Here is a 141,669-nt window from a genome sequence, read left to right as displayed (position 1 = left end):
CGAAGGCAGCTGTCTGCAAGCCAAGGAGAGAGGCCTCAGGAGAAATCTACCTGCCATCACCTTGGTCTCAGACTTTTAGCCCCCAGAATAGTAATAAAATTAATCTCTGTTGTTTAAGCCACTTTTCTGTGGCAGCCTTGTCTATAGCAGCCCTAGCAACCTAATGCACCTACTGTGCACCAGGCTCTGCGCTGAGTGCTGGGAAGGAGCTGTGATTCCCCATTCTGCCGTGGTTGATTGGATTCTGCTCCCAACTTCAGGCTCCCTCTCTGCAGGGGTACGAGTGCCTGCAGCACTGACATGGGCTGGCCATGGGACTGGCTCTGCCGTGGGACGTGCCATCCCCAGTGGGAGCGTGGAGAGGTGCAGGGGCTCCCATTCATCTGGTGTTCTGGGCTGAACTGCAGCTCACTGTGATTCAAGTGCTGGAGTCCTAACTCCCAGTACCTCAAAATGTGACTGTGCTTGAAGGTAGGATTTTAAAAGGTGAGTTCAAACAAGGTCATTAGAGCGGACTCTGACCCAGTGGGACTGGTGTCCTCATAAGAAGAGGAGATCTGATGACAGGCACACAGAGAGACCATGAGAAGACAAAGGAGAAAACGGCCATCTATAAACCAGAGACAAGTGTCAAAAGGAACCAACCCTGCCAACACCTTGATCTTAGACTTCTGGTCTCCAGTGTCCTGAGAAAGTAAATTTCTGTTGTGTAAGCCACTCAGTCTGTGATACTTAGCTCTGGCACCCAGAGTTAACTATTACATTCTCCTTGAGGAGTGAGGGCTAGGATGAGAAAACACACGGAGCCAAGTCTTGGGAGTCCAGCAGAGCCTCAGCTGACTCAGAGCTCTCATGTAACCTGAGATTTTGGGGATGTTTGTTACTCCTGCAAAGTCTGATTGGTACAATCTCAAAGGCCTGCTCGTCCGGAGTGGCCCTCCTGTGCACTTCTCCCTCACCCCACCCAATACTTCCCATTTCAGAGAGATGCTTGTTTCTTGCTAGGAGTCTAGAGCATCCATGGGAGCACACAAAATAAGGGGTGGATCATGGCTCTTCTGCAAGCCCAGACCCTTCCAAACACAGGAAGTTATAACAAGAACTTAGCTCCTCTCTCCCTCACCCACCTATCCTACAGGGGTACCAAGATGCCACCCACTGTGCCAATGTGAACTCTGGCTCATACACACTCACAGGATTGAGCCAGGAGGGACCTTGTGGCTCATCCGGGTCTAAGTAGCTCTTGTTATGGGTCCAGAAAGGAGAAGTGACTTGCCCAGAGGCACACAGCTGGTTAGTGGAACGGCAAAACACTACCCAGGGAGCATGAGTCACAGAAATACCTTTGATCAGATCAGAGTGTTGAATTTATGCCTACGGTGGGAAAAATTCACTTCTCTCTCCAGCTGGAGCTTGCAAAGCCATGGCCTTGGAAATCAGCCAATCTAATGTGCTTATAACATAAGGTAGGGGTGTCGAACTCAATCAGAGAAGGGGCCAAAATCTAAAATCCAGCCTAAATCGCGGGCCGAATGGTTTACTGAACAGTCATAAACTGTCATTGTGATGGAAACGCAGCGGAGTGCAGTGATGACAGCGCGGTGCGGGCCACATTGCAAGGCCTGGCGGGACGGATTTGGCCCGCGGGCCTTGTGTTTGACACATGTGACATAAGGCAAGGACCAGGGAGAAGACACTGTCAGACAAGGGTTCTGCCTCGAGCTCCTGTGGCCTCTCCTAGGAACAGAAAAGCTGGTGTGCCGGAAAGGGAGCCGCTGAGCCGGTATCTGCCCATCTGTGTCCAGTGAGACAGTGCTAAGGGCACTCCCCACACAGGAATCGGCATCCTACCATTACAGAGTCATCTAAAGGCATTCTGTCAGCTTCCTTCTCTCACAGAGTGGAGACTCCTCACCTTCTATTATTTGGGGGGAATAACAGATGTGTAACCCGGCAAGTGTTGGTGATGCCCCTACTTTGGGCAGAGTTCTGCCCTCAAGGTGCTTGTGAGGATAAGGGTTTCCACGACTATCCAGAATATATGACTGATGGGTGATCAAGTGACACCTGTCAAGAGGGCAGGGGGAGTCTGCCTCTGGGACACGGGGCACCGGTGTGAGGCAGACGCTAAGGGAACAAGAGGGAGGAACAGGGGAGGGAGCCACAGCTGCCTGGCCCGCCGTGGGCTGGCCTCCAATGTCTGTTCCACAGTGAGCAGAAGCTGTGATTTATAAAGAGGAATATATATATATATATATATATATATATATATATATGGCCTTCCTCCCCATTTCGGGCCCTGAGACCTTGGGCTTCCCTGCGATGAGAGAATAAAGGCATCTTGTATGTTAACAAGGTGACTTTGGAGCACGCCTAAGGACCAGGGCTGGTTGCCAGAGGAGCCAGCCGCGTGATTGATGAGAGGGTTGGACTGAAAATCACCCTCCAGGGAGAGGAGAGGGGCTGGAGGTGAAGTTCCACCAGCGATGGTCAGTGATTTAATCTGTCTATAAAAATGTGTGATGAAGCCTCTATCAAAATGTCAAAAGGACGGGGTAAGGGAGCCGCCAGGTTGGTGAACATGTGGAGATCTGGGGAGAGGGGATGCTCAGAGAAAGCGGGGAAACTCTCCCTATGCCTTACCCTATGCTAAGGTGACCAGACGTCCCGCTTTTGGCGGGACAGTCCCGATTTCTAACAATTTGTCCCACAGTGGGACACGGGACAAATTGTTAGAAATCAGGACTGTCCCGCCAAAAGCGGGACGTCTGGTCACCTTACCCTACATGCATCTCTTCCATCTGGCTGTTCCTGAGTTATAACCTTTTGTAATACACTGGCAATCTAGTAAATAACATGTTTCTCTGAGTCCCGTGGGCCGTTCTAGCAAATTAATCAAACCCCAGGAGGGGGTCGTTGGAGCCCCAGTCTACAGCAAGTGATGGCCTGGACCTCTGCTGGCATTGGAAGGGGGTGGGGGAGGTTTTGTGGGACTGAGACCTTATCCTGTCCCATCTGACACTATCTCCAGGAAGACAGTGTCAGAATTGAGTTGAATTGCAGGGCACCCAGCTGGTGTCTGAGAATTGCTTGGGGTGAGGGGAAAAAACAGCTCAGTTGGTTAGAGTGTCCTCCCAATACAGCAAAGTTGAGGGTTCGATCCCTGCCAGGGCACAAGAATCAACCAATAAATGCATAAATAAATGGAATGACAAATTGATGTTTCTCTCCTCTCTCTCTCTCTCTCTCTCTCTCTCTCTCTCTCTCTCTCTCTCTTCCCCCCCTCATCAATGAAAAAAAAATTAAATTTAAATAAAAGAAAAAGATCAGTTTAAAAATAAATGAATGAATTTCTCCCCTGGAATTAGCCCAACTGAGACCTTGAAGGAATCATTTCAAAAGTGTCTTGGAAGAGCGACATTTGCCAGCGAACTGCATCCTGAGAGGTAGAACAAGAGGGGCGCACACACTGGGTTTGGCTAAGTCTCAGGGTGACCCATAACCAAGCCATCTTCCTTTGTCCCCCGGGCTGGGCCCCCACTGGCCACCGCTTCTGGCCCAGTACCTTGCCTGAGGAGGCCCGGCTTGGCCTCTGCTGTTGAAGAAAAGAAACTGAACGACTAAGATGAATATGTTGTTTCCATCGGTATGGCCCCCTGCCTTCCACACGCCATGCGGCCAGGACCTTGCAGCCAGCAGAGCAGCCACTGGACAAGGTCGGGGAGACTGGGGAAGAGCTGGGACCCAGGCCTGCCACACTTCCTAACTGGGAGCAAGGCGGCCACAGTCCTCTCCTCCACACACACACAAGGGCTCCTAGGCCCTTAAGAAAATGTCAAGTGCCTTCCCAGTGTCTGATTTCCAGGGCCAAGTTCAGTCTTTTCCATCCATCCAGTTTGAAGTCCCCTGGAGACCTGATGCAAATAACAGACTCTGCCCGGAGACAGCCCCAGGGACGGACTCTGAGTTCCAGAGAGCCCTGGGCTCCCCAGACCCGCCCAGGAAGCCCAACCCCTGCAGGGCATACATGCACACGTGTGCATGCACATGCCACACGGTGCACACCATGCACACACCACCCTCACACACACTTGCCCCTTGGACTCCCTCCGGGGAGCTGAACCACAAAGACTCTGCAAAGTGCGAGAGGTGAACTCGTCTGCCCCAGTTCACAGGAGGCGCTCACTCAGCCCATGTGGAAATCAGACGGAGCCCTGGAGGACGCCCGGGGAAATCACACCCGGATCACGTCTGCACGGGACCAGACACCACTCTCCCTGGGCCGCGGGATCTTCCGCTGGAAGCAGATCAGAAAACAAGCCCTGCCGGCGAGGAGCGGTGCCCACGTGCTCCGTCCGCCCAGCTGCTGTGCAGATGTGAGCGGCACACAGGCCACCCGGCAAGCGGGGCTCCTGCTCTCCGTGTGGCTGGAACACGGGCGGAGAGGCCCCGGACGGTGGCCGAGTGGGGAGGGCCTCCGCTCTTTTCCAGACCAACTGAGGAAACTGAGTCTCAGGGGTCCATCGTCTGCTGTCTGCCAGCTTGGCAGGCCAGTCTGGAGCCTCCCCAGTACCCAGGATCTCACAGCCCTGAGAACTTCCTGAAGCTTCTTTCAGTCTGAGGGACCCCTGGTTCCCTCCTCGCCCTCCTCTTTCTTCCCAGCGTGTTCCAGCAGGGCCTGGCCGTTCACGGGAGCCAAGGAGACACCCTCTCTGAGAGACGCACCCAGGCCTGAGCAGTTTGCTCCCACCTCGGGCCTCAGTTTCCCATCTGTAAAATGAGAGGACTGGCTAAGCTCCCTTCCAGCCCTGCTGCCCCCTGGCCCTTTGTGCCCCACCCCTACCCCCGGATCCAGCAGGTAGGATCCTCATGAAGGTTGCCCTTGGATGCCTTTATGTTCCCCTTTTTCCAGGACTTGTTGTTCCCTGTCAGTTCTCAAACTATCCTAGTTTCTCGGGCCATGGAGAAAAGATCATTAGGAAAAACCGCTCACAAGGAAGTGGAGGAGCCAGAGCCCGCAGAAGGTAGTGCTGAACCCAACAGAGAGGCAGGAAATGGCCTGGCCCAGCCCTGCCCCCCAGCTCCGAGCCCTATCCAGGCTGCCTCCATTGCTTCTGGGTGAATCCCCTCAGGGCTGGGATACCCCACAAGCAGCTCGTCCCATCCCCTGTCTCAGCCTCCGGGGACGTGCTGAGCCTGCATTCCTGAATGTTCTCTCAAGGAAGAGAACTGTCCCTTTTGTGTCAACTCTCTGCCAAGCTCCGGCCAATCCTTGGCGCCATCCCTGCCCTGGCAGGGGCCCCTCCTCCAGGCCTGAGAGCACCTCCCAGAACAACCCTCTATGCCTCAGGTCCTGCCCGCTGCCCTGTGCCATGTGGTATGAGACACCCCAGACCCCTCCAGGCCCTGCATGTGCCACCTGCAAGGGGTAATGAATGCCGATGGAGCAAACCTCTGCCCCATGGGAAACTGGGAGCAGTGGGCACATTCTTCCCCTTCATCTCCCAAGGGCTGTCCTGAAAGCAAGAGTGCACAGCCTCTGCGACAAGTGTCCCCTCCACATGGCCTGCCCACCCAGCCAGAGCAAACATCACCCTGCACCCCATCAGAGGCCAGCTCTGCCCTCCCGCACTCCCCGTCCCTCCTTTCCCAGTTCTCCCTCCCTCCCTATCCCTCACGCACTCCCTAGGACACATGTGTCAAACACAAGGCCCGCGGGCCAAATCCGTCCCGCCAGGCCTTGCAATGTGGCCCGCACCGCGCTGTCATCACTGCACTCCGCTGCGTTTCCATCACAATGACAGTTTATGACTGTTCAGTAAACCATTCGGCCCGCGATTTAGGCTGGATTTTAGATTTTAGCCCCTTCTCTGATTGAGTTCGACACCCCTACCCTAGGACCTCACATCCTCTGAAGAGACCTCTGCCTCCCCAGAGCCTCTCCTCCCACTCTATAACATCATCTGAATTTTATTCTCTTTGTAGCACCACTGCCATCTGAAATAGGCTGGTTCCTCTATTGGTCCACGGGTTCAAAGCCCATCTCCCTTAAGAGCTAACCATGTGTCTGTCTTGTTTTCTGCTGGGTCCCCACACCTAGAATGGTGCCAGGCACACAGTAGGCCCTCAGTAAATGTGGTCAGGGTGCACAGACAGACACGGTGCTATCGGCTGTTCTATCTGGCAGAGCAGGGTAGACAGATAGTAGGCCTTTCTAGAACAGACAGGAACAGATGTCACCTCTCGTCCTGCCCTCCAACTGGTCTCTGTGGGGGAAAGCAAGGAGACCTGGGGGAACAGGAAGGGCCAGGCTCTCCAAAATCTCTCCCACCCTTCCACTGGCTCCTGAACCTGCAATCAGCAGCCTGAGCTGAGCCCCTCTTGGCACGGGCAGGCGGGCAGAGTGCTTTGGAGGGACCATCCAGCCCTCGAGGAGGACACAAGCCCACAAACTGCTGACCCTCCTTCCCCGCGCACAGCACCAGCCTGTGGATGGGTCACTTGCTCTTGTGACCACAGATGGACCAGAGAGACCTTGGCCTTCAAAGCCCGGGTGCCCCTGAGGCTGCGTGTGCCTGAGGCCTCTGCAGCTCTGTGGTCGGACGGTCACTGCGCCATAATGACCATGAACAGAGCCATGGTGCCTGCCAGCCAGTGCCTCAGTCTGCCCGGGCATCGCATTTACTCCGCCCCCACCTCCCGGTGATGGGCACCCACAGAGGTGTGATGCCAGCTGCCCGGACTGCTGGCTACAATGGGGCCAGGCCTGGAGCGAAGAAACTGCCCTGCCCCAGATTCGCTGGCTGGGCAATGCCAGGCAGGTGGCTACCCCGCTAAGCAGAGCTGAGCCCTCACTGCTAACACACCAGCGAAGCACCCCAGACCATGCTTTGTGGGGCCTCCCAGCTGCAGACAGGTCTGCAAACATTTTCCATGAATCAAGAGAGACCCCTGGTGGCTGTCTCGAGTGCTCCTGCAACTGGCTCAGACTGCCCGTCCCCATCCCCGTCCAGCTGGGCCCTCGGAGCCCTTCATGCCGTCATCCAGCCACCTCAACCAGTGCGCCCAACAGGGCCCCACACACACACTCTCTTCCCTGAGGCCAGCTGCCTTCCCTAGGATGGCATGGGTCCTGCCAGGCAGGTGGGGAACTCAGCCCTAACACCCCACCCCACCCCAAGGAGCCCCTCACCCTGAAATGGTGGCCCTTCCCTGGGAAAGACTCTTACCTATAGAATAAGACAGATAAGATAATTCTCCTGGTAGGGACCCTCAGAAGCCCTGCCTTGGGCCAGGAGGCCCTGCCCACTCCTCTACCCAGCCTTCTACCCCGTTCCTTCAAGGCACAGCTGGAAGGCCACCGCCCAGCAGCACCCCCTCCCTAGTGCTCCTCCCCACAAAGGCACCTCCCGAAAGGAATGGCACCTGCCCCCAATCAGCGACTCCAGGTGGGATGAGGAGCTTGGTTTCTCACCTCTGACTGGACTGGAACATTCTTAACCCGCCCAGCACAGGCTGAACCGGAGTTAATGTGGGTGGTTCGTGGGTGTCTCTTTAGAGAATGAACGTCTTTAATGCATTGATGTGCACAGCAAGTTCTGCAGAGGAGTTTTCCCGATCCTGGGTATTTTTTAATTTGTGGCAAAATGTACATAACATAAAGCTGGTCATCTTAACCATGTTTAAGTGGCCTTGAGTCCACTCGGGTGGTTGTGCAACCATCACCACCATCCAGCTCCAGAACTTTTTCACCTTCCCAAATAGACACTGTTTCTATCAAACACTAACCCGCGCCCCACCCCCACCCCTGCTTTCTGTCTCTGTGAATGTCACTCTGGAAGCTGAGTTAAGGATTGTAGATATTTTATACTTATCTCCCCTTCGCTGATCCCTCCACACAGACGCACTCCCGGCACCGCACTGCCCGGCCTCCGAGGGGACACGGCGGGAAGCTCGCACACTCCCCATTTCACAAGCACTCTCTGGCCTCGCAGCATCCGGGCCATGTGCTGGGCTGGAGACCGTCCATGGAGGAGACATCGTGTCCGCTTGCTATGGCCCGGGAACCAGCGGTGACACCTGTACAGCCCAGGGGCTGCTCTTCCAAAGCACCCAGGGAGCTCCGAGAGCGAGCCTCGTTGGGGAAATCAGGGAGACTTCCGGAGGAAGTTCTGTTGCAACTGAGACCTCCAGGGAGAGAAGGGAGTCAGAGGGAAGTGTGAGAAAGGGAAACGAGAAGCCTCGCTACTGCTGCTGCCTTCACAAAGAGCTCTCAGTGGGCTGAACAACACATTCTCGCCTCTTAGCGTTCTGGCTGTCAGCAGTCCCAGCGTCAGGGTATCCCGGGGCTCACTCCTTCTGCAGGCCGAGAGAGGAGCCCATGTCTCCTGTTGTGCCAGCTTCTAGAAGCTTCTGGAAGCCTTCTGTATTCCTTGGCTCTTGTCCATTTCTCAGTCTTCAAGGCCAACAGCATAGCATCTTCCTCTCTTCCTCTCTCTCTCTCTCTCTCTCTCTCTCTCTCACTCTGTCTCTCTCTCTCTCCCCTCCCTCTTTCTCTCTCTCTAACTCTCTGCTTCCACCATCACCTCTCTTTCTCTGTTTCCAATTCTCCTGCCTCCTCCTTTCCTTCCTAAAGACCTGGTGACTCCATTGGACCCACCTGGGTAACCCAAGGTAATATCTCCCTGCGGGGCCCACTGCAGTCACATCCTCCACACAAGCTCCCACACCCACAGGTTCTGGGGGTTCGGATGAGGGCATCGTGGGGGCCATTACTCTGCCTGCTACAGGAGGTCCTGGGGCCAGAGGGCAAGACCTCCTTCCCAGAAGGAAAAGGAACTTCTGTGCATGGAACGCCTGTGGCCCCAGGAAACGCGACAGCCACTGTGGATCTCCCGTTTGCTGTTCATACTGCCGCGAGCTGAGCACACGACCTTAGCTGCTGGGTCATTCTTAACCCCCTGGACACGTTATCCCCACAGATTTTATACTCATTTAGCACCAAAGTCAGAGGTACAAAACTCTGTAATCTTTCCTGCATGCCCATCTTTTTTGGTATATAAATTCAACATAGGATGCTTGTGTCATGAGTACCTGTGTGAATGAATGAATGCATAAATGCTTGGCAGTGATGAAGATAAAGGGGAGATAAGAAGGCCTCCTGAGCCACAGGGCTTCCTGGGTTATTATTAGTAGAGGACCACTGCCACCTAGCGTTCACACGAATGAACAGCAAGTGAGTGAAGAGGCCATGGGAGAAGCCAACCATGCACTGGGGGAAAGCCCAGGAGAGGGGCCCAGACAGCTCACACCAGGCCTTGCAATGTGGCCCGCACCGCGCTGTCATCACTGCACTCCGCTGCGTTTCCATCACAATGACAGTTTATGACTGTTCAGTAAACCAGTCGGCCCGCGATTTAGGCTGGATTTTAGATTTTGGCCCCTTCTCTGATTGAGTTCGACACCCCTACAACTAGGCCCAGAGGGTCCCTGGACTGGCTGTGTGCCTGAGTCACTCCAAATCGCCTTTAATTCCAGGTCCCGATGAATTTCAGCTCAACTCTGCAGGGGTTTTTTTTGTTTGTTTGTTTGTTTTGTTTTTGCTACATCGAGCTTCAAGGGCATCTCAATGTGACCAGTTCTTCCCAGGCCTTTCCCTCGGGCCTTGCTGGTGCGGAGGCCCCTGGAGTTGGGGTCCCTGCATAAGTGCTTGCACTTCTGTGCTTAGTACCCGAGGCAGACACCAGGTCAGCCCAGGAACCTCTCCCTCACCTGCCCGCATCTGCCTCATTCCTCAGTCCCTGCCTCCCAGAGGCGCAGTCTCCTGCGGATCCCTCACAGGGCCCAGCACTACCTGCTGCTCACCGGCCTCATCCGCTGACACCACCATCCACCCCGAAGCACGTGTCTGACCCTGCCCTGCTCTGCCTTGGGAACCTCAACACTGCCCACAGCACTGGCTTCCCAACCCCGAGCTCATGATGATCTGCTCATAGAAGGGAACCTCTATTCATATTTATTTTATGTCTCACTTACAATTCATTGTTTCTGGGTGTTTTATGTTGAGAAATATGTGTGTGTCACTTACATATGACAGAAAGAGAGAGAGAGAGAGAGAGAGAGAGAGAGAGAGAGAGAGAGAGAGAGAGAGAGAAAGAAAGTATTTTAGGGATGCACAATCAGAAAAATCTATTGTCCTGGCAGGCATGGCTCAGTGTTTAAACTTGGCTTGTGCACCAGAGAGTTGTAGGTTCAATTCCCAATCAAGGATACATGCCTGAATTGCAAGTCTGATCCCCAACCCATCCCACCCCAAGTCAGGACAAGTGTGTAGGCAACCAATCAATGTGTATCTATCACATTAATGTTTCTCCCTCTTTCACTCTAGGAATCAATGTGAAAAAATCTTCACTCTTTGAGGATTTTTAAGAAAAGGAAGAAAAATCTATTGATCATGGCCAGAGTGAAGGCCAGGTCCTCAGTCAGAGGGAGCTCCTCCCCGCTGGGCCCAAGCCCACTGGGCACCGCTTTTGCCTAGTTTCTCTGCATCCCATCCTTGCTCTCTCTCGAGGTTCCCACTTTCCCAGTCTGTGCTGATCCTGCCCGGAATCCTGCCAGCCCTGGAAGATTAGCAAAAGTCAGCACCTCGGAGATGCACAGGGCAGGAGCACTTCCACCCATCGGGAAAGCATCCGTTCACTCATCACCTATTTCCTCTCCCAGCCTCGCGGCTACACCGCTCAGGAGGTATTGCCTCCGCTTTTCAGATGAACGGCATAGAAGAACACATACACTTCGCGTTCCCTGCCATTGGTCTTAGCAGTGAATTTTCACACGTAACACCAAACGCAAAGGAACAAAAGCAAAAACAGACAAGTGGGACTGTGCCAAACCAAAAGGCTGCAAAGGAAACCATTGGCAAACTAAAAAGGCAGCCCAAAGGCTGGGGGGAAATATTTGCAATTCATACATCTGATAAGGAGTTAATATCCAAAATATATAAACACTTGTACGACTCAGGAAGAAAGCAATCTGGTTTTTTAAATGAGCAGAGGATCCGAATAGACATTTAAGACCCCCTTCTGCAAAGCCTCGGGATGCAATTTAGATTCCGCCACGGAGACACCACTGGGTGGAACGTAGAAGACAGAGGGGAGGCAAAAGGAAGCCTCCACAGCCTGACTGACACACAGGCTCCCCAGACAGGGGCTGTGCGGTGCCTGGACCCCAAGCAGCAAACTCCCCCGCAGCCTCTGACCTGAGGTGGCAGGGGGTGCCGCACCTCTGAGGGATCACGCTGTAGCGGGAGCCCCTAAATCTCATCCCCCCAGCCCTTCCAGCAACTCCGTAAGCACTTACTAGCCTGCATTAAATAGATGGCTTCCTGCCTGAAATGCCAAGAGTGTGGAGGTGTCACTCAATCATACCGAGAACCCAGCCAAGAGAAAACTGGCTGTGTGGCCCCCAGCCTGAATGAAATACTTGGGATGATGTTGGGACCGGGTATAAATGTGACTTGATGTTCTTTTCTGAGCAAATAGAATCCTCCAGAGCAGCAGTCGCCAACCTTTCAGACCTCACGGACAGTGGCCCATGCACCACCGGTGGGCGACCACTGCTCTAGAGTTCTTTGGAAAATGCCGGGCAAGGAAAGGAGGTGCACAGAAAATAACTTTTAACTGTCCTTTCTTGAGGGAATCAACTGCTTCAAAAGGTTAAATGTTTTCCATAAGAGGGAAAGAGAAAAAAACTAATCCTTGTCTGAAATACATGTATTAAGTGCTTACTAGTCATGCCATAAATATTCATCAAGTGTCTACTATGGGTTAAGCATTGTACTAGGATAATCATAAAAATTATAAGGTGATAGGAATGTAATAACCTATTACTCATTTTAGAATTTTTACTTCAGGGATTTTTAATATATGGCATAAATATGTACATAACGATTTTTCCAAATTGCTAATCAACCCTTCAATATATATTAAGGAATATTTTCCCATAATCTGTGATGTCTGCTGTATCATATAGTATAGACTATTAAACAATTGGCTCTAATTTGAGTTTAACTATTGAGTCTCATATGTTCAGTAACTTCCAATGCTCTTCTTCTCTTAAAATATTATTTTGTAGTCTAGGTGTTTTTGTTTATTGTATCAGTCAGCTTTTGCTAGATGGTGCTGCATTAACAAATAGGCCCCACATCTCAGTGGCTTACAACTGCAGAAGGCAGCTGTGGAGGCTACTGTGGCACTGTTCCATGCGTCTCCTCAGTCTAAGACCCAGATTGAAGAAGCATTCCCCATCAGGATGTGCTATGCTCACAGAAGAGGGAAAGGCGCAAAATGGCTGTCAGGAACTCACAATGCCTCCAAAAGCGTCCACCAAGTTGTGGCGCTTCTCATCTGCTCACATGCCGTTGGGCAAAGAGAGCACGTGGCCAGGCCCAATGTAGATAGATGAGGGGTGCCTATTCCTCCCACAGAAATCTTGGCGAGTCACATGGCGAGGAGCAGGATGTATGGTTCCCTTCCAGAAAGGGGAACTGTTCCTCTGGAAATAAAAACGTAATCCATCACAGTCCTCATTTTGATGAAAATTCAATTTTAAAAAATGCCTTTGGAGCTTTTAATTTATAGGGATATTAAATGTATGCACTAACTTGAAAATAATACACTTCTCTTAGTCTTTAATCTCCCAACCAGAAACACATTTTTCTCCATTCATTCACAACTTATGGTTTTTTCATAATTATTCTGCCTTCCTCACACTCCGTGTGTGTGTGTGTGTGTGTGTGTGTGTTTATGTATATATGTGTGTGCACTACATAAACACTGTCCTTTTTTCCATGTACCTTAAAGAGGTAAATATAAAAATAGACATAAGAGCCAAAAACCGTTTGGCTCAGTGGATAGCGCGTCAGCCTGTGGACTGAAGGGTCCAGGGTTCGATTCTGGTCAAGGGCATGTACCTTGGTTGCGGGCATATCCCCAGTAGGGGGTGTGCAGGAGGCAGCTGATCGATGACTCTCATCAATGTTTCTATCTCTCCTCTCTCCCTTCCTCTCTGTACAAAATCAATAAAATATATATATTTTTTTTAAATAGACATAATAGAACTAAAAAATTAAGAATAATTGTTACTTCTTTTGAGACATTACTTCTCAAGCTTTGGAGCAATAGAAGAAATCACAAATGAGAGGCATCAGTTTACAACACATAGAAGGCCTGCAAGTAAAACAATTAAAATTTAAATTGTTCCTGGAGTCAATCATTGCTTCTAATACAGCCACAAAAAAAAAAAAAAAAAAAAAAGTGTTTATTTGTAAGTCTTAGAAAAGACTAATGTATGTTTGGCTGGTGGGAAGCACATTGGAGAAAGGCAAAAGAAGAAACTCAATTCACACAAAAGGGAATACCTATTTTTAAATGCTGCAGCCTCGCTGGCAGTCAAAGAGATGCAAATTGAAACTACAATAAAGAGTCGTTTAGATGTTTTACAATGAGCTCTGAACCGTTTTCTTTGTAATATGTGATGCTAGTGAGATTGCAGTCACAAAGGAACCTCCTGAGCGTTGCTGGAACGATGTAAATGAGAACTGCTTGAAACAACCCCTTTACAAAACACGGGACAATGCCCACGGAGAGCCTCCGAAATGCTCAGCCCTTCGGCCCACGTCTAACACCTTGACTTCGGGAGATTATTCATCCTGTGAGAAAAGGCTCCTTTAACATACTCACTGCAGCCTTATTGGTAAAATCCGAACATTTTTTAAAAGACAACGTAGTATTGTCTGAAAAGGTGTGGTCTAAAAAAAAGAAAAGAAAAGAATGGATTCCAATTCTGGTTGTGGCTTTTTCCCTTCTTTGTCCCCGTGGCCTCTTGACAGCCTTTCAGCCTCCACTTCTCTGTGACCCTTTGCAGTGAGTACCACCGGACCCTCACCCGGCAGGTTGTTGGAGGACTGGAGGGAAAGGTATGTACACAACTCTTTTTGCAACTGGATATAAAAGACAGTTTTATTATCTTTATCATCAAAGAAAAGACTTGGGAACAGCCCATACAGACAATAGGAAAAACGTTAAGTCTCCATCTACCCCACCGGGAAAGGCGCAGCCACCTGGGACTGTGATTATGAAGCTGAAAGAACACTCCTGATCTTTTCAAGCAGAAAAACAAAATGCTGCTACTATAATACAACAATGTAAAAACCAAGCACAGGAACAAAAGCAGGGGAGAAACGTGGGGTGGGAGACGGCAGGCAGTCTTTCCTTTCATTTCTCTTACGATTGCTGAACAGTTTTACTGAGCAGCTACTTCATTCCCACTTCTGCATATACCTTGGTGGGGGTCAAACGCAGGCCCTCAGGAGTAGGGAGGCCCGTGGGGTAACGTGGAGAGCTGGGGCCTCCACAGAAGGCAAGCAGAATGGCCATCGTGAGGTCATGAGGGTGAACACTTTGCCGTGAGAGTTAGATGCCAGCATGGCACATAATGGGTGCTTGGCACATAGTGGGTGCTCAATAAACATGGGTTGAATTGAATGGAACTGAATGGTGGTGATTGGGGAAGCCTCCTTCCCATGTCTATCCTCTGGCACTCCAGCCCAGGGTTGAGGATAAGCCATGGGCCCCCTGGGAAGCCCCCCCCCCCTTTATCCCCGTGGCCCCTTTCACCACGGCTTAATCAAAACCAGAGCTCTGCTCCTGGCTCCTCGCTCCCGGCTAGGGTGCTGGGAAACAGCCCTGCTGTCCCCTAAAGACCTCCCTCCAGGTCTTTGATATTTGGAAGATGAAAACTCCAGACATGAAGAATCCTGACAAAGGACATTTTCTGATTTGTAAAGTCACTTGTAAAAAGAAAAGAATCCTGTGAGGAAACAAGAAGCAGTCGCAGTTGGGTTTGAATTTAATGAGCCATGTTCACTGAACAGAACAAAACGGCAAGGGAAGACTAAAATTCCAGGGAGCACAGCCATCGCACGGGCCTGCCTCCTCTGTCACTCGCCCACCGCGGAGGCTGAAAATGCACCCTTCCCCTCCCGCTCCTGTGAAGGGCCATTGTAGTCAACAACCGCCTCTTCCTTTTCATGTTTTCAAGGGCCTCTTCTTGGCAAGCCTGCCAGCAACCCAATGGGCCCATCAATGGACACTGGCCAGCCCACGGTTGTGAACACAGCCATCCTACCACCACAGCCACCTCTCATGGAAATGTCTGCCTGGGGATGGTCGCTTTTTCCTAAAAACAAAATCCCTCTGGCACAGCCAGACCCGCAATCGGTAAGTCTTGCCCTGACTTTCAAGAGAACGTTGTCAAGCACACGTGAGCCAAGTAAACAAGCGGTCCACAGGGAAGATGGGCCACCAGGGTCCCACTTCGACCGGGGTGGCAGCCAAGACGTACTCCTCCTTAGCTGGCGCTTTTCTTCCAGAGCCGAGTTCCTGCCTTTGCTACTGAAAAACCCACCCGTGTGCTCACGGCCAGCGGCCAGCCTCTGGGAGACAGGGACAGGCCAGGCTCGTTTTCTGTGATGTGAGCGTTCTCCTTAAAAATATGTCCTGACTCTCTGGCTTCCGGTATACATTTCCCAAAGCATTAGAACTCGGGGGCATTTTTTTGGTGTGCAGAGCAAAGGGGGGTATGTGTGGAGTCAGGGAGACTGCTCAGATTTGGTGCAGAAGGAGGGTAAGTGTTGTGGGGTCAAACCCTGGGTTCAAAATATGACCACCGGAGGCTGATTAATTAATTTTAAAAAAAAAAAAAAAAAAAAGCAGGCAAGGATTTATTGAACTGGCCAGGACAGCCGCGAGAGCACCACACGCAGGTGGTCTCCACACGACTGCACCGTTTCAGGGGTAGGCAATTCCTTTCAAAGGTTTAAACCGCAAGAATTTTCCTTTTGTTCCTAAAATCCTAAAGACTACATCCTAAAGACTGGGGACAGCCCGCAGGGTCGGTTCCCAGTCACATCCTGCTGGACATTGGAATGTGGCCCTATCTTGCGATAGCGATAACGCAGAAGCAGAGCTCAGCGGTTAGTCTCTAAAGGTTATCTACAGTTTCTATCCCTGAAGCTACTGAGTCTGTGGGAATCAATCTCCTGTGGTCCTGGTCCCAGGCAAGGGAGAATTGCCTCAGCCTCCAGGTCTTCACCTGGAAGCTGAGGTAAGTACCCTGTGTTTTAATCAGATGCAGGGGCCAAACTAGAAGGGTTGAAATTCAAACAGCAGTTTTTACCAAAATATGGTTGCCACTATATTTCAGTAAGCCCAGCGTCCTTGGTCACCTCTCGGGCACAAGGAACACCTGGGGCCAAAATGGCACCTGGAGCGAAGCCCATCCCCCATTTCTACATCAGGGAAGAGCCATTGGTTGGAAGCGTGAAGTGAGATCCATAGAACTGGACCAGGGAAACTCCTCCGTGGCTCTCTCCTGGGGTTTAAAATGCTATGGCAGGGTGGAAATTCTCTTCTCCAAGAGAACACAGCTGCGGGTGCCAGGAGACCCAGGAAAGGGGAGCAAAGAGAAGGTGGGACAGGTTCTGTGGGTGACTTCAACTAAAGGCCTTGTTCCTTTGGTGTACCACCGCGTAACAAAACAAACAACCTTTTCTTTTTTTCTCCTGAATCTGCAACGTGGGTCGGACGTGACTAGGGTAGCTTAAAGCAGGGGCAGGAGCCCTCTGAGGCTCACTCACATGTGCGTGCTGGTTGCTGCTGGCCGTCAGCGGGGCCTGCACAGGGCCTCTCCTCTGCTGCCCGGCCTCCTCACAGCATGGGGGACGGGTGGTAACTGTGCATCTGGAGAGAAGGCCAAGTGCAGGCTGTATTACCTTTTCTTTTTCTTTTTTTAATATATTTTATTGATTTTTTACAGAGAGGAAGGGAGAGGGATAGAGAGTTAGAAACATTGATGGAAGAGAATCATCCATCAGCTGCCTCCTGCAGACCCCCCACTAGAGATGTGCCCCCAACCAAGGTACATGCCCTTGACTGGAATTAAACCTGGGACCTTTCAGTCCACAGGCTGATGCTCTATCCACTGAGACAAACTGGTTTCGGCCTGCATTACCTTTTCTAAAAGTCCTCGTCTCTTGGTGGGGAAGTGGCCAGGTTCTGGAAGAGCTAGGGAAAAGCTTGCAGAAGCCACATTTCACAAGACAACCTGCCACAGGGCCTTGAAGTTTCCGTTCTCAGCTCCTGGGGGAGGAGGCGCCTGGAGAGAGCCACAGGGGCAATGGCTCCACTGCCACGCTGTATCCACCGCACGGAAGATGTCCGGGCATCAGGACCTGGCAACACGCCAGTCAGGGCACAGCCCAAGAGCCCATCTCCCCTTCCAGATTCTACAGTCCCTTCTGGCCATACCCAACACCTGCTCCTCCCCATCTTCCCTTCAGTGTCAGTCCCTCCCAACCAATCTCTCAGACCTCCTCCAACCATTTCCCTCCTCTCCTTCCCATCTTTGCCAGATATGCCAATTCAGCCCCTCCCCTCATCACCTCCTCTTTTCCCAGCCCCCAAGTAGCACAGTTTGGATTCACCCAAAAATATTGGGGGCCAAAGAGCAGGTAGGTGTTGTCCAGGAGACTAAGGCAAGGGCCCATACTCTGTTGATCAAGTTTTGTTTCTTAAGCTGAGCGCTGAGTACTGTGGTTAATCACGTGTTATTTTACAGGTCACTTTGCATGTGTCTATAAGAGTTTAGAATAAATATCTATTTTAAAGATACTGGTGTGATACCGATCATTAAACCCAGATTCTTGGGCACACCCCAGCCTTCTCTTCAGAGCCTCAGGTGGGACTCCTGCACATCCCTCCCTTCCACAGCTGCTGCCGCCTCTCCCACTGCCACAACCTCCCACCCTGGTCACTGCTGCCCAATCCCGCCCTCACTGCCGCGGCAGATAAAACCCAGAGCAATCAGCCGGGTCAATTAGAATCTTTCCACCAGGCCTCTGAAATCAGAACCCAAGAACAGCAAGGTGCTGTGCCCTTGCTGCCAAGGTAATGGGCGGTGGAGGAGGTGCAGATGGATTTCTCACCAAGACCAACCAGTCTACAGAAAGAGACAAAAACAAGGCAGATACACAGAAAAGGGGCTGAGACCAGCACTGCCCAGGTCCTGGTGCCAACCCCTTCCTGATGCCAAGCCACTTTCTTGCCTTTCTCGGGTTCCAGGATAAACTTCCCTAATTTTAAAAACTGGAATGTCCCAGTTTTCTGGTGTAAGAGAGGCTTGCCATTGCTCAACTCCAGGGGAGACCACGCACGCAGTCTTTCCATGTAAGTGTCATCCCATGGAGAAGGTGCTGTTCACGTGTCATGCAAATGGGATAGCACCCCCTGGAGTTGTGCAATGGCAAAGTCCATAAGAGACCCTAGAGGTCTTGGATTTAATATTTAACAGGATCGCTCCACTTGACAGAGGGTGGAAGCCAGCATTGTTGGGGGAACAGAGAATGGGATTCTAATCCCCGCCTCCACCCCCCATCTCCCCCCCTACACACACACACACACACACACACACACACACACATACACACAACCCATCGTGAACTCAGGCACGTCACTCCTCTTCTCTGGTGCTCAATCTCCCCTCTTTCAAAAGAGGAGCTGCAGGGAATGACCTGACAGTCCCTCCCAGCCCTGACCCTGGGGGCTGCAGTGTCTGTGTTTTGAGAGTGTGTGCTGGTAGCAACACGTACCCCCTTATCTCGGGGAAGAATCCATTTCGATTCCTCGGTAGGAAGCACGCTGGCCTCTGGTGGAAGGTGTGATTTATGCTGACAGTCACCTCTGCAGCAGGACCCTGAGCCTCCTCTCTGCACGTTTTTCCAGTCCTCCGCCCTCATTTGTCCAGGGAGACAGAATGAAATGGGGACCTCTAACATCAGCTTCGCCAGGCTGGTTTGTCAATCTCTACTGGTGTCAGCTGCCCTCTGTTCAGGGCTAGGCTTAGGGTGAGGGTTAGCATTTCAGTTACATTTAGGACTGAAGTTAAGTTTGAGGTTAAGGTTAAAGACAAAAAACAGGCCTAGGCTAGGGTTAGGTTGGCGTTGGGTTAGGGCTAAGCCTAGCACTCAGGCTAGGTGCAGGGTTATGATCAGAGTTAGGATTTGTTTTACTTATTCTTAGGGATACACTCAGGCTCTGTGGCCTTGCCCCTACTTCTACCCCTTTTCCCAGATTTCTTTACACACCTTTTTCTCTACCCAGTCTTTAAATGCCAGTGCTCCCGGAGTCCCTTTTACCCTCCAGAAAATCGGCTTAGTGAACTGACTTTTCCTTTTAGGTGTTACTTACTTACTTACCATGAAGACCTTACGTTGATAACCCAATCAGTTTTAACAGATGCAAATGCCCAGGGAGCTGTACCTCTACCAATACCTGGAACACTCCGTCACCCCAGAAAGTTGCCTGTATTTTTAATCCCCGAAGCAACCACTATTGATTGATTTTCCCCATTCTAGAATTTACCATAAATGAAATCATCCATCATGTAGTCTTTGGTGTAAAGCTTCTTTCAAATGGCATAATGCTTTTCAGATTTATTCATGCTGTTGTGTTATACTGACTCTTTCAGTACAAGGTTTGTATTCTGATTTCTTCGAGTACAAAGCACTTCATTGCTACCTGTCCCAAGCTTATCGCAAAAAGTGCACAGACCTCACCTGCCTACAGTGTTCGCGCCAACCTCGATCCTCACGCAACGTGCTCTGCTGAGCAATCCTGAGTCTTCGATGCTTCACCAGTCGTTCCAGCTGCGGTGTGTGAGGAAAGACCAGGTGTCAGTCCTTCTACGTCAGCCTGTCCAACGTGCACGAGAGCGGGGACAGAATGTGACAGAAGAAGATGAGGGAAAGCCCTTCTCCGGAACAGAGCACCTGAGGGAGATAGCGTGACACGACGGAGAGACTGGCGGCTAAGAAGTTGAGAAAAACGAGTTTTAGACCCAGCTCGGTCACTGGGCTTTGCGATTTTAGCCCAATCACTTCACCTTGCCTGATGCATAAGGCATGGGTAACACACTTGCCATGATAATAATAACTGCTGTGCATATTAGCATAATCAATTGATACAGACACTGGGGCCTTAGGGGATTGCCCAGGGTGTGAATGCGGGGGCAGGGGGGGTGGCACTCAACTGGGAGAAAAGGAGACATATGTAAAACTTTAGACAATAAAAAATAATAATAATGACTGCTATTTGGATAATAATAAGTGGTATTTGCATATTGCCACAGAGAGCAAATGAGACTCAAATAATTGTAGGTTCCTGGTGAGAATTAAATGAATAATCAAAATGCTTATTGAAAGCCCCTGCCTGTGGCCTTTGGGGACCCAGCCAGGGGGCACTGTCACTCTCTCCTCAGACCCCACAGAATGGCTCACCCACATACCTTCCCTGTTCGGTATAATTAAGCCAGGAGTGTTTTCCAAACACAGCCCCACTAACCGAGTCTGTCTCCTGAAAGCTTTGAACAGCTTCAAAAAGGTCATTCTGAATGTTCAGCGCCAGCCATTTCCAAGCTAGCTCCCTGCCTAAGGGCCCCCAGGTGTTAGCTCCCTCCCTTAGCCCAAAGCCAAGCAACTGGCCACCCATTCAGTCCCTGCGATTGCACCTAATAAACATTTTGTGGACCTGTTCCATTGCAAAGCGATGCAGGCAGTTACCTTCCCTCTTGGTTTTATTGTGGAAAGCTTGGGCCGTGAATGTGGAGCCATACGGCAGTGCAGGACCCGCGGCTGCCAGAGCCCAGTGGGGGCCACGGTCAGAGCAGGTGCAGAGCTCAGAACGGCTAATGGGCTGCTCCCAATCCTGCCCATGATGCTGGCACTCATCGTTCTCTCAGCAACGGTCCTAGAAAATGCTGGACTGAGCCAGGCCCCCGCAGAGTATGGGGTAATGTTAAATTCACCCCCAGAGGGATGTGTGGGTCATAAAAATCCGGTATGTCAGCCTTACTGGCCTAATCCTGTCTCCACTATAGACCCACTTCTATGCAATAACGTGTGTTAATAACCAAGAGAAGAAGGGAAAGAAGCAGGGAGGGAGGAAGAAAGAGAAGGAGAGAGAGAGAGAGAGAGAGAGAGAGAGAGAGAGAGAGAGAGAGAGAGAGAGAGAGAGAGAGAGAGAGAGAGAGAGAGAACGTGCTTGGCTCCTGAGAGGTCATGAGAGGAGTGCAGACTGGCTGAGGCCCCCACCCCAATCCAAAGGCATTTGCATGGAGCAGTGTTTCCCCAGCAACGGTCTCTGATTGGTCCTCTGTCCACCAGCTGACTCGGGTCCTAAACAGTCTGTTTTCTGTCCTCCTGCCCTGGGCAGAAGCATGCTCAGGCTGGAGAAGTCCTTAACAGGCTTTAAGCCTGATGACCAGCCCATCTCTATACAATTAACAACAAAATGGCATTTTTCAGAATGACACGAAACTTGCATTAATGCTGGAAGTAAAATAATCTCTTAATCAATTTTCTGATGGCAAAATCCTGGATAAGCTTGTCAAAAGTGATTGCTTCTCTCCTCGTGTGTGTGTGTGTGTGTGTGTGTGTGTGTGTGTGTGTGTGCGCGCGCGCGCGCGCGCGCGCGCGCGCGCCTTTCTGCTTTGCTTGTTTTGCATCTGTCCCCTCGCCCCTCCTTCAGGCTTTATCTCCCCCAGTTTCTCCCTCTGTGGAGGACCCCATACAGGCTCTGTCTCCCTAGGAAAACCAGGAAAAGCCATTTGGTTTGGGGACGTGGCTGGAGGGCCAGGAGGGCCTGCAGGGCAGGAGTGTGCCAGAGGAGAGGGGAGAGTGGTAGGGTGTGGATGCAGGATGCCCACAGGAGCTGACCACAAAGCAGGAGGTCCTTAGGTCTGTCAAGTGACCGTGCTTCCCTGAATGCCTGTCCACCCACATCAGGCCCCACCAGAGGGACAGGCTAAGACCAAGGGCCCAGTGCTGCCACTACCATCACTTCCACCCCCAACATCACTATAGTGATCTCCTACGATGTGCCTGTGGTTTGTTTACATGACCTTAATCCACAAGACATCCACTGTGTACTCTGGTCCCCAGTCTTACAGATGAGAACTGGAAGCTCAGAGAGGTTAAGTGACTTTCCCAGGGTCACACAGCTAGTGAGTGAGGAAACCAAGATTCAAGCCTGGCCTGCCTCACTCTAGTAAAGGCTGCGCTCTGCCTGCTAAGATCATGCTACCTCCATAGAGGAACAAATCAGGTGTTGAGTGGCAGGACTGAACAGAGGCTAGTGCCAAGGTGAGTGGGCAGTAAGAAGACAAGGAAGTGGGTTAGTGCAGTATAAAACTCTAAAGTCTCTTCCGGGGACAGCCAAGGAGCATCTTGAAGGGAATGCTGGGAGTCACACCAGAGACTTCTGTGCCTGGGCTGCACTGGGAGGTGGGGTGTCCTACTGGACCATGGTCTCTGGATGAAAGATTCTAAGTTCCAGCAAAACATATCCCTCTTTTCACTGTGTGCCCGTGAGCAAACAGCTTACCCTGGGTGGCCTTCCACTTGCTCCATCTGTAAAATGGCAGCCATGGTCAGCCCACTCCTGAGACACATCTGCAGCGGGAAAGGAACATATTTCTAAAGTCAGCAAGTCCTTAGGGCCTCTTGGGTCACTTAACTGGTCAGAGCAACCACAGAGCCTCTGCATGTGTTCAGGCTCTCAGCGTGCTTGTTTAAATCAACACTGTGGGGAAATAACACACAGAGATTGTCCTTCCTTGGGGGAAATGGCTGGCCCGCCCGCACAGCATGGCTCAGTGCTTGAGCGTGGATCTAAGAACCAGGAGGTCATGGTTCTATTCCTGGTCAGGGCACATGGCCCAGGTTCGGGCTCGATCCCCAGTATGGGGCATGCAGGAGGCAGCCAATCAATGATTGTCTCTCATTGATGTTTCCCTCTCTTTTCCTTTCCCTTCCTCTCTGTAATCAACCAAAAAAAATTTTTTAAATGTTTAACGAAAATGGTTGGACTGCCAACTGATGCTTAGTTAGCTGTGGTGTACTGTCCGTTCTGCAACTCATCCTAAGCAAATTGTTTTATTAACTGTGTGCCATCATTCTGCTTAATTACCCATGGTGCTGACACTCGGCACTGCCTTCATTTACTTTGCATCTGACCCATATCCCAGGCCTCAGGAAGTCAGACCCTTTATTTCTCTCCCTTCAGGAGAGGACTGGTGGCAGCTCTGCCTGGACCACCTCTGTCCCAGGAGGGAGGGACATCTGTGGATGAACCTGTTCCACCTTGTTCAGTCCTCAGAGTGATGCACTGTAATGTAGATGGAGAACATCTCTATCCACCAAAGGAAGTCAACCCACAAAGGTTAAGGTAATTGGCTCAAGATCCCAAAACTAGTGAATGGTGAAGGCTACACGAGCACCCAAATCTGGGTGCCTGGTTCTGTGCTCTCCCAGCCCGCAGAGCAAGACTGGCTCAGGTGAGCTGCAGGTGGACCACCCATCCTCCAGAGACACGCTGCTGCCGGATGTTGGGCATCATTTAACGCCAGTGGGTCTTGATCCAGCATCTAGAAGGGTTCAGCAATCTGGAGAAGGGTCTGTGTGTAGATTAAATAAGAGTCCAGAGACAAAACATAATTTTGAAAGGCATTATGGGGGGTACAGAAGAACTTGGCTGAAAAAAAACAAACAAGTTCTCTTTGCCTCAGGACCCCTTGCTTTTTATTAACACAAATTGTCCTAAAGCAAGGTGGAGATATACACTTCAAAGGTTAGGGTTTCTTACAGAAGCATTGTCAGATTGGGGGGTTGCCTTTGGCTGTTCAGGTGTTTGGCCAACAGGAAGCAATAACATGTATAGATTGAGGTGCCCTGAGCTGTCTGGTAGTAAACAATTAATTTAATGCATCCTTTTCAGGTTTGGGGAAATGCCTTTCAGCCATCCCAAGCAGGCGATAACATATGTGACTCAGCCCTTGTTGAGTCCCCAAGTTTCATCAACATTTCGATGAAACTCTTGCAATTATGACAAGCTGGAATTGGCTTCCAGCAGGTTGCCTCTGGCGAGCAGAGGAGGTTCTCATCATGCAGGGCTACTGAGGCCTCCTCCTGAGCCGAGCCTCACAGTGCAGCTTCATTACGTGAGCTGAAAGAGCGAAGGTTTTTAGAGAAGCAGTGCCGTGTGGGAGAGAGCACTCATGGTCTGGATCCTTCCATTAATCATCTAGGAGCAAGCTCCCTCTCTGCTCCCAGTTCCCATTTCCCCAGATATAAAATGAAAGCATTGGGCTGGACCAATGCCTCTCAAACTCTAGCTGGTGCCAGAATCCTCTGGGAAAGCTGTTCACACACAGATCCACCCCAGAGAAGGGATGTCAGCGTTTGCATTTCTGACAAGCTGCCAGGTAGTGTTGACATCATCAGTCCTGGTACCAGGCTTTGAGAACCACTGGTCTAGACCAGCTCTAAGTACCTTTCCACATGGGTGCCTCCTCCCATCCCCCTCTCCTCCTGGTCCTCACGAAGGTGGGGGACTAAGATGACTTCCACTGACAGGCCTCCTTGGTGAGCCCTGCCCAACCCTGTGTGAGGCTCTGCCATTTCCCAGCTCTGCGACCTGGTCCGGTTCTTCGTCTCCGCAAATGTATTTTCTCTTCTGTGATTCGGGTGGCATGTGAGGATCGAGGGAGCTGTACACGGAAGGCACTTAGGGCCTGGCACATGCTAAGCCTTAACAATTACGTAGTAGAGTTTCAGGTGTCCAGCTCGAATCCACCCACCTGGGAGGCCAGCCAAGGAGGGTGTCCCCACCTTCCCCAGATGTTTGCTTGGGCCTGTGAGTCTCAAGCTGAGGTATGTGTACCCCGGGGACCTGGGACCCACAGGGTTTCGAGGGCACCTCTTCCGGGATTGCACATAATAAAGAGCCACTTCAAACTGCATCTCAAACTGTAGCCTGGCAGACTGAAAGGATGGACCTCTGAAGCCCTCCCCATGGGGAGAGATACCAGCCTGACCCAGGAGCTGGGCCCCTTACAGCCTGACTCAGCAGGTTGGGGGAGGGCCCACGGTTCTGAAAGTCTAACAGCTCCCAAGGACTGCTGAGCTCCCAGCCCACAGCCCAGACTTCTGGTAGGAAGTTTAAGTAGCGTCTTCTTATACATCAAGTATAAACAGAGTATAGAGTAAAACACAGCATGTTTGTAGATAGTATTGTTCAAAAACAAAACTCAACTCTGACTTGTGTGGCTCAGTGGGTTGCAGAGACATCCCATGCACCGAGGGCTCTCGGGGGCCAATGTAGTCAGGGCACATCCCCAGGGTGCAGGTTCGATCCTCAATCGGGGCCAATGTGGGAGGCAGCCAATCAATGTTTCTCTCTCACTACCCCTGTCTCTCTCTCTCTCTCTCTCTCTCTCTCTCTCTCTCTCTCTCTCTCTCTCTCTCTCTCTCTCTCTCTCTCTCTTAAATCAATTTTTAAAAATCAACTGAGTAAATCTTAAAGATCTTACTGGCTTGCCCTGACTGGGTGACTCAGTTGACTGGAACGTCGTCCCGTAGACCAAATGATTTCAGGTTCAATTCCCAGTTAGGACACATACCTAGATTGGGGGTTCAAACCCTGATCAAGGCTGTGTTTCTATCTCACATCTCTCTCTCTCTCTCTCTCTCTCTCTCTCTCTCTCTCTCTCTCTCTCTCTCTCTCTCCTCTCTCTCTCTGCCCCCTTCCTCTCTCTCTAAAATCAATGAGCATATCTTCAGATGAGGATTTTTTTTTTTAATCTTACTGGCTTTATTCAACTTCAAGAATCAAGCAGCATCCAATCTAGAAGATAGAAAGGAGATCCAAAGAACTCTACCAGCAAGAGACTTTATAGACAGAAGGACTGAGCAAGAATGAAGAATCTGTGTGAGGCCAACAGAAAGCAGATTCCCTAATGCTGACCAGGTGATTCCTGGGTGGCTGGCTTAAGGTTCCACTCCTGGGAGAATGAAACTGTAATTAAGTTAAAGCTCAGTTTGGTGGCATGGGGCTCAGCGTGAGTGACTCCAGTTCGGGGCCTGTTGTCTTGTTTTTAGCAGTCTCAGACACTTACACACAAAAATGCTACCCTGCTGTAAACTGTTTCAGATGGCACCGTCCCTGTCACCCCCAGACTCCTCTGGATGCAAATTCTCTGACCTGAGGTCGGCTTTGGGAGGACAAACACCTCATGAGCCTTGTTTGAAGCCACAGTGACCTACACACTCCGGTGAGGGCCCAGATGATACTGCTGTGGGACCCTCTCTCAAAGAGAAATCCAAGTACAGGAGCCTCTCTCCCCTATCCCACCATGGGCCTTGGGCAGCTCTCACAGCCTGGAGGCCCGGAGTCGCCTCAGCAGGCGGGTCTAGGGCAGATGTGCAGCAGTGGGGCCGAACGTGTTCATTCAAACCCTCCCAGGGGAATGTATCCAGAATGTGCCAGGCACACAGAGATGAATCACCGACCGCGTGGGGGTCCTCCGGCAAGGAAACAGGGAACTCTTGGCAGAGAGATAGGATCCAAGAACAGGAACATCTTATTCAGGGGCATCCCATCCTGAGAACGTGGCATCACGATGGCGTGCCAAATGGCCTGGCTGGTGGTGTGGCTCAGTTGATGGGAGCGTTGTCCCGTACACTGAAAGGTCCTGTGTTCCTTTCTTAGGCAGGGCACAGACCTAGGTTTCGGGTTCAATCCCCTGTCAGGGAGGGCAAGAAGCAATCTCTCTCTCTCTCTCTCTCTCTCTCTCTCTCTCTCTCTCTCATCAATGAACAGCATACCCTCAGTTAAGGATCTATAATAATATAGGGGTAATATGCTAATTAGACCGGACATCTTCCAGACCCCTCACTCCTTCTGCCCACCCCCCTACTCTGGCCTGAAACAGTGTGAGAGACCCCTCATGCCCAGAACTGCCCAGCCAAGCACTTCCAGGATTCCCAACCATGGAAACATGACAGGCACTAAGTGTGGGGCGATCCACATTGAGGGGCTCTTTTAGGGTTTGTCTGAGCAGCAGCAGATAACAGAACACTCCTCTAGGTCCCACAGTGGCCAAGCTGTGATTGAACATCACTCCCGATGGCCTCTCGGATCCACAAGCAGGGGAGGAGAAACTCCCCTTTCAAATGCAGAGAGAATTTTTAAATCATTGCAGGCCACAGAGTCATGTGCCTCAGAGAGAGAAAACCCTCTCAGCCAAGGAGGGGAGGAGGACAGGGGGGACTCCGCCCAGGGAGTTGAGTTACTAGGGATGAACTGCTGGGGATGTCCATATGGCTCTGGAATAAAAAGTAGGCTAAAAAAGCTGATAAATGGGAGGCGGGTCTGAATACAGTACTCCATGAAGGATGGCTGCTTTAGTAAGCAGAGGCTGAGGCAGAGGCTGGAGAGAAACCTTGCTGTCAGGCCCCAAAGTCTGGGTCGGCATCCATGCAGCCATCCTCTTTGGAGGAAACCATGGCGGGGTCAAGGTCTTTGACCCGTGCGTGAACAATCTGAGCCTTCTGCTAGGAAGGGGCCGCTTGCTGCCAGGTCAGTGGTGGGCGGCTGGCGGGCCTCCCTGGGAGGAGGGGAACGGGCCAGGCCTGCAGGCTGTCCCACAACAGAAGGCACATTGATTGCTCTCTGACCACAAAGGAGAGTCCCATGAGGCTAAAACCTGCTGAGGGCGAAGGAGTTCATGAGATCCCCATGAAGCCAGCCCCACGGAGGTCAAGGGAGGGGGGAGGGAGCCCGAGAGGAGCCTGCCCCTCAGCTCACCCTTTTCTCTCTTTTTCCTTTGGGTCTCAGCCTCGGCCTTTCTGACGGGGGCCAAGGGCCAGCCAGCTGGAATAATATTCTCTGGGAGCCCAAGAGGCTTCCTGGGCTCTGAACAAGCGAGTGCTCTTGGAGTCCAGCCCCACGCTTGAGACGATGACGCAATCCTGGGGGAGTAGGGTGTCTCTGTTGGTTTAATGTCTGTATTAGTTTCCTGATGCTGCTGTAACACACTTGGCCATTTTAAACAGCACACGTTAGAACTGAAAACAGAGAGCCAAAACCAGTTTGGCTTAGTGGATAGAGCATCAGTCTGTAGACTGAAAGGTCCCAGATTCGATTTCGGTCAAGGGCATGTGCCTTGGTTGCGGGCACGTCTCCAGGCGGGGGGGGGGGGGGGGGGGGGGGGGGGGGGGTAGCCATCATTTTCTGCAAAAGGCAGAATAGTGAATATATTAGGTTTTTATGGGCCATATGGTCTCTGTCATACTATTCACCCTGCTATTGAAATGCAAAACAGCACTTTCTTTACAAAAACAGGCTATAGGCCGGCCTTGGCCCCCAGGCCACAATCTGCCAGGCCCTGATACAGCTATTTAGTTGAGGAATTAGGTCATCCCCAAGTACAGGATCCCCAAGATTCAAGTATGTGAAGGAACAAGGGGAAAAGAGGGAGCCAGTGGGAGAAGAGATGTGCTTTACACACGCTTCAGTAGCAGGTCGTGGGCTTGCTCACAAGCACTTCCCCTTGGCCGGCTGGACAGCCCCTTTTTAGGAGGCCCCATGTCTGACTTTAGAATTAGGTTAGACTTTAATAGGGAGATGTGATTCCATTTACAGAAACTTATTTCGCAGTTGACTTTGTTAGGAGCCTTCAGAGATTGGGATTTCCAATTGCCTTCACTCTCAGTGCCTGATTTCTCCTATGTAACCCTTCAATAGCCAAAATAATGGAAACTGCACAAAGGGCCATCAGCTAATGAAGGATTGGCAAAATGTATATATATATTCCATTGACCCTTTACAGAGAGGAAGGGAGAGGGATAAAGAGTTAGAAACATCGATGAGAGAGAAACATCGACCAGCTGCCTCCTGCACACCCCCCACTGGGGATGTACTGACTCCCAAGGTACATGCCCTTGTCTGGAATCGAACCTGGGACCCTTCAGTCCACAGGCAGATGCTCTATCCAAAGAGCCAAACCAGCCAAGGCTTTCTATGTAACTCTTGCTAAGTGATCATGTTTGAATATTTGGCAGTTGAATGCTTTTTGTGGTGGCAAGTTCTACCTTTCAGTGAACCATTTGCCTGCCTCTCTGACAGACTGGCCCTAGATAATCACTGGGCTGTGTTTTTCAACATAATAAACCAAAAGTGTCTTCAAGACCTGAGAGGCCCTTTCCCCTTATCCACAAGGCCGCTCTTCCCTCTGTCTCAGACATCTCCATAGTATCAAGCTAACCTGCTTGGCTTGCCCTTTGCTGGCTAGATGCTTGATTAACCAGTTCATGTCCTTGCCGTGGTCTCCACAGAGGTCAGATGAGTTCAAGTAGACGACAAAAGCAGACGCTAAGAAGTTCTCCACCCCTTCCACAAGGCGGACAAGTGGTAAACATTCCCAAATTTCTGTCCAGAAATTACATGAACTGCAAACTCAGTGCGTCTGCAAGCATTTGTGCAGAGGCAGGAGAAGAATATGCCAGGAAGTGGTGTGCAGGGAGTTTCTAGCCTGAGTAAGCAATTTGTATCAGTTTGTGTTACTCATCGGCTACTGTGTAGCAAAGGACCTTAAGATTTAGTGGCTTAACCAACAATAAACATTGATTATCTCCCATCGTTTCTATAGAACAAGAACTTGGAAATGACCTGGGTGGGAGTTTCTGGCATGAAGTTGCAAATCAAGTTGTTGGCTGGGCCTTTCACCACCTAAAAATGTGCCTGGGGCAGAGAACCCACCTGGCAAGTTGGCACCATCCATTGGCAAAGGCCTTGGCCCTTCTCCCGAAGGGCCTGTCCGTTGGGCACTTTGAGAATCTCCATGATACTGAGAGAGAGGAACAGACTTTCCTTTACCCTTCAGGTTCTTCTGGCTGGTCTTATCATCAAACTAATGACCCGGTGCAGGGGTCCGTGAACATTGAAAGGAAATCAATTAGAAGGTGGCCAGCAGGGCAGGACTAGGTGAGACAGGCCGGACACGCCCCGGAGCCAACCTCTTATGGTCCCCTGGCAGGTGGGGTCCCTCAGCCTGGCCTGAGGGGATTGGGCCAAAACCAGCTCTCTGAGGGGTCCCGGAGTGTGAGAGGGCACTCTGTAAAGTTGCTGTCATATAAGATGTGTGCAGTTAACCAGATTCAGGGCCGACAGTGCCCCAGCAACAGCATAACCCATGGCCAAAGGTGGAATCATGTGGCCCTGCAAGGAATCGGGTTCCTTCCTCTCTGGTTTCAGGGTGCATCACCCAAGAACCACCGCTGCCAAGTCACTGCAGCTCAGCAGCTCCTGCATTGAGTGTCTGTCTCCTGGTGGTCAGTGCACATCATAGCGACCAATCAGACAGTGGGAGGGACACTTAGCATATTAGCCTTTTATATATAAATAGACAAGAGACAAATGGGCAAGAGAAAATAACCAAATTTAATACATACATATGTATGGAAACCCCACATACATGAGAGTCAGAGACTCCGCATGTGTGAGAAGTTCAGAGGTAGAAAGGAACATAAGCATATAAGACATCCTGTGCTAGGGATGCATTAAGGAGCCTTGGGGGCTTCAACATGTCATTCATTATCCAATGATAAGAAGAGATGTTTAGTAAAAAGAAGTTGCCCTGAGATATAGGTAGGTCAAAAGATTATCTCTGATAATCTCCCTTTTTGGGCAAGGCCTCTACTTCAAGTATTCAAGGAAGGAGCAAAAATTTCTCTTCAGTCTGAAAGTAAAATTGCCTTTAGCTCAAAATAATTTGCATAACACTGAGACACATCCCCGGGTGGCTCCTTCAGATCCCCCTCAACCCAGTAGCTGGCTTCCCCCAGAGCAAGTGTCTGAGAGAGGCCAACATGAAAACGACAATGTCTTTTATTGACCAGGAGATGTACTTGATTTGTAGGATCCCCACCTCGGTCAGAGTACATATGGGAGGCAACCAAGAAGAAGATCCCAATAAATAAACAAAAAGTTTTTAAACTAATAGCTACTATGACAAGATTGCAGAATAAAAAAGTAATATACAAAAATCAATTGGTTCTTTTTATAACATCAATGGATATAATAGAATTCAAATTGTCTTCATTGAAATTAAGAACACAATGCCATTTATATTAACACCATACTTAGGTATAATTATTATAAAATATGTACAATATCTATATGATAAAAACTACAAAACGAATGAAAGATATAAAAGTCATCCTCAGTAAATGGAGAGATGTACCATATCCATGGATAGGAAGACTCAGTATTGCCAAGATGTTTGTTCCTCCCAAATTGATCTATAGATGCAATGCAATCCAAATCGAAATCCCAGCCCATTATTTTGTAGACATCAACAAATTGATTCCAAAGCTTATATGGGAAGGTGAACTATCCAGAACGTCCAACCGAATGTTGAAGGAGAACAAAGTTAAAAGACTGACACTACTCAACTTCAAGATTTACTATAAAGCTAAGGTATTCAAGACAGTATGGTATTAGTGAAGGGGTAGGCGGGGGGGGGGGGGGGGGGGGGGGGGGGGAGAATGGTCAATGGAACAGAATGAAGAGCCCAGAAATAAATCCACACAAATATAGTTATTGATATTTGACAAGAAGCAAAGGTAATTTAGCTCTGGCTAGTTTTCTCAGTGGTTAGAGCGTCAGCCTGCAGGCCAAGGGGCTGAGGGCTTGATTCCCAGTAAAGGATAAGTACCTGGGTTGCTGAATCCCCACCCTGGTCAGGATGCATGTGGGAGGCAACCAACTCATGTTTCTCTTTCACATCAATGTGTGTGTGCTTCCTTTCTCTCTCCCTTCCTCTCTTTCTAAAACCAATAAAAGCATATATATGGTGTCTCCAAAAAAATGTAAGCACACTTTGAATGATTATAAAGTCAGTGTTTATTAGCATACAGTTTATTTTAAAAATTTAAAAGAATCTACAGAAATGATTTTTTTTTTTTTATCAATGTCTGTTTTCAAAGTGATAACTATTCTGGTTCAGGCACTGCTGATAATGAGAAGCAATGGAATCACAAACATCAAGAATCATTTTGTTCAGTATTAGTGTGCCCTCAATTCATCAACTGTTGCCAGTTTTGTACCGTAAACTTTATCTTTTATGTATCCCCATTAAAAAGTCTAGTGAATAAATTTTCTTTGTTCAAAGCTTAGGCTGGCTTCTCCCATTATTTAAAATCAGTTAAATCTGAAAGGGAGTAAAAATTAAGTGCATTATCAGCTGTTTATACATTTTGGGAGGACACTTTGAATAATTATAAAGGCAGTGTTTGTGCTTCAACTGTGTTTTCAAACTTCCAGCAGGATGAATTTACTTTGTTTAAAGCTTACTCTGGCTGATAAGAAACACCGATTGAGCTATCCACTGTTAAAGTGTGCATACATGTTTTTGGGGACACCCTGTATGTATGCATGTATGTATGTATATTTGTGGTTTCAGGGCATTGTGAAGTGGGCTGTAAACCTAAAGCCTGTGCTGGCCTGAGCAGGCTCATTCTGAGAGAGATAGACATCTGTTCTGAGGGAGGAGGCAAGCAAGCCTTTGACCTCAATCCTGGGACTTCAGTCAGGAGGGTCATGTGACTGCTTGGGATTAACTGGAGGCAAACTGCAGCCGGTACAGCTGAACTAATCTCCCCTCCACAAGCTTGGTCTTCCCAAACCTACTACATACTTTAATGATGCTTTTTTTTTTTTTTTGCTTAAAGTAACACAATATCCAATTCAGAAGGGCCTACACAATCAGAGGTTTCTATCCCTCCTAGCAAGAAGTCCAACATTAGGGAGATCCCAGGGTTATTTTAGTGTCTAAATGATGTCATCAGGGACCCACTTTCTGTCTCTTTCTTCTGCCACTTACTATGCTCCAGCCACTCTAGCCTTGCTTCTGTTCCCAAAATTACAAAACTCAAACCAGGCTGGGATGGGAATAGATGAGGCTGAAGACGGAAGCTGGGCCAGGCTCAGGAGCTGAACCAGAACGTATGGGAATGTCTCCTACACTATAAATTGCCAATGGACAGTGGTCAGCAAACTGTGGCTCGAGAGCCACATGCAGCTCTTTGGCCCCTTGAGTTTTTAGCACAGGCCAGCTTAGGAGTACCCTAATTAAATTAATAACAATGTACCTATTTATATAGTTTTTAAAAAATTGGCTCTCAAGAGAAATTTCAATTTTTGTACTCTTGATATTTGGCTCTGTGGACTAATGAATTTGCCGACCACTGGCCATGGGCACTCCCCTCCGCCCCTAGGTCCTTGAAGCATCTCTCTGGTTCTATAAATGTTCCTTGAATCATGGCTCCTAAACCTAAGTCAACCATGTCCCCAGTAAGAGTTCGGTCCCAACTCCCATGTGGAAGGAAAATTTGTTGTTCAGAGAAGAACAGAGCAATAGGGAATAACTGAGCATATTAATGAGGCCTGAGGAGGGAGAATGAGCAAACACGCTAGTGAGGACATTTTGAAAGTAGAACCTCACTGCACTAAACCCCACCACCCTTCTCCAGAACATGTCAGAACGGACTGCCCAAGCCCCAGATTTCCAGGAAACAACATTTGTCAACCCTCTGAGAGGTCCGCATTGCCTAGAGAGGAAGTTGGAGAGTGCTGCATCTTTTTAAAATAAGTTTTGATTGATTTGAGAGAGGGAAGGAGAGGGAGAAATATCAATGGGAGACACATCCATCAGCTGCTTCCTGAACTGGGGATCAAACCCGAAACCTGGGTATGTGCCCTGATGGGAAATTGAACCAGGGACCTTTTGGTGCACTGGATGATTCTCAACCAACTGAGCCACTCCAGCCGGAGCAAAGAGTGCTGAGGTTTTTTTTTTTAAACAAAATATTAAGTAACAAATATTAAATTGGGTCAGTAAATACATGGGTATCTTGATGAGAACCCTGGCTTGGGAATAGGGTACTCTGCCCAGGGTTTCATCTCACTAAGAAAGGTGAGCCATCTCCAAAGTCAAATGAAATGAGTGGAAATCTGGGAGGGACTTGGCCCAGCCTCCAGGGGGGCCGAAGGAGCCAGCAGGAAGGGGCAGCAGGAAGCTCCTTTGCCTGGTGCCTGACCCTGCAGAGGCAGGTGCGCAGGAGCTAGGACAGGCTTCAAAGGCATTTGGCCAAACCCCCTGCGGACCTGATACAGAAGGTGTGGCAGATTGCGTTCCACATATGGCCAGGATGGAGGAGGGGGGGTCCAGGCCCCTCCCCGGAACCCCACAGGCTTGTACTGCTTCTACCAAGAGAGTATGGTGGAAGTCACTGTGACTCTCCAAGTTCTGGTCAGAAAATGGAGCTTCCCCCTGGCTTTATGGGAGGCTCATCCTGGGGGAAGATAACTATTATATGAGAAATTGACTACTGCCCTAGGGCTTAGCTGGTTTGGCTCAGTGGATAGAGCGCCAGCCTGTGGGCTGAAGGGTCCCAGGTTCAATTCTGGTCAAGAACACATGCCCGGGTTGCAGGATCAATCATTCTCATAACTGATGTTTCTATCTCTCTCTCTCCCTCTCCCTTCCTCTCTGAAATCAATAAAAAAAAATATATAATATATGTGAGAGAGAGAGAGAGAGAGAGAGAGAGAGAGAGAGAGAGAGAGAGAGAGAAGGAGGGAGGAAGAGAAGGGAGGAAGGAAGGAAGAAGGAAGGAAGGAAGGAAGAACTTGACTACTCAGATTCACACTAGAGAGGCCACGTGGAGCCTCCAGCAGCCAGTCAACATCAAATCCAGGCAGGTGACTGCGCCATCAGCCCAGTCATGCCTTCAGACAACTGCATTCCCAGCCAGTGGCAACCTCAACCAAGCGGGAGGCTGGGAGGCCCCAAGTGAGAGCTGCCTAGCCAAACCATTTCCCAATTCCTGGCCTACAAAGTAGGAGCAAAACAAAACAAAACACCACAGTTATTTTAAGCTGCTCCATTTGGGGGGTAACTTGTTATGCAACAGAAATAACCAGAACCAGAGGAAAGAGGGGAAATAGAATGGAGGAGGTGGGGGAGGGGCAGGGAGGGAATGTTGGCCACGATAGGCAGGTTGGAGGATGTTGAAGGAAGAACAAAGATGAAGGTGGAGATGATGGGGATGGGGCAGAGGGAGAGGGAGACGAAAATATTGATGGAGTCCAATTCTCCTTTTCTGAAGTTTTTCTTGTCTCCTTTGGGCTCTGGTCTCAAGGGAATTATCTGCCCTTTTCTCCCTCACCTGAAGCTCCTAGAGTCTTCCTTCTGACCTCTGTACACCTTGATAACAAGTTTTATTTGGGAGGAGGGAGCTATTTTCTGTTCCAACCCCCTTATCATCCCTTCCTTTCTCAATAAAACCTTTAGAGAGTCCACACACCACTATGCTCAATGCCATCCACTCTCCTGGCCTTGCCCACCCTCCCAGCATTCTCCCTTCTTTGTTTTGTTTTTTTTTTGCATCTGCATCCATGTGACTATGGCCAATGAGCAAATACTAGCACGGAGATCTCCACTGCCCATGTGTAAAACAAAAAAGCAGAATTCAAGAAGGTCAGAGGAGGTGGTTTGAAACGTTCGGGAGAGTTAAGTGGGAATTCTGACAATATAGCTTCCCCTTGGGTGACGCTTTGATGGAGGCTCTTGCCATGTAAGCTGTCACTTTAAAAATAAAGCCCTCTCCCAGGGACAACTGGAGCCCAGCCACTCGGAGCATCAGGAGGACGTAAAGGATCTTATTTGGAAATGACGTTCTGCTTTGTCATTTTTGTTCTGTTTTATTTTTAATTTTTCTTTTTGTGACATGTCTTTAAAATATTGCAGCCAAGAAACGGGGGTGGGGAGAATACAGGAAGCAAGACTGGCAGCATGGTGGTCGCTACTTAAGCTGGAAGATGGGTCCATATGGGTTCATTGTGCTATTCCCTCTGCTCCTGCGACTGCTTAAACATTTCCCATTACACAAAGTACCTTGTTTTTGTTTTTGTTTCTCTGGAAAGAAGGGAAAAAAAAGATTTTACATTTTCAATGTTAAAGTGTGCAAGCTGCCCCATTACAATAAAACCAAATGTATACACAGATTTTTGAGGCCTGTCTCAGGACATGTAATACTTCAGAGCCTCCCAGTTTGAGTTACTTAATAAATATATTCCCAGCCTTAGTGTATGGGTTGATCTAATACAATCCCTCAGGTGGCGTGATTCTCCCGCCATTTTGTCTTCAATACACACAACCTGGGGATGCCACATGGCTCAACATTTAGTCCATGATTTTTATCTTCAATTGTTTGTTTTTTTTAAAAAGGGCTGCAACATCCATTCAGATGCGAAGATTGGCCACTACCAGATGGGTCTCAGGTGCTCTGATGCCCGGGGACAATCAGTGGGTTTGTTGTCAGGTCTTCCTCTACGCACCCAGTCCAAGGAGGTAATGAGGCTCTCCAGAGTGGGTGTTCATAGTTTGGGAAGAGAGTGCTTTTTATTTAGGTGTCAGCCAGCAAGCACAAAGTGGGCAGCACAGACATAGAGCGTTTTCATCACAACAGAACGCCCTCTTGGGCAGCACTGCCTCCTGTGGGGTCAGGGCAGCAGCACCCCTGAGGCCGGTGGGAGCAGAGAGCGGGAGAGAGAACACTGTCATCACCACCAGGAGGAGTCAGCTCCTCCTTTCACCCGGCTCTTGGAGCCTGAGGGTGGATGGGGGGGGGGGGGGGGGGGGCGCGGCCTGCATTAGAAACAGGACCACTGTCCCTTCTGCCAGTTGTGCAGGCAGTAACACCACCCCTACTAATGACAAGGAAGCTGATCTTCAGTGGTGTGGCGTCCTGGCAGGTGGCCAAGGGAGAAAGGACAGTCCCGATTCAGGAGCTGGCTCCAGGGGCCACGCCAAATCAGCTAGATCTCAGGAGGAACAGCCCCTGTAGAGATCTCAAACACCAAATGAGAAACTAGGAGTTACACACCTATGTGCGTATAAGTGTGCTCACGGGTGCCCAGGGTTCCTCCATCCACTGGGTACCAGGGCTGAGGCCATGAGACCCATGCCAGCCCCATGGTGGAGGAGCTGAGCTCCGAACCAGGACTAGACCCAGTGCCCCCTCCCCTCACTGGGGAGGCCTCCGTGACCCTGGCTACAGAGGGCTGATGAACTCTAGGGATCACAGAGGGACACCCTTGAGATGCCAACATCTGGGCCATTCCCGGCCTACTCCAAGCTTCCCGGTTGCTTTGTAAAGTGCCTGGGAGCAGGGCATGGAGGGTACCTGAGTCCCGTGGGTCTCAGTGCCCTGAAGTAGAGGGCCTCCATCAGCGGGTGACACCTCTCTAATCTGGACAGGAAGCCCTGGCCTCAAGGACATGCTCTCAGTTGTCATCTGAAGCAATCAAGAGGCGAGAGGGACATGAATGAAACAAACAGCAAGGACATGTGATCAGCCTTCAGTGGTGTCAGCAGTCTGTGCCAGAGTGGCAGGCTCTAGCTCCAGGCACTGCCCAGAGTGGGGGTGAGGTGGGGTGGGGCTCCATTGGATGGTCCTCACCTCTCCCCAGGGTCCTGGGACACAGGAGGCTACTGAGTGGGGCAGTACCGCCTTAAAAAACAGAGAGGCAGAGGCCCTTCATGTGCCAGACTGTCAAGAGACTGCAAATCTGCCTGAGGTGTTACATGTCTGTTTTTAGAACAAGAACATCACATCAGCAGGAACCAGTGTCCGGAGATGGGGGGAGGGCCATGCAAAGCAGGAGATGGTGGCCTGCCTCAGAGTTTCGGGTCCGCTGCGGAACCTCTGGGCGCGTTTGCACAGCACAGGAGGCGGCACGCCCTCCTCAGCTTTATAAAGCGGCTCTGTGTCCGGCACTGTTGGGCCCTTTGCATGTGTGAAGCCACTGTGGGCTCACAAGGCTCCAGGCGCGGGGCATTGTCCCTGCTTTGTAGATGGGGCTCCAGCTTCCGGGTCAGGCTGAGAGGGTACCCTGGGTCTTCATTCTGGGGCTCAGGATCCAGCATGCTCTCTGCCGAGGCTTTCCCTGGCCTCTGAGTCGGCTCTGTCTGGCTGGGCAGGTGCAAAGGCTGGGAAGGAAAGGCCACCAGGCCGCCCTTCACCGTGACTGATGGGGCTTGGTGCATAAACACCTGGGCCACCTCACCCTGCAGGGGGTGCCACTCCAAGCCCCTTCTTCCACACTGTCTCCAGGAGGCACCCACCAGAGGCAGCTCAGCTGCCACAGTGGCAGCTTGCTTGGTAATGCTGGCTGCCTTCCTTTCCCTGCCTCACTTCTCCACAGCCCTACCTGAGTTTCTGAGACGACTTGCGCTTGAATCCTTGTCTCAGGGTCTGCTTCCGAGGGAGCCCAGACTAAGCCGAGAGAAAGAGGACAAAGCTGAGAGCTGGTGGGACCACTTGTAACCACCACTTCATCGTATGGCCCGGATGGGGGTGGCCCAGAGGTGGGGGAGCCTGGCTCAAGCAGGCGGGAGCTGATGTCCAGCCTGGCCATGGGGGGATGAGCCCAGCAGCAGAGTCTGCAGAGAGGGAAGCTGTTCACCTGGTGTTGGCTCAGGATGCTCTTTTGGGTGACCTGTCCAGACAACAGCAGGGCCTGAGGACGTGGAATCAGGGTTCAGCCCTAGAAGAGGGGTTCAGCCAGATCTGGGCAGCTGGGCCAGGGCTCAGGACCAAGGTATAACGACAGCGGTCTTCCCAGCTGGGGCACAAGCCCAGAAGCATCGACTCAACACACCCAGTGGGTCAGAGAAGAGGTTAGTATTGGGTAGGGACAGGATTCTTGGGGCCCACAGGACAACGGAGCCACTTGAGGCCTCATCCCCAGGAGCCAGTCTGCAAAGAGCAGTGAATTCTCTGTGGGAGGGTCTTGCCTGGACAAAGATGAGCAAACAAGGGCCTGTTCCCAAGCCTCCGTGCCCTCCTGGTGACAGCTGGGCCCTGGACTCCCTCACCCCCGTCAGCCCACCCCCATGCAACCTATCTCTATCCAGCTTGCGTCCTTCAGGTGGGAAGGCTCCGTCCTGTAGGTCTGGGCTCCACTCTTCCAGGTTAGGTTTGGCTCTTAGGGGCTGGGTCGCTCACTCCTTGGAGCTACCCTAGGCTCTTAGGGGCTAGGCTTCTCCTTTCTGGATTTAGCTTGGCCCTTCTGGGTGGGGGCTCCTTGGGGTTAGGCTCATCCCTCAGGGCTAGGCTTGGCTCTTGGGGCTAGGTTCAACCCTTAGGGCTAAGCGCGGACCTTCAGAGCTAGGTCTGGCTCATTGAGGTTACTCGGTTTTGGGTGGCTACACTTGCCTCTCTATTCCTATAAAATACAAATATAAACATGTATTTTAAAATCTTAAGTAAAAACCAGCCGTCGAAACACGTTTGGCTCAGTGGTAGAGCGTTGGTCTGAGGACTGAAAGGTCCCAGGTTCGATTCCGGTCAAGGGCATGTACATTGGTTGCGGGAACATCCCCGGTAGGGGGTGTGCAAGAGGCAGCTGATCGATGATTCTCTCTCATCGATGTTTCTAACTCTCTATCCCTCTCTCCTCCTCTCTGTAAAAAATCAATAAAATATATATTTTTTAAAAACCAGCCGAAACCGGTTTGGCTCAGTGGTAGAGCGTCGGTCTGCGGACTGAAGGGTCCCGGGTTCGATTCCGGTTAAGGGCATGTACCTTGGTTGCGGGCACATCCCCGGTAGGGGGTGTGCAAGAGGCAACTGGTCGATGTTTCTCTCTTATCGACGTTTCTAGCTCTCTATCTCTCTTCTTCTTCTCTGTAAAAAATCAATAAAATATATTAAAAATAAAAAATTAAAAAAATTAAATCTTAAGTAAAAACCATTTAATTTATCAGTTATATATATACATATATATATATATATATATATATATATATGTATATATATATATAAAATCATAGTTGCTGGTGAGGTGGTATTTATCTCAATAATAAATAAAACTATTAATATAATATAGCACATTATTGGATTAAAGGAGGAAAAGAATGTAAGATAATCTCAATAGTTGTAGGAAAAGCATTTAATAAAATTCTACACTCACTCATACTGTTAAGAACTAAGGCCTGGCTGGTGTAGCTCAGTGATTGCACGTTGCCCTATGAACCAAGAGTTCATGGTTTGATTCCCAGTCAGGGTGCATGCCTGAGGTTTCAGGCTCGGTCCATAGTAGGGGGCATGAATGAGGCAGCTGGTCAATGATTCTCTCTCATCATTGATGTTTCTATCTCTCCCTTCCTCTCTGAAATCAATAAAAATATATTGTTATTTTTTAATTAAAAAAACATCAATTTAGACATAGGATATTATGTCGTTAATGCGATAAAGGGTATTTGTTCAAAACTTACTCCATTATTACATATAAGGATAAAACTGTACAGGCAATTCAATAGTGTACTCTACCACTGCTTCCTTTTAGCATTGCACTGAAGCACCTAGCCAATGAAAGAAGGCAAGTGAGAAAAAGACATCAAGTGAAAAGAAAAAGTGTTTCTGGAGAAAGTCTAATTATCTACATAGAAAATCCAAAAGAATGTATATGCAAACTTATAATCAGCAAGATTGCTGTACACAAGATTGACATTTAAAAATCAGTCTGGCTGGCGTGGCTTAGTAGTTGAGCATCAACCTATAAATCAGGAGTTCACAGTTCAATTCCCAGTCCTGGCACATGCCCGGGTTGCAGGCTCGATCCCCAGTAGTGGGCATGCAGGAGGCAGCCAATTAATGATTCTTTCTCATCATTGATGTTTCCATCTCTCCTTCTCCCTTCCGCTCTGAAATCAATAAAAATATTTCTTTTAAAAAGATCAAAAACATTTTTAAAATTTTGTTCACCAGTGTCACCCCAATAAATTCAATAAGAGGGAAAACTCTTTTGAGTTATTAGTGGTACATAACATCCCTATGTACCACTAATAACTAGATGTTATTTTTTAAATTCCATTTCCATAGCAAAAAATAATAATAATGAATGATTCTAGCATAAGTTGTGAAAGGTCTTTATAGTGCAAATTACAAAACATTATTTAAAGAGTTTCTAGGCCACATGCATGGGAAGATTTGCTATCATAATGCTGTCAATTCTACCCAAATTTATCTATAAACTATTATAAAAAGAATTAAAAAAAAAAGACTCTTGTGAGAACTTGACAAAATGCTTCTAAAATATATAGACAAGAGCAAGAAGTCAAGAATAGCCCTAGACCAGTTGTTTCCCAAACTTTTGACATATGTGTATCTCTTCTATAATTTTCGTAACGCTGAGTACTCCTCATACTCATGAGAACATAGAATTAGGCACAGCTAAGCACGGTGCAGTGCATATCCCCACCAAACTCCGGTGCAACGCATAGCCCCACCAAACTCTTCCTGTACCCCTGGGAGTACGTATTGCTCTAGGTCAGTAGCAATATATTAGATAGAAATATTTATTATATAATTAGGATGGTGTTGAATGGGTGCAAGGTAGACAAGTGGAACAATAAAATAGAGCCCAAAAGCATATATAAAGCAATGGGGAAAGGGTGGACACTTCAGTAAATGGAGTAGGGTAATGCATATGGAAAAATAAAATTAGATCTCTACATCACACCAAAATACCCATTTCAAGTGAACTTAAGACTTAGATGTAGAGAGGGAGAAGTGTCTCAAAGTCACCTTGTGGGAAGAGAAGTATTTTTAGCAAATACAAAATCTGCTGGAAGCCCTTTCCCCCAAACCTCGGCACCATTCTGAGAGCTGATGTGGCACATTTGGTTGTTGTGTGACCACAGGTAGCCAGCCTGGAGGGGACCAGTGGGGAGAGGAAGCTCTCTTTCAGGCTGATGGGGGCGGCTCAGAGGCCCGGGCTGTGGCCCAGACAGGCGCCATGCAGGAGAGGCCCTCGGCCTCCCCGGAAGTCTGGGCCACAGTGGGGAAGGAGGCTCCAGCTCCAGCACATCTGCCTTGGGCTCAGCAGAAAGCTTGAAAGCAGCTGCCTCAGCTTGGAAGTGGATCACAGGAGGGAAAAGGTCACTGCCACACAGCGGGGGGAATGTTTGTGAGCACAAGTGAGACACCCCCCGAGGCTCCTGGAAACAAACAGCAGAAACTTTAAAAGGCACAGAGGCCCCATTATAGCAGAAAGGACATAAGCCAGAGGAATACTTTTTACTGCCATTGATATAACCACGTTTTTATCTCCGGCCTGGAGAAAGGTAACTTACAAGACAGAATGTAAGAAAAGTGCCCGTCATATAGCTTAGCTCATGGTAAGATTTTAGCAATTGCTCTACTGAACTGTCTAATATGTTCCCCACCCATAATGAGCCTTGATTATCCTATATAATAAAGATGTAATATGCAAGTGGTCATTACACCGGGAAGCGTAATGACCAACTACATAACGACCCGATCACAGATCAGCAGGAGGGTGGGCCAGTGAGCTACAAGCAAGCAGCAGAGAGCTACAGGAGGAGGTAGGGCAGCAAGCTGGGGGGGGGGGGGGGGTATCAGAGAGGGAAGGGGTGCAGGGGGAGCTACAGGAGGGCAGGGCAGTGGGCAGCGAGCTACTGGCACATGGACTGGTACACAGGGCTGCTAGTCTATATATATAAAAGCTTAAGCGACCATTACAACCAAATTACTGGAACAACTGGAATGACCAGTCAACCAGTTGCAATGACCACCAGGGGGCAAATGCTCAATATGGGAGCTGCCCCCAGGTAGTCGGTGCACTCCCATAGGCAACCTCCCATGGCCAGCTAACCTCCCGTGGGCCCCCTTTCTCTCCCCCCACCCCCGCCCGCCCAGCTGGCCCCCCCTCAACCCCTATGGGGGTGAGGAGTGGCTAGCCAGCCTCACATGACCCCTTCCCTCCAGCCAGCCACCCCCCCCAAATAGGCCCCGATCTCCAGCCAGGCCAAGGGACCCCACCCATGCACAAATTCATGCACCAGGCCTCTAATTCTACTATAAGAGAAGAAAGCTAGACTTGAGGTTCTCTCAGGAGTCCACCACTTAGTGGCTGATCACCAGTAGATAATGTGTAAGCAGCTGATACAAAGGTCCCCAAACCCCAATCAAGACTGAGATCTGGCACTGCAGCATCAAGTGTCCAGGCCCCAGCTCCCATCAGTGACAGGACATTGGTGAACAGATCAGGGTCAGGCCCAAGAGCCAGTGATCAGAGAATACTGTATTAGTTTCCTATGGCTGCTATTAACAAACGACCACAAATTAAAACAACAGAACGTTATTCTCTCACAGGTCTGGAGGGAAGAAGACCAAAATCAGTATAATTGGGCTGAAATCAAAGTGTCACCAGGGCTGTGCTCCCTCCAGAAGCTCCAGGGAAGGATTCTGGTGGCTAGATGCTGATGGCTGCTGACATTCCTTGGCTTATGATCATCTCATTCCAACCTATGCCTCTGTGCTCATGTCACCTTCCCCTCTTCTGTCTTCACCAAATCTTCCTCTGCCTCCCTTTCGTAAAGTCTCTGTGATTACACTGTGACTCCCCATCTCAAGATCCTTAACTTAATCATATCTGCAAAGACCTTTTTCCATGGAAAGTAACAGTATAGGTTCCAGGGTTTAGGACGTGGATATCTTTGGGTCCATTATCAACCACCACAAGCACAGACACACGGGTAATTCTGAAATATGATCAGGAGGGAGGCTAAGGTCAGAGCAGAAGGAGCAAGGTGGAGAGCTAAGTGTAGAAAGTGAGGGGAGGAAGGGATGTCAACAGGAACCAATCTGGGGTCAGGAACCAAGGAGACAAGAGCAGGTCAGAAAGCCAGCCTGAGATGGGGCCAACAGTAGGACTAAGAGGCCTTATAGCTGGTCCCCAGAACAAAGCAGGAATCTGAGGGAAAATGGCAGAATCCTACTGCAGGAAAGTGCATGTCTGAGCAGGAGAAGGCCACTGGAGCAATGGGAGAAGCCTGAGAAAGCCATTCAGCCATAATGACTTTTGGACATATTACTTCCATCTTTGGAAAATTATCATGATACAATGATTTTGTAAGAGCGAGCAACTTTCCTGCTTTCTTGAGACAGTATATAAATAACACAAATCTAATGGTGCCCCTTAGATGTACCCAGAGCCTATACCACATTATATGCTAAAGGGAGGCTGGCAGAGGCTTAAACAAAGTCCAGTGAAGAGGTCTGAAGTTGTCCGTGTCTGGGTTTTTACACCCATCCATCATCTATTTGCCTGAGTGGACAGCATCTATTGAATTACGAAAGATAGGACCAGCAGATGAGCAGGAGATGATGGCCTTGAAGGCTGTTTTATTTTGTTCTGATGCTGTGATCCCAGGGCAGAGCCATGGATGTGACTGTTCTGAGAACCAGCTGCAAGTACAAGATTCTCTGTGAACTTTGGGTCTCAGGGCTCAATTTCATTAACCAATGACAAGTGCTGTCTATTGACCACCTACCACGTGCCAGAAATTGCCCTCTCAGCCAGGCCCTCCCGTGTTGGTGTTATTATCCCCATCCCACAGATGATGAAACTGAGGCTTCAAGAGAGTAAGTGACGCCCCAGCTGGTTTGGCTTAGTGAATAGAGCCTGCAGATTGAAGGGTCCCAATTTGATTCCGGTCAAGGGCACACACCTCAGTTGCAGGTTCCTCCATGGCCTGGGCCTGGTCAAAGCTCATGCAGGAAGCAACCAACTTATGTGTTTCTCGCACATCAGTATTTCTCTGTCTTTCTCTCCCTTCCACTCTCTCTAAAAATCAATGAAAAAAAATATCCTCAGGTGATAATAATAATAATAATAATAATAATAATAATAATAATAAAAGACAGAGTAAGTGACTTTCTTGGGGACACACAGGAAGAAAGCTATAGGTTGTCATTGATCCTAGGCTACCAGTACTCCATGCCAGCTCCTGCCAGGAGATGGGCAGTTCCAGCTGAGAAGGCCATCAGCATGCTCCCTGCACTCGGCCTCCTGAGCCCGGGTCCAGCCTTCCATCTACTGAGGCCTTGGGCATACTTGCTCTGTTTGAAAATTGAAGGGTAAAGTAAAGATTTCATTATCTCATTGAGAGTGGAATAAAACACATTGAAAAGGCTGGTGCGTTAACTACAATCACGTTCTAAAAGGTTCTTCATTGCTGGAAGGAATATTCCCTGATAAACTGCTCTTTTCTCTGAGATGTGGCTGATATCGTATAAGCGACCCCAGCAGCGCCCACTGCAGTTATTTCTGCAAGGATTTTAAAGAGACCAAAGCACTTCCCTAGAGAGAAAATCATCTTTGCAATGTCCAAAAAGTGACCCTGGGCCAGGCTCCTGCTCCTGAGAGGGAACTCGGGGGCTGCTTTGAGTCTGGGGTCACACACACTCAGTGACCAGTTAGTATAATTGCAGGGTGAGTCACCTCACAACCTTGAATGAACACCACTGCAGAGAAGGCAACAAATAGTCCCAGCTCTGCCTTTTCTGGACCTACAATTCAAAACTAGGCTGTGTGTTAGTTCCGTAGGATAGCTATGGTCTTCCTGTCCCATGATTTAATGACCAACATCTCACCATCCTCCTGGGAGGCAGCCAACCAGAGTCTTGCCTTTTAGTGAAAATGAAACTGAGGCGCAATTCACTCAAAATCACACCTTCAGAATGTCAGGCTCTGACCATCTCCAGAATTAGTTCCCAGGGCCGGCCTTAGGAACAGGAAGAATAACCACATCAATTCATATCTATCAGGCTCTTCCCATTGGTCAGGCCTGTGCTCAGCACCTAACACAGCGCCATGAATCCTTACAACCACTCCGATTTACAGATAAGGAAACATAGGCATGGGAGTGTGAGTGGTAGGGGGTTGGAGGCTCCTTAGGCTCTGTCTTCCATCATGCCAACCTTTTGGTTCTTAGAGATACACAGGCTGGTCCTGAGACAGATTATCACATGAAAGAAAGAAAGAAAGAAAGAAAGAAGAAAGAAAGAAAGAAAGAAAGAAAGAAAGAAAGAAAGAAAGAAAGAAAGAAAGAAAGAAAGAAAGAAGAAGAAAGAAGAAAGAAAGAAAGAAAGAAAGAAAGAAAGAAAGAAAGAAAGTTGAGAAAGAAAGTTGAGAAAGAAAGAAAGAAAGTTGAGAAAGAAAGAAAGTTGAGAAAGAAAGAAAAAAAGTTGAAAAAGAGAGAGAAATGTCAAAAGGGCACAAGCTAAGAATCATGTAGGAAGAAGGAGAAGACAGAAAGAAGGTATAGAAGGAAATGATTCAAGATGGAGAAAGAAGAGGGAAAGACTCAGTGGCCTCTGTCCTGCCTTAGCCCTGCCCAAGGATGGCACAAGAAAGGGGATAGGGCTGCTGCTATCACCATGGCATCTAATGTGCATGCATGGATTCAACCAATGGGCATTCCTTAGGTATCTCAGCTATGGCATAGGCCCTTGGCAGACCCAAGAAGAGCTGTGCCCCCAGGCTCTTCTCCTAACCTCCCCTAGCCTTAGTCTCCCAATCTGGGCATATGAAGCCCTATCTCTCCTGAGGATCAGATGCACCAACATACATGCTAGCTCCAAGGAAAAGGCCTGGACACATCCTTTCCTTCCTTTCCTCGTTCAGTGAGAGGAACCATACAAGCCAGGAAGGAGTAGGAAATAGGAGGCACAGTGGTGGCCTTCCCTTAAGGCCAGACTGTCAAAAAACTGCTTATCCATCCACCCATTCACCCATCCACCTGTTCACCAGTCCACCCATCCACCCATCTACCCATCCATCCATCCATCCATCCATCCATCCATCCATCCATCTACCCATCCATCCATCCATCCATCCATCCATCCATCCATCTATTCATTGAACAAATACCGAGTATCTGCTGTGTGCCAGGAGCAGCGCTGGATGCTTTTCCAAAGGCATTCTTTCATTTAATCCTCAAGCAAAGGCATGCACACATACACAAGCACACACACACACACACACACACACGCACACTTTTGCACATGTGCACAAATGTACACACTCACACACACATGCACATGTGCATATCCTATGAGAGCAGCACCATTATGCCCATTTTACATATAAGGAAACACAACCAGAGAAAGAAGACTTAAATTGCACTGTACAGAAGTGGATAGAGGCCAAATTCAGACCAAGTCTGGCTCTCTAGGATGCAGGGTGGGTTGATTGGTTGGTTGGTTGATTGGTTTCCTATAGCCCACACTATCTACAGTGGTGGATTTGAGTGATGCCTTGTGTCTGTGTCTACCTGTGGATCTGCAGCCCAGAGGTTGACATCTGGTCCCTGGGGGCTCCTTGCAAGGCTTACAGAAAGACCCTGTCTCTCAGTTCAGGACAATGGCTGGTGGGGATAAAGCTATGATACTTACATTAATCCAGTCCACTGTACTTTGGGGGCTAGTAATCCTTTCCTGAAAGGGTAAGGGGGTGGCCTTGTGAGAGGGGCATCTCTAGCAAGGAATCAGAGAAATCTCTTTCTATATCCCTGTAGAAAAGTGTAGGAAAGGGAGGTGGCTGAGGCCTGGGATCCTTCAGAATAGACCAACAGGGGCATCAGGCTTCTCCCTTGCTCAAGAACCCTCAATGACTCCCCACTGCTCTCACTGTTATTTGTCAAACTTATGAGAGGAAATTCAAGGTCAGCTTACCTAGAATCCTGAGGGGGAAAAAACCTGAGTCCCAAACAGAGTTCTCCTGGGCCTCCCTTTCATCTTCTTCTTTCTACTCCCACCCTGTCTGAGCAGCCCATGCTGGTAAAGCCCATACTAGGCCTTAGCCAGACAGAGAAGACCTGCCAGTCTGGCTGTTGCTTTATTGGGTCCAGAGACTCCGACCCCATCCCACCACAGCGGCATGACTGAGGCCTGGAGAGCTGATGAAAGAGGCGCAGGTCCTGGAAGCAGGATAGGGCCTGGGCCTGGGTACTTTTACTCAGTGCCCCTGGCCATTCTGACACCAGCCACTTTTGAGAATCACCACTCCACAGCTACACTGTCCAATAAAAATATAATGCAAGCCATATGTCATTTTGAACTTTAAAGAGTAGAAAGAAACAGATGAACTTAATTTTAGTAATATATTCTACTTAGCCCAATATCCAAAATATTATCATTTCAACATGTAATCAATGTAAAAAAAAAAAAAAGATTATTAATGAGATGTTTTACATTCTTTTTCCCCCCACACCAAGTCTTTAAAAGCCAGGGTATATTTGGCATTTCTAGCTCATTGCCATTTGAACGCTTATTTTCATCTGTATTCAGGTTTCACAGATTTCTATAACTAAGTTTTTTTTCCAAAGTAGTGTGACCAACTCCTCCCAGTTTACCCAAATCCTGGTTTTAAAATCAGTCCCAGGAAAACCAGGATGGTTGGTCTCCCTGTTCCAAACACACTTGAGCCCTTTCCAATACCTGAATCAAGTATCAGTTTTTTAATTTAATTAATTAAAATTAAAACTTGATTCTGATGATACTAGCTCCATTTCAAGTGCTCAAAAGCCACATTTGGCAAATTGGAGAGCATGGGTCTAGAAGTCAGGAAGCCTGTTCTACTTTACCTATGACCAGCCATGGAGGATCCTGGCTTAGATTTCTTTTTCTTTAAAAAAAAGTTTTTTTTAAAAATTGATTTCATAGAGGAAGGGCGAGGGAGAGAGAAGAGAGAGATGGAAACATCAATGATGAAAGAGAATCATTGATCAGCTGCCTCCTGCACACCCCCTACTGGGATTGAGCCTGCAACCCAGGCATGTGCCCCCTGATCAGGAATTGAAACGGTGACCTCTTGGTTCATGGGTTGATGCTCAACCACTGAGCCACACCAGGCGAGTTGGGCGTCAGCCACAATGGGGTGGTGGAGCAGGTGAGCAGGGGTGCCAGACCAAGGCGGGTGCTGGCTGCTGTCATCAGGGCGAACCTCTGGTGATTACTGAAAATTGGTCTGAGTGGTAGCTGCTGGCCCTGATTGCCCCTCAGAACTTCTCCACTTCCCCCTGCTCCTGAGGGGCCATTGGGGCAGCACCCACTGCTGGTGCCAGCTCCAATCACTCTGCACTGTCAGTGGGCGCCCTCAGCAGCAGGAGTGGGGCTGTTGGCAGACAGGGGATGGGGCAGGGGGGGGGGGGCACGATGGGAGGGGCTGGGCAAGGGTGCAGAGGATGGGCCAAGACCTGTGCCCACCGTTCCTCTCAAGGTGCACGAATTCGTGCACTGGGCCCCTAGTGTGTTATAAGCTGGAACATAGACCAAAGGAATATGTTCCAAGCTGGAACTGTCAATTTGGGTGCCATCAACATATTAGGAGCCAGAGACTGGGCTCACCCATTGAGTGAGAGAATATATCAGCTATCTATTACTGTGTAACAAACCACTCCTAATCTTAGTGCCTAAAAATGATGATTTATTATGTTTCATGTTTCTATAAACTGGCTGGATAGATCTTCTGGTTTCACCTGGCTCACATGTATGGCTGCATGCTAAACACTGAGTTGGAGGGTCCAAGATGGTCCCACTTACATGTCTGGTATTTGGTGCCAACTGTCAGCAGGCGGCTGGGCTCAGCTGGAACATCTGGAACACTCGGACCTCTCTCCATATGGCCTTTCATCTGGGCTTCTTTACGGATGACGGTCTCAGAGGAACATTCTAAGTGGGCAGTCCCAAGTCACAGGGCTTAGCAAGCACATTTGCTAATATCTCATTCTCCAGACTCAAAGTCAACGTGGATTGCCTTATCAGGAAGCATGATTCTCCAGCAGCTATTACTGCAAAAATATGCTTCAAAAAAGGAACACCAGGTGGGCTTCCACTCGTTTTAGGCTTGGGCAGAGAAGAAACTAAAGGTGGAAACCCAGAATACCAGAGAGGAGTGCAGTGCTAAGGAATCCAGAGACAGGTGAATTCCACCGGGAAAGTGCCAAGCCGGCACTTGCATGACCTTGAAAGTGAACGTCTCACCCTAGTCCCAGGGTGAAACTATCCTCTGGATTTAGTAACCCAGAGGCCCATTTCTTTAACTTTCAACATTAATTTCAGTAGTCTGTTTTACAAAAACCTTAAGCACCTATTCAAATACAAAAGCAATTGCACAAGTTGATCAAAGTGACCTAAATTTGTAAACTTTATGCTAGTCTGGCTTGATTAAATGGAAAGCCCACAGTGTTTTCAAATGTTTTTGACCAGGACCCACAGTAAAGAATACCTTTTTTTTTTTTTTTTTTTTTTTTTCCAAAATGAAAACAACATTATTGCAAAATTTAGGACACAATAGACTTCACAGAACAACCAAAATAAGACGATCCCAAGACACTGGAGTGTGACGTAGCAGCTGACAGATTAGTACTCCTCACCCTCATCCTCTCCCTCAATACTATCTGCTCCAACCTCCTCATAATTCTTCTCTAGGGCAGCCATGTCCTCATAGGCCTCAGAAAACTCTCCTTCCTCCCTGCTCTCACTCACGTACCAGTGGACAAAGGCATGCTTGGCATACATCAGGTCAAACTTGTGGTCCAGGCGAGCCCAGGCCTCAGCAATAGCTGTGGTGTTGCTTAGCATGCACCCAGCTCACTGGACTTTAGCCAGGTCTCCACCAGGGACCACAGTGGGAGGCTGGTAATGAATGCCAACTTGGAAACCAATGGGGCACCAGTCCACAAACTGGATGCTGCACTTGGTCTTGATGGTGGCAATGGCAGCATTGACATCTTTGGGGACCACATCACTATGGTACAAAAGGCAGAAAGCCATGTATTTACCATGACGAGGGTCACATTTCACCATCTGGTTGGCTGGCACAAAGCACACATTGGTGATTTCTGCTACAGTAAGCTGCTCATGGTAGGTTTTCTCAGCAGAGATGACAGGGGCATATGTGGCCAGAGGGAAGTGGATGTGGGGATAGGGTACCAGGTTGGTCTGGAATTCAGTCAGATCAACATTCAGGCCCCATCAAACCTGAGGGATGCAGTGATGAAGGGCACAATCTGGCTAATAAGGCGGTTGAGGTTAGTGTAGGTTGGGCGCCCAATATGGAGGTTCCTACGACAGATGTCATTCATAGATGGCCTCGTTGTCAACCATGAAGGCACAATCAGAGTGCTCCAGGGTGGTGTGGGTGGTGAGGATGGAGTTGTAGGCCTCAACTATAGCTGTGGATACCTGAAGGGGTGTGGGGGTGAGTAAATGGAGATCTCCAGCTTGGACTTCTTGCCATAATCAACAGAGAGACGTTCCATCAGCAGGGAGATGAACCCGGAACCAGTTCTCCCACCAAAGCTGTGGAAAAACCAAGAAGCCCTGAAGGCCCGTGCACTGGTCAGCCAGTTTCCGAACTCAGTCCAGGACGAGATCAATGATCTCCTTGCCAATGGTGTAGTGTCCACAGGCATGGTTATTGGCAGCATCTTCCTTGCCTGTGATCAGCTGCTCAGGGTGGAAGAGCTGGCGGTAGGGACCAGTGCAAACTTCATCAATGACTGTGGGTTCCAGGTCTACACACACTGCCCTGGGCACATGCTTAGCAGTGTCTGTCTCACTGAAGAAGGTGTTGAGGGAGTCATCTCCCCCGCCAATGGTCTTTTCACTTGGCATCTGGCCATTGGGCTGGATGCCGTGTTCCAGGCAGGAGAGCTCCCAGCAGGCACTGTCGATCTGGACACCTGGCCAACATGGATGGAGATTGCACTTAGGCATAGCTGAGACTTGAAGGGCTCAGAGGGGCTGAAAAATGTGAGAACCTCCCACTGACAGATTACCAAGGAATCAGGGGAGAAGATCCAGTGCACAGACACACACACATGCATATGTGCACACATGTACACACTCAGCCAAAGGAAAGTGTTTTGAAACATAGAACAGATAATGGTAACTTTACTATGTGCAAAGCTCTGTGCCATTCTTTAATTATTTCTTTTTCATTGAATTCATACACTGCTAAATTAACTTTACCATGCACTCAGGGGTCATGGCCTACAGGTTTCTGCCATCCAGAGCAGAAGTCAGAAAACTGGTTGATTCCTGCCTTGAGCCTTGTTTAGTTTCACCTGTTGGCTATTGACTTAAAATTTGAATTTTATGCCTTCAGGCTGGTCTTCTTTCCCCTGTACCATTTCTGACTGATAGCCAACTGCTTCGCGCACATTTATGTTCCTTGATTGGCCCCTGCGTGCCTTCTAGACTCCAAAGGGATAGATGTATGCATTTATTCCATAAATATTGAATTCGTGTCTCGCACATGCCAGTCATCTTGCAGGCACTGGGAATACCGCAAGGATCAGACCAAAACCACTGCCTTCATGGAGTTGAGATTCTAGAACAGGGAGACAGGAAAACAAAAGTAAGAAGCAAACATATTCTTTATTAGAGGGTAATAAATTATCTAATGATGATAAGACAGGAAGGGGTCCAGCAAGCTCTGAGATCAGCATGCAGGCTTTACACCTTTTTGTGGAAATAGGGAGCCTAATATGCTTCTACCTCACAGAGAAGGGCCGAGAGTGTGAAAGAGTACAACCACAACTTCCCTCAAAAAAGAGAGTTGCCTATCACACCATCACATTACTCTGCCAAATGGCAAAGCACCGGTAATTTAACTTGGAACATTTTAAAATCCATTAACGGCCAGCCATGAAGGGGAACCACTGAGGGTTATGGTCACTGGCACACTGGCCCTGAGGTGGGAAGGAAGCCTTTCTAATGTATTTCAGACTTTGCCCCAATGCAACCTGCTGAGGGACGTTCCTGTCAGCCCCTCTCCCGCGGGATAAATGGCTCCCTCATTAGCTCTGCACACATAACCCCTCTCGACCGGACTCCCGGTGACTAGGCCTGCCTTATCTTTGCCTCTCCTCCCTCCCATTTTCCGCTCCAACAAAGCCAAACACAGCACCGTGGAGGCTTTCACGCTTCTGTGCCTTTGGACACGCTGTTCCATTTGCCTGGAAGGCCCCTGGCTTCCATCCCCGCAAGCCCCCGCTCCCAACTCCATCTCCTTCCTCCTAGGCGAGCTTCCATTCATCCTTCAGAACCCAGCCTGGATGTCCCTCCTCCTCCAAAAACAACCAAAAACAACCCTTTACACCCCTCAGCCCCATCTGTGTCCCCAGCACCCATCTCTGTTTTGCTTCTCTGCACTGTAATGATTGGTCTTTCCAAAATTTCTCCCCTCCCAGACAAGGGCCTCCTCCAGCGCTGCAGCAGCGTTGGCTACTCGCTTTGACCCCAGAGCGCCCAGTTCAAGCGCAGAGAGGCAGAGCTTGCACTTAGAGGCTCATGTTGGCTCGAAAGCCCCCGTGTGTGCCCTCCGCCTCCCCGGCAGTCCCGGGGGATAGAGCACTCGTGCATATTTCCCCTTAACACCGGCCAACCCCCGGCGAGGCCGCCCGGCCCCTGACATCAGCGGCGGGCAGCGCCGGGCAGCGCGCGACTACAAGTCCCGGCACGCCCCGCGCGACCGCGCATGCCCAGCGGGCCGGCGTTTGAGTGGCAAGTTGTTTGTTACAGCGAACACCAGCTGCTCCCCGCGCCGGGCGCCGCGCGCCGCCGCTCCGCCAGCGCTGCCGCCCTCGCCCGCCGCCCGCCGCCCCGGCCCCTCGCGGCTTGGCGGGCCTGTCCTTTGTCCGCCCGCCGCCGGGCTCCTGGTCCCGGGCCGGCTGCCCGCGGCGCTCGGTGCCGGCGGGGCGCGCAGGGGGCGGGGGCCGCGGCTCGCCCCCCGCGGATGAGCCGCCGCGGAGAGCGCGGAGGAGTGCGGGCGGACGATGGAACTCCACATCCTGGAGCACCGGCTGCAAGTTGCCAGCGTCGCCAAGGAGAGTCTCCCGCTCTTCACCTACGGCCTCATCAAACTCGCCTTCCTGTCCTCCAAGACCAGGTGAGAGCGCGCGGGGACGCGGCGCCGGCCGGAGGGAGACAAAGAGGCGCAGCCGGGGCGGCTGTCCGCGCCGCCGCCGCTCGGAAAACAACTTCGAGCCCTGCGAGCACCCCCGCCCCGCCGCTAGCCTTGCGGGTGACAAAGCCACCCCATCTGCCCCCCTCCAACGGGGTCCTTCCACCTCGACTTCCCCCCTCCCCTCAGATGCACCCCCACCGCTGTCTCCCCCCCAATCTCAGCCCTCTCCCTCCCGACCCCTCCCCGAGATCCGAGGCTGCAGCGACGAGTCCCGGAATGAATGAGCGAACGAATGAATGAATGAAAAACAGGTGTGGGGACGCGGCCAGTGGGAAAAACAAACTACCGCCCCCCATCCCCCAACCCCTCGGTTGGGCCGGCCCCCGTCGCCAGGGCGGGCGGCGGGGAGGGATTGTGCCGAGCGCGGCTCCCCAGAGCAGAAAAATCATAAAATCATTTAAGTGGGTGTTTTATCTCAAGGTGCTGCAGGGGTTGCTGAGGGCGCGGGGAGGGGGAAGGGGGACGCTGGGAGAAGGCAAGAGGGGGGACGCGGGTGACGGTCGCGGTGGATCTTAATCCTTGGGGTCCGGGAGGTGGGAGGGGGTGTTTTGCCGAACCGTGGAAGGGGGAGGGAGGAGCAGGCATGTTTATGGCTCTGCCTTGAGGCTGGGCTTGGATGCTGCAGGGGGAAAAATAGTTGAAGGCCTTGGGAGGCTGCAAAAAAAAAAAAAAAAGAAACAAGTTGGATTTTCCCAATGCCAGGTCAGGTCTGACTTTGTGAGCCCCCGTGGGTGCTTGGATTAGGGTGGGTTTTTTTGTGTGTTTTTTTAAGGAGCCCGAGCCCCAGTGGAGTGCGAGCCTCTGTAACTTAAATCTCTTGTTTGCCAACCATTGTGACTATTCAAAGGGATGAAGTTGTTGCTGCTTGGGATTTTTTTTTTTTTTTTTTTTTTTTTTTTCAGAGGCTGAGGCGGAGGTGGTGCTCCCTCCCTGCAAAAATGAATGAATGCATTACAGGTCAAGGTTAACGTTACAATGACAGACCCCTAAGCCGCCCCCTGGGGCACCGAGCTCCGTGGGGCTCTGGGGTTGCAGGGGAAATCATTCAGTCGAGCCTCTTATCTCCCTGGTAAAGTTCTCGCCTGGAAATCTCACTTTAATGTGTGTGTCTGAGCCGGGAGCTCAGTCCCGCCATTGTTTGCGAGATGGAAGGTCTATCTGCCAGTGGCATCTTGTTTACTTTCTTCTCCGGCTGCTCGATGGGGTATGGAGGGTTGAAATTTTTTTTTTTTTTTTCCTTTGCTGGGCCCTAGTTCCTTTGATTGCAAAGGTAATTATTAAACAGGTCATTTGAAAACAAAAGTCCACAGCTCAGATTCTGAATCTCCCCTTCCACCCCCATCCCCTCTGGCTGCTGACACCTACCATCCTGCATCTACCTGCCCTCTGCCCCCCACCCCCACCCCCTACCCTGCCTCGAATTCCGAGGCTGGAGTAAGAGAAAGCCGCCTTGTTTTTCCAACCCTTGGCCCTCAGCCCCAGGCAGCCCCCTGGCTGATTTCTCGGCTCCCATTCAAACTGGGCTGATGACTCAGGCTGCGGTTGTGCAGGGCCTGGGTGCCAGGAGGAGGGGGCATTGGAGGGCTTATTAGAAAGGCCAGGAAAGAGCTGCTGCCCCTTTCCTTTTGTAGAGGGACGGGCTCTTTTCCAGCCCCACCCCAGGGCCCGCTTTGGAGGACTCGGAGATAGGCAAGCCCCGGGGGTGAGCCCCTGCCAACCTAACCATGGAAAACCTACCCCTCAGCAGGTCCTATTTCTCCCTCTCTGCAGGGGCAGCTGGTCCAAGGCCCAGGTGACCAGCTCAGTCTCAAGATGACTCAGAGGTCAAAGGTCATCTCTGTGTCTCCATCCAGGGTCTGACTCCGAGAGGTGTCAAGTTCATTTGTCAAATGGCTGAAAGCTGCCCTGCTGGTGCTCCTGGCCAGGACACTGGCTTCAGGTTGTTGTCAGCACCTTCCTTGCCTGCATGGAGGAGAGAGACAAGGTCCCATTCCTTCTCTGGTTCTCACTTTGTTCGTCTGTAATGACGGCAGCAGCACTCGGCCCAACAGTTTTCAGAGAGCTTCTGTGTATGTGTGGTATGGCGTGATGGTGGAAGTTGGCCTTTTAAGCAAGTGTAAGGTGGAGTGGAGTGTGGATATATTGTTTAAGCTGTTCTCAATCATTGGTCATCCAGGTAGAATTTTCGGTCCTCTTTGATTTTTTTTCATCAGTACCTACTGCCAAGTGCTGGCCCATAGCCCTGACATTTTCCCCATCCCACCCCCAACCTAAGTTCACCCCAAACTAGTACTGTATCCTCCCGCCCTCCTCCTGCCCCCTCAGGGTCTCTGTGCTGCCTGTTTACAAGTTTTCAATCACTCCCTTATAGGGTCGACTCCTTCCTCTGGCATTCGAGGCTGTTCCAGATCTGGATCTAGAATCCTCTTTAACCAATCCTCTCTGGCAAGCACTCTGGTGACTCACAGTTTACTCTGTCCTTCCCTTCACACCTCTGTGCTTTCGTACTTCCAGCTCTGTCTGGAACAGTAAATTCCTACTCAGTCCTCAAGATCTAGTGAAAGCACTTTGGAACTTTCCTGAAACCCCCTTCCCTCCACCCTCAGCACACTTAGTCATTGCCTCCCGCTGGTGCCTACCTGCGTGGAGGCTTGGGGAGAAATACGGCCTTGCTAGGTACCCACTCTGTGTGGGGGTGAAGCTGGAGCCAGGAGGTGCTGAAGTACCCCACCCCTCCCTCTTGGAATCCCGGAGCCTGGTGGGAGAGAAAAACAGAAGTGATCACAATACAGCGGGTGGAACCAGGGAAGGGGGAGGGTATTAGGGTAAGGGGTGTTGAGGGACTGCCCGGGGGAGGCATGTAGGCTTTCCTACAGGAGGTAACACTGGATCTTGGGACTTTAAAATGGGAATTGTTAGCTAGGTAGGAAAGGGGATCCTGGTCCCAGGTGCTGAATATACCCTGGTTCAACTCTGTGAATTAGGCTTTACTCACCTGTTATACAAAGTACTCTGAGGCTCACAGGTTCAATGATTCGCTCAAGGTCACACAGTAAGTGGTAGAGCCAGGACTTGAACCTGCATCTTTCTGACTTAAGCTGGGAGGCTTGCTATTACAGCATGCAAATGATGTCCATACACACACAGTTACATCCAGCCCTCCTGTTTGCGGTGTGCTGTTCCCAAGGCTTTAGAAGCACAGAGTGGCACCTGCAGGCTTTCTGTATCCCACCTAACCCACCTTTGTGGGCCTTGTCTTAGAGCAGCAATGTTTGTCCCTCATCACCGCTCGTCTAGATTTTCTAATTCCTGATAGCCCAGCTCAGATGCTCCCTCTGCTTAAACTTTAATCACTTCTCAACTTTTGTCCATAAGAGCATGTTAGTTACTTGTCTTATTCTCCCACCTAGATTATAAACTTTATGCCCAAGAAGGGTGTTTTATTTTGGGCATTTTTTTACATCCCCCCCCCCCCCCCCCCAGTACCAGATATAATAGAGCCACCATTGACTTTACCGTCTATCACAAACAGGTAAAGGCACTGGGTTTGGAGAAGTAAAGTGCCTTGCTCAAGGTCAGACCCCTGGAAAGAAACAGAATTGGGATTTGAACCAGGTCCTCTTTCCACTGTGCTTAGCACACTGCTTTGTAGGCACTTAGTAACTGCCTGTTTGATGGATGTCCCACTCGTGCACAGAGTGACCCAGATTTCAGCCAGAGTCTCTTACCAGTGCCCTGGGGGTTGGGAGAAGCATGGCAGACAGAGTCACACCTAGAGAAAGAAGCAAGCCCCTGCCCCAGCTCTTTGCCCCAACTCAGGACAGCACCTGGGTGTGATCAGAATAGGGGGCAGAGGCCAGCTAAGAGCACTTATTCTAGGCACAAAGCTGGATGGCAAGATCCTGGGTGGGCAAGATCAAGGTTGTCCACAGAGCTTCTCCTCCATCCTTGTGATCCCCTGCAGCCCAGTCCACCTTTCTCTCCAGCCTCATCTCTCATGGCTTCCAGCCATGCAGACCCACACACCCTACGGTGTCTCATGTCCTTTTCTGTCTGCTTGGAATGTGACTCTTTGCCTTACCACCTTTGTCACTTGTTCATTCTTTTAGATTCAGTTTTAGCCCCACCACCTCCAGGAAGTCCTCCCTGAGTGCACAGCTGAGCTCAGGCTCTTCAAGCTCTGGCATAATGGGCTTAATCTCAAGATGAAATGTGACCCACTGTAGAATTATCAGCAGGATGCCTTGGGCTGCAAACAACAAAAAGCCATTACTTAGCTGTCCTTGACAATAAGAAGTTTGACCTTTGCATGATAGGTTATAAGTCAGGCTGCTCTAGGTAACTTGAAGGCTTGATGATGTCATCAAGGACTCAGGTCTTCCTGTCTTTCTCTTTGGCTATTCGTGGCTTGACAGTGTGGCTCCCTGTAGAACAGCCAGGGCAACCCCAGGCCTGTGGGCAGTCGGGAGAAAACCCAATGGAGTGAAAGGGCTGTTGGTCAGGAGGTGTCTCTGAGAAAATCTTTCCAGGAACATGCCCTGCTCCTGCACAGACTTCCTCATCTCACTGATCAGACTGGGTCACATGAGCATTCCTGCACCAATCACATGCACAGGCAGTGAGACCATCGCAGACAGTAAGGACCACCACTGCAGCTGGGGCTTTTGGCCACCTGGAGGTGGAGGCTAGTGCCATTCTTCTGGGACTCAGATTTGTTCTCTTCAACACGGTAAGGCAGGGGTGGGGAATGTTCAGCCCGAAGGCCATCATTTGGTCTGGCTCCGATGAGGCATTAGGGGTGAGTTAATTTAAAGTGTTTGGCCAAATATAACAGGCCAATTAAAAATATTTTTTTTTTTTTATTGATTTCAGAGAGAGAAACATCAGTAATGAGAGAGAATCATTGACTGGCTGTCTCTTGCAGATCTCCTACTACCCGGGCATTTGCTCTGACCGGGAATTGAACTCTTACCTTCTGGTTCATAGGTCAATGCTCAACCTCTGAGCCATACCGGCCAGGCTAGCAGGCTAGTTTTTAAGTTGATAATTTTGTGCAGTCCACAAATTATGTTAAAAATGCCCAAGGGGCCCTTGGCAAAAAAAAAGATTCCTCACCCCTGCTGTAAGGCAAAGCTGGGAATAACACGTATACAGGAAAAGCAGTAATGACAACTCAAGTTGGCTGGATTGTTCGCCTTTTACAGATGAGGAAACCGAGGAACTTGAGTGCCCCAGGACACACGGAAGTGGCAGAACTAGGATTCTAAATGAGAAAGTCTGGTTGTGGAACCTGTCTTGATGGCCACTATGCCAGGCCTAACAGCACACCAGCTTGGGCACACCCTCCCCAAGGTTCACTCAACAGAGATGCCACCAAGAGTCCGTAGCAGCACTCCCCCTCCAGGAAGGAAGGGGAAGGTGGGGTTCAAGATCATTATCCTGAAACGTATTAGGTGTGGGAAGTTGAACGTTCCCTAGGTTGGTGTGCAGTAAGCACATGCCTACAGACACACCAGTCCTGCAGGTCTCCTACGTGTCTGCCTCCAGAGCAATGCAAATATTAAGCACAGAGCCCTCTAGCACAGCGGTCACCACCTGGTGGTCCGTGAGGTCCAAAGGGCTGGCGACCTCTGCTCTCACAAAGGCCTGGAGGCTGGAAAGAGAAAGCCGTATGCAGAGTGACCATGACTCGTGGCCCACCGTGACCTCCGGCGTGGGGCTGGTGAAAACAGGTGTGTTTTGTTCCTGCAGACACACCCTGCAGCATGCACTGCTGTGTGCAGAGCCCAGTGAGAAACCCAAAAGGAGTTTCTGTCCTGTGAGGGGGAAAAGCTGTGCTCTCTGCCAGAGCCGGAGGATGAGGGTCCAGAGGCCCGGCTGGAGGAGACGGCTTCGGAAGCCATCGCTGGTTTTTACCATCTGTCACACGGGGCCCAGCCTGGGGGGTGTCACGGTTCACTCTGAATCCCTGACCACAGCTGGCCTTGCTCAAAGCCCTTCTCAGTCGGTGCCAGGTTCCTGATTTGTTTGCCTTACCTGGCGTTATGAGTATTCCTTGATCTGACTTCTCCTGTCCTCTCTGATTTTGTCCTCTATCAATACCACACATGCCCTATTTTTTATTTTTTTTTAGTAACTCTGGAAGTTTCTAAATATCCCAAATTCTTTTACACTGTCCCCTTCAAAAGCTGGAGCTCCCCTGCCTTTAAGTGAAGTCTGGGTTACTGACTTTCTTCTAACTGGTGGAAGGAGACATGGTGAGACTTCCTAGTCTTTGAGGCTGCTGCCTGGTGTCTGTCTCTCTCTCTTTCTTGGATCCCTGGCTCTGAAGGAAGCTAGCGGCCATGTTGTAAGGACACTCAAGCAGCCCTGTGAAGAGGCCCACGTGGAGAGGAACTGAGACCTCGCACCCACAGCCAGCCTGTGAGGGAGTCACCTTGACAGCAGATCCTCCCCTCAGGCGGGCCTTCCAATGTCAGCAGCCTCAGTCAGCACCTTGACTTGACCTCATAAGAGATCCTCAACCAATGGAACCACACCCAAATTCCCAACTCATGGGAACTATAGGAGAGATATTGTTTCAAGCCACTAAGATTTCGGGTAATTTGCTATGCAATAGATAGCTAGTGGAGACACTTTTTTAGTGCCCTAACAGGGGCACTAAAAACAACTGCCCTGAACAGCAGGGCAAACCAGGATGTGGGATTGCCCTAGCTTTGGTCCAGCTCTCTGTTAACCTGTGACTAACCTCTCACAGATTCTTCTTGGAGTCAGTGCAAGCATCAGACCCTCCAGGAAGCCACCCTAGAGCTGGGTGAAAGGCTTCCTGGGACCCCCGTGCCTTGGGATGGAGGTTGGGAAGGCTGGTGCCCTCTGTCTTTATGCCAAGTGCGTGCCCGGGCCTCGGGACCCGTGCTCCGTGGCACTGACTTAGCTCCTGTAGATCAGAAGAGGCCATTGTGAAGGACTGAATTGGTCTCTTCTGAACCTGCACATGGCTGGCAAGTTTTTTTTCTCATAACAGACCTGTGTATGAGAACCCAGCCCTGAGGAAGCCAACCTAGTCCCACCAGAGCTGGAACAGTCAGTTCTGGTTGTCCCAGGCCCTGTGCCGTACCTTGACATGGGCAGGCAGCTTCTCCAGAAGCAGACAATTCACCCAAACCTTGAGCCATTTAGTTTGGTGTGCATGCGTTAAATTAAAACTTCTAAAAGGTCCCTGGCTGGCACCAAAGGGTGGCAAGTTCAATTCCTGGTCAAGGGCAGGTACTTGGGTTGCAGGTTCGATCCCTGGCCCTGGTCCAGGTATACGTGCGAGAGGCAATCAATTGATGTGTCTTTCTTCTCTCTTTCTCCCCCCCCCCCCTTTTTTTTTACTCTCTCTAAAAAGAAAATCAATGGGGGGAAAATAAATTAAAATTATAAAAAAAGAAAACTTCTAAAGGGAAACTCACTTCTAGATGCCTTACATTTGTCTGTGCCTTAAACATAATATATTTTGACCTCGGAGGTATGTGCTTAAAAGCTTGGGTCTTACCTGCCCATGCGTGTTCTTAGCAGTATTCACAGCAGCCAAAGGTGGAAACAACTGAAGTATCCATCCACAGATGAATGGATAAGCAAAATGTGGTCTATACCTTCACTAATGAGCCTTAAAGAGGAAGGAAATTCTGACACAGCTACAATATGGATGATCTTTGAGAACATCCTGCTAAGTGAAGTTAGCCAGTTATAAAAGAACAAATACTGAGTGATTCCACTTACACAGGTACCTAAAGTAGTTAAAATCATAGAGACAGAAGGTTGAATGGGGGATGCCAAGAGCTGGTGAGATTGGGGAATGGGTGTAGAGTTTCTGTTTTGCAAAATGAAGGAGTTCTGGACATTGGTTGCATGACAGTGTGACTGTATGTACTACTGAACTGTGTATGCACTTAGAGGTGGTTAAGATGGCAAATTTTATATGATGTATGTTTTACAAAAATTAAAAAGAAAAATAAGTAGGTGCCTAGCAAGTGTGGAGAACAACAGGGCAGTGTGGAGAGCAGAAGCCAATGAGCTAGAACAGAGTAAGGCCAAGGGAAAGACACACGCAGCAAAGCAGCTATGTATGTTATGTATTAACTCATTTAATCCTCACAACTACCTTTAAAAAAAAAATATATATATATATATATATATATGTATATATATATATATATATATATTATTGATTTTTTTACAGAGAGGAAGGGAGAGGCATAGAGATTTAGAAATATCGATGAGAGAGAAACATTGATCAGCTGCTTCCTGCACACCCCCTACTGGGATGTGCCCGCAACCAAGGTACATGCCCTTGACCGGATTCGAACCTGGGACCCTTCAGTCCGCAGGCCAATGCTCTATCCATTGAGCTAAACCAGTCAGGGCATCACAACTACCCTTATCACACAGATGTAGTTACCAGCCCCATTTTACAAATGAGGAAACTGAGGCATTAAATAGTACATTGCTTTCCCAAGATCATAAAAACACTATGAGAAGAATAGGGGTGTTTGAACAACAGCTTTATCCTATCTAATAAAAGAGTAATATGCAAATTAATGGTCACTCCAACACACAAGATGGCCTCCCCCATGTGAACATAAGATGGCCACCACAAGATGGCTGGCAGGGGAGGGCAGTTGTGCGCAATCAGGCCAGCAGAGGAGGGCCATTGGGGTTGACCAGGCCTGCAGGGGAGGGCAGCTGGATACAATCGGGCTGGCAGGGAAGCAGTTAGGCGTCTATCAGGCTGGTAAGAGAGTGGTTAGGGGATGATCAGGCTGGCAGGCAGAAACGGGGGCAATCAGGCAGGCCAGCAGTTAGGAGCCTGCAGTCCTGGGAGCTACAGACAGCCCACTGGGATCAGGCCTAAACGGGCAGTTGGATATCCCTCAAGGGGTCCCAGATTCGAGAGGGTATAGGCTGGACTGAGGGACACCTGCCCCCGTGCACAAGTTTCGTGCATTGGGCCTCTAGTTGAGATATAATTCACCTACCATATAATTCACCCTCTTAAAAATTTACAATTCGGCCCTAACTGGTTTGGCTCAGAGGATAGATGTTTCTCATCGATGTTTCTGACTCTCTCTGTCCCTCTCCCTTCCGCTCTGTAAAAAATCAATAAAATATATATATTTTTAAAAGTTTACAATTCAATTGCTTGTAGTATATTCACAGAGTTGTGCAACCATCACATTGTCTAATTCCAAAACATTTCATCACCCCAAAGAAAGTCTCCCCACTAAGCAGTCATTCCCGTTTTCCAGCTCACCCCTGGCTCCTGGCAACACTAATCTGCTTTCTGTCTTTATGGGTTTGCTTCTTTGAATATCTTGTATAAATGGAATCCTACAATATTTGGTTCTTTTGACTGACTTTCTTCACTTAGAATGTTTTCAGAGTCCATCCATGTTGTAGCATGTTTCAGTACTTCATTCATGTTTATGGCTGAAGAATGTTTCATTGTATGGTTATACTACCTATGGTTTATCCATCCATGGATGGACATTTGGATTGTTTCCACGTTTTAGCTGTTGTGAATAACTAGAGGCCCAGTGCACAAATTTATGCAAAGGGGTGGGGTGCGGGAGGAGGGATCACGGGAGGTTGGCCACTGGTCCCAAGGAGGAAGCTGGCTCTCGGCCCTCCTGGGAAAGGGGCCGTGTTTCCCATCCCAGCCTGGGCCTGAAAGTCCCACTGGGGTTGGAAGAGGAGGCAACGGTCACTGGGCCAGGCACAGAAGGAATGGACGCCACCACTGCCGTTCGCACCCCATACCCCACCACCAAGCGGTTCCCTGTCTCCCCCCTCCTCCTTCCCTTGCCACCATGCCACCACCATGGCAGGCAAGCAGCCCCTGAGGAAGGGAGAGGACAGGAGTGAGACAAATCCTTGTTAGCAAGGGAGCTGCTCTGCTACATAGGAAACCCCGACCAGAAGCAAGTCTCTGAATGGTTTAGCACCAGGGACCAATGGGGGCCAACCGGGAGAGGCTGCAGGAGGTTGGCTGTGGGAGTGCACTGACCACCAGGGGGCAGCTCCTGCATTGACTGTCTGCCCCCTGGTGGTCAGTGCGTGTCATAGCGACTGGTCAGCCAATTGTTCTGGTCTTTCCAGTCAACCTGTCATAATAGTCGCTTAGGCTTTTATATAAAATAGATGCAGCTATGAACAGCTGTGCACAAGTGTTTGTGTGAACATACATTTTATTTCTCTTGATCATACACCTAGGAGTGGAATTGCTGGTCATATGGTAGCTCTGTTTCTAACATTTTGGGGAACCACCAGGTTGTTTTACACAGTAGCTGTACCATTTAACATACCTGAGGATGAGGGATCTGAACCCCAGGGCCTCTGGCTGACAAATCCATGCTCTTCAAGTATCACTAGGTTTGGTTGGATAGGAGCCCTTACCAGCTGGGTGACCACAGTCTGGGCTACTGAGCCTCTGGGAGACTTGATTTCTTCCTGGCACACAGGGTAATGGGGAAATAGCCTGAGTAAAGCACCTGGCCCACAGCAGGCTTCTCCCGTCTTCCGAATACAAAGTGTCATGTATGCGAGCGTCCCAGTGGCCCTCTGAGACTGCTCTGGAGTGAGAGCCTACCTCCTACCTCACACATCTTGAGTAGGTGGTTGCTGGAATGGTGGACCCTGGGAGGGTTCGTCACCATTGGGGTGGCCACACCTGGAGGCCCCAGTATCAACAGGGGAGGGCGGTGTCCCACACTGGCCCCGCCTCAGCTGTGGCCATTTGATCTGAGCTGAGGCTGCCAGGAGATGAACAGCCTTGGCAGGGAGGGAGGGAGGGGGTTAGGTCAGGCCTCCTCCTCCTGCACTGGCCCCTCACCCTAGCAGTAGTGCTCATTTTCAGGCTAGGGCCATTTCCCCCTCAAACTCCGGCCTTTCCTCTGACACAAGGCTGGGCCTCCCGCTGCCCTCAGGGCCTCCGCACCAGGCCTGCCTTCCCTTTGATCCCCTCCCTACCCAACCCCACGTTTTACTCCCTTTCTTGAGCAGGAAAGTGGAAATTTGTTCTCCAAATTCAATCTTTTTCCTTCAGAGCTCAAAAGTCACCGATGTACCAACGGATGTGATGGATTTAGAACAAACAAAGCTTAATCTCAGAAATCTTTATGGAGGTTTATCTGCCCCCCGCACATGGGGGCTTCCCCTCATGTTACCTTCACCAGAGCTCGGAGGGAAGGAGGGGTTGCCACCCCATCAGACAGAAGGGACAGCCGCTCAGTAACTTGCCCCAAGTAACGCGGCCGACACCAGCAGATTGGGGTTGAGGCCCCTTCCCACTCTCTGCCTATGGTTCACTCTGCTCACTCCCCCTTAACTCCAGACACAAGATCTTAGCTGTTTTCCCGGGGACGTGCACATAACAATGAAGAAAACATGCGTTTGCCCTAACTGGTTTGGCTCAGTGGACAGAGCGTCAGCCTGCGGACTGAAGGGTCCCAGGTTTGATTCCGGTCAAGGGCATATACCTTGGTTGCGGGCACATCCCCACTGGGAGGTTTGCAGGAGGCAGCCAATCAATGTTTCTCTCTCACTGATGTTTCTAATTTTCGAACCTTCTTCCTTCCTCTCTGTAAAAAAAAAAAAAAAAAAAAAAAAAAAAAATTCAATAAAATATATTTTAAAAGAAAAAGAAAACGTGTTTTGTCCAAAGTCTACCACTTACCAGCTGTGTGACAATAGGCAAGCTGCTAGGAGCCTCAAAGAAGGCATAGTTTCCCCCTCTTTAAAATGGGCATCATAACTGACCGCGCTGGGTTGTGGGGAGACTTAGCTGGGAAATGTCATGTCGGGGACTTGGGTGTGTGACACAGTGAGCTGGCTCATGCGTGAATTCAGCAGGTGCTCACTGATGGCAGGCGTTAGCAGGGGGCGGTGGTGGCCTCTGCCCGCGGCGCTGACAGCCTGTCCTGCTTGAGCAGCATGGAAAAGGTCGTCTGATGGTTGCAGGATGGAATGACTAACTCAGGTTTTTATATGACGAGGGGAGTTTTTCAGGTTTGGGGGGGCTGTAGGGACTGATGGAGTAGAGTTCTGTCCTCCAGGCGGCCTTCTACTGGTGGGAGCTGTCTGCTCCCAGCAAGGCCTTGGGGGCCATCCCCTGCACCTCACATCGGAAAGCTCTGCCTGACTGGTTCTTGGACACCCCAGACTTGGCATGTCCCAAATGGTGCTCCACCTGGACCTGCTCCCCCCTTCCTCTGTGTCCCCACATCTGGCCTATCTCCGGGCCCTCTCTCTAATCCCTCTTCGGCACCGAATGCTCCCCCCTGACCCCCTTCATTCAGGCCCCTCACCTGGCCCTGGGCCCTCGGGGGGAGGGTCTCTGCCCTCCAGGCCCTCTTTCTCATCAGGAGGCATCTTCATCCATATGTGGACTGCTCTGGGATGAAGTCCAGGCCCTGAGTATAGCCCCTGAGGCCCTGCCCTATAGGCTTTGACTCCCCAAGTCCCTCCCTGCCTTGTCTTCTTTTCTACTTCATTCTTGCTACCCCTGCCCCTGCACTGCCCCTTACCTTCTTCTCTGACCAGGACACCCTCTAATTTGCCTGAGTCCAGAGGCTGTGCAGGCTGTGCGGCCTGGGCTGGTCACTTCCCTTCTCTGAGCCCTGCATCCTGTCTTTACGGCAGGCCAGTGATGGTGCGAGGCCATCTGTTTGTGCATTCTGGAAGGTTTGACCCAGTGAGAATGGGCGTTTCTGAAGGCCACGCCTGACAAGGAGGGGGTGGCGGCTGCCATCGCCATGAGCTTGAGCATCAGGAACGGCCCTCTTGTGCCTGGGGCACCGGGACAGTGTCCATACTGTGCTTCCCGTGGGGCAGTTTAAACGTGGCACAGGGGCCTCAGGACAGGTTCAGAGTAGTCCCCAGCTGTGTGGGGTGATGCAGAGTAAGCCACAGACGTCGAAACAAGCCCCACTCCATTCTTTTCAGAGCTGGAATTAGGAGCCTGCAGTGGGAATCTAGAACACTGGAGGTGGGGGAGGCTTAGAAGGGTCCTTGGAGTCTGTCCCCCTTACCTGCATTAGGGGTGAAAATTGGGGCAGGGCTCTCAGGGATAGGAGATCCCCCCCCTTATCTTCCCCTCACCTTACCCTTTCAACTGAGGCTGGGACCGATCTCTGGTTCACTTCTCCCCTTCCCTGGAGGGATCCCCCTTCTTCCCCTTTTGGCCCCTGGGCCTCCAGGTGAGCTGTCTCAGCTATTCAGGAGTTGGCCCCGGCAGGTGCACTGGTGTGGGCAGACCGCATAGTGAACTCCCTAGGAGAACCCAGGCTGGACCCCTGAACTGAGCGGTGTTCTGGGATGGGTTGGCCACCCAGTGTCACAGTTGGGAATGAGAGGGCTGGAGAGGCCTTGGGAAGGTCACCTGGAATGAAAAGGTGTTCCAGTGGGGCTCCTCAAGCCAGCCTCTGCAGCCCCAGTGGGCAGGCAGCCCAGATGTGGAGAGTGCTGGCTTGAGGACGCTGGAACCACTTTTTTTTTAATCTGCTCTTCTCTGAGTATTCTTCAGAGAAGTTCTGTTCCGAGAGTCCCCCCTCCGCTTCCCTCCAGCCGTTCCCCTCCCACAGGGCTTCCATCTAAATTATCCCGGTTGAACTAGTTTTATTTAGTTGTCAGTTTCCACTGAAAAACAGAGATGGCAGTACCACCTGCCACATAGGGCTGTCCAAGGATTAAATGAGATCATGTAGGCAAAGTGGTCAAATGCTCAGGTCTGTGTGTGTGTGTGTGTGTGTGGTCTGGAGCCTGAGCACGTAGGGGCTGTGGGGCTGGGTGGTGGTGGCCATTGCGATTCCACAGGGTTCCCCTGTACTTCGAGCCTTGCTCTGAGCACCATCTGTGCTGTGAAAACGTCCTGTGAAAAATCAAGCCATTGGAGAATTGCCCTATGTTATTGCCTCCAAGAGTGCTGCTTCTCAAAAGCTGGGACCCCTGAGTTCTTGCACAGAGTGAAGGTTCTTGCATTACCCCCACCCGTACACATGTGTCTGTCCCCTGAGGACAGGCTTCCTCTGCACCTTGTCCCTTCTCCCAGGAACAAGTTAAGGAGGAGCCCAAGGGAGCGACTCAGGGAGGGTGTGAACCAGGGGCCCCCTGTGTGTGCATCCAGCCCTCCAAAGGCTTGTCCATCCCCTTGCGGGGGAGTCAGGCCCATTGGTGGTGGCTGGGGAAGGCAGGGGCTACACAGGGAGAAGTGCTTTCTGTCTGCTGTTTCCCCAAACCTGGTGCGGGCCATCGAGGCTTCCTCCTCCTCCTCCACTAGTCCACACGTATGTCTTGACACCCACCCCATAGCGGGGGCTGATCCCATGAGGACTCGGACCCAACTCTGGACTCACTTGTAGACAGCTGTACTGCTCTTGCTCGCTCTGTAATTTGATGAAGAGGAAAATCCTCATGGCATGGGGGAGCTTGAAGTACGGGAGTGAGTCAGGGAGGGCTTCCAGGAGAGGCGGCATTGAGCCAGGCTTGAAGCATTAGGGTAGGGAAGAGACTTCCAGGAAGGTGGAACAGCGTCTGCAAAAGCAGTGAGGCCTGGCCCTATGGCCCGTGGTGTGCAGAAGCTGTGAGGGGGCTGGAGAGAGGAGCCTTGTTAAGGGGGGAGGGTGGGGCTGGCCATGGGAGCGGAAGGGCTCTGTCCAGGCTCCTGGGCAGGAGCAGATGGCTGTGTCCTGAAGAAGGCCCATGGGGGGAGAGGACTGGGGAAGAAGAGGACAGATGGGGGAGGGCCCAGAGAAGTGGCCCAGTGCAAAGGGAGTGAAAGAAAATATGGTGTGGCAGGCCTGGGCTAGTGAAAGTCTTCCTCTGGGCGAACACCCAACAGAATTGGAAGGAGGGGCTCAGCTCGATGTTTGTACAGCCATATCCATAGCAGCTTGATTCCTAATAGCTAAAACGTGGAAGCAACCTAAGGGTCCGTTGACCCGCAAATGGATAAACAAAATGTACATGCATACAGGGGAATATTATTCAGTCTTAAAAAGGGAAAGAAATTCTGGCACATGCTTAGGTGAAATATGACAGTCATGAAAGAATACATACTGTACTCGCATATGATTCCGTTCATATGAGAAAGCTAGAGTGGTCAAACTCATAGAGACAGAAGGTAGCATGATGGATGCCAGAGGCCGGGGAGGTGGGGGGAATGGGAGTTATTGCTTAATGGGTAGAAAGTTTCAGTTTTACAAGATGGTAGTGATGTCTACACAGCAGTGTGAATGTATTTGATACCACTGAGCTGTAAACTTAAAAATGGTTAAGAGGCTAAATTGTATAGTACATATATTTAAATACAATGAAATGCATGGTGGACAGCAACCAAAAAAGTCTAGGCTAATGAGAAGGAGGAAAAAGTTGAGGGCTGGGGGTGTGAGGGGATTAGAGCCATAGAGATGGATAGCAGCGATGTCAATGAGGAAGAGTCTGAATCCTAGAGTCTTAACAGATTGGAGTTTGAATTCTCATTATGTCACCCGTGTTAGTCTGCTCAGGATGCAGTAACAAATACCATCATTTGGGCAGTTTAACAACAGAAATTTATTGCTGGAAGTTCTGGAGGCTGGAAGTCCAAGTTCAAGGTGCTGGCCAGTTCTCTTCCTGGCTTGCAGGTGGCCCCCTTCTGTGTGCCCTCAGATGGATTCTCGTCCTTCAGGGAGCATGTGAATGGAGAGGGAAAGCCAGCGAGATCTCTGTTCCTCTTCTAAGGGCTCTGATCCCACCTCCAAATAACATCACATTGGGGGTTAGGACTTCAACATATGATTTGGGGCGGGGGGGGGGGGTCGGATTCAGATATTCAATCCCTAATACCAACTTTGGGAACTTTGGGGATTTACTTCACTTCAGTGTCTCAATTTTCTTATCTGGAAATCGGGGGTGGTGCTGCCGGCCCCGGGTTATTGTGGGAATCTCTCATGTATGTCCAGGGCCCAGCATCTGGGAAGTACTCAACAGGCATCAGCCATCACCAGACAGGCTTCCCTAAGCATCTGCCAGCTTCTGCAACCCTCAGCTGTCCCCGGTGGTCTGGGCTCTGGGAGATGTCCGCTTCCCCCCAGCATGCTGTGATTTGGGTCTTCTCCAGCTGGGCCTAGTACTCCGGTCTTTAAGCAGAGGCCAGGCATGGGTCAGGCCTCAGGAAAGCGTGAGCCAGCTGTTTGTCCTCACGTAGAGTCTGGAGATCTGGGAGACCTCCCCCACCCATTGTTTACCCTTCCTGCAGGGCCCAGGCTTACGAGGGGGGTTCCAGCAACTTCTTCTGGGAGCCCTGCAGAGAGAGAAGGTAGAGGCTAGGGTCAGCTTTAGGGTGTCCATTCACCTGGCCTGTTAGGTGGGGCAAGGTCAGAGCTCCCCCCTCCCCCCACCAAATAGAGGACTGCAGATGGATGGGAGAGGCAGGGAACCCCATCGTCCTGTGAGGCTTCTTCATTCTGCTGGCATCAGGCTGTGGCTGGGAGGTCCCCCAGGCCCTGGGCAGGAAGGAGGAGAAGGTTGGTGACTGCCCAGGCCAGCGCAGGCACACAGCAGAGCTGGGGTTTGACTCCAGGACTATTCCTCCCCACGTCGTGCCTGTAACCACTACAGCCCTCCTTCCTGCATCTTCTCATCCACCTACCCCACTCTGAGCCTGCCCCCCTGCCTTTGCAATCCACCGTAGTCCTGCTGCCTCCTACAGGAAGGCCACCCTCCCTCTTCGTTTTTGTTTCTCATTTTAAAGTTTTGGATAGATAAGCAATTCATAGACAGCAAGTGCAGATAGCTGGGGGTGTGAGGGGATTAGAGCCATAGAGATGGATAGCAGCGATGTCAATGAGGAAGAGTCTGAATCCTAGAGTCTTAACAGATTGGAGTTTGAATTCTCATTATGTCACCCGTGTTAGTCTGCTCAGGATGCAGTAACAAATACCATCATTTGGGCAGTTTAACAACAGAAATTTATTGCATAGGTAGCCAGACCCACACTCAACCATCTCCAAGGTACCTCTTGACCCAGGGACTGTTCCCTGCCAGGCCCAGACCTCTCTCCTCCACAAATGTTGAGAACTGTCCCAGGTCCCGACACTGCAGCCTTCCCACCCTCTTGCTGTCCTTAGCTGATTGGGAGGCTCCAGGCTTTGGGGTCAGCTGGGCCTGAGCTTTGTTCTCAGCATGGAGCTGACAGCTGTCCCAGAGTTAGTGTACCAGAACCCATAAAAGTACTTTCCCACCTCAATCTGCTTCCAGCCTCCAGCACTGTGAGAAAATCCATTTCTGTTCTGTAAGCTGCCCAGTGTCTGGTACTCAGTGCTGCCCTCTATCTCCCCACCATCCCAGCCCTCCTGGGCCCCTAGCAGTGCAGTGGGGCCAGTGGAAAGAATTCAGGGACTGGGCTTGTTCAGATCTCTTTCTCCCACTGATGAGGGCATGTCCCAGGCCTCATTGTGCCCATCTTGGTAATGGGAGGGTGAAGAAAGGGGCAAATAAGTCAGCTACTGGTAAGCACGATACAAGCTTTTGCCCTTTCCTTCTGGCTTAAGGTTGAGCTCAGTGTCATTGCTAATATTTCCTCCCATGATCTGAACTTCCCAAACAACAGGGAACTTCTCCTGGGAAAGTGAAATAATGTGAACATCAAACTCGAGACCCTGCCTCACGCCAGTAGCTATTCATTCACTCTTGAGGGCCTCATTGAAATTTCCAAGATCATGGAGCTGGAGATAGAATTCAAGCCTGAAACAGTCTCAGTGTCGGTGGCTTGGAGGTGATCCGCAGCCGAATGGCCAGGTGGGGTGGGTCTCAGAGCCGCAGGCCAAGGATGGTACATGGGCTCTGTTTTATGTGGGGATTGCCTGCATTTGAGTGAGTGAGGGATTGGGAAGTTCTAGAACCTCGCTGTCCAAATTGGTAGCCACGTGTGGCTATTTAAATGTAACGGAAATAAATTCAGTTTTTTAGCCTCATAAGCCACATTTCAGAGCTCTCAGTAGCTACCTGTGGCTAGTGGCTGTCAGGCTGGATAGTGGCTGTAGACCACTTCCGTCATTCCAGGAAGCTCTACTGAGCAGCCTTGTTTTGTTTTTATTTTTTAGCTAGAGGCCTGGTGCATGACCTTTGTTCACTGGGGGTCCCACAGCCCAGCCTGCACCCTCTCACAGTCCAGTACCCCTCGGAGAATGTCCATGTGGAGCAGGCCTAAGCCGGCAGTCAAGACATCCTCTGAGGGATCCTTAGCATTGCCACGGAGGCGGGAGAGGCTCCTGCCACCGCTGCCTGGCTTCTGGCTGAGCAGCGCTCCCCCTGTGGGAGCGCATTGACCACCAGGGGGGGAGGAACTCCTGCATTGAGTGTCTGCCCCCTGGTGGTCCGTGCATGTCATAGTGACCGGTCATTCTGCTATTCAGTTGATTTGCATATTAGGGTTTTATTATATAGGATAGGATAGTGTGGTGTGTGGGGGTTTGTTTTTTTTTTTTTTAATTGATTTCAGAGAGGAAGGAAGGGAAAAGGGGAGAGATAGAAACATCATCGATAAGAGAGAATCATGGATTGGCCACCTCCTGTATACCCCTCCCCTGGGGATCAAGCCTGCAACCTGGCATATGCCCTGACCGGGAATCGAATTGTGACTTCCTGGTTCATAGGTTAAAGCTCAACCACTGAGCCACCACAGCCAGGCAGAGCAGCGCTGTTTTAGAAGGGTGCTGGGACTCAGTGAGAGGGAACGCCAGGCTCATTTTGGCAATGACTGTCCCGAGGTCAAGTTGGGCAGAGTGGGGTCACACCTGGCTGTGTTTGCCATTGGAAGACAGGTGCTGGGGATGCGTGCCGTAGGCCTTTGAGCCAAGCAGTCGCGTGTGGTGTGGGATGAGGTTGGGCCTACGCTGGCAGCCTGGCAGGATTGGGCTGCATTCTGAAGTCCCAGCCACTCGCCGATGGGCTCTTCCACTTTCTACTCAGGCACTGCCACCTCCGGGATGGCTTCCCTGAACCCCAGGCCCCAGCACTCCTCAGTTGCCCTTCTTTGCTCACACTATCACCTCTGCCTCCTCAGCCGGCACAGTGCTGGCCATGGAACCGGGGTGGACGGGACACTGGCTCGAGGAGCTGGAGCCACAATTGTGCCATCACAGGCACGTGTTCTGACATGGGAGTGACAGGGCGGCAGCTCAAGGCACAGGAAGGTTCGAGACACGCCCAGGGTCAGCCGTCTTGCTGGGAATCGAGGCTCACTCTCCTTCCCAACTCACAGTGAAGGCTCTTCCAGGAGAGTGACGGGGAGGCCTGTAGCTGGGCAGGGCCGAATGGGCTGCTTCCCCGGGCTCTGGGCTTGGGCACCGGGAATTCCAGGAGTCAGGCCGCAGCCCAGTTGGAGCAGCGAGCTGCTCAGACTCCCAGGTTTGTGTCCAGGGCTGGCAGAAACCACGGGTCACTTCGGTGTTATCTGGTTTACATTTGCTTAACCTGCTCCTGACCTCAGAGGCAGCCCAGGGGGCTCGGAGGAGTCCCCCAGGCCCTCCGCCCACACCCCCCTCTGTGGCGTTCCCGGCCGACCTCACGAGTGGGCACACACACAGATACCTCTCGCCGTCCAGGAAACTGGCTGCCCCCAAAATCCAAGACACTTGAGAACTTTGGGGGTCTGGGAAAAGAAAGCAGGGCATTTGTGGGCCAGAAGTGTTTTCTTTGGCCCATCCAGAGTGTTTTTTTCAAAATTATACCAACATTTCAACATTGAGATGGATCACAAAAATCTGGATTTCCATTTTTCCTTGAAAAATTGGAAGCTCTTGCAATCCAGGGCCCACATGGTAGCAGCTGAGCAGAGCTGAGTGGCAGCTGCCCTCTTCCAGCAGGGAGGGAATCCCCGGCCCCTGGCACCCTCAGTCCCTTCCATTCCTAGTGTCCCCACACACTGAGACCGGGGACCAGGCCATGCATCATCATGCTTTTACCAGACTCTTCCTCCCTATATTCTTTCCCAGCAGTACAGGGAGGAAGATGGACTGAGGGGCCACACGTTTCTCAGTGCCAATGAAGAATGCCCCTGGGTATTACATATGATACGCGCATCTCACTCCTGGTTCTTTCACCCGCATATTTTGCAGGCCTTTGAGCTGTGATCCCCGTTCTAGGCATGGCCAGGCTTTTCCTTGATTGAATCCTCCTGTCCTCCCTTGCACCCCCTTTTGTTTCCTGTCCCTGGGACCCCTGCAGAAACGCATCTCCCTGTATTGGGGGATTATGGGGTACTGCTGACTTGGTAAAGACAATGGCGGCTGCATGGCTGTTCTTGGTACTCTTGACCATCCTCCCCGGCTCCCAGCTGGAGGGGTTCAGGGACTAGAGGCTGCCTCGGAGCTGACATGGCCACAGACACGGGCTTCTGTTTCTTGGTCCTGCATCTCAGCATCCTCTGGGTTGTGGACCACGGTGGATGGAGCCTGAGCCCAGCTTCCACCACCCGAGAGAAGATGGGGCCTAAGCAGGAACAGAGCTCAAACGGCAGGACCCGCTCTCCCCTCCCTAGCCAAAGGGAGCTGCTCAAAACACAGACCCCACCCGTCGCTCAGATGTTTCGGAGCCTTTTTATTTTTCCTGGATCTCGGCTGCACAGAACTTGATTCCTCGTCATCCTTGGTTTGTGACGTACGTGTTGATCCTACTCTTTTATTCCTTTGGTTTGTTCTTCGAATAGTATTACCCCCACTGCCTACCATGGCACTGACGGTCAGTGCCATCCACCCACACTTCCCTTTCCCTTGATGGGATGGCTTTGTCCTGTGTGTCATTTTCCGGGCTTGCTTTCTCCACTCAGCATCACGTGACAATGTGTAGAAGATGCTCAACCTGCCCATGGCTATAGGTGATCCGGCCACACTGCCGTGGGTTTCTCTTCCTCGAGGTCTGGGACTCTCCTACCGGGTCTTCTTCTTCAGGCCTCCACTTAGCCCTGCCCACCCCTCCGCCATGGGAGGCCTACGCTGCTTCCTACCCAAAGCCTTCCTTGTGGCACAGCCCTGACCACAACAGACAGTGCTATGCTTTGTGTGCCGGGTTTTGCCAGGGCCCCGTCCCAGCAGGTTCCCCTCCCATCTTGGGGGGAGGGGGAGAAGCCCAGCCTCAGCACAGGGACCCACCCTGTGGAGAGGGTGGGGCTCAGGCCCGCCCGGATGCGCTGAGGTGTGCAGAGCAGTTCTGTGGGGCGAGCTAGAGCTGCTTTTGTGGAGTTAAGGAATTAAGGGCATAGGAAACCAGCCAGGAGGTTTTTTTAAAGAAAGATGTTCATAACAGCTTTATTCATAATAGCCAAGTACTGAAAACAACCAAATGTTATCGAAAGAGAAGATAAATAAGAATATGTTATAATACATTATACATGTATATTCATCAATAAAGACAACTTCAACGCATAAAATAAGATGGATTAATCTCAAAATCAATACATGGACCAAAGGAAGCGAGGCACCAAGCAGTGCCCACTCCATGGTTGAGAGCGAAAACAAGCACACGGAGCCTGTGGCGGCAGGAACGGGCGCAGGGTGGCCTTCCCCTGTGGGTGTCAGGACTGAGGGAGGGGTCGGAGAGGCCCGCCGTGGAGAGAATGTCCAGGGCTCCTTGCATGAAGGGGTGGAGGGTCAGTGGCCGTATACATTTTCAAAACTCATCAAACTGTACACCTAAAGTCTGTATTACTTTGTATTACTATAAATGGTGCCAGACTTTAAATATAAAGAGTTTTGTCAGAGGGAATAATGATGCAAGCCCAGACTTGATCTCATGAAAAGCATTTCTCACCTAACACAATGAGTGCCCAGCGAATAGGGTATCGTCAAGGAGGTGGTCATGTTTCCTTTCTCCTCATCCATCTTCACATCACCGACGCTGCCCCCTCAAACTCTTGTTCTGGGGACCTTTGAGGCCCATCGAGGGGCATGAGCCACGTGACCACCTCCAGACAGACCACCCAGTATGTCTGCTCAACTGACATGAAGACCCCCGGGGGACAGGAAGAAAGGCTGGGGCTTTCCTTCTCTGCTGATGAAGCAGGGGCCGCATGGGGCGTGCACAGACAGTACGTGTGCGGCCATTGAGTCCCACAGACTGACCAGACTTGGGAGCCAGCACCCAGGCAAGACCCGGAGGAGATGTTCCCAGGATTCCAGAAACCTCCCCACCACGCTCTTCCAGCCACCACTCCCTCTCCTGCATGCTGTCCCAACTTCTGTTGCCTCGATGTGATCCTGCCTGTTTTTTGGTGCCAAAACCAGGATGTTCCCAGACAAGCCAAGAAGGCTGGTCCCTCAGCCATCTGCTTGCTGGCATTAAGGTGAACAGGCATTGCTGTGCCCAGCTTAAACACGCCACCCTGGGTGGTGACTTTGATGGGATAGTGAGGGGGAGGGGGTGCTCAAGTGACATGGATGGGATAGTGGTGGTGGTGGTGGTGGTGGGTGCTCAGGCTCAGAGGCCTCAGAGGGGCAAGCAGAGGCCCCTTCCATGAGCCACTCACCCAGGGAGCCACCAGCATGTGCTGGCGGAGTCACTGCCCTAAAGCCCCGGGTTAAGTCTCCTCGCCAGATAGGCCCAGGCATCTGGCAAGGGAGGCTGGCCCTGCCATCTCTCTGGTTTTCCAACTTTAGCTTTGCACCCTCCGCAGGCGCACGGGGTACATTTTAGAGTTCACCAGGTGAGTTCAGTATGCAACCAAGGTTGAGAACCAGTGCTGAGCAGTAGGAAGCTGGGTTTTATGCAGGGCTTTTGCCCACGAGCTCTGTTCCCATTGTAGGAAGAGTGGAGGTCCTATTGGACTCCTTCCCTGTCATTTTTCCAGCTGGAGCAAATATCCACAGGTCCCTGGAGGGCAGAATTAAGACTACCGGTGTCAGTGAAAAAGAGCCTTTCTTCCTGTCCCCCGGGGCTCTTCATGTCAGTTGAGCAGACATACTGGGTGGTCTGTCTGGAGGTGGTCACGTGGCTCATGCCCCTCGATGGGCCTCAAAGGTCCCCAGAACATTGATAGCGTTTCTAGAAATAAGCTGCCCCATGATGGAATGAATTGCTTTTCATGGAGTGAGTTCCGCCTCCCGAGGGGAATGCAAATAGGGGCTGAGTCTCCATCGGTCCAGGTTGCCTCACTGCAGGAGCAGCACCCTTGGTTCCAGGCCTCCCTGTGTCCCGCCCTCCTATCTGGGCGATTGCAGGACGGTTCCCTTGGTGGTTTTGATGCAGAACCTGTGGTAAACTGTCCCACAAATTAAACAAACTCTTGCAGTTCTTTCCCCTCGACTCGTTTATCTGGTTCATAAATCTCAGTGGGTTTGCTGCTGCACGGAGTTTGCTTGGCAGTGGCCCTCCCCGTCTGCCCTTCCCCTCCTGGTTCAGGTCTGTTGTTGGAACAGGGCTCTGATGGGCAGGGCTTGTCGCCCGGGGTGCCCGAGGAGAGGCCCGTGTGAGGGCCTAGCTCTGCTGGGTTAGGAATCTGAGAGTAAACAGATCAAGTTTCCAGTGTTAGCTGGCCACAGCAATTGAAAATGAGAACGTTCTCTGAGATGACTCAGCCTCTCGGCCCCAGGGTAGAGGCAGCCCCAGGCCTTGGTTCTGCCCTGGTGGTCGGCTGCAGGCCAAGCCCAAGGGGAACACGGTGGAGTTTCAGAGCGAGTGGTGTGCAGTTACGGTCCATCCCATCAGGATGAGGGCACAAGCTGCAGAATTGGTTATCTAACAGGTTGCTGTCCTCAGCTTCCTCATTTGTGAAATGGGGATCAACCATTCCAGTCGCGGAGGGTGGATGTGAGAAATGAGTCTGAAGACCATTCCAGCCAGTGTAGGCAGAGAAGTGCCCATCGGAAGCTCTGGGAGAGAGTCTGGGTCGCAGTGGGTGGAGAATTGGAGGGAGGGAGTCATGGGAGGCCCCCTTGAGAGCCACCTACATGAGGAGGAGGAGAGAAGTCACTACAGGAAACAAAAGAGCAGTGTCAGTGTCAGAAGTTAGAAGAGGCCATGTGGTAGCTTCTAGCATCAAGGGAAGATGTTGGCCAGCCACATGGGGTCCAGCCAATAGGTCAAGGACAGGAGGGCATGAGGGAAGAGGCTGTCAGGTTTGGCTGGTGAAGGTCATTGGTGAGCTGAACAGGATCAGATGGAAGGTGAGGCCAGCCGGTGGCAATAGAGGGTCGATAGTGACCGACTGAAGGTCTGTTTGGTGATAAAGGGGAGTGAAGGATGCAATTACCTGAAGAGGAGATGGGGATGAAGGAAACATTAGCCTGTGGGAATGGAGGAAGAAAAAGGTTGCCTTGGTACTGTTTTTTCTGAGATCAGAGAGAAGGATTAAGATGGATGAAAATACACACACACATGTTTTCAAAGCGGGAGGGGGTCTCACCACTTGGCCTAAATGTTAGGAAACTAAAGAAGGTGCAGGCTGGGGTTCAGATCATGCATGCCCAATCAAAACACAAGACACAGGGTTGAGCAGATCCTGGGGTGGAGGGTGGGAGGTGGGGAAGAGGGGAAACAGGCAGGGGCGAGATCTAGGCCCTGCAGATATTTCTGAGCTGGAGGTCATAGCTGAGGAGGACAGTGCTAGACAGGGGTTATCTAAGGATTGGGGTCAGCTAAGGGGGCCACCCAGGACACCTTGCTCCAAAGCCAGTACAGAATTGGAGAGGCCGCAGGAGATGAGAGAGGCGCTCAGGTGACCCAGGAGCCAGGGGCACTCGGAGTTACCAGGCAACAGGACAACAACTCCACACAGTACCCCAGCTTGGCTCCAAAGTCCTGTAATAGCAGCCCTCTAGGGCCTGTCGGTTCCCAATTAATAGTGTCAGGGACTTGGAGGGGTCGGGGGACGAGTACTACAGATTGTTTAGGTGATTGTTGTCAGCGCGCTGACAAAAAGCTGCCTGCCCCCTGGAAGGATAGGGGGTTGTGTGCGTCCTCACCATAGTGTGTGGAACAGGGGAAGTGGAATAGCTTCCACTATGGCAGGAGAAAACCAGGGAACATCAGTGCCATCATCCGAAAGGAAGGGAAGAGACTGGTGCTGTTGGAGCATGCGTGTGTGTCTGGTGCTTGTCCCTAACAGATGCCAACCTCGCCCCTGGTCCAGCTATCACGGGGGTGATGCCCTCTTTCTGAGTGGGGAGACCGGCTCGGGCCATGTAAATGTCAGACCACAGAACTGATACCGTCGCTGGGGTCCAACCCTGGCCCCTTGGCTCTAAAGCGATGCTTTTGCCGAGCATTTACCACTACCACAGCACCATCGGAGGGTCGTGTAGAGGCTGGACTGTGGGAACTGAGTTGAGGGGTGAAGATACATCTGTGCAGATCAAACGGAATGACCAAAATCAAATGGAATGACCCAAATGACAGAGATTGTAGCCTTTGGACCGGCTCCACCCGTCCACCCTGGGCCCCTTGCCTGATTCTGGCCCCTGGACCTGCCAGGCCACCTCCTCTGGAGGCTCTTTCGCTGTGTTCCCTACACCTGTTTTTGCCCAGCAGCCTGAGCCAGCGCCGGTTCTGCGGGTGGGTCCTCCAGGCCCTTCTGCCAGGCCCCTGGCCCATTCCCTCTGAACCTCCGCCGGACCCCGGTGCCCGGAGAACAGCCTCTCCTGTGCCCCAGGGGGCCTCGGCTCAGGTTCGTGGCCCTTACCCACAAGCGTCCTTGCATGGCCTTCCTTATTCATTTATCTAACTAATCAGAGTTAACGATGTAATCAGCCCGTGTTTAAGCCAGAGCAGAAACGGATCTCTCAGTGCCCTACCTTTACCCAGAGGTCTCCCGCGCCCCCCACCCCTGCCCAGCAACCCTGTGTTCTTCATCACTTTGCTTCCTTTTCATGTCATTCTGTTGCAACTACGTGGAGTTGTAAAGGTGGTCTGTTAGTTTGATTTTTTTGAGTTTGTTTTTTAAGCTGCTTTTAACTCTAAAAGGAGGACCATGCTGTATGTCATACTTGGGGACTTTTCCACCTATTACATTGCTAAGATTCCTTCTCATTTTTGCAAGTCACCGTAGATTGATTGTTTAGACTGTTGAGTAATATTCTTCTGTCATTGTTCCCCTCCTCTTCCAGTGATGGGCATCTGGGGTGTAGCCAGGTTTTTGTTGCTGGGAACAGGCTATTATAAATTCTCTTGTCAGCGTCTCCCATTACACATATGTAAGAAGGTGGAATCTCGCCGGGAAGAGCTGAGTCACGGGGAACGTGCCTTCAGGTGCCCTCACCTTAGCCATTGCACAGCCTGTTGGCCCCCGGGCGGTCACTGCCTGCACCTAACTGGGCATCCGTGTTCCTGTCTGGAAAACACCAATTAACGATCCCACACATGCACTCGGTGCTGATTATGCACAGACCCGGTGTCTAGTTCTGTGCTGGGCACGGGGACTTAGCCGAGGAAGACGCGTCCAGGCGCAGCGAGGGCAGACCTGAATCTTCTCAGCGGCACGCTGGGTTTTCCCTCGCCGGGAATGGGCTGGTGGGCACACAAAGGTGCACCGGGCCGGAGGCTGGGCCAGGCCCCGCGGTCCCTCGTGAGGTCGCTGGACTTCTGCTGAGGGCTGGGGTGGGGGCCACAGGAACGGGGAGACCTGACACCGGAAAGAGATCGCTGAACACAGAGAAGCCAAGAGCCCACACGCAGAAGGTGTGCTCCTGTCTGCAAGGCCCGAGCACTCAGACAGGAACGCTGCCAGGGACATCCCGTTCCCCTCTCTCCCTCCCAGGCCAGCTGCTCCACTCGGCTGCATCGAGTGACCACACTCCGGCAGTCTCGAGCACATGCATGTATGTTCAGCACCTCCTTCAGCCCCAGCCTGCAGGGGAGGCATTTCCAGACTTCTCACAGGTCAGGAACCCCCTGGGGCGAACTGAGGGCCATGGAGCTGTTCCACCTCATCTCGGGGAGGTGGGAAAGCCAAGATGCCAGTGGGCCTTGTCCACCTCAGTCCCCCCAAGGAAGAAAGGAAACCGCCAGACCATTGCCTTATATGTGCCCTGCACTAGGGTACGTGTGTGTCCCCAAAGCCAGAGGCCTTTCCCAGACTGGTCCGACCGGATGACCCTCCCGACTTTCCCCCCCCCTCCGCCAGGCCCCTGGGACAGGCAGCCATTCACAGCTCTCCAGAGGTCTGTGCCTTAGGCCTGGGGCAGGGCAGGGCAGGGCAGGGCAGCCCCACCGCCCCAGGTGTCTTACCTGCCCCAGGTTCCCACAGAGGAAAGGACGAAAGCAGTTGGGACCAGATTTAGAGGTGAACAAATTAGGCCAATGCAGGCCCCACCGCTGCCTGCCGACCCTCCTGGTGCCTCCGACTGGAGCATTGGCTGTGGGAGACCGTCTTTCCCTGCCTCGGCCTCATGTTTCTCCCCCAATTTGTTGAATATTATATCCTGGCCACAAGCGGACCCACGCCTGCCACTGGCAGCCTGGGCCAAACCACCGTGGGCTCTTGCCAGCTCCTTGAAGAAGAATTGTCTCCTAACTGGTCTCGGGGTCCTCACCCAGTCCTCACAGGGGCCACAAGGCATCATCCTCCTCCTCCCCCCAACCCCCTGCCAATACCTGTGAAGTCATTGCCTGTCGTTTCCTCGTCCCTGCCACTCAGCCACGTTGGCCTCTGCCACTCCTGTCCTCGGGGCTTTGCAGTCTCCTCGCTCTGGCCTCCCTGGGACAGCAGCATGCCCACTGTTCCACCTCCTGCAGGTCCTGTGGGGACCTGCCTTTCCCTGCTCCACTTTTTCTATTGTAGACAGGTAGATGTAACACTGGTGTACCATCGGAACTCACATTGTTTGTTGTAACCATCACCACCATCCAACTCCAGAACTTTCTCATCATCTCACACTGAACCTCTGTATGCATTCAGCAATCGCTCCCCATCTCCCCCTTCCTCCAGCCCCTAGCAACCACTTCCTGCTCCGTCTTTACATTGTAAACCCCCGTTGTGCTAGCCCTTGCCCTCCCTGCACTTTGTATTTGCTCTGTGGTACACACCATCATCGGACCTACTATTGTATTATTCACCACCAATGCATATACATTCCAGCTGTCTTATTTAAGGTGTGTTCCTAGCACCTGAAACAGTGTCTGACTGGCTTGTTGAAGGACTGGAAGATTGCCTGGGTCTCAGGGACTTTTTCCAGACCCTACTAATTCCTGCTGCCCTCCCGACCCCTTTTTTGCAGTTCCTACCTGTGCAAGTCCCCCTAGAATGTACAAGCGGTGTGGCCCACACCGATTCTCCTGGCCGCCTGTGACATAAGCCCGTTTCTTTTCTACAATATCTTAATGGAAATGAACCTCCTCATCAGGATTGCCCTTCCAGTCACAGGACCAACCGGGGCTTGCTTTCTAACTACAGATAGAAGCGGTCGCCTGTCGTTGTTAAAGACAGTAGAAATGAAATGTAAATAGCACGAGCGACCTATGGAGGGAAGACCCACGAGAAGCATGAAAACGCTGTTGCTGGTGAGGAGAACAAAGGCTGACACACGCCAGGCCAGCACCCCGAGGAGGCCGGATGCACTCTGCTCGGACGCCACGTTGTAGGACTCTCCTGTGCAGCACGGAGGGGGGCAGCGGTGGGTGTGGGTCAGACCTGACCCCTGCATGTCCCCCCTGTGACGTCCAACGGGGGAGGCCGTGGCTAAGCCTCCCTGGTTCCAGCCTGAATGGGCTGCGCTTTTCGAGAAAGACTCCGGGCCCTCCAGGCTGGTGCTGTAATTCTAACGGGGCTTACGGGCATTCAGAGACCCTACTTGAACGAAAAAAACAAGAAAGGTTTGTGAACAGGCACCTGGAACGTGGTGTAAGACTTCTAGGTCCCACTGGTAGCGTGGGAAGGCTCTGGGTTCATCTCAAGGCCCAGCTGGTCAGGCAATGGTCTGAGCTGGTTCTCTGAGGAGCTGACAGGTGACCTCCGCAGGGCCTGGCTGGCACAGGGCATTCTGGCCTGCGGGAAGCAGGCCCCGGCCCCACAAAGCTAGCTCCCACTTCCAAACCCTGCAGGAGAGTCCTCGTACTGGCAGCCTTTGCTGAGCCCTGACTCTAAGGGGTCTCTGTGACCTGGGGGCCAAGGGGAAGTGAGCACAGCCGGCAGGTGAGTGGAGAAGGTGGGACGGATGCTAATAGAAACTTGCACTCAGTGGCGATGGGTCAGGCCACCCCCCGGTGCCTCGATCTGGATGTCCCCTGTCCTCAGACACACCCGATGTCTGAAGATTGTCAGGCCTTTGTGCGGTGTGTCAGGGAGCAGGTTGGGCCCAAGGCTGCAGGTTTGGCTCTGACGCAGATTCCCTGGCAATGTAGGGCTGCTCCATCTCTTCCGTCATACACCATCATTCCTTCCCTGCCTGCCTGGTGGGAACTGAGCTATTGGGAAGGTGAATGGAGACTTTTCAAGCCAAGCTTTTCTTGGGCTCAGTGTGTGGGAACCAGGTGTTTCCAAGAATCAGAGACTCAGCTTGACCCGTCCTCCCCCTCGAGGCAGCGGTACCTTCAGAGAACTGGCAACACACTGTGTCTCAGGCCAGCCCATTGGTCTCCTTAGTCAGCTGGCTGTAGAGCTTTTTTTACTCAGAACACAGCTGGCCTCCCCAATGCCTCCCCTTTAGCTCTGTCTGCCCGCCAGTAGCCAGCATATTGAGCGCTTACCAGGGGTGTTCAACATTTCTTCTTCAACAACATCACGTGAGAACACGGTACCAGGAGGGACTGGCCTAAAGTCACACAGCCATGAGCAGTCACGTGGCTTACAACCTGTGGCCCACAATAACCACGGAGACTCGCCAAAACCGGTTTGGCTCAGTGGATAGAGCGTCAGTCTGCGGACTGAAAGGTCCCAGGTTTGATTCCGGTCAAAGGCATGTACTGTACATGGGTTGCGGGCACATCCTCGGTAGGGGGTGTGCAGGAGGCAACTGGTCGATGTGTCTAGCTCTCTATCCCTCTCCCTTCCTCTCTGTAAAAAATCAATAAAATATATATTTTTTTAAAAAATAACCACGGAGACTTAAAGGCGGTGGCTGGAGTCTTCCCCAGACGTTTGGCGTTTCTAGCTCTCTATCCCTCTCCCTTCCTCTCTGTAAAAAATCAATAAAATATATTTTAAAAAATAAATAAATAACCACGGAGACTTAAAGGCGGTGGCTGGAGTCTTCCCCAGGCCAAAGGGGTGCAGCCCAGGGTCCCCTCAGCTCCTATGGACATGCTCCGTGTTGGCCATGAGGCTCTGGACAGACATGGCTCCTGCTGTGGCCTGCCCTCATCCAGTCCCCGTGCTCTGTTCACCCCCTGGATGGGACTTGCGTGATTGTTGGGGTGTGTCCCAACCAGGGCTCACCCAGAGCTGCTGTCCCCAGTCTCCCTCCTCCATTGGTGAGAGCTCAGAGTTCCGTATCCCATCTACCCGAGTGCTCCTGCAGGACCTGCCCAGTCACCATGGCACTCAGTTGCATGGGTTGTGTACTCAGGTCTTTTTTTTTTTATATATGTATTTTATTGAGTTTTTATAGAGAGGAAGAGGGAGGGATAGAAAGCTAGAGACATTGATCAGCTGCCTCTTGCACACCCCCCACTGGGATGTGCCCGCAACCAAGGCACATGCCCTTGACCGGAATTGAACCCGGGACCTTTCAGTCCGCGGGCCGACGCTCTATCCACTGAGCCAAACCGGTTTCGGCTGTGTACTCAGTTCTGCGGCACTCCTCCCACAGACTGAGGTGGTGAGCCCGCGCCCCGAGCTGGGACACCACCGCCAGCTCCCTGGGCAGCAGGTAGATCCATCTTAGGTTCTGATTGGGGCTTTTCCGGGCACTCCACGGCTCTGTGTGCCTTGTTGGTCTACCATGCTATGGAGCGGGCAGGGCTCCAGGTGGCCCGGGCACTGCCCAGGCCGGAACTGCGTGGGAACTAGCCCACCCTGAAGCTGCCCTCGTTGTAAAGGGATGAGGCAGCCCAGGGCTCACCACTGGGGCCAGGCTGGGACTGGGGCCCAGGCCCTAGACTCCAGGCCCGCGGTCCTCTTCCCGCGCTCCCAGGCTGCTCTCTCCTGTCATTTCATCCTGTTCCTGAGTACCACGAGGGCATCCAGAGGGCAAGCAGATCTCCTCCGCCTCCTCCTCCTCCTCAGGTTTCCTCGTAGACTGGCTGGCTGCTGGGCTTGGGTCCTCTTTCCAGCTCCTCGTAGACCAAGTGCAGAGCGGCCACAAACAGCGGGGCCTGGCGTCTGTGGTGTGGATTTAGCCACGACTCACCGGAGAGCGGAGCGGGGACTAGAGACGTCAGTGTTTCTCGGTGGAGGGTACACAAGGGCAGTGCCACGCCAGGGCAGTGCCGTGCCAGGGCACGTAGGGCCTGTTCCGATTAGAGCTGCTCCGGCCTTGGCGGGAGGTACGTGGCTGCAGTCCACTCCTTTGCTCATCAGACAGTGAGCGTTGGGTCCGTGCCCAGCCAGGTGTGTGTGCAGAGCCTCCAGCCCTTGCCTGTGAGAGGGTATGGTCTGCTGGGGAGACAAGTATTCGTAACGGGTTGTGGCAAGTTCTCATCATGCACAGTTGCTCTCGTTAGCACTGCCCTGGTCTGAGGGCAACGTCAGGTACACGGTGAGGTGAGCGAACTCTCTCCTGGAGCTGTGAGGCACGAACAGCCCTCAGCGGCCTTACGTCCCTCTGTGGACGGTGTAAGGACGTAGGCCATCGAGGGAGGACCCGCCCGTTTGGTGGGAGATGAGGGAGAGGAGGGGGCTGGTGCCGGTCATAAAAGAAGATCCTTTAGCTGAAACCGGTGTGGCTCAGTGGATAGAGCGTCGGCCTGCGGACTGAAGGGTCCCGGGTTCAATTCTGGTCAAGGACATGTACCTTGGCTGCGGGCACATCCCCAGTAGGGGTGTGCAAGAGGCAGCTGGTCGATGTTTCTCTCTCATCTATCCCTTTTCCTTCCTCTCTGTAAAAATCAATAAAATATATTTAAATTTTAAAAAGAAGAAGAAGACCCTTTAACTGGGTCTTGAAGGGTGAGACAGCCACCTCGACATACTCATACCCCGTTTACACAGAGGCCGATGCTGCCTTCTGCTGGTGCCTGTGCCTCCAGGATGATTTATGTGGTCTATTTCTGGAACGTCCCTCACAGCCCAGAGGGCATTGGGAGCAAATGCCACATCTGTTAGCCTTCACAGGCCACACCCCCACCCAGCAAGTACCTGCTTGTGGCAGGCCAGCGATGGGGGCGCGGTGGGGGGGGGGCGGCAGACTTCAAGGTTCTCTCAGAGTGCACAGGAGTCCCCGAGAAGGAGCTGGGCCAGACCAGTGATTGCCACTCACTAAGGTGATAATTTGCCGTTGTCCCGCGCAATTACAGATTTCATTTGTCCAGGCAGCAGTGGCAAATTGGATGTGGACAGGCAGGGACAGAGATGTCATTTGCAAACCAAAGCGCTGGAGGGAAGTGGAAGAGAGTGTGCTGTCGGTTGGTCGGTCGGAGCAGGGGAATAAGTGCCACCCTGTTTACAGTGCTGGCACAGGCTCTTCCTTCAAAGTCAGGCTCACCGGGGTGTAATTTACACCCAGTAAAATTCGCCCTTCAGGGTACAGTTCTTTGAATTTCGCCAAATGTGTACTATGTACCCATGGCCACAACCACAATCAAGATCCCAGCCCCCGCCACCGCCCCAAGAGTTCCTGGGCTCCCCTCCAGCGTCAGCCCCGGCCCACTCTCTGCCGGCCCCAGCTCCCGGACCTTACAGTTTTGCCCCTTCCAGAAGTCACGTAAATGGGATCGAAAGTATTGCAACCTTTGGGGTCCGGGTTGAACCTAGCAAAGTGCCTTTGAGCGTCGTCCACGTCACAGCGTGCGTCAGGAACTCGCTCCCCCTCATTGCGGACCAGGACCCCGCGGTGCGGGCGGTGCGGGCGAGCCTCCCTCGCTCCGCCAGGGCTCCCGCTGAGGGGAGGACTCGGGCTGTCTCCCCATGGGGCGATCACACTCAGGCTGCAGGCCTCGGCAGTCAGGTCTGCGTGTGCGCATAGGTTTTCTTCCTCTGGCATCCGCACCCAGGGGTGGGGTTGCCGGGTCGTATGGTCGGTGTCCGTTCAACTTCGTAAGAAACTTCCAAACCGTTTCCCAAACGGCAATATCGTTCTGCATTCCTTCGGGTTCCAGGTGCTCTCGCTCCTTGGGGAAAATGGAGAGGGCAGAGTGGAAGGTGCCGCCGGGTTCTGTGGCCGGCCTTCCACGTGGTCCCGGGCGGCTGGCGGGGGGGGGGGGGGGGGGGGGGGGGGAGGAGAGAGCAGCGGTAGACGCTGCGCGCCCCCTTCCAGACTCCGTTCCCATTCGGTCTGCGGGAGTGCCGTCCGGCCGGGGCTGGGGCTACGCGCTGGGCCTCTTGCTGTCACGGCCCCCGTGATGGATGGTTTTACGCGCCGGGCATGGAGCCCGTGCTGGGCCTCACGCTCCAGAGCAGCGATGCCAGATAAGTGACTGCGCTTCCTGCGTGCCGCCGCCTGTGCACCCCGTCTCTCCCCGCAGCTGCCGTTCCGGGGCTGTTCTGGCCGAGGGGGGAAGAGACAGGCATTGAAGGGTGGGGACCCCGTTACCCCGTGACCGAAAGCCTGGACTCAGAGCCCAGCCTGCCTGCCAGGCACCAAGAGCGTGCTTAGGGCCAGACGGCAGGGCCGAGGTAAAGGGGCAGAGTAATGACCAGTCCCTGCCTGGCCTCGGGAAATGGATAGTCTTTGTGTGTGGGGGGGGGGGGGGGGTGTTGGGGAAACAAGCATCATACACCCTAGGCTAAGGAGTAGTCCCCCATGTGGCAGTTCAGAGATCTGTGTCCCACACCCAGCACGGATGTCCACGCCCCTCCCATGCAGAGAAGAAAAGCAGCCCAAAGGCGGGCTGTCCTCTGGGTGGTGGGAATTAGGACCTAATGACGGTGGGAGCTCCCCTATTGGTGAGGAGGGGCCAGGACAGAGGCCTAGGGGTCGGAATTGGGGCCCCTGGATAAGACAGTTCATTTGCATGGCCCCGGCCAGGCCTACCCTTCAGCCACTTCCTCCCTGAAAAAGTGGATCTGAGACCCCCCTGGGCCTATACAGGATCCCAGAGGCTGGCCGACTCGAGGTGCAGAGGGGACGATCACCATCTCGAGGCCTCTCTGAGACCTCCTGAGTCAGGACGGGGAGTGGGGGGAGGGGGTGTGAGAGGTACAGCTTACTGGAGGTCACCAGCAGCCTGCAGTCAGAGCTCTGGGTAAACCGATTCATCTGCTGGGTCACCACAGTGTCCCGCAGGGGCCAATGCAGAGCTAATGTGACATCCCGTGTCTGTCTGTCTGTCCGTCCACACAGGTGCAAGTTCTTCAGTCTGACCGAGACCCCGGAGGATTACACCATCATCGTCGATGAGGAGGGCTTCCTGGGTGAGTGCTTCTCCCACCAGGGATATGGCAGACTGTGCCCCGCCGTCGAGGCTGGCTGCCCGCCTCCTTATTTCTGCCCCCACCCCACCCCGTGGAGTCTTCCCCTCTCTCTCCCAGTCTCCTTGCTAGTGGCCCCTCCCCCTCTGTCCGGGACACCGTGCCTCCCCCGCCGAGAACCAAAGCACCAAGGAGGAGGACACGCATTTCACTGAGCATCTCCTGTGAGTGAGGTGCTTTCATTGTTCTCGATCCTTTCCTCATTGGCGGGAGCCCCAGGTTCCATCCTTGGTGATTTTCCTTCACCTTTTTCCACGTGTTAAATTGAGATGCCGTGCCCCTGCCATAAAAGTCACCATGGTAAAACGTGCAGCCATGGCCACCCCGATGCCAGAACATTTTCACCACCCCCAACAGAAACCCCATTCCCTGTCAGCAGTCATTCTCCCCTCGCCCCACATCCTGGCAGTTTTGTTATTACAGTGTTTTACGTTTGTCCTCGTGCTGCGCGATGCACGCTAGTTTGCAGGGGGGGTGCCTGAGGAGCTGGGTGCAGAAGGGGGATGTCAGTGCCCAGGCTTCCCCAGGGTTGGTGTCGAACCACGTCCTTCAAAGCATGCAGAGGACACAAGTCCCACATTTTAAGAAACAGTCCCACCCTGTCCTAGTCGGTATGGCTCGTCGGCCTACGGACTGAAGAGTCCCGGGTTTGATTCTGGTCAGGGACACATGCCTGAGTTGCAGGATTGATCCTCACCCAGTAGGGGACATGCAGGAGGCAACCAATCAATGATTCTCTTTTGTCATTGATGTTTCTCTCTCTCTCCCTCTCCCTTCCTCTCTGAAATCTATAGTATACACACACACACACACACACACACATATATATATACAATATATTATATATATATATATATATATATATATATATATATATATATATATAAGGTCTAGTAATAATGTCGTTTTCTAATACTTTTTTAAATCGAATTTATTTAAACAATACAACAAAATTTAATCAACAATATAGTTGCCGTTGTTTTCTACTACTTGTGCCCAACGCTCAGGAAGCATTTTAATCCCTCTGTTGTAAAATTCTTTTGATTTTGATGCAAAAAATTCGGTCAATGCATTTTTGAGGCATTCTTCGTTATTAAATTTTTTTCCAAGAAGAAGTTTTGCAAAGAACGAAACAAATGGTAATCGGAAGGGGCAATATCAGGAGAATATGCAGGTTGAGGGAGAACTTCCCATTCCAACTGGCGCAGTTTTTCAGCAGTGATTCTTGCAGTATGTGGTCGTGCGTTATCGTGGTGAAGAATTACGCCCTTCCGATTAATCAGCGCGGGTTCTTTTTCTCTTGAAGCTTGGGCTAACCTTTCCAATTGGGCACTATACACTGCACTTGTAATGGTTTGGTTAGATGGTAAAAGTTCATAATGAAGAATTCCTTTAAAATTCCACCAAACACACAACATCACTTTTTTTGCATGCAAGTCAGGTTTTGGCGTGGGCTGCGGAGCCTCATTTTTGTCCAACCATTGAGGCCGCCTTTTCAAATTAACATACAGCACCCATTTTTCATCTCCGGTAACAATTTGCTCTAAAAACGGCAAACGGTTTTGACGAGAGAGGAGCGAACTGCAAATTGTGACTCTTTGATTACGGTTGTTGTCGGTCAACTCATGAGGAACCCATTTTCCAAACTTTTGGACTTAGCCAAGTGCACGCAATTGATTGGAAATTGTTTTTTGTGAACAATTTAAAGTTGTCGCAAGCTCTTGTTGGGTAATTTGAGGATTTTGCACCAAAAGAGCTTGAAGAGCTTCTTGATCAAAATTGGACACACGGCCTCAACCACTCTTGTCATCTAACGAAAAATTTCCCTCGCGAAATTTCTCAAACCAACGCTGGCATTTTCTGGCGCTAACTGCATCTTGACCAAGAGCACTACAGATGTTTTTTGCAGCCTCACTTGCTTTTCTTCCTAATTGGAACTCGTAAAGCATGCAGTGCCGAATATGCTCTTCATCCGCCATCATCTTAGCCCTAGTTTTGCAACAAAAACCAAACCAAACACAAACTTTTTCAAGCAAAACTTGTTAATTGCACTTCACACATTCTGTAGATACCACGTGTTTGAAGGTTATGTCAATACAAGGCAACGCCAAGCAAGATTTTAAACGAATGTTTAAAAACGACATTAATTATTACTAGACGAGAGAGAGAGAGAGAGAGAGAGAGAGGGAGATGTATATATAGAAACAGTCCCACCCCAAAGACAACTAGTGACTTTTTGGTATTTCCTGTCCAGCGTTTTCCTGTGCACGTTCTCTTTTTAATTTCTTTATGGCCATGCTGTATAGAGAAGTGCTTTCACTTAACATTTACCTCACAATACGCCCTAACACTTCCTGTGCCGTCACAGCCTTTCACAGCAGCCGCGCGTCCTTCCCAGACTCCTAAGGTTAGATTTAAACTCACTGTAATTTTTCTCCAGTGATAAAATGATAGACGCTTTAAATGTGTAACGTTTGTCCTAATGCAGGGAGTTTCCTAAAATGGGGTCTGAGAAGTGGCAGATGGTCATTTTCCGGTTCTCCTGTTGTCAGCCCAGGGAAGCGACCTCCCCGCTGGGCTCTGTCATCCTACCCGCAGGTGCCCCAGAGCACCTTCCAGTGTGGGAGAGCCCCGCCCCATCTCAGGGACACCATGGCCTTCCCGGCTCAGGGGGCATCTCGTGGCCAGGGCAGCGGTAGGGCAGGCCCCACAGGAGGCCCTGCCTCGTCATCAAAGGCACCCATGGAGTCACTCACTCACTCATTCAGCAGACGTTGTCTGAGTACAGGAGCCACGGACAGGCGGACACTGGATGCTTGGGCAACCCGAGCACGTTACCATTTTCTTATGGGCACTCATCATGCCCTTAATGCAGAACTGCTGAGAAGGGTGGCGTCTGATCGCTCCGGAGTATCTGTTCTCTGGTGATAGATACCCTATCTAATCCTCCTCCTCAGACAAGACTGACGTCTGCCTCTTGAGGCAGCAAATGAGCAGACACCACGAGCTAGGGAGAAGGAGGCTGAGCGAGGGAGAGGGAGGCTGTGGGGCCTGGCAAGCCGGTTGTGCAGGCCTGGAAGGCCATGTTTGCAGGTTTGTCACTGAGCAGGGAGATGCCCTGCAGAGAAGTGGCTGGCTGGCTGAGGCAGCCTCCAGGGCTGCAGGAGGCTGTATTTACTGGGGGTGCCGGCATCTTGCTTGGCCCTGGAGATGGAGCTGGAATTGAGAGGCACCATCTCCCACCCCAGGAGCCCCGGGGCTCTGTGACTTCTGGGTAAGGGTCTCCCTTCCAGGCTCGCAAAGCAGGCTGCTTAGACAGCCGTTACTGCCCCAGGAAAAACGATGGGCATTTACAGAAGTACGTATCTCATACTCCCGTCGCAGAGCTACAGGGCCAGGATACACTGTAAGACTCCCCTGTACCCCCGGTGGCCTGAGGGTAACCCGTTTTATAAGAGGGAAAACTGACATTCAGGTGCCCCGTCCTGAGTGACGGGGGCCCATTGGAAGCAGGAAGTGCTGCGTTGAATCACAGCAGACCAAGGACAGGGGCAGCTGAGAGGGGGGATGGGCCATGGTGTGGCCAGGGCAGGGTAAGAAGGCCCTCAGAGGCGAGGATTAGGGGTGGAGGCTGCCAAGCTCACCCTCTCGCCTCAGCTCTGGGCCGTGGTTCTTTTAAGAGGCCCCTTTTCAGAAAGGGAACTTGGGCTTTGGCTGCCCCTGTGGGGTGGGGAGGGGTGCTGGTTGTGCCATGCCGTGTGGAAGATGGGGCCCCAGCCCCCAGTTCTGCAAGCACTGCTTCTCACCCAAGGGCCTCCCTTTGCCAGCGTGCCTTGATTGTGGTCCGCTGGCAGTGCCGTCAGTGTGGCGCTTTCTCGGTGTGGAGCCAGCAGCTCTCTGCAGTTCACATGTGCATCAAATGCTGCGCCCTGCCTGGAAGGGTGAGACAGTTGTCAGTGACATTAACCAGGCAGCTTCCCGTTTCATGTGGAATTTTAGAGGCTCTTGGCTCAGATGGGTGCTGTGTGTCTGCATGGCAAACCAGAGGGACTTGTGTGCATGTGTGTCGTTTGATCTTTAATGAGCACTTACTGTGTGCGATTGCTAATGCTCGTGAGGACCCAAAAAATATGCACGGCATCCCCTGCCCTGACCTCCTAGATGTGCAATTTAGCAGGGTGCAGTGCTAATCAGGATCCCCCCCCGACCCCCAATCATAGGCCCCTTACCTGCGTCAGGGGTATCTGTAACACACTGGGGCAGGACATGCTCCTTGGCCGTGACTAGCCAAAAGGGAGAAGGAAGATGCTGAGCGGTAACTCCTGGCTTCATCCTGGACTAAGATGAGCAGATCAGGCTGGGATCTAGCCCTGCTACTCACTGCTTATCATTCTGGGCAAGTTGCTCAGTGCCCTGGGGCTTCCATGGCCTCGCATCGTCTCTCCCCTGCTCAGTGCTGTAAGGCATACGAGTAGACCCGCATAGTTCAAACCCGTATTGTTCAACGGTCAGCTTACTCCTTTACAGTGAAATTGAGCATTTTTTAAACTCGATAGCCTTGACCCAGCTGCCATCCAGAACCAGCAGAACACCAGCAGTGTAATCAGAAGTCTCTGGCCTTTGATGAGCACTCAGATGGGTGCCAGGCACTCCTGAGCACTTGGGCGGATTATCTTATTTAATCCTCCCAGCGCCTTCTCAGGCTGCTCCTGGTTTCATCATCCCACATTGGAAAACAAAAGCCCAGGGCCCAAGGTCACACAGCCAGGACCAGCCCGCCTGCCCTCGCCAGGACCACCCTGCTGCGGGCGGGCGGGCAGGAGGAGCCTGAGAAACTGGCTCTGTGCGGAGGACATCGCAGGGACCTGCAGGTCCTTCGGCCAAAACGGGGGTGAGGGGATGGGAGGTTCCTGAGGAGGAGGGAGTCCCACCCAGCAACAGCGTCGCCCACCTTCGTGACCCGGAGGGTGGCAAGGCACTGCGGCCTCCTCTACCAGGGCGTGTCCTCAGCTCCGAGAAGCTATATTTAGGGTCTGGGACGATGGCACTGACAGATAATCCATCTCAGTCTTAGCAGGGGTCCACCTTTCCTCTAGGGAAGAGCCAGTGTGCCGCCTCCTGGCAGCTCATGGGAGCCCCGAGGCTTGGCCGGGGTGAGCAGGGGGCCCGCTCAGCCCCTCCCTCTCCCCCAGAATGCCAGGGCATTGTCCGATGGCCGTGGGGCCAGAGGCAGTGAACGCTGTGGTTCCCAGCCCCTGACCAAGCCCCCGCGTCAGGGAGCCTCCGCGGTGACCACGGCTGCCGTTGGAGACCTCAGGGCTCCTGTCCAGGGCTGAGAGCCAGAGCGAAGGGGTTCGCAGTTCAGGTCTGAGCTGGCTCCAGTTCTGGGAGCACGTCTGCTCTCGGTCCTGGGCCCAGAGGTCTCTCTCCTGACCCCTTGGGTGATGGGGAGAGAGACCAGACATGGCTCCCTGAGACCTAGCCCCTTTTATGACATTTTCTCCTGCTCTTCCTCCCAAACCTTTTCCCTCTCCTGGGAAGCTGCCTGCCTCTCCAGCCAGCCTGGCCACAGACGGGCCCTTCTCAGCCCACATGACCCATGGGCTCGCTGGGCTGTGGTCGCCATGACGACCAGAGCTGGGCAGGTAGGAGCATGGTGGGGCCTCACTCAATTTCCCCTCCTCGGAAGCCGTCCTGCCTGAGGCCCGTGCAGCCTTCCCTCGTTATCGCCATCCTCATCTCCGGGGTCTGGGCCCCTCTCCTTCCTGAGGTCCTGGCCCTGTCCTTCCATACGTGACCGTGAAATCACCGCCTCTCAGAGCTCTGGTTGTGGTGTTTACAGGGGGAATAGCAGTCCCTGAGGGGGGTGGTTTGAGCAGGAGTCTGATACCTGGAAAGTCCTGTGCCAGCCTATAGGGTCAGCTCCGTGGCTGTGTGTTCCTGGAGACACGTGTGCCCACATCCCGTGTGCAGGCTCCTCCGGGGGCTCTGCAGGAGTGGGGAAAGGGAGGTCCACATGTGTGGAGTCCAGGATTTACGAGCTGGTCAGGGAGACTCGCTCTTTGCTGTCACTCAGCCTCCTCCATGCTGCCCCTGCCCGTGCTACCCCCCAGGGCTCTGGAGGGACTGGATGACTGTCACTGCCCACCTGACAGTGGCACCCTCAGGAGGCCCCCTGGAGCTGGGCGTTCTTGCAGAGAAGCCCAGCAGGCAGGTCTGCTTGAAGCAAGGAGGAAACCCAGGGCCCCCATCCTGCCTTCTCCTGGCTCCCCTCCAACCCCAGCCTCCCGGAGGTTCCGAGGAACCCAGTTTGAAAACCAGGGGACCCATTCCACTGGTGTGAGGTGGTGGTGGCAGCACCTGCCACCCAGAGGGGACTGAGGACTGAAAATAACAAAATCATTGCTGACTGCTAAATACTCACTATTTCACAGTTGAGGAAACGGAGGCCCAACACAGATAAACCCACATGTCCCCGTAGTTCCCACCCTCCTGAGCTGCCTGACGCATCCAGAGTCCTCCGAGGGCTTCCTGGCTCGGTCCTCCCACAGCAGAGCCTTTGAGGCCGGTCCCACCGCCTCTGACGGATGAGGGCACTCGGACTCCGAGGGTGGGGCTGGCCAAGGCCACACAGCTGGTCCCACGTGCCAGGCTCTACTCTGTGGCCTGCTCTGCTCTGGGGACCTGGGACCCACCAGTCACAGGCCTGTCTTTCGTGTCTCCCTCCAGAGCTGCCTTCCTCGGAGCACCTGAGTGTGGCAGATGCCACCTGGCTGGCCCTCAATGTCGTGTCCGGTGGCGGCAGCTTTTCCAGCTCCCAGCCCATCGGGGTGACCAAGATCGCCAAGTCGGTCATCGCCCCCCTGGCCGACCAGAACATCTCCGTGTTCATGCTGTCCACCTACCAGACGGACTTCATCCTGGTAACCGCAGCTATCGGCACTGTTCTGTGCTCCCCGTTCTCTGATCAGCTCAGAGAGAGGCCAGGGGGACCTTAGGGTCGTCAGCCACATGTTAGCCTGGCCCAGGCTGGTCTCTGCCCCCTGCCTCCTCCACCTGCCTTTTGTGGGGGCCGTACTTGGCTTGATCTGGAAGCCAGGAAGTAAGGTTTGGGGAGCTCGTGTGGGTGGAGTATCGTCCCAGCTGGACATCTGTCTCCCCATTTCCCCTCCCCCCACCCCCTCGGATGGCAAGTCTGTCTGGTCCTGGGGCCAGCAGCAGCCCCTGGCCACCAAGTCATTCTTTCTCCTCCCATGGGCCATGGCCACTCTCAAGAGCATGGGCCTGGGGAGGGGCAGGGACAGGTCTGGGCGCAGCATTCACGAGGGTGGGGTGCGGGGGACAGACTTGCACCTCACGGCCCTCGGTGTCGTGTCTTCTCCCCTCTGCGTCCTTCCTGCTGCCCTGGAGAGGCGTGCCCTGGTCCCAGGCTCCCAGCCCCCACCAGGGCCTCAGGAGGCAAGGACGGGAAGCTGGTTCTGGGGCAGAATCTCGGAGAGGGGTGGAGGTGGGGGGGTCACTGCCCCCAGGCCCACTCCATGTCCTCACCTCCCTGTCCCAGGTACGTGAGCGGGACCTGCCCTTTGTCACCCACACCTTGTCGTCAGAGTTCACCATCCTGCGGGTCGTCAATGGTGAGACGGTGGCCGCCGAGAATCTTGGCATCACCAATGGCTTTGTGAAGCCCAAGATGGGTGAGCTGGAGGGAGGAAGGCTGGGGCCGGGTGAAAAAGGTGGAGGGATTAAGAAAAACAGACATAGGCAATAGGACAGAGATTGCCAGAGGGTGGAGGGAGGTAGAAGGTCAGAGGGGACAGATGGTGACAGGAGGAGACTGGGCTTCAGGTGTTAAATGCATGATGCCGTATACAGATGATGTGTTATAGCATTGTATTCCTAAACCTATGTAATTTTGTTAACCAATGTCACTCCAAGAAATTCCATTTAAAATAAAAGTTACCAGGTGCTGCCCCAGAGCAGCCCATTCTCAGGGCATCAGCCGAGCTCCAGGCAGAACACAGTTCAGCCGTCCTGGTCAGACCCTGTGCCTGAGGTCTAGTAAGGGTGGTGGATGTGGGCACAGCCGGCAATGGCCAGGGGCCACTCCCAGCCTGGCCCTCGGTGTCAGGCAGACCTTCCAGGGGCAGCCGCTGTCGAGCTGAAGCTCAGACACAAGTAGGAGCTCACCAGGTGGTGAAGGCTGGTAAGGCATTCCAGGCAGGTGATAGGTACAGCCTGTGCAGGGGCCCGGGCTGGGTGAGCCTGGACTAGCAGAAGAGCCGTAGGTGGTGGTGGAGGCCAAAGAAATGACAGCCAGGGCTCACGGGGCCTGGAGCCAGGCCCCCCAGAGCGTCTGCGGCAAACCCCGCCTGCCTCCACCTGCCCTGCTGCTCCTCTTACCGCCGTGGCACCTTTATCTTCACACTCACAGTCCAGAGGCCCGTCATCCACCCACTGTCCAGCCCCAGCAACAGCTTCTGTGTCACCAGCCTGGACCCCGACACGCTGCCTGCTGTTGCCACACTCCTCATGGACGTCATGTTCTACTCCAACGGGTAGGTCTCCTTGGGTCTGAGGGGCTGCAGGGTGGGCCAGGAGGAAAGGTGGCTGTGCCAGGGAGCCCCAGCCTCAGGGGAGACAGGCCTGCCCTGGGAGCTAGTCTGAGGGAGGAGGCAGGCCTGCCCTGGGAGCTAGTCTGAGGGAGGAGGAACAGAGCTGCCCTGGACACTTGTCTGGGGTCGGTGGTGGGGAGACATGGCTCTACCCAAAGCTCGATCTGAGAAGAGAGACTCTTCCTTGAGAATCTTTTTTTTTTTTTTAATTATTGATTTCAGAGAGGATGGGGGAGAGAGAGATTAGAGAGAATCATGGATCGGCTGCCTCCTGCACACTCCTGACTGGGGATGGAGCTCACATCTGGAGCACGTGCCTGTCCAGGAATCGAACCATGGCCTCCTGGTTCATAGGTTCAACCACTGAGCAGCACCGGCCGGACCTCCTTTGGGAATGTTGGACCTTGGTGAAGCCAGTGCGCAGGAAGATGCTAACTAACCCCACCCCCTGAGCTCCTCAGTCAGGCTCACTCCCCGAGCTTCGAACGCAGGGATTTTCATTCGGAGGACGGCAGGTTTTGAGCTGGCCTCAGTCGGTTTTACCTTTAGGCCAACACCAGGTGGGTGGGTGCAGGTTCCAGTGAGCTGGCAGTGACCACAGACCGTGCCCTGAGGTGTGGGCCAACACAGAACAGAGAACCCTGCCGGGAAGGGGCCTGTGCAGCCTGTCCAGGCGGCCCGCTGAGCTCCGGCCCTGACATGCCCTACTCACCTCCACGACCAGGGGAATCGTGTGCATCGCAGAGCCCTGCGGGGACGCTGGCTCAGGGTTACTCAGCCAGGCCGGGTAGGGGCTCTCCAGGCCAGTGCTCTTCCCAGCACCCCATGCTGAGGCTAGCGGGCAGGACAGGCAGGGGTCGGCGTGCAGTGGCCCCCACTCCACCCTCACCAGCACCCCCGCCCCCAGCATGAAGGACCCCATGGCTGCCAGTGACGACTGTGGCCACATCCGCTTCTTCTCCTTCTCCCTCATCGAGGGCTACATCTCCCTGGTGATGGACGTGCAGACCCAGCAGAGGTGAGCCGGCCACGGGGGGACCAGGGCGGGCCGGGCTCCTTGTGGGCACATCACCCCCTTTGTCCCCAATAGTTCGCACCGCGGCCCTTCACTGCAGGTGGGCGGCCCGTCTCCAAGATGGCAGACCACTCAGAGGGCCCTGGGTCAATCAACTACCATTTGCCCCTTAGTCCCCTCTGTGGAGCTGGGGAGAAGCAGCTGTTGCACAGCCAATGCCAACCTTGCCTTCCTGTTCCCCCCCACACACTCCCAGGCGAGGGGGTGCAGAGAGAGTGGATGGAGGGCTCGGCGGGGTCCTGGGGCCCAGCCTGTGGCAGGTGGGGCCCTGTGCAGGGAGCGCCTGAACATCAGCCTCCGGTTTTCCTCGCTCCTTTAAGGTTTCCTAGTAACTTGCTGTTCACAAGCGCATCTGGAGAGCTCTGGAAGATGGTGCGGATCGGAGGCCAGCCCCTGGGATTCGGTGAGCCCTGTGGGCTTCAGTGGAGGGGGGACTTGGGGGTGAGGCATTGCCGAGTCTCTCCAAGCGCTGGGGCACTCACACCCCCCGGAGTCACAGCCGACCTGTGCCCTGGGGGACAGATGGGGAGACGGAAGCTTGGGGAGCCTGAGGCCCCACTGACCGGTGAGGGAGGGAGGTGCAGGCCTCTGGAGGGAAGTGTTCACGGACCATTTCACATCCCAGCTCTTGACCTTTTCTGTCCTGGGAAGGAAACTTCCTCCTGCAGAACCCAGCGACCTATTCCAGGAGTGGGGGGGGGGTGTGTGTGTGTGTGTGTGTCCGCAGTGATTCCTCAGACTCAGCCTCGCAGCAGCTTCCACAGTTCCCCGCGCCGTGTCTGTGGTGTTTTTCCCCATAAGCATTGTCCACGGGGCCCCAGGCCTCAGACCCCTCGTGGCCCGCACCCTTTCAGCGTGCAGGCTGCGCCCCGCTGGGAGTGACTGCAGTGCCTGGGCCCAGAGCTCTGTCCGATTAGAAATTATTTCCTTGGGTAGACCGTTACACCCAGAGCTTGCACCCAGACGTGGCTCTTGGTCAGTCAGAGTGCTTGTTTGCAGGGAGCATCCTCGGCCAGCCCAGTGGTATGGAGGCCCTGATTTCCTAGACAAGACGCAGACTGCTCCTATGGCACTCACACTGCTCCCGGGCCAGTGGGCCAGCCTGAGGGCGCTCTCCTGGGATGGAACATGGAGCTGGCGTGGGGGGGGGGGGTGTTTCACTGAGGAAGCCAGGTTCTGCCTTCTGCCACCTGCCTCGCTTTTCTCATGAGTTCACAGATGGAGGGACAGTGCCCCCAACTCTGCTCACATCGAGAGGCCAGTGAAGGAGCAGTAAGGGTGGGAGAGCAGGTGAAGCTCAGCCATCTCTGTGGGCAGACCGCTGCCCATTGCTGAAGGGGAGTTGTTTGCTCGGCCCCATGGATAGCGACGGGGAAGGGAGGTTGTAGGACTCCAGGGTGAGCCAAGAAGGCAGCAGCGAGATCTGCCTTCCCATGATGCAGCGGTTTGAGAGCCATGCTTACAGCTACAAGGAGTCCTGCAGGGAAAATAACTTAGCCTCTGACAGGTGCTAGACCGGCGGGTTCTGCATGTGTGTGGCCCTGGAGAGAATAAATACATTTTACACCATAACCCAGCACACACCCAAACAACTCACCCAGCCGTGAGCTGTGCCTTTCCTGGTCCCCAGCTTCTAAATCAATGTCACCAGCAGGTCACCGCCTGCAGTGTAAAGTGCGCCATTCTCGACCCTCGTCTCCTCCCTCCTCCTCTTACAGGAAGAGAAGGTGTCTCAGGACACACCAGTCTCCACCATGTAGCGCCACAGACAGTCCCCAGGAGAGTAGGTTCGAGACCTGCACAGCCACCAAAGGGGCCTGGGGGCCCGCCAGGAGGCCGGCAAGCAAAGGGGAAAGCAGGAACTTGAGCGACCTCCAGGGTTGCTGCCAGGGCCAGGGTCAGGGTGTGGAGGGTCAGATCCGACGCTGGGTTTAGTGGCAACCGAGGTGGAACCCGGGGTAATTCCGGGTTCAGAATCGGCCTCTGAATCCCATGGGAGCTGGCGGCCAGACCTAGGCTTCCCCCAGCACCTTGCCCACATGTGTGGGGATGGTGTGGGGGGAACGCATCATCACTAAAGCTGCAACAGCAACTTTTAGGAAACACACAGGATTGTGTTGGAGTGGGATGGGCCTCAGATCCTGGAGGTCTTCCTGTAGGAGGAAGCCTTGCGTGGTGTTTTAAATCTGAGGAAGCTGCCACTGAGGTGAAGACCAGCCCCAGGCCACCCCAAGGGTGCTTCATCAGATGAGGTTTGGGGGAGACCAGGAAAGCAGCACAGACGCCCCCTTTCAGATGCTAGAGGGAATAGGAAGTCACATCCCAGCCACCAAACACCTGGCATGGCCATGAGGCCGGGCAGGGCCTCCACCCCCTGGGGCTCCGCTGAGGACGGGGGCTCGGGAAGGAAGTGACTTGGCCACATTCTCTGACTAGAAAAGGGGCCTACCCTGCCGCCAGCTCCGCCTTAGCGACCTCGAAGGCTGGCAGGGAAGATGCACTGTGGCTACAGGGCGTGGGACAGGCAGAGGGTGGCCAGTGCAGAGCTCACTGCTGGTGAGGGCACAGAAGGCTCCCAGCGGAGGGGCCTTTGCACTAGGCCTACGGGGGGGTGGGGGGGGCAGGGGGGAAGGGGTGTTCCCCGGGAAGGTGGTGGGTGTGCGACAGGCACTGCTGGCAGAGGGAGGGAGAGGGCAGAGGCAGCCCTGGCTGGCACCCCGGGTGACGATGCCACCACGTGGAGGCTGAGCCAGTCCCCCCTCCGTCCCCAGATGAGTGTGGCATCGTGGCCCAGATCTCCGAGCCCTTGGCTGCTGCGGACATCCCCGCCTACTACATCAGTACTTTCAAGTTCGACCACGCACTGGTGAGTGTCCACGCCGGCCCCGGGGCGGGGGGGCCGGCTCCGGGGGCTCACGGGTTCGCTGCCTCCCCGCCCTTCCAGGTTCCAGAAGAGAACATTAACGGCGTCATCAGCGCCCTGAAGGTCAGCCAAGCAGAGAAGCATTAGAAGGGTCTCACTCCTCCTCCTGCCCCCGCCCGACGGTTCTTCTTGCAGTATTTCTCAACAGACTGGAAAACCTGCCCCGGGCCCCCCAAGGAGGGGCCTCAGAGGAGCCCCAATTGCTGACTTCGCCAGGCCTGGGCCCAGGCCAGGGCCTCCCCATGTCCTCCCTTCCCAGAGCCTCCAGAGAACCCCCCGTCCCCGTGCTCCCCCCACCCCCACTCCAGAAAATGATGTCTGAGGCCCAGGGAGCTGGTGCGCTGACCCGCCTCCTCCCCCAGCCTCGCCCACGGCCAGGGCCAGACGCTGACGTAAGCTGGCACCTCCTGCAAGACCCTGGGGTACCGATTCGCATGTTATCTTGGGGAGCAGGCTGAGCAGGACTGAGTTCATGGAGGCCGGGGAGGCCCCGGGGAGGGGGCAAGCTGGGTACTGTGGTTGCTGGTCTCTGGTTCCATCAGCTCAGGGCTGGTTCCCAGAGTGGAGGCCAGCGGGCGGCCCTGGCGACACGTGCTGGTGAGGCTCCTGCAGAGCTGGGGTGGGGCCCTGAGCTGGGGAAGACCCGCGCCCCCCAGAACCTCGCCTGCCAACCACAGGGCTTATGCCCCAACTCCCAGCAAGACTGCCAAGGGGGCCCTGTCCAGACCCTCCCCATCGCAAGCCTGGGAGACCCACCAGCCAGGGGGTGAGCTCCTGTCCCCTCTGCTTTCCCTGGACCCTCCTTTTACTCAGGGGGCGGAGCCTCGGCCTCCCAGCGTTCTGGGCCTGGGGTCTCTTAGGTCACCCCCCCTCCCCCAGCAGTTGACTAGACCAGCACAGGCTCCCTTGTTGTCCTGTCTCCTCCCTTGCCTCGCTTTGGGGGACATAGAAGGCCTCTGCCCCCAACTCGCCTGCCTGCCTGCCCGCCCCTCGGTCCTGGGCCTGGCATTCATGAGTACTTGACCTGGGAGGCAGCTTAACTGAGCCTTAATAGAGAAAACGTACTTCGTTTTAGTTTCGTATTTAATGTATTTGTGCCCAGGCTGAGTTGCTAGAGTCAGGGCCTGCTGAGCTGCCTGGGGGCCAGAGGCCCAGCATCACTTGGCTGGTGCCGTGGCTCCAGGGACAGGCATGAGAGCGGGGCCCGGGCCTCCCTGGCAGGACCCTGGGAGCAGAGGTCTGTTACTGGATGGGCCCCGGGCGCCCGCAGTGCTGCCCCGCCGGGCCCGATGACAGGTACCCGGGCAGCGGTGGTTCTGAGTGTCGGGACCCGAGGGCCACGGGGAGGCGGACAGCCGGGTGGCAGGCAGCTGAGGCAGGCGTGTCCCCTGGAGGCCTCGCAGGCAGGATGGGGTGAGCCCCGGGCTCCTCTCCACCGGGGTGCTTCCTGTGTGCCCTGCCCTGCTGGCGCTCTCTCTTGGGCAGCAGCTGTCGAGGAGGAGGAGGAGGAGGAGGAGGGCCGTTCTCTTGGTCTGGTGAGGGGCTGCGCGAGCCCCACCCCTTTCTCTGAGCTGTGTGGGACCCTTCGTGCCCCGGAGGCCCCGGAGCAGTAGCTGTGCAGCTGGATCCTGGCAGGTCTCGGGGCTCATGCACTGAGTAGGAACCTACCTTTATTTTTCTTAAGTTAATTCATTTTGCACAAAACTCCATAACAACCAAAACGTGTAACTTGTTTGCTGGCTCCAAACTGGGGGTGGCCAGGTGGCTAGGGCGGCACGTGAAGCCCCGAGTCCCCTCTCTGTCGTTGGAAGGCCTTGGTTTTCTGAGGCGCACCTCTCCCAGCCCCTCCTGTCCGTCCCCCTAATCACGTCACTTGACCTTTCCCCTTCCCCAGCAAGTGTGTAGGCCCCGTGACCCCAGAAACGCGTGCTCCCCAGGTCCCTAGGGCATATCTATTGTACACACGTATAAATACCTGTGTTTTATGTTGATATAGATATATACTGTAAATAGCATATATACTTGAGCAATATATATGTTAATATATACTGTGTGGGCACGCACATGCGTGTGTGTGCGGTACGTGGACGCAGACCCCACTGTGTGTGTGCGCGTGTGTGTGTGTGTGTGTGTGTGTGTGTGTGTGTGAGAGAGAGAGAGAGAGAGAGAGAGAGAGAGAGAGAGAGAGAGAGAGAGAGGGAGAGGGCCTCCGCCCGCCGTGTCTGCCATGCACACAGGCACGTTTGAGCCACCGTGTATTTTTAATTCAAGTATATAGGCAATACGACTGCGAGAAGCCGGCCGCTGCCTCAGCCCTGACTTGACAGAAAAACAAAACCAGCAGCCCAGGGGCTGAGCCCCAGAGGGGGCATCGAGGGTTTCTCCCCCTTCTTTCTTGGAAGCTGGGTTCTGCCCCTTCCTGAGCTCCCATCTCCATGGCCAAGACCCCGGACGCCCTTGAATTTCAAGGTGGTAGAGCCCAGAGGGGAGGCGGTGAACAGAACAGCCCCCTTCCCAGCTCGGCCCGCCTGCTGGATGGTCACCCCGAGTCTCCACCCAGGCCTGACCCCCTCGCATGGCTTCGTTCATGCTGCCGGCTCACCTGGTTGGTCTCACCTGCAGCTTAGAGAGAAGCCTCCTGGGCTGGCCCTGTCCAACTGAGCACGGCCCTGTGTGTGCCTGGATGTGTGCCGGGGAGGGGGTGGGGCACCCACCTTCCACCCGGAAACCCGCCCGTTATTTCCCAGTCCGGCCCTGCTGTGTGAAGAGGCCACGGAGGCCGGGCGGGCGGGTCCTCGGGTGTGCGTGCCTGTGGTTAGCAGGGTCTGGTTCGGTGTCCACAGCATTGGGGCGTGGGAGTGAGCATTTCCCCCCAGTGGCCAGCTGCTCGCCCCCCTCCCGGCTCTCCTCCCTCCCAGCTCTCCCTAGAGGGGGCATGTGCCCAGGCTGGCCATAGAGGTGGCCCTGAGGGTTTCTTGGCTCTGGCAGGTGGGCATGCAGCAGGCAGGGAAGCTGGGCTTGTGGGCAAAGCTGCCTCAGGGGGAGCAGGCAGGTCCCGTGTCTGCTTTGGTGCCTCTCCCTGGAAAGAAAAGCTCAAACTGTCTAAATGCCACCCTCGCCCCTTGCCCACCCCACCCCCACCATACGCCACAGTGAGGAGAGTGAGGGCGAGGGCACCATGACCACTCCTCCTCCCTCGAACACAGCTGTGAAAGCCTGCCTCTGCTCCATCCTCAGCCCGGGCTCCCCTGGCTCCTGGGAAACTCCTGCCCCCTCAGGCCCCAGTCCTGACCCAGCAAAGCCGGGCGGTGCCAGCTCTGCACCTTCTTCCTCCCCGGGAGTCTCAGAGCCCTGCAGGAGGTGCCACCAGGCCACTGCCCTCAGCTCAGGGTACACATCCAAGCTGGCGAGGCATGCAGACCTCCCCTCCCCAAGATTCAAGGGCTTGAGAGCCCCCCAGCACCAGCATTCTCCCCCCTCCAGGCCCCTGGTGGGCAGGAAAGGAGCCCGGGGACCAGTGAAGTCTGATGGGGCTTGTCCCTCTGAGGTGACAGAATGCCCTGGAAGTCAGAGCTGGGAGGGGCCAGGCCGGTGTTCAAGCCGAGAGCACCATCTGCCTGATCATCGGTGATAAGCCTGCCTGCCCACCCTGGGCCCTCCTGGCCATGTTTCCCCCGGCCACCTGGCCGCCTCTCTGAGCCTCTGGATGCGGATGTGGGACACGGGCCCTTCACAGCCCAGCTAAGAGAGCGACGTTGGCGTTCTCTCTTCCCGTTGACAGCAGAGCACGCCAGCCCTGAGCAGTGCCACTTCCGGAGTAGGAAGAAAACACCCCCAATGTATCTGTGCCGCTGTCAGTCAGGGCTGGGGAGCCATGGAACTGGTGGTCAGCTTGAGAGGAGCTTAGGGCAGTGGTCGGCAAACTCAATTAGTCAACAGAGCAACAAACCGCGGCTCATGAGCCAGTTTGCCGACCACTGGCTTAGGGCAAGAGGATGGGAAGCCTGGCTTTTCAGGCCTCCGGCTGCCGTGCCGAGGAGCCCTCCGTTCGGAGGCCGCCGGGGCTGGCGCCAGCAGAGTGGAGCCCTGGTGTAGCTGGGTCTCAGAGCTCGTCCCAGGTTTGGTTAGTTTTTTTTGTTTTGTTTTTCATTTTCAAATTAGAGGCAGCCAAAGGACACCTTAATTGTCTGTCATGCCGTTTGCTATAGGTCGTGGAGGGAAGACGGGGTGGGCTGTGTCCTTCAGCTTTCACGTTCGCACCCTCCTGTGGAGCCTGCTGTGTTGGGAAGGTGAAGACGGGGCTGTTGGCTAAGGCAGCTGCTTGTCCTTGGGGCTCATGGCACCGGGGATGGCCTGGCCCGTGGCACCGTGGGCAGCCTGGTGGTGAGGGAGTGTGTGGTCTTGGTTCAAGGAGATGGGAGGCTGTGAGTCAGGACACTGGTCTGTGCACAGCCACACGTTTGCACTTACACATGATGTGTGCGTCTGCTGTGTCATACACATTATTGTGTGTGAGAGCACGGGTCAGAGTTCAAACGTGAGCTAAAGGGCTGCCTCACTCGGTGTTTTGAGGCCTCGGTAGCATTCTGACCTGTGGCCGCATGCGGAGGGGGTGCAGGCAGACCTGGCAGGGCTGCCCAGGCCACGTGGCTTTGTTGGCACTGCCCTGTGGCTGGGGCAGAGGTGGCCCCTGCAGGGACTCTGTCCGCACAGCCAGCCGGAAAGCCTGGGCCAGAAGCATCGAGCCCTGAGGCCGGTCTCACAGGGGGAGCAGTGGGTGCTGGGCCCGTGCCTGTGAGGTCCTTCGGGAAGGGCCACCAGCACCGTTGGAGACCAGGAGTCAGGGGAGCGGGAAGGTGAGAAACAGGCCAAATTCAGATCCCAAGACAGAGACCGCGCTCATTGCGTTTCCTCAGTTTACCTATTTATATTTGGAAAATGGTCCAGGAAGAACTGAGCAGGGTTGGCTCCAAAACAGGGGTGGGGGCAGTGGACAAGCCCTCTGTTACTCTATGCCAAAATCATTTCCGTTATCCCAAGATGGGTGCGTGGATGCTGATGCACAGTGGGGCTCTGAGGGCCTCCGCCTGCCTGGGGCCTCATCTTGGGGCACCTAGCCCTCCCTGGCATGCCCAGGTCACCAGCAGTAGCCGTGGCACCTGGCCCTGGGTGAGGGGAGAAGTGGGCAGCCCCTCACGCTGACTTTGTTGAAGGAAAAAGAACCCTCGGGATTCATGTACTGTATGACGGAGAGAAAAACGTACCTAATGTTCCCCAAAAAAGACAGTATATTTTGTACTTTGTAAAGTGTTAATTAAAATGGAGAAAACAATGATGTCGGCTGACAGCTGTCTTTGTTCGGATCCAGGGCCACCAGTCCTCTCCCCTTTCTCCATACCGCGGCCCGGGGGGCGCCGGCCAGGGGCTGGGAGGAAGCAGGAACCGGAGAGGGAACGGCCCCCAGAGGAGAGGGGTGTGTTAGCTACCGGGTGCTGCGGAGTGAAGTTGCCCCCCACTTAACGGTTGAAATGGTTGTCTGTCGCCACGGTTTCTGTGGGTGGGAACTCGGGAGCGTTGGGCAGTCCGGCCCAGCCCCTCGTGAGGCCGCAGCTGAGGTTTGGCTGGGATGGAGGATCCCTTCCACGGCGGTTCCTTCGCACGGCTGGGTTGGCAAGAGGCCCCCGATCCGCTCCACGCGTCTCCCCGTGGGACTGCCCCAGTGTCTTCACCGGGTGGTGCCTGGCTTCCCTCGGAGCACAGGATTTAAGGGCCAAGGCCAATGTATCTCCCCTAGCCTCAGAGCCCACGCCCCATCACACTCCTCACCCCGCTGATTTGACACAGGAGACCACACAAAGGTGTGAAAACCAAGAGGCCAAGATCATGGGCCATCTCGGAGACTGGCTGCAACACCCACCATGCGTCCCCAGGCCTCTGGCAGAGGTGGGCCTGGGGGTCGGGGCAGGTCAGGGCCCTGCTTGTGATGGGGAGGATCCGCATCGCGCCCCCCCCCCCCCTCAGGTGCGCTGACATTTGGCTCTTGCCCTGTTGGCAGGAGGCCTGAGACCAGCAGGTCCTGGGACTTGGACACCCTTCACCCTGTCCTCTCTGATGTTTTCCATGGAGGGCAGGCAGAGTCGACCCCAGTCCCCACCACCTCCCCCACAGGAGCAGCAGCACTGGCGATGGGGCTGGAGGACCCCCCGAGCCCAGGGAACCTCTGGCTACTGTGGAGCTCAGGCCCGGACATCAGACTCATCTGGGTCCCCAGCTCCGGGCCCAGGCCTGGCACTGCCTGGGTGACCGTGACGGTGAGGAAGGGGAGGGAGGGAGGCCTGTGCAGCCGGCTGGAGAGTATGGGGACATTGAAGAGTCCCCGTGGATGTCATGGCTCCAGAGGGGTATCTGGAGACCAGAAACATAAAATGGTTTATGTGATGCTACTTCCATCTCCATTTTTTGAAAAAAGGACTGGTAGAAAATACAACAGGTGTGGATGCACAACATGAAGGAGGGCCAAGAAAGAAATGCGAGTTATTTGACCGCTCTTTGCAGTTAAAGAAGGTTCCTGTAAACTTGGTGAAGCTCAGCACGGAGGAGGAGGGGGAGTGAGATGAAGGGAGGAACACGGAGGTCCTTGCCTTGCGAAGGGTGGTAGTGGAGTACTTCCTTTGAGATGTTTTTCCAAGAGCTCTACCCGAGCTGAACCAGCCGAAGCTGTCTGCTGGGCCTGCAGCCCCGTCTGCGCCCTGGAGAGCCCGGGGCAGCGGGCTGGGATGGGGAAGAGGCCTGTGGAAGAGCAGGGAGCTCCCAGCCGACCTGTGGGGAACAGCCACACTGGATTCAGGAAGAGAAATACTCAGTGTCTTGGAACTCAAGATTACAGTGTGTGACGGTTTACATGATAAAATGTCAAAGTTAAAAATTAAATGAATGCCTCAATTCCACACATTGGAAATTTGAAAACATTCACACAAATGTTTGTGTGGGCCGAAACCCGTTTGGCTCAGTGGTAGAGCGTCGGTCTGCAGACTGAAAGGTCCTGGGTTCGATTCTGGTTAATGGCATGTACCTTGGTTGCAGGCACATCCCCGGTAGGGGGTGTGCAAGAGGCAACTGGTCAATGTTTCTCTCTCATCGACGTTTCTAGCTCTCCCTCTCCCTTCCTCTCTGTAAAAAAATCAATAAAATATATATATATTTTTTTTAAATGTTTGTGTGGAAATGTTAAAAACAAAAAAAACACCAGCTGGGCCAACATAAAACTGACACATGAATGTGTTGGCATTATTCACAATAGCACAGAAGTGGAACCAGCCGACATATTCATCAGCTGGTGAGTGAGTAACCAATGTGGTACATCAAAAAGAAAGAAAAAGAGCCTCCTCAGAGGACCCCCCTGGTCCAGCCAGGGGTTGAGAAGCCGGGGTGAAGGTACAGTCTGCCCACGGCTGTCATGAACTCCCCGTCCTGGGCAGCTCCGGGGGCAGGTGGCCTCACTTGGAGGTCGACCAGGGGCAGCCAGGCCCCAGACGCACATGCTGGAACAGACCCCTCCTCACCACTGCGTCCCGGCACTGGCAGGGCCTGGAGTGCGGTGGGTGCCCAGGGGCACGGAGACATTCCCCTCAGGCCTCTGCGTCACCCGCAGTATTCTCACGTGCAATGTGGGTCGACAGCTGCAGCTGTGGGACATCCTAAGGCCATGAATCTGAACTTGTTTCCAGCTCCACGGTGGACTCCAACCGGGCATTGTCTGATGGTCATGGCCCGTGTTCCCTGGTCGCCTGGCACCTCAGCTGCATTGTGCTTCCCATGGGATAGAAGATATTTCTCTGCTCCCGCAGGGGCAGCCTCCCCACCACCAGCTTCAGCCCACCTGCCGGCCTTTCTAGCAACACATCAATGCCTGGTGTGAGGAGGTGACACCAGTCTGGATTTATCCTTTTAAACTTGACTGCTGAGCATGCACCTCCGTGTGGCCCAAGATCTGAGAAAAGCACAGCTAGTGCTCCGACATGGTCTCCGGCTCAAGTTTAACCTCGGCTGCTGCTGCTCCATGTTCAATAGCAAGGCTTGTGTGAAAGGCCAGGATGTTGTTGATGTTAATCCTCACCCAAGGTTATATTTTTTAAAATATTTTTTTATTGATTTCAGAGAGGAAAGGAGAGGAAGAGAGAGAAACATCAATGAGAGAGAACCACTGATTGGCTGCCTCCTGCACAGTGAATTGGGGATTGAGCCCATAACCCACGCAATGCCCGACCAGGAATCAAACTGTGACCTCCTGGTTCATAGGTTGACACTCAACCACTGAGCCATGCTGCCGGGCCCTCGGCCCACTGACCCATTCTCACCTACCTCCCCTACAGAAGAGCACTGGAGAAGGGAGTGGAGATGGGGGCTGGAGCACCCGTGCACCTGAGCCCAAGGAAGCTCTGGCTACTGTGGAGCTCAGGCCCAGACATCAGATTCATCTGGGTCACCAGCTCCATTGATTCTCACCCTCCCCCCATTGATTTTTAGAGTAAAAGGGGAGAGGAGGGGGAGAGAGGGAGAGAGATAGATATTGGTTGCCTTTTGCACTCACCCCAACTGGGCCAGGGATCAAACCTGCAACCCAGGTAAGTGCCCTTAACTGATAAGCCCACAACCCTTTGGTGCACAGGTTAACCACTGAACCATACAGGCCTGGAATTTTTTGTTTAATACTCACCTAAGAATATTTTTCCTTTTTTTTTTTCTTTTTTTTTTTTTTCGGGGGAAGTAGAGGGAGAGACAGAAACATCAATGATTGATTGGCTGCATCCTGCATGCCCCCTACCAAGACTGAGCCCACAACACAGACATGTGCCCTGATCGGGAATCGAACTGTGTGTGACCTCCTAGTTCGTACGTTGATGCTCATCCGGAGAGCCACAACAGCCGGCTCCATTGATTTTGAGAGAGTGTGGGAGGGGGAGAGACAGAGAAGCATCCATGTGAGAGACACACTGACTGGTTGCCTCCCTCACACGCACCAACTTGGCCTGGGATTGAGACTGCAACTGAGGTAGGTGCCCTTGACCGGAATCAAAACCAGGACCCTTCAGTCCTTTGGCTCTACCCACTGAACCAAACCAAGTAGGACTGGGATTTCTAATTTATTCATTGATTTGAGAGAGGGAGGGAGAGAAACATCAATTTGTTCCACTTATTCATTCATTAGTTGTTTGGGGCTTGGAGAAGGGTTAAGCCCCTGGGGTCTCATCGCAGGGTAGGACAGGTCCTGGGGTGAAGGCTGCCTCGTGGGGACCAGTGCTGGGTGCTACAACAAAGACCATCTGAGAGGGTATGTCCCCCAGCAGACTGCATGGTTAAACTGGCATTTAGTAGCCTCTATCAAATGCCTTGTTTTTGAAAGCTAATCTCTATAAATGATCAAGTAAAATAAAAGACCTCTCCAGCTCTTAAGAATAAAAAATGCAGAAAATAGACTTTATTCCAAAAGATCTTTTTAAAGAATAAGACATTACTTTGTTTTCCACAACTTCTGACTCTTCTCCAAGACTGGCACTGCAGCCAGCTTTGGCGGGATGTTCAGAGCCCTCAGCCCCAGGAATCTGGCCTCGATCTTCCCTGGTGGCTCCTCCACTTCTCCCAGCCAGGCTGTGAGAATGGTTACGAGGTGCTGACAGCCAGGAGCCCATGGGGTGCTGAGCTGGTGCCCATTGTCTTTTCAGGGAGAACCCCAATCCAAGCAAAGGATTTCTGCATGTGTCCCACCAGCAAGCTGGCTTTCAGGGTCCACTTTGGGCGGAGGGACCTGAATGAAAACCCTAGGCCAAAGCAAGCCCGGGTCCTGCAGTCAGGCTGGGCACTCGCAAACACACACGCACACGCACACTCACCACAGCTCTGCAGAAGCCTCCTGAGCACTGTGCTGTCAATCTCCTTTCAATATCAGACAAAATGCACATCATGAGGGAAGATTTCTTAAGACCAGTTTCTTGGGCCAGACGTGACACCAGAGGCCGTCCTGTGCTCCCAGGAAAGAGCCAGGACATTGTAAAGATCCTCTCCATGCTGGCCGCACAGCCCTGGGCCGTCTTCCTGCAGACCAGCCCGACAAAGGGCCGTGATGTGCTGCATTGGCAGGTCTCACCAGAGCGGGCACCATGTCTCCGGACTTCAGTTTGCACCTCCCAAGGGCTTAGGAGAGAGAGTCACACTTCATGGGGGGCTCTGGTCCCCTCTGAGCCCCATCAGAACCCCGCTGGCTGCCTCTGCTGAGCAATCCAGTGGTTCTGAGGCCAGGGCAGGCTCACCTGGGTCAGCAGAGATTCAGATGAATGATTTGGCCAGAGTCACCATGTGATCCACACCACAGGCCACATCCACGGGCTCCCCCGGCATTGTCACCTGAAAAACAAGAGCCAGCACACGATGAGGGGAATGGCCAACTGGGGGACAGGCTTGGTGGCCCCAGCTGGGCCTGATCCGGGCCCTGCATCTTAGTAGGTGACTTAGCCTCTGAGCCTTGGCTCCCTCCTCTGGGTGATAAATGGGGACATCTACAACGTACCTGGCAGGTCTGCTGGGCGAGCAAATGCAATCACCAAGGAAAGGGCCATCCCAACTCCCCACCCGGTCAGCAGTGGGCGTTACTGTCCAGCCCCCAAGAGGCCACTTGGCACAAGCACGAACCCTGAGTGACATCCCACAGAGAGGTTAGTCCCCTGTGAGTATGACCCCACCAGAGGGCAACACTTGCCTCCAGCCAAGTGTTCAGTACCTTTCCTAGTGGTCACCACGTGGCTCACTCGAGTGCCTGAAAAAACCCTTTCTCCTGCTCTCTGGTCCCCTTTGGGACCAGGCCCCTGGCCCCGGGTCCTTACCCACTTTGCCTCCAGCTCTAGCCTCATTGAGTCCTGTCACTCTTGAGAAGGGAAGCTGTGTCTCAGAAGGTGCCCAAGGCCTGGCCAGCAGTCCTGCCGACACTGCCCATCCACGCTGACAACACCATCACAGGAAGGCCCAACTCTCAAAACAGCAGCCTCCTGGGATATGGAGGCTTCCATTTGTCTCTATTTTGGTTCATCCTTACCCAAGGATATTTTTTCTATTGATTTTGTTTTAGAGAGTAGAAGGGAAGGAGGGGGATTAGGGGAGAGAGAGGGGGAAACATTGATGTGAGAGAGACATCAATTGGCTGCCTCCCACATGTGCAACATGGAACCTGCAATCCAGGTATGTGCCCTTGACCGGGAATTAAACTGCAACCCTTTGGTGCATAGGCTAACACTCAAACCACTTAGCTACACTGGCCAGGTCCTGCCTGTTTGCCTTTTTTTTTTTTTTTTTAATTGTATTTTTACAGGGAGGAAGAGAGAGGGATAGAGAGCTAGAAACATCGATGAGAGAGAAACATGGACCAGCCGCCCTCTGCACACCCCGCACGGGGGATATGCCCGCAACCAAGGTACATGCCCTTGACCGGAATTGAACCTGGGACCTTTCAGTCCGCAGACGGATGCTCTATCCACTGAGCCAAACTGGTTTCAGCTTTTTTTTTTTTTTTAATTAAGGTATTATATGTGTACATATCTTTCCTGTTTTCCTTTAAAATGACTCATTGTTCACAGCCTGGCCTTGGAAATGGGTGGCACTAATCAAGGACTTCCATACCCACATGGCCACCCCAGTTCTCCGGAAAAGGGGCACTTTTCTATTATTATTTTTAATAGGAAATACATTCACATAGCTACAATATAAAATAACATTTAATGAAAAAGAATAAAAAGACATTAAGTACCTTTTACTACCACTATGATCTGCCTCATTCCCTAACCTTCCCTGATGTGGAAACCACTTTTGATTGGTTTCTAATTGTCCTTCCAGAGGTTCTTGGTGCAATGAGAAGCAAATGCCACATTTATTGATTTTTTTTACAGAGGAAGAGAGAGGGATAGAGAGTTAGAAACATCGATGAGAGAGAATCATCAATCAGCTGCCTCCTGCACACCCCCTGCCGGGGATGTGCCTGCAACCAAGGTACATGCCCTTGACAGAAATCGAACCCGGGACCTTTCGTCCGCAGGCCGACGCTCTATCCACTGAACCAAACCGGTTTCAGCGAGATGGCAAGTTTTAAGACTGCACCTGTACCACTTACTCCTCAGCTACGACACCACGCTGCTTTTCTGACCAGATCCGAATCCCGCCATCCTGGCGGGGTGGGCAGTGTGACAGCTGGAAAGGGGATCTGTAACAGCCTGTGGAGTTTACTGGGCATAAGAGGGAAAGGCCTACTCCAGATGGCCTGGCCTAAAAGCCCAGAGGCGGCAGTGCCGACCCTGCAGCTTGGCGCCTGTAGCGTGGGGAGACAAGTCCATTAGGGCTCCTGGCCACAAACAAACGGACGCTAGTAACCATGTTGTGCTTCCCACCTCCCCTCCCTAAACAAACGTCTTTGGCAAAGCCTATTAGAGAAATCACTAAACAAACAAGCAGCAGTGCCCAGCTCATCGCAAAGGCTCGCAGATGCGGAAAGCATTCCAGGCTGGCCAGGCAATGCCTCTGTGGTGACCGGGCCCAGGTGAACTCTTAGCAACCCCAGGCCATTAGCGCACATCTCCCTGACCGCTGTGGGCGGGGAAGTACCCTCTCCACACTAACCTGCAGCCCCGCTGCTGCATTCACGCACCTCTGTCCTTGTTCCCCCAGTGCTCTGGCCATTGGTTACAATGCAGAGCAGACCACTGGTCTTGTTTACTCGCCGGGACTGTGGCCTGGCCTCGGAGGCTCACCTCTCGGTGGCTCAATGGTAAGCAGTCACTCGCAGTCTGTCTCTGAACCGAGTCCAGAAGAAGAATGCCCTCAGCCATCTTTTATTTTTGCCCTTGTCAAGGTTAAAAGGAGCTTCTATTCTAAACCAGTTTACACTCAAAACATTACTGCAAATGGAAACAGTTCGAAAAACCAAAAGCACCTTTAGCCTAAGTGAGGGAAAAGTTTGAGCGAACTCAGTTTAGCAACATCTCTCCCCACAATGACATGTTCCTAAAACAAGCGCCCAGCCGGTGAAAGACAGGAAGGCGGAGGGCACTGACCCTGGGCAGTGGCCGGGCCCAGCAGACTTGCTGTTCCCCACTTGGCTGCTTCTGAAAATTCCTTCTTGGCATAAGCGAGCAGCTGAGAAAGGAAAGGAGCTCAACCGGCAAGGAGACACTGCCCCAGAGCACCCAGCTGCCACAGCGCACCTCTCCCCCGAGGCGGCCATAAGAGAAGGCGGCCTTCAGGCAGAGGACTTCCCAGCCTGTGCTCCCAAACTCAACCTGGTACTGACCAGAAGGGGCAGCACAGCCTGCAGCAGGAAAACATCCTGGAAAGCTTCGCAAGGTTTAAATCAGGTGGCTCTGATGTCACTACATGGGCCTACAAACTGAGGGAAGCCCAGGTTCTGGGAGTCCAAGAACAATTAGTGCCTTGTAGGAGCTATAAATAAAACTTTACTTTCTTTTTCTTTCTTGGAATACTTTTTAAATGATGTTACACAGCCCCATCTGAAGATTAATAACAAAGTTCAGTGTATTAAAGATTAAAAATATCCTGTAATTTTTTTTCTAAGTGAATACAAGAGGAGAGACAGGAGCAAGGTCCAGCTACCCAACAACAGTCAAATTGAATATTTAAGGAATCCAGCTTGGTTGATCCAAAACCTGGTTCCTGCCACCACCTTTGTCCCAAGCCTCAGCCTTGCACCTCAAGCTTGCAGAGTGGAAAGCCACTCTTATCTCATCACCATTCTTCAAGCTCTCTCCTTAACCCATCCACAAACAGGGCTCAACAAATGTACAAGGAGGAGGACGACGGTTTGGCAAGAAAGGAGCCACGTGTCCTTTTGCTGATGGTACAGATGCAGAGAATGACAGTCCCAAAGGGAGGTTTGATGGGTGATGAGTCAATGAAGGGGTGTCTGGTCTGAGTGGCAGTGGTGTCCGCCCTAGCAGCCTGCTCCTTCCAGCTTCACTGCCGGCCCGAGGCCTTGCCCAGCCATCTCAGTAAGGAACATGCTAGATTTCAGTCTCAGTTTAGGGCTGTCCTACATCTTCACTCTGACCTGGAGGAAGTGGAGGCAGGGGAGGAGCCCCTCATCCCAGCAGTCATTCGCCCAAACCCCAGGTGCTTTCCTGTTTCCTATGCCTCCCCGCAGGAAGGTGGGGTTCGAGAGAGGACAGTAAGGAACTACCAGGAAAAAAAGTAGGTGTTTAAATCACATTATCGGTATTCCATTACCTGCGGTACCATCCACTGCCCGTCACCTGCCTCTCCATTCCTCACACATGATGGCATTTCCTAGCTCAGGGAACGAGAGGGAGCCCCAGCCACCTCAGGGACAACTCTGGGCCACACCAGTTTCCTAACAAGTGTAAAGTCTCTGTTTTGGCCTGTCCTCTTAGAAACCGCACCTGCTCTTTATAAAGGAGCCAGAGCCTGCCAAGCTCTCAGGGACAGGAGAGGCGGCAGCCAAGGAGGGGACTGTGGAAATGAGCCCCTAAAGTAACAAAGAGCCGCAAAACATTCTGCAGCGAGTTCTGGACAAACCTTACTTCACTCCTTTTGCATTTTTACATGTGCTTTCAAAAGATACTTTACACAATTTCAAAGCACATTACCAAAATCAAACTTGTTAAATACTTAGACATGTGCTGCTCGCGCATGCACGCGTACGCACGCACTTCCATAGGCAGCAGCGCCTGTCTCTGGAGGGAACAGCAGACACCAATTCTGGTGGCTGCCTCTGGGGTAAGACATGGGAAACTGATCTTTCATACCTCACTCTGAACAAGGACATATGTTCTGTATTCAAAAAAGTAGCTTTTTTTAGAATTTAAAAAACCTAGTAAACAACACTAAGATAAACTACAATTGAAGAAAGAACTTTTTCTCCTTTAATTTTCAAATGAGTCTTTTTGTCTAATTGCATCCTCCCCCTAAGAAAAACCTTCATTTTTTCACTTTGGTGCCTGTGGTAAGGCATTCTAAATATTAAACATCCGGCTTTCTTTTAAATTCACTGTAAACATTCCTCGGCACAGGCCTCTGCAAACAGCCCCTGGAATGCCAACTTCTCCATTTCAAACCTCTCCCTGTCAGCATCAGAGCCCCCGGCACCCGGCCTGCAGCTTGCTCCTCTGAGGCGTGCTTCTGTTTCCTGCTCCACATCCCCAAGGACAGCCTCCGAGGAGGCTCTTACAGAGCACCAAGGGGTGGACCCACACAGGCCATTCCTCCCACTGCTCACTCAACAGGCCACAGGAAAGAGCAAAGGCAATGAGCCCACAGCCAGAAAAGTTGGTGCTGGGCGCTGGCTCTGGACCCTCACCTGAGCGGCCTCACCAGATGTCACAGAGCAGGAGGAGGGCAGCTGGGACCCGGAAGTGGGGGAGGCAGTCCTGGCGACCCGGTGCTGGGCATTGCTACCACATCAGGTGAATCTGCCCTCTGGGCCTGCCCGCAAACCCGCCCAACCCAGTCTTACCCTCCATGGGAAATACTGGTCTTCCATGCGGCCAATTCCCAGGCAGCCTCGGATGTTTTTGCCCCAAACAAACAGCTCTCCTTTGTCTGCAAAGAAAGGAAAATGGTGGCTTGGTTGGGACTAGGCCAAGGGCAAGTCTCCAAGAGGAAGGATCATGAGAACAGGCGTTCCAGAACCTGGTACAGAGTCCAATGTTAAACTTCAACTTCTACCAGACAAGAAATGCTTCCTCTTGAAGGGAAAGTATGCTGCCCCATACCAAACCATGTCCCAGCCAGGTTCACAGTGTCCATCGGGTGGGAGACGCGTATGTGCGTGGAGCAGAGGGCCAAGGAGGCTCCGCACAGACCTCTCAGCTAGCACCCCAGGGGGGGGAGGGGCTCTCACACAAACAACTATGTCCTGAAATACGAGCATCCTCAAAGGATGACTGCCATTCCTTGTCTGGGTTTCCACATGCCAGGAATATTCAGTCAAGCGACAATGGTGACTGGGTACCTCTATGGGCCAGGGCTAGGACAGTGACTACACATGCTTGGTTCCTGTCCTCATGGGACTAGTTGAACAGTTAGAGATAAATGATCAAACCAATAAACACATGCTCACCCACTGACAGTACCAACAAGGAAAAGGACCGAGAGGCTGTTACAGAGAAAGCCCAGGGGACTGCAACCTCCGGGAGAGGGCCCAGACATGGCAGGGCAGCCTCCCACAGCTCAGTGCTGACTTCCATCCCCATCAGCTATGGGCACTCCCTGGCCCAGCGGCCCTATTTAGCTCCCCCACATCTGGCAAGCAGAAGTAGAAAAGGCATGGGAAAGCCAGGACTAAAATAATCTGGGCTGGTTAAATAAGGAATCCTTTCGTTACAAGCTGTCAGAGCTCCTCTGGTCTGTCCAACACCCTTGGTCCTCCAGCCTCAGATTTTACGTGTTTAACAGAACAATTCAGTCTGGTCCCAAACTGTTAAGACTTCAGGGTAAACCAACCAATCCCAACTCCCAGCTGGTCATATGCAAACGCTGGGCACACAGTCAGGGGAGAAACACAAACTCTGATGCTCTCTCTACTGAAGGACAGTAACTGGCACTTGGGGGGAAGCTTTATAGGGGATTTCATTTCAGTGTGACCCAAAATGGCCACACGGGTTACACCAAACAGAAAACAGTCACTTCATGTGGGTTTCCAAGTATGTGGCTTCGAACATAGTGTAAGCCTTAGAACAATCTGGAAAATAGATCACTGACACCTCCAGAATTAGTCCACAATGACTCTTACTAAGTTGAAGTAGCTTTAAAAAAAAACTCACAGGAACTAGGTTCATTTGCAAATAGAAGTGGCTGACTCTGCCTGAGGGGCAGTAACGGATCCTTCACCCATCAGCGCTGCTGCCACCTGGTGCTTTAATACACACAGTCGGGCAAGACTTCGACCACTAGCCCCAACGTCCGCACTGAAGCCCCAAAGCCTGGAGCTCCGACAATTCCAAATGGTGATCATCTGGAGCAGTCCTCACATAGCGTGGGGCCAGAGCACACAAACAAGAATGACCCGAACTGACTGTCCCAGCCAGATGTTTAAAAAAAACAACCAATTACTTACCATGAGACAAGGAAATAGGGAATCTGCTTGAGAATCACAAAATGAAATGAAATTAATACAGTCTGATGATTCAAGTCAACTAAAGAGGAACAAATTGAACCAACAGTCACTGCGGTGGAACAGGAGATGTAATCAAGAAAAGCACACACTCTAGAAGTCTGCAGAGTAACTGGATATGTTATGGCTGTGTCATTTGGCAAACCTTTGCAAACGTCTCCGTTTCAGCCTTCCCTTTGATCATTCTCTCCCCCAGCACTTTGGAGAAATTGGGCAGATTTACTTCCACGAAACCACGGACAGTCTTACACATCTGCTCCTTGCCATCCCACGTTCCTGGGTCAGATTGGGGTTTGGGCTTGGTCAGGCAGTGGGATTAAGCCCCACACATTCATTTACTAATTACCTACCATGGATTTGCCAAACCTCTGCTGGTTTTCCTCCACACCCCAACACACTCAAGGGTCCCCCTCTCAGACCACCAATTGGTATCCTCTTGAGAAAATTCACTTTCACATTAGCCTAACCACAAACCAAATGAACCAAGATAAAACTCCAGGATGAAAAACAGATACACATTATACAACCCCAAGCCAAACAACTTCTGGATTAGCCGCTCTCTCTAATTATCCATACAAGGGTACCGCGCCACTGGATGGATGGAAACAGAGCTGCCCACAGACTGGGGTTGAACCTGAGAGTGAAGCTCTGTCGGTCTCCGGGGCCGCATGGCTTGGTCACTTACTAGTAAGGGCAGCAAAGTGGCTGAGTCCACATCGAATTCGGGAAACCTGGACTTCGGGGTTGAACTCCGTTAAGCCGAAGAGAGAGGGTGGAACCATTTCTGGAAGAGCAGTTTCCACTAGGTTTGGTCCTTTCCCAAGAATTCCATAGCCCCAGACAAAAACACGTCCTTCTCCTACATTACAGGAAAAACAACGGTCAGTAAGTCAAACCAAGAGCAGCCCCCGCTCACTAGAAATTCAAACTGCACCACTAAGAAGCATTACATCCACATGCATTTTCCCCTCCTTGCTTGGCAAGAACATGCTGACAGATATTTAATGTTTCTTTTCTCCTCTTTCAAATCCGTGTTTGTGGAGTATGTCTAGCCAGCTCACCAATCTCAGAATACAAATTTCCCACATCCTGAAGGTAATCTGGACAGGACCCATTTATAAATCACCCAGAAACCCCACATGAACACTGGAGAGCCCTCAAAGGACAGTTTTTCACAACAACTCTATGTCTCACAGTGATCAGAAGACCAAGCCAAGTAACTAAACAACTTTTGGGCAGAGTCCTAAAACTCTAGAAATGATTTTTTGGTAATAAAAAGTTTAATACTCATCAGTGATACCAGATGTTTAATCCGAGAGGCGTGGATCTCAGTATCTAAACCCTAAGGCTGTTCTCTCTGCCTTGTTTCCTGTCCTGGCAGCCTCCCTGGAGAAGGCAGAGCTGGAGTCTCTGGCCCAGGCTACGGGGCAGGGAGAAAGTTCACTCCCCACTTCAGAGGGCTGCTACAGAATTATTAAGCTCTGTGCTGTCTACTTACATATCACGGCTATTATCTCTGTCAAGAATATCACCGCACCCTCTATTAGCTGAACTCAATCTAACTAGATCTGCCCCCAGCCACACTCCCTTCCTCAGGCCAAGGTCTGCTGCCTGTGAGTCCAATGGACACCGACCTTCCGCTGTGCAACCCACCGATAGCTGCCCAGTGACTCTGCAGGAGGGTCTCACCATTTAACGCAGCACAGCCAGTGCCACCGCACACAGCCTGCTTCACCCTGCCCACTCCGGAGAAGGGAAGGCACCGGGGGACGTTCACCTAAATCAAAGGAAGGGCCCACACTGTTAGGAAGACAAACCAGCGGACTTGGAAATAATCTGGTCTTGTGTACAGAGTACATAAGTCCCAGTTCATTTATCCATGCCACAAATATTTCCCAAACATTGAACATATGCTAACTATCTAACTGGGTATTGGGAATGAGGGGAACAAGACACCTGGTCCTCTCCTAGTCTCCTAATTTAGCTGCCAGCCTAAATTAAGATAAAATTCATTTGTGCTCAATGCAATGAAGGAAAATACATGGTCTCTGAGAATGAACGTGAGGGAGACTGAGTTTGGGGGGAGTAGCAGTCAGGAAGGCTTCATTTTTCTCCTGCTACCTGAAGGATGAGTAGAGGTAACTAGGCGAGGGGAGAAGAACAGGACATTCCTAATAGGGATGTGTAAAGGGAATAAAGTGAGCATGGCATATTCAGGGAGGTTAAACAAGGTCAGAGTGGCTAAAGCAGAGAAACAGGCGGGGGGGGGGGGGGGGGGGGGGGGGAAGGGTCATAGTACAAGAAGCCAGTGGAGAGAGGGCACCCGGATTTTGCAGGATGCTATGGAACTTCTAGAGGGGAAGGAACATCATGGACGTAGGTAACAATGGAGAAGGACCAGAGTGTGGGGAGGAGCATGAGTTCACTCTTGAATGTATTGAACTCAGTGTTTAGAGACGTTCAAGTGGAAATGTCAAGTAATGCTTAGTGATGTCTGAAACTCTGAGGTGTAAGCATATAGATGCTAAGTGCAGGCAAGGGTATGCTAGGATCTTCTAAAGAGGGAATATGGAGGGGGGAAAAAGCAAAATCCACACCATGAGGATCTTCCACATTTAAAAGCCTGGCACAAGAAGAGATCCAGTAAATGAGACCAAGAAGACCCTGGTCCGCATGGCTCAGTGGTTGAGCTTTGGCCTATGAACTACAAGGACTGTTCAATTCTCAGTCCGGGTACATGCCCCAGTTGTGTGCTCGATCCCCAGTGTGGGGTATGCAGGAGGCAGCCGATCAATGATTCTCTCTCATCATTGATGTTTCTTTCTCCCTCCCTCTCCCTTCCTCTCTGAAGTCAATAATAAAAGAATATATATATATATATATATATATATATATATATATATATATATTTTTTTTTTTTTTTTTTTTTTTTTTTTTAATGAGACCAGGAAGTGACACCGAGAAAGTTGAGAGAACACTAGAAGAGTCTACCCATAGGGCAAAAAGAAAAATGGTTTTCACAAAGATGTCATTGTCAATGTCAAATGCTGCTAAGAGGTCAAGAAAGATACAGAGTGAAAATGTTCTCTAGATTCTTTATTATTATTCTTAGCAACATGGATGTCATTCGTATCCCTATCAAGAGCCATCCAGCAAAATTCATAAGGGTGGAAACTAAGTGGAATGGACTGACAATAAGTCAGTGTGGCTCCTGAGAAGCAGGAGGTAAAGCTAAGGGGTAGGGTGGGGAGAATGGAAGGAGATGGAGGAGCCACTTAGGGCTTTAAGATGGAAGATATACGAGTCAGGTGAAAAGACTGATGGAGGCACCAGCAGAGAACGTCAGGTTCAAGTTTTGGGAAAGAAGGCCCAGCAGATAGAGGACGGCTCCTGAAAAGGTGGAAGGCGATGGGATCCAGGGCAGAGAGAGAAGAGCAGCCTCAGCAGGAAGAAATACACCTCCTCCACCACTGGAAAAGGAATGGGCCCAGGGTGGGTGCAGACACAGGTACGTGTATGTGAGCCATAGCACTCTGGCTCATGTACATACTGAGGGCATTCTCGTCCAATAGCATCTGCTTTCTCTATTAAACAGGAGGCAAGGTCTGCTGAGAGTGAGATGGGAGGGTCAGGGGTTTGGAGAGTGAAATGTGGCCAGCTTAGCCTTCCAGCAGGATTTGGTCTTGGCGCCTCTACTAAGAAATAACTTTGGAAAGACAGATTGTAAGTGCTTCAGTGATAGCCACGAATCTTCATAGATTCACTTTCAAACGGAAATAGCTGGAAGATAACAGTCCCTAAGCTGACTCCAGAGGAATAAAGGGACTTACAATCCAGAAAACGTATGCCTAGATAAAGTGGGGCTGTAAGGGATGGGGCCGGGCCTCTGCTTCTTGGCTCATAGAAAGCCTCTTTACCTCACTGTGCTCTGGCACAGGGCCCTCAGCAAGCACTGAGAAATGCTCTCGCAGCGCCACTGGAAACAAACCCCTGTTGTCATTGACAGGATGAGGTTCAGACCACAGTAAAGAATCTTGGTTGTGATGGGCTACTTCTCAGATGACCCCTAATAATCCCAGTCCCCTCCTATTCGCACCCATGTGTAATCCCTGCCCTGTGTCAGGGCTGGACCTACTGACTTGCTTCTTTTTCCTTTTTTTTTTTTTTTTTTTTTTCCAGAGAGGAAGAGGAAGAGATAGAAACATCATGAGAGAGAATCACTGATCGGCTGCCTCCTGCACGCCCACTGGAGACTGAGCCTGCAACCCTGGCATGTGCCCTTGACCAGAATCAAACCTGGGACCCTTTAGTCCACAGGCCGACAATCTATCTACTGAGCCAAACTGGCTAGGGCCTGACTCGTTTCTAAGGAGCAGAATACCAGCATTAGTGAGGGAAAGTCACTGCTAAGATTAAGTGATAAAACACGGGCTTATGTCTCACTGGCACTCGCTCTTGCATTCTCATTTGCTCACTCTGATGAAGCCAGGTGCCATGTTGTGAGTTACTACATGGAAAAGCCTACGTGGCAGGGAACATGGGAGGCTTGGCCAATAACTATGAGCTGGCTGGCTGCCAGCAAGGAAGTGAGGCCACAGTCCAATAGTCCACAAGGATCTGCATTTTGCCAGCAACCCCAGTGTGGTCCGGAACGCAGAGCCTCCCCCTAAGATGACTGCAGCTTTTGAAAGACTCAGAGCCAGAAGGCCCAGCTAAGCCACCCCAAGATTCCTGACCCACAGAAACTGTGAGATAATAAATGTGTGTTGTTTTAAGCCACTAAGTTTCGGGGTCATTTGTTATGCAGCAATATGTAACAATGACAGGACACTGGACCTGTCCCCACAGGAAGGGGGACATTTTTCTCAGGCCTTGGCATTAGGAAGAGCAGTACTTCTCTTGAACACTTTATTTGCTATTTATTTTACAGAAACAATGAATCATTTCAATGACCATTTTCTCTTTGCTTTGGCTACTAGGAAACTCAGAGCCAAATCTGAAACCACTTCTAGCCACTGAGCCAGACCACAGAGCATGCATTTTTTCACCTATTAGCTGATCTTAGTTTTCCTTTGTGCAAGTTTATCATTAACATATATTTAAAACCCTTCCTGAAGAAAAAAACACAAACTTCTGTATTTGTCAAAAGTTTAATATTAAAGAATGTAGTATGTTTTTTAAATAGTTCTTATCTTTTAGAGATACATACTGAAACTTCTATAAAAGAAATATCGGTCTAGTAATAATTAATGTCGTTTTTAACATTTAAAATCTTGCTGGGCGTTGACTTGTATTGACATAACCTTCAGACACGTGGTATCTACAGAACGTGTGAAGTGCAATTAACAAGTTTTGCTTGAAAAAGTTTGTTTTTGGTTTGGTTTTTGTTGCAAAACTAGGGCTAAGAAGATGGCGGATGAAGAGCATATTCGGCACTGCACGCTTTACGAGTTCCAATTAGGAAGAAAAGCAAGTGAGGCTGCAAAAAACATCTGTAGTGCTCTTGGTCAAGATGCAGTTAGCGCCAGAAAATGCCAGCGTTGGTTTGAGAAATTTCGCGAGGGAAATTTTTCGTTAGATGACAAGAGTGGTTGAGGCCGTGTGTCCAATTTTGATCAAGAAGCTCTTCAAGCTCTTTTGGTGCAAAATCCTCAAATTACCCAACAAGAGCTTGCGACAACTTTAAATTGTTCACAAAAAACAATTTCCAATCAATTGCGTGCACTTGGCAAAGTCCAAAAGTTTGGAAAATGGGTTCCTCATGAGTTGACCGACAACAACCGTAATCAAAGAGTCACAATTTGCAGTTCGCTCCTCTCTTGTCAAGACCGTTTGCCGTTTTTAGAGCAAATTGTTACCAGAGATGAAGAATGGGTGCTGTATGTTAATTTGAAAAGGCGGCCTCAATGGTTGGACAAAAATGAGGCTCCGCAGCCCACGCCAAAACCTGACTTGCATGCAAAAAAAGTGATGTTGTGTGTTTGGTGGAATTTTAAAGGAATTCTTCATTATGAACTTTTACCATCTAACCAAACCATTACAAGTGCAGTGTATAGTGCCCAATTGGAAAGGTTAGCCCAAGCTTCAAGAGAAAAAGAACCCATGCTGATTAATCAGAAGGGCGTAATTCTTCACCACGATAACGCACGACCACATACTGCAAGAATCACTGCTGAAAAACTACGCCAGTTGGAATGGGAAGTTCTCCCTCAACCTGCATATTCTCCTGATATTGCCCCTTCCGATTACCATTTGTTTCATTCTCTGCAAAACTTTCTTCTTGGAAAAAAATTTAATAATGAAGAATGCCTCAAAAATGCATTGACCGAATTTTTTGCATCAAAATCACAAGAATTTTACAACAGAGGGATTAAAATGCTTCCTGAGCGTTGGGCACAAGTAGTAGAAAACAACGGCAACTATATTGTTGATTAAATTTTGTTGTATTGTTTAAATAAATTCGATTTTAAAAAGTATTAGAAAACGACATTAATTATTACTAGACCTAATATGACACCTAGGATTTCCTTCAAAATAATCCAGGATAGAGTAGATGGAATTACAGATGCAAGAAAATTTGTCCCTTAAGGAGTATGGGCTTTTTTTTTTTGGGGGGGGGGGGTGTTAAGGGGATAGATGAAGTTAATGAAAATGTCTGGAATTAGATAGTGGTGATAGTTAGACATCCTGTGACTATACTAAAAACCACTAAATTATATATTTAAAAATTGTGAATTATATCTCAATTTTTTAAATGGGCATTAGTTGGTAATTGTTGAACATGGGTAATAGGTAAAGATTAATTATGCAATGAGCTCTATTTTTTGTTTAAATTTGAATTTTTCCTTAATAAAACATTTGAAATTCTACTGTAGTGGAATCATGGTGGCTGGCTTCAGTGAGGACGGGCTAGTGGTGAGGAGAGGCTGCGGGCATGGCTTCAGAAGGGCTGCTAGTATTCTACTACTTGACCTAGGTGGAGCTGCACAGCTGTCTTAATCGAGCTGCATGCACATGATCTGTATGCTTTGGGGCATATGTTACACAGCAACAAAAAGCAACAACAGTGTGACAGCATAGGAATTTAGGTAAATAGCCTCATTATCCTGGCATGCCTCAAATACTGCCCTAAACCAGAACTATCTCATCAAAGTACTGATTTAAAAAAAAAAAAAAGGCTTTTGCACTTAAGCTTTCTTTCTGAATGCCAATGAAATTGTCAAGAACTTGGAACCTTACCCGGCTGGTGTGGCTCAGTGGTTGAGTGTCAACCTATGAACCAGGAGGTCACAGTTCAATTCCTGGTCAGGGCACATGCCCTGGTTGAGGGCTCAATCCTCAATAGGGGGCATGCAGGAGGCAAACAATGATTCTCTCTCATCATTGATGCTTCTCTCTCCCTCCCTCTGAAATCAATATAAATAGTAGTATACTAGAGGCCCATGCACAAATCTGTGCACGTGTGGGGTCTAACCAGCCTGGCCCCAATCAGTGGATTGGAACTGGGCCTGTGGGGAGGAGGAGACAGCAGGAGGTTGGTTGGCTCGGCCAACAGGGGGAAAAGGCTGAGGGCGATTGGCCAGCAGGCCCCACCCCAATTGGGGGGCCAATTGGGGGTGGGACTGGCCATGGGGAGGGGCTGTGGACAGTGGGCCAGAAGGCCCCACCCCTGAATGGGGTAGGGGGGGCCAATCAGGGGTCAGTGTCTGGGGGAGGGACCTGGGAGGTTGGCCGGACAGCTCCAACCCCAAGTGGTGTGGGGGAGCTGATGGAGGGCTAGAAGCCCAGGGGAGGGGCCATGGGTGGCTGGCTGGCTGGCCCTGCCCCTGGTCAGAGTGGGGAGGCCAGTTGGGGGTGGGTCTGGCTAGGGGGAGGGGGGAGGGCCAATCAGGGGTGGTGGGGCCCATCTGGTGCAGGGCCAGCTGGGAGGAGGGGCCGCAGAAGGTTGGCCGGCCGGCCCCATCCCCCGATCAGGCAGGTTTGCTGGCCACAGTGGGCATGATAGCGACCGGTAGTTCTGTCGTTACGCTGTTACAGTCACTGGTTTTTTTTTTATATATAGGTATTTAAAAAAAAAAAAAAACTTAGAGCCAAAACCAGTTTGGCTCAGTGGATAGAGCATCGGCCTGTGGACTGAAAGGTCCCAGGTTCAATTCCAATCAAGGGCATGTACCTTGGTTTCGGGCACATCCCCAGTAGGGGGTGTGCAAGGGGGTGTGCAAGAGGAAGCTGATTGATGTTCCTAACTTTCTATCCCTCTCTCTTCCTCTCTGTAAAAACTCAATAAAATATATTTTAAAAAAAGAAGAAAAAAAAAGAACTTAGAGCTTTGAAGAGGCAGTCTTACAACAGATTAGGTCAATGGTCGGCAAACTGCGGCTCTGATGACTAGAGTTTGCCGACCACCGCATAAGGCATTACCCTTACCCAGAAGTTTTGACTTCAGGTTAAAGACATTAGTAGATTATTAAAATGTTTTTTAAGTGTTTTTCCCTAAGGCAGTGGTTGGCAAACTCACTAGTCAACAGAATGGCAAACTGCAGCACAAGTCACGGTTTGCCGACCATGGGTTAGGTCTTAACATTCTAGCACTTTATACATCACACTTTGGTGAAAAACCTCTTAGAAAGGTCCTTAACACACCATGTTTACAAACCTCCCAGCACCATGCTATAAGCAACCTTATACCTGTGTGGAGTCCGTGACAGAGGCCAGCTGCAGGTACTCAGAGTTGCCCCAACCAAAGAGGTCTCCATCAGCTGACACAGCCAGGCAACAATCACCGTAGGTGGAGACCTGGACCACATTCACTCCTGCAAGGTCTCCTCCCAGCTTGGTAGGTACACTGGTGATATTGTAGTGGCCCAGACCTGACACAATAGAAAATACCTCCGAGTTATTCTCTTACACCTTACACAGACTTAATATATGCCAACACATTTGAGCCCTTCACAAATATCAAAAATCCTAATCTGTTCCTCTGCCTGCCAGGCAACTTCCATGTTCTCCCAGAGGCAGAAAAAGGCATCATTGTAACTAGATCATATTAAAACTCCTGAACTTTTCTAGGTCCAATTCAAGTTAGAAAAGTTCTCAAGATGAAAGCCTACTATACAATGAACATATGAGACCTTGCATATATTAAAACGAGCAATTTCTAATGCACTGCTGAGCTTGCTGGTAAAACAAAGGAAATCTCTCCAGTTCACCCACCCAAAAAAGTAAACAGAAACAGGCAAACTGGCGTGGTAAGCAGTCAACAGGACAACAAGGGCTTGCCCGAAGGACAATGTCATTTCAGCACCTCAGTAGAGGGGAATCCCTGAGCAGCACAGGGAGGCAAACACTAAACCCTGGCTTCAGGGGGCTCAAAGCAGGGTCATACTGGCATCAAAAGATACTACCAACAGAGTAAAAAGGCAAAATGGAAGAAAAAAATTTTAAAAATCAAATATCTGATAAAAGATTAATGTTCAGAATATACAACAAATTCAACAACCACAACAAAAACAAATGACCCAATTAAAAAATTACTACCTACTTCAAAGAAAATATACAAAGCAAGCAAGCAATAACTATATGAAAAGATGTTAAAATCATTACCACTTCACACCCATTAGGATGCCACTATTACAAAAAACAAACAAACAAAAAACACACAAAAATAACAAATGTTAGGGAGGATGTGGAGAAAGTAGAACTTCATACATTGTTGGTAGGAACGTAAAATGGTACAGCTACTATGGAAAACAGTATGGCAGTTCCTCAAAATGTTTCCTTGGAATTACCATGTGACCCAACAATTCCACTCTGGGTATATACCCAGAATTGAAAGCAAAGTCTCAAAGGCATATTTGTACACCTATGGTCACAGCAACATTATTCCAAATAGATAAAAGGTAGGAGCAAACCAAGTGTTTATCAACAGATGAATGGATAAGTATACTGGTAATGTGTTATATACATACAAAGGAATATTACCCAGATTTAAAAAGGAAGGAAATTCTGACAGATGCTACACAAAGGATGAACTTTGAAGACATTATGCTAAGTAAATAAGCTAGTGACACAAAGAATAAATACTTTATGATTCACTTATATAATGCACCAACAAGGGTCAAATTCATAGAGGCAGAAAGGAGAACAGCAGTTGCCAGGGGCTGGGAGGAGGAAAGAATGGGGAGTTACTGTTTAATGGGTATAATAAAGTTTCAACTTAAAAAGATGAAACAGTTCTGAAAATAGATGGTGATGAGGGTTGCACAACAATGCAGACGTACTTAATATCAGTGAACTGTACATCTCAAAATGGTTCAGATAGAGCCGTAACTGTGAAAGTTGTATTAACATGAAAAACCATTTTGTATAAATTTAAATGATAAAACAAAGATATAAAAATCACACCAATGCTATCATTACAACATAAAAAGCTGTACTTATATGAACAAGGACTGGAAAAAAACATGAGACTGAACAAAGAATTTGGCGGTGGTAGGATTACTGAGGATTTAGACAAGACTTAAATCTTGAATTTAAAGGCCTTGCCTTCAGATAAATTTCAAAAACAAAAAGATTAAACATATAAAGTGTGTGAAAGCTTATCCCTCCTTCCTTCCTCCCTTAATGATATTCTTCTGAAATCAGCTAAAATGGAGCTCCTTTTAGGCGGCACTTGTTTCTTTACAAGGCTCAGAACTCCTTTGTTGCGGAGTGGCTCCAATCCTCTATCCAATTCTTTATAATTCGTTTCTATGGGGACGGGGACGGGAGAAACGATGACTGTTCCCCAGGAAGCATTTAAGAGAGGTAAGAGTCACATTAAGGAAGATGGGTTCTAGTCTGTGAGAATCCTACAGCTCACAACGCCATACTGCACTGACCCCGGATGAAAGGTACAATACCTGTTTGCCCGTCCGCACCCCAGCCACAAGAATAGACTTCTCCTTTATCCGTCAGGAACAGACTATGGTCCTGGCCACAGGCGACCTATTAGACAAACAGAGGTAAGGTGGATGAGAATTCTTTGAAGCCCAGCATCCCAGACAATGGACCTGAAGCCCAGTAGCATTCCCCACCGCTCCTGAGCACCAAGCAGGCTGGGTCCAGCCAGCAGGATGCCCCACACTGTCTCCATGTCTTATTCACTCTCAGTGTACTACAGCTCGCGGTCTCCCACTCCACTGGAACTGCTCTTGCTAAGTAAAGTGCCAGGTGTCCTAAAGAGCTCCTCCACTGCCTCCACACCTGAGACGTACTTAATATCAGTGAACTGTACATCTCAAAATGGTTCAGATAGAGCCATAACTGTGAAAGTTGTATTAACTTCCCAAAGCCTTTCTCTTCACTATTTCCTCCAAAGCCTTTCTCTTCACTATTTCTCTTCTCCCTCTCTAAGCCTCTACTTCTTACCCTTCAGTGGTGGACTCCTCCCAAGTTCTGTCCTCTGCCCTCTTCTCTCCTGCCTTCACATTTCCCAGGAGACTGTATCCATTCCCAAGGCTTTCGCTGTCACCTCCACACTGTTACCCCCAATCCCAACAAATCTACTGAGTTTGGACCTATTTCCCTAACTGCCTAATGAGAAGCACTCTTTATTGAACACTTAGTATGTCAGGCACTTTATGTTGAGTCAATAACCAAGACCACCCAGTAAGAAACTGAATCTCTGAGAAGTTAGGTAACTTATCCAAAGTCACCTAGTTAATATGTGGAGAAGCAAGGAGTTAAACTTACATCTCTGTGACCGAATCACTACATTCCATTGCAAATCCACTCTCCTGCTCCTCCCGCCCTCCTCTCCCAGCCAGTCCACACCTGCTCCTCCTCCAATAGGCCTCTGTCTGGGTTGAGAACATCATCAGCCAAGTCATTTGCCTGTGGAATCACCCTCAACTCCCTTTAGCATGCTCCCTGCCCCGCTAATCAAGCCCCAAATCCAGTCAATTCTCCTTACCTATCTCCCATCAGTCCCTTCTCCCCAAGGCTTCCCAAGTGACCTTGATCCCTTCCTCCCCTCCTCTACTCCACACCATGGCCAAGTTATCTTTCTAACTAGATCATGATTTGGCTGTCACTCCCCCTGGTGAGAATCTTTGATAGGCCCAAACTGTCAAGAGGATGAAGTCTAAACTCCTTAGCAAGGCATTCCAAACCATGCACTGTCCACTCTGAACCCATCTTCCAGCCTATCCCACACCTCTCCCCATAAGCACACCAAACTCCAGCCCCACTGCACTTTCTCAGCAGTCAGCGCCTCCAGCTGCTCCCTCTCCTCGGCCAGAAAACTTTTCCTCCCACCCTTCTCCAGTCTACCTGATCAATTCCTCTGCTACCTCTCCATGGTGCCTTTTTTCTCTTCATTCCACCCCACTAGACTTAACAATTCCCCTTCTGCTACTTTTATAGCATTTCCTTATACATTCACTTATTTAGGTACTCATTGTAAGTACCGACCATGTGCCAGGCTCTACACCAGAAATGGGAATAAAATAAAGCCAGGCTAGAACATGCACAGTGCTCTGATATAGTTTTTTTTAACCTGTGTCTCCGACTAGATTGTTATCCCCCAAACTTGATTAAACTTTGTCCGCTGGCGATCTACGGCAAATTGTGGTCTATAGTAAGCAGTAGTCATTTTTACTAAACGATTAATTCAGAAAATCTGCCTATAAAGTTTGCCATCACTCCACCCATCTTTCCCCCATTCAAAGTACCCCAGGGAACAGAGTGGCTTTCAGCCCATGCCTCTTACCTGGACCACTTGTCCATCGAAGTTCTGCATTCTGTGGACCTTGTGACTTTCACTACACCGGGAGCAATTTGGGGAGAAGCAAGAGGTATGTTCATGGTAAGCATTGTGGGGTTCTGGCCCCTCCCCTGTCACCCTCAACTGTGGCCCCCACATACTTAATAACTATTAGGGAAACTCTCAAGGTCAAATATAAGGCAGAATTAGGCCAAGGTGTGAAAGTAAAACAACACAACAAAACCCTTTGACGATTTTCATAGGCTGCCAGAGATGAGACTGGTAGTAATATTTAGAATCACCAGCACAATACAATAAACCAGAGGGAAAGTTTTTTGGTTTTTGTTGTGTGTGTGTTTGTTTTTTTTTTAGACTAAATGAATAGGACTGAAATAGAGGAGAATTTTTGAAGTTAATCAATTTGGTTAAAAATACAAAACTTATTCAAAGAACTTCTATACATCACAATCAATGCTCATGCGCCCTCCCCTCCTACCTCGCTAATGCATGGCGCTCAACCTGCCATAGAACATCTTCTCCACAACTTTCCAGTGAGTTCTCGCTGCTTCTCACACACGAGGAACCCTTCTACTGCTCTGTGGATCCATCACTCAAGAAAAGCTTAATGTTTAACACAACTGGGGAAGGGGGTTGCAGGGACTTACCTGTAAATTTCATCTTCGACCACTTTTCTTCCACATTGCCCATAAGCATTGTTTCCCATGCTGAAAACTAAAAAGTAACACCCCAATTAAATCAGTTCTTCAGATTCATGGAATCCTGGACTGTCAGGACTGGAAGGGGGTCTCAAAGTGATCCTAGTCCAACCACTCACCCTAGATGCCATTTCGTTCCCTTCTCCAACATTCGCAACCTGCCCAGGCAGAGCCACAGGCACGGTGGGGTCTAGACCTGCCACATCAGTGTGTGCCACCTTTACTGTCACTTCTGCCCTCCCCTCTGGACTCTAGTTCCACCTCTCAGAAATCCCACCTTACACAAAGTAAGCACCTCCGGTGAAAGCCTCAGCACCCTCATTTCTTTTTCTTTTTCTTTTTTAAATTTAATATATTTTATTGATTTTTTTACAGAGAGGAAGGGAGAGGGATAGAGAGTTAGAAACATCGATGAGAGAGAAACATCGACCAGCTGCCTCCTGCACACCCCCTACTGGGGATGTGCCCGCAACCAATGTACATGCCCTTGACTGGAATTGAACCTGGGACCTTTCAGTCCGCAGGCCGACGCTCTATCTACTGAGCCAAACCGGTTTTGGCAACACCCCCATTTCTTAAACCTGTCACTAGGTTGTTCTTGATGCAAAAATTCCTCTGGAAAAAGTTCAACACTCTCTTCACCTTTTCTTACAAATCACACTTAGCCAGAAAATGAAATTTAAAATTTTTTGTCAAGTTGGCCTTTCCCCAGAGACTGCTCTTCTGGAGAGGATGGAGTTACCCAGAAGCCTGGACACTAAAAGGCCCCACCACCTGGAAGAAGTGTTAGCAAACAGGCTTCTTTCAGAAGCAGCCCAGCTCCGTGAGTTTATGCAAAGGAAGGGGGAGCCTTGGTATGGCTGCCTGATATGTGTTGTCACATCGATAGATAACTTGAGATTTTCCAAGAACCACCGAGAGCAGAGAGCATAAAAAATTTAGCAAGGTCTGCCCAATATAGCTCTCTCGAGCATCCTACTGCTCTGCTCAGGATATGCCAACAGCTTCACTAAACAGGCCTGGCTCAAACAAACGGTCCACTTTAGGCCCAATGGCAAGAAAGAAGTTCCTCCACTCCTCCATTAGTCCTTACCTCCTTCATTGTCTGTGAGGACAAGAGAGTGGGCTCTGCCACAAGAGACCTGCAGCACCCGTGTGTCCTGAGGTCTGTCCAGAGGCAGTGGAACTGGTGAGGGCTCCAAAACATACTCGTATCCCCTCGCTGAAACAAAAACAATCCGGTTCATTACACTGATTGAGAGTCATAGCACTTCTAACATTAGAAATCATATCATTGAACGGTCTCATTTTTACTCAGTAAGACATCGGAATGACTTTCTCAAGGCACATAAGCTGGTAGCAAAGCTAGGACTGGTTCCCAACTCCCAACCCATTGCATCACATTGGGTTATTGAAAAGCATTAATAGTCTTAGTTAAAAAATCTCTTCCCATGTCACTTAATACCATTTGAATTTTTAAGGAAAGTAAAAGCTTTTTTCTTCCTGAAATACCCACTGAAACTTCTCAGTAAAGTGAACAACAAACATTTTTATATCAAGGGAAGCAAAAAGAATATGTAGATGCATTTACATTATGTAATTTATATTACATTATGTAGAATATGTAGATGCATTTACATTAAATCACTGTAGGATAGCCGAAACCGGTTTGGCTCAGTGGTAGAGCATCGGTCTGCAGACTGAAGGGTCCCAGGTTCGATTCTGGTCAAGGGCATGTACATTGGTTGCGGGCACATCCCCGGTGGGGGGTGTGCAGGAGGCAGCTGGTCGATGTTTCTCTCTCATTGACGTTTCTAGCTCTCTATCCCTCTCTCATCCTCTCTGTAAAAAAAAAAAAAAAAAAAAAAAAAAAAAAAATCAATAAAATATATTTTTTAAAAAAATCACTGTAGGATAACCTGGACACTGTTAACGCAGGCTGTCTTCAGGGACATGTGGCTGGGAGGACAGATGTGAAAAGCAGACTTTTCATCATATACTACTATTCTATACTGCCTTTAGGATTCTGAATTATACAAAGAAGAAAATTTTAATATTTCAATAAGAGGAGAAATTTATTAGAAGTCAATCTACAGAAGAACCTTACTGTTCTTTACAATCCTACTAAAGAAGCCAGATTAGTCTATGTAAAGAATTCCTCTTGTAGGTTTTAAATGATGGGCTTTGAATATTTATAATGTAGGCTGGAGGTAAGGAGAAAATAAACACTCTATTTTTCTCTTTTGAATCCCATGCTAAAAAAAAGATTTTGCCTGTCTGGTCGGCATGGCTCAGTGGTTGAGCGCTGACCTATAAACTAGGTCACAGTTCAATTCCCAATCAAGGCACATACCTGGGTTACAGCCTCAATCCCAGTAGGGGGCGTGCAAGAAGCAGCCGATCGATGATTCTCATCATTAATGTCTCTCTCTCTCTCTCTCTCTCTCTCTCTCTCTCTCTCTCTCTCACACACTCACACACACACACACACACACACACACGCACGCACAAAATCCCTTCCTCTCTGAAATCAATCAAAATATATTTAGGAAGGAAAAACCAAAAAAAATTTTGCCTGTCAAATAAATAATTACTGTTATAGCAATAAACCTGCTCATTTGTTTCATTAGTTACTAATACAATTTTCAGACAGAGTTTTTGATCAGCATGGAATAATATGCTTATCACAGTAATATTATATGACTCTAGGCAAAAATCAAAGAGACTAGACAATGTTGTTAGTTTATACAGCCTTATTAGCTGAAAAGATTCAGTACTTTAAAATACTGAAGTGACTCACATGCCCCTATATAGACCCCTAAAGGTCTGGAAGCTGTAAATACATAACATTTAAAGGGCATATGGCTCTAGATTCAACTACCAAGTGACATGAAATATAAAGGATCATGTTAAGTGGAGATGCAGGCAGCAAACCCCAAACTGAAAAATTCTATAGGATAAACGTGATTTCTTTAATAAGTAAATTTCAAAGGAAAAAGATTAAAACAGACTTAAAAGACTTTTAAAAATCTTATCAACCAATTGCAATTGGTCTGTATCTTATCTAGATTTTGATTCAAATAAAATTTTTAAATATATTTTTATTGGTATAAAATATGTGACATCTTACAACTATTAAGATTTCAATACTTAAAAAATAATTCTGATATAAAATTAAGTGGAAAAAAGCAGAAAACAAAGCATATGCTGTGATAAAAATAAAATACATATTTGTATATGAATGAGAAAACAAAAAAAATGAAAAGAAAGGTCTATTCTAGTACATATATCTAGGTATTTCTCCCTTAGTTTAAAAAATATCTCTTATTGTTCTTAAAATACTATTTGGCTAATGTGTACTTTTAACAATATCTTTTTTTTTTTTTTTCCCCCACAGAGAGGAAGGGAGAGAGATAGAGAGCTAGAAACATCGATGAGAGAGATACATCGACCAGCTGCCTCCTGCACACCCCCCACTGGGGATGTGCCCGCAACCAATGTACATGCCCTTGACTAGAATCGAACCTGGGACCGAAGGCCAGGTCCGAAGGCCAACGCTCTATTCACTGAGCCAAACAGGTTTCGGCTAACAATATCTTTATAAATAATTTCTTTATAATGTCATTATAATTTTTTACAATCCAACTGTCAAACAACTGAAATAAAGACTGCATCCTAAGGATTTAATTGAATTTCCCCCCAGACCATATCCTAGGTACTGTAAAGTATTGCAGGCTCTCTGCAAGCCAGGAAAGAAAGGTCATCTCTTAGGGGCCAAAAAGGAACATCTCCACTCATCAGCAAATGCTTTTTTGCCTAAGGGTTTAATTTAATTACACCAATGGGGCTGAAAAACACTCTAGTTCAAATGGTTTCAAACAATATCCTTCAAGACTGCATCTATTTTGTTATGCTTTGGTGTACGTAATGACTAGTGGTCCGGTGCACAGATTCAGGTACATTGAAAGGAAATTAATTAGAAGAAATATTTTAATATTGCTATTCGCCCTTTCTCTAAAATAGAAATGTCAACCAAACTCATGATCAACAATGACAGATCAAAACACATATGTGCGACTGGCACCAGCAAAAGCTTTATATGTATTAATTTAGCCTTTTATATGTATAGAATAAATTTCCTTAATTAGAACTGCTTTCTGATTTAAACTTTTACCAGCTCAGGGAAGCACCCCAACTTCTCTTTCAGGTAACTGTCAGCAATACAGCTGTAAATATCAACATGAAGCACATTATTATTGTAGATCACACAGGGAGAACAAAGGGTAAAATGTTTAACTGCAGCAGTGTTTAACTATATTCTACACAGTGAGAAAATCTGAAGTCATTTTCAAGGTCCACTGTTCCTTACTTCTTTTCAGTCGGGTTAAGTTTCTAAACTTTCTAAATCTTCGTTTTCCAGCTAATGAAAAGAAAATAGGATTTTACCAAGTCTCCTATCTACCTACTCCAGGACTTCTATGAAGATCAAATGAGATGAGGCACGGAAAAACGCTTCACAGACGTTTGGTTAAAGTGTAAAATGTTTGCACCTGGTATAAAGCAAATTGTGTTCCTGGGCTGAAGAAACTCCAAGGAGGCTAGTTGTCACTAGGGAAAGGAAGGCGGGCATTGCTACGTGACGTCATTACCTGGTGCCCACAGCCACCGTTTTTTGGGCTGGGCTGTGGAACGCATTTTATGCCATGGGGTCTCGGCAGCCTCGGTTACAATTTGATGGGCTGTCACACCAGGGTGGTGTTGGGGCCTGTGTCTCACTTGGAGGAAGCTGAGTGTTGCTTTGTTGGCACCAGGTCCCTGGTGCCATTTCTTTGTAAATGGCCAGTGAGTGTCACAGCAGCTCCTGCATTGAGCATCTGGTGGTCAGTGTGTGTCAGTGACCAGTCAGATGGTCGGAGGGACACTTATCATATTAGCCTTTTATATATATATATATATACACATATATATATATGTGTGTGTGTGTGTGTGTGTGTGTGTGTGTGTGTGTATATGACACCCATGAAAATCCAAAGGGAGTTCTCAGACCAGTAACAGCAGAAAAAAGCCAAGGTGAGAATGCTCACTTTTATCTTTTCGGCTCCTGTGAAATCCAAGCTGAGAATCTTTGTTGAGGCCCATACCCCAAACTTTCGTAACATCTTTGGTTTTCGAGGACAGCAACGTGAATCCATAGCCACAAGCAGCTGATGAAATCTGAAAGAGTTCCCATAAGGCATTAACTGATTTGTGATACCAAGTTTTATTCAGCAATTTATGTCAGGTAACTTATCCAATTTAAGAACATCTACTGTTAATATAGCAACATACTGTTAATTTAAAAAAAAAAAAAAAAGGCCACAAACTGGCAGAGAATATCTGCACACATCATACATGTGATTAAGGACCTATAGCCAGAATACATCCAAAACTCTTACAGCTCAATATTAAAAGGTAAACAACCCAACTTTTCATTCAACTTGAGTTTAAATTCCTTTATCTTGAGCTCTCCAGTTTGTTATCCTTGACCGAAGTTAGGAGCCAAACTGGTTAACCTGTTTCTCTTTCACCCCCCACCAAGATTTCCACCAGCATCCATTCCTAAGCCTCCCTTTAGAAAACTCTCTGGGTGCTGGCTTCCGGGATAAGCCGGGCTGAAGCGATCCTGTGCTGTGATCTTTTCCAATCCGAGACGAGTTAAGGCCTCCTTTGCAAATCCCTCTGGTGTGCTCGGACCACTCACCCTTCCTCTCTCATTCCTGTTACCGCTCCAGCTAGCATTTCCTTGCCAGTTCTTTACCGACCCCAGCCTGATGGCTCTCCCAAATGCTGAAGGCAAATCACTTCTTCCCTCCACTGCTTCCTTTTTTTTTTTTTTTTTTTTTTTTTAATTCTCTTTCTATTGCTTGATACCTGGAACTAATCTAGCTTGAATATATCCCAAGGCCAGCTGGCCCACATTTTCTCTGACCTTTTGAAGTCGCCTTTCCTAAACCGGAACTTCTGGAGTCTCAGGGGTCCCAGTGCGAATCCCACTGTACCTGCTGTGGGGTCTGGGACTTGTCCTTTAACCTCTCCGAACCTCCCTTTCCTTCCGTGTAACTGGGGGGACAACCCCGACTCCCGGGATGACGTGCGGATGACACGGGCGGGCCACAACACCTGGCACAGGCCAGCCGCTCGGTGGATGTTGGCGGCGCCCCTCGGCCCTCCCCCCCGGGGCCCACTGCCCGCTCGGGGGCCGTCCTCCCGGCAGTGGGACCACCCCGCGCCTCGGGAGGGGGAGGGAGGGAGCGGCGGCCCGCACCTTCTGATCCAGCTCCAGGCGGTAGGGCACGGGCTGGATCCTGCGGAGCGGCCGCGAGCCGGCGCGGGGCCCGGGTCCGGAGCCGGGCAGCACGAAGGTGGGCACGCCCAGCGCCCCGGAGAAGCTGAAGCCCCACACGAAGATGCGGTCCACACGGGCCGCGCGTTCGCCCACGTACTGGAACACGGGCGCGTCCGCCTCGGCCTCCGCCGCCTCGCGCCGGCTCCGCGAGCGCCAGGCCGCCGTCCAGTGCCCCCGCCCCGGCCCCGGCCCGCGCAGCCAGCGCCCCGGCTGCGAGGCCGCCGCCAGCACCCCCAGCGCCATCCTCTGCTTCTCGCCTCAGCGGCTCCTGGGCGCCGCCATCTTGCGTGACCCTTGACCCCACGCCCCGGCGGAAGAACCCGCGACCATGTTTCCTATTGGCTGAAGGCAAAGACAGAGGCCGGAGGCCGAGCGAGCCGTCGGTGGGGACCGGTTCTCTCCCTGCCGAGCTCCAGCCGGCGGCCTGAATTCACTTCCCTTCCCGCACAATGTATGTGTGCCGAGCATCTTTTTTTTTTTTTTTTTTTGTGCTGAGCATCTTTCATATTTTTGCAAGGCTCTTCAGCAAGAATAAAACGTAAGGGCTGGCCCACTCTGAGCAACTCCGGTGGAGTGCTCTCCCCTACTCTGTTTTACTCCTGTGGCCACTGTCCCTAGTAATTTCTTACCTAAGTTGCAGCTATTCCTGCTCCCTTTAGCTACCAAGCCACTCAGTCAGTGCTCCTGCCACAGTGAGATAGAATGAAGCTTAATATTGTCGTTCACTGCGCAACAGCCTGCAGCGATTCCAGCTGGCCTCCCCAGCCTCCCCTCCACCTCTACTTCACCTGAGTCAGGTGTTTACTTGGGATTTTGAAACCCGGTGCTGTTTTCAGGCCTCCCTACTTTGCCCACTGCCTCCTCTCCCTGCACATTCTGACAAACTCCTCTTAATCTTCTGACATCCAACTCCAGCACCTTCTTTGAAGTTCCAAGAAGGCTGGAACTTCAGTTAATTCTCAACAATTTTGTATTAGTGTAGCATGCAGCCAGGAACAAGAGACACCCTCATGAATGAATAACTCAAGAGTGTACAGACCTGGCTTCCAGTCCTGACTCTGCTACTAACTTGCTACATGGTGTTGGGAAATTGTCTCCCTTCTCTGGATCTCACCACCAAAATAAGAAAGTTAAAAAAATTAAGACTAAATGGATTTTTTCCCCCGTAAATAAGGTGTTTGGGCTTTTTGGCCTGCGGGATCTCTTGAAGCCCATTATGATCCATGAGGATGTTCCCAAATACTAGTCCCAAATGCTGAAGGCAAACTATTTCTTCCCTCCATTTTTTTTTTTTTCTTTCTTTCTTTTCTCATTCTCTTTCTATTGCTTGATACCTGGAACTAATCCACTGGAATATACTCCCAAGACCAGTTCAAGTTACTTTGTTGTCCTGGAATGTGCCTTGTATTCAGTCTGTGAAACACGTCTTTACTGCTGCAGAGAAACGTGATGCTTTACTGTTCTGTGGGGCTGTGTTATAGAGGTGCTGAGGGGAAACTGATAAAATGTGGTAGCCATGAGACTGCTTCTCGGAGGCCTCCAGCTACAGGGAATGGAAGTAGTCAAAGCTATGTGATCAAGAGTCTGCTAGGCTATCAACTCTATCCTCGGTTTACACTGAGGTCACGCTTCCCTTGAACTGCTCCCAGTGACTGAGCAAGGCAGAAATACACACTCCCTTTCCCTTCCTCTCTCTAAAGTCAATAAAAATATATTTTTTAAAAAATATGTCCCTTATTATTTCCCAAAGGAACCTGTGGTTATTTACCAGAGTTAACTAGACACTGGATAAGGAGAATACCAGATCTTCCAGAGCAGCTACAGGGTCTGTGGTGACACTGACACCATAGGACCTGAAATACCAGCAAGGTCCCAGTTGGAGGGGGAGCTGTGGAGCCAGAAAGCATTACATCAGAAAGCATACTGCATCCCAGGTGGGATTGTGGCCTGGAGCACCATCTTCAAAGATATAAGGATTCAGGAGTGAGAGTTCCCATCAAATCCCCATGCAGTTCACCTGCTTGGCTCCCAAAAACGAGGTGATTATGGCAGATGATTGTAAACTACTATAAACTTAGCTAGGTGCACAGCCCAATCATAGCCGCTGTGTCAGGAGTAGCAGTCTACTGGGACACAACACAGCTCTGGGAACTTCCTAGGGATACTGATCTGGTGAAGAGTTCTTCTCAATGCCAGTGATAAAGAGGATGAAAGGCAGTTTGCCTCTATCTGGGAAGGACCATATTACTCATTAATTCTCCCTGCTCCCACTTCTTTTTTTCCTTTTTCCTTTTTTAAAAAAAATATATTTTATTGATTTTTTACAGAGTGTTGCCTATGCAGGAGGGTTGCCTATGCAGGAGTTGCCTATGCAGGAGGGTCTTTGGTATGGCAACACAGGATTGACTAATTGCCAGAGGCGGTGTGACATTCCAAGGTGCAACATTCCAAGGCTGGGCTATCTAGGGGGGAGGATCAGGAAGGGGAAGAGGCAGGAAGACAGGAGATGCTAAGTCCCAGGTTAATCTTATCTTCTGGCCAAGCCCTCAGGGCACCTCATAACTTCTGCTAGAAGGAACTTAATTCTATTTCCTTAAGACTGAGTTGCTTGCCTCAACTCTGCTGGCTCCCAACATCTCCTCCCTTTGTCTTAATTGAGGGTGGGCCTTAACCGATTGGGGGAGTAGTGACCTGGTTCCTCCCGTGGGCTTCCCAGGCCCACCAGTGTTAGCGGCTCTTGGTATCTTTTGGGGAGGAGAGGCAGAGCCGATTGGATTTGTATTGATACCAACCTCTATGCAAACCAGGTATGCTCACAGGGAAATCCAGAGGGGGTCGAAATTTTCCCGTGACCTTCCCTTGGGAAGAGGGGGTCGGAAAATTTTTTGGACCTTCCCTTGCAATGCTTTGCTCTGCACCCATATCGGTACCCATACCTTTCTCCTTAGTGGGGAGTAGGTAAGCATTCCTCTGGTCATCATGCTGTCCCCGCAGGGAGGGAGCGATGGTAAAGTACATAATCTTGCTCATGGTCAGCTACGGCTAAACGGTGGTAATGTACCTGGATGGGTTTGGCCAAGATGCTGTCAATGTGTTGTTTTACAAAATCTGTTAACCTCCGAAAAGCCCAGGGGTCAAAGGATAGGATTAATAAGAAACTTATGAGGGGGCCCAGGATGGGGAGAAGGTAGGGGAGAAGTCCGTTTAGTCCGTTCCAGAGAGGGTTCTCGAACAGTTCTTTCTGCCGCTTTCTTGTCTCGGTCGATTCCGGACTTGTTGGCGTAGAAACAGCAACATTCCTGTAGGGCTAAGCAAATCCCTCCCTGCTCTGCTCTGAGTAAGTCTAACCTCCTATTTTGTAGAACAACTTCAGCTAAGGAGTAAATTTGGTCTTGGAGATCATTAATGATACTAGAGAGAGCTTGGACATCATTGATTACTTGATTAGATAACTTAGTATAAGAATGTACAACCACTCCTAGCCCCACATTATTACTGAATCTGATAAAACTCTTTTCTGGTTTATGCTTCCTTCCACCTAGCTGACTCGGTGGAGGCTATTGTACAGGAGGCCTGATGCCTTTCGCCTGCTGTACGATCTTCTGCATCACAATTTAAAAATTTTTTAAAGTATAAAAAGTATGACTGAGCTTC

The 141,669-nt window shown here is 51.1% G+C and overlaps 2 protein-coding genes and 1 pseudogene across 8 annotated transcripts; 1 reads left to right on the top strand and 2 right to left on the bottom strand.

The window, feature by feature from the left end:
* Positions 1-50,144: 50,144 nt before the first annotated feature.
* On the bottom strand, positions 50,145-51,625 carry LOC118702975 (annotated as a pseudogene).
* A 1,808-nt stretch (positions 51,626-53,433) lies between these two features.
* On the top strand, positions 53,434-103,002 carry CASTOR2 (cytosolic arginine sensor for mTORC1 subunit 2). The gene is made up of 9 exons (XM_036409556.2): positions 53,434-53,786; positions 88,250-88,320; positions 95,107-95,300; positions 95,939-96,071; positions 96,809-96,932; positions 97,897-98,007; positions 98,385-98,467; positions 100,836-100,930; positions 101,009-103,002. The coding sequence occupies exons 1-9, from the start codon at positions 53,674-53,676 to the stop codon at positions 101,072-101,074; spliced, it is 990 nt and encodes a 329-aa protein (XP_036265449.1). The 5' UTR covers positions 53,434-53,673; the 3' UTR covers positions 101,075-103,002.
* A 4,686-nt stretch (positions 103,003-107,688) lies between these two features.
* RCC1L (RCC1 like) lies at positions 107,689-138,371 on the bottom strand. 7 transcript variants are annotated; one of them, XM_045571211.1, is made up of 12 exons: positions 137,935-138,319; positions 136,715-136,844; positions 132,724-132,852; positions 131,580-131,646; positions 130,921-130,972; positions 129,071-129,155; positions 126,858-127,039; positions 119,859-119,946; positions 118,855-119,028; positions 116,511-116,596; positions 111,295-111,388; positions 107,694-107,806 (listed from the first exon to the last, which is right to left on the bottom strand). In XM_045571211.1, exons 1-11 carry the CDS (start codon positions 138,256-138,258, stop codon positions 111,311-111,313), a joined length of 1,395 nt encoding a protein of 464 aa, XP_045427167.1. In that variant the 5' UTR covers positions 138,259-138,319; the 3' UTR covers positions 107,694-107,806; positions 111,295-111,310. The 7 variants fall into 7 exon arrangements, with proteins under 7 accessions (XP_045427168.1, XP_045427167.1, XP_036265186.1 ...); XM_036409293.2 differs by lacking the exon at positions 107,694-107,806 and adding an exon at positions 110,473-111,178; XM_045571212.1 differs by lacking the exon at positions 116,511-116,596 and having other exon boundaries at positions 107,689-107,806; positions 137,935-138,320.
* Between the last annotated feature and the right edge of the window lie 3,298 nt (positions 138,372-141,669).

The sequence above is a fragment of the Pipistrellus kuhlii genome, unplaced genomic scaffold, assembly GCF_014108245.1.
Source record: "Pipistrellus kuhlii isolate mPipKuh1 unplaced genomic scaffold, mPipKuh1.p scaffold_m20_p_4, whole genome shotgun sequence".
Classification (NCBI taxonomy): domain Eukaryota; kingdom Metazoa; phylum Chordata; class Mammalia; order Chiroptera; family Vespertilionidae; genus Pipistrellus; species Pipistrellus kuhlii.
This window is presented reverse-complemented; position numbering and strand designations above follow the sequence as displayed.

What these genes read in the sequence shown, in the direction of transcription:
- CASTOR2 (XM_036409556.2), top strand. Translation starts at nt 53,674, where the DNA reads ATGGAACTCCACATCCTGGAGCACCGGCTGCAAGTTGCCAGCGTCGCC. An exon ending in CGATGAGGAGGGCTTCCTGG is followed by an intron (nt 88,321 to 95,106) that starts GTGAGTGCTTCT and finishes GTCTCCCTCCAG; the next exon opens with AGCTGCCTTCCTCGGAGCAC. An exon ending in AGGCCAGCCCCTGGGATTCG is followed by an intron (nt 98,468 to 100,835) that starts GTGAGCCCTGTG and finishes CTCCGTCCCCAG; the next exon opens with ATGAGTGTGGCATCGTGGCC.
- RCC1L (XM_045571210.1), bottom strand. Translation starts at nt 138,258, where the DNA reads ATGGCGCTGGGGGTGCTGGCGGCGGCCTCGCAGCCGGGGCGCTGGCTG. An exon ending in GCCTGGAGCTGGATCAGAAG is followed by an intron (nt 136,845 to 137,934) that starts GTGCGGGCCGCC and finishes GAACTCTTTCAG; the next exon opens with ATTTCATCAGCTGCTTGTGG. An exon ending in TGGCTGTGCTGCGTTAAATG is followed by an intron (nt 119,029 to 119,858) that starts GTGAGACCCTCC and finishes CCTGTAATGTAG; the next exon opens with GAGAAGGACGTGTTTTTGTC.